This window comes from Phocoena sinus, chromosome 2 (assembly GCF_008692025.1).
Source record: "Phocoena sinus isolate mPhoSin1 chromosome 2, mPhoSin1.pri, whole genome shotgun sequence".
NCBI classification, from domain to species: Eukaryota; Metazoa; Chordata; class Mammalia; order Artiodactyla; family Phocoenidae; genus Phocoena; species Phocoena sinus.
Window position 1 is genome coordinate 25,416,140 of NC_045764.1, and position 143,004 is coordinate 25,559,143.

Below are 143,004 nucleotides of genomic sequence, written 5' to 3' on the forward strand. Positions count from 1 at the left end.
TGTTATCAAGTATGTGTGCTAATACAAGCAAATATAAATATATTCTTATTTTCTCCCTTCTGACATAAAAGGCAGCATGCTATACAAAGTTTTGCATATTGTTTGGTTATTTGTCTTCTAAACAATATGTCTTGGAGATCTTTCCACATTCGTAGAAAGAGAACTTTTTTACAACTGCATTATATTCTCTTGTATGCATTTTACATATTTTATCCAATCACTTTCCTGTTGATGGACATTTGGGTTATTTCCAACCTTCAAAACTATTAAGATGTTTCTTAACACATTTTCTATAACATATCTGGAGAAATCATTTTGCAAAAAAAAAAGAAAGAAAGAAATGACACTAACAATAACTCTAACCCCAAAGAAATCAGTAAGAGTTTTAGGTTCATAAATACCTTATCTTTCTATCATCTCACACCAGTCAGAATGGCCATCATCAAAAAATCTAGAAACAATAAATGCTGGAGAGGGTGTGGAGAAAAGGGGACACTCTTGCACTGCTGGTGGGAATGTGAATTGGTTCAGCCACTATGGAGAACAGTATGGAGGTTCCTTAAAAAACTACAAATAGAATTACCATATGACCCAGCAATCCCACTACTGGGCATATACCCTGAGAAAACCAAAATTCAAAAAGAGTCATGTACCAAAATGTTCATTGCAGCTCTATTTACAATAGCCCGGAGATGGAAAGAACCTAAGCGCCCATCATCGGACGAATGGATAAAGAAGATGTGGCACATATACACAATGGAATATTACTCAGCCTTAAAAAGAAATGAAATTGAGCTATTTGTAATGAGATGGATAGACCTAGAGTCTGTCATACAGAGTGAAGTAAGTCAGAAAGAAAAAGACAAATACCGTATGCTAACACATATATATGGAATTTAAGGAAAAAAATGTCATGAAGAACCTAGGGATAAGACAGGAATAGAGGCGCAGACCTACTGGAGAACGGACTTGAGGATATGGGGAGGGGGAAGGGTGAGTTTTGACAGGGCGAGAGAGAGTCATGGACATATACACACTAACAAACGTAGTAAGGTAGATAGCTAGGGGGAAGCAGCCGCAAGGCACAGGGATATTAGCTCGGGGCTTTGGGACAGCCTGGAGGGGTGGGATGGGGAGAGTGGGAGGGAGGGAGACGCAAGAGGGAAGACACATGGGAGCATATGTATATGTATAGCTGATTCACTTTGTTATAAAGCAGAAACTAACACACTATTGTAAAGCAATTATACCCCAATAAAGATGTTAAAAAAATAAAAAAATAAAAAAAAAATAAAGTTATTTGTGCCCCACATGAAAAAAAAAATACCTTATCTTTCAACTCAGAATCTATAAGTTCTTACATTAAAAAAATTACAATGTCTATAAAATATTATAATTTGTAGATATTTTATTCTTAATATTTTAGGTCAAGGACCCTTTTGAAACAAACACTAATGAAAGTTATGGGTCTTTTCTGCAGAAAAGAGCATGCTCAAAAAAACTTTTGCAAAATGTTCCAAGAGGTAATGGGTCACCTACTGTGACTGGTCATAGATAGAAGATTTTAAAATTCATGAACCAAACTCATTCCAATAAATTAATATTTCTGATTTCTAGCATAGTGGAGGAATCGAAACACTTTGAGTAGTTGTCTGCATAAAAAGATTACTACATATTAAATGTTGCAAAGCATACGAATGGGCTTTCTTGGGCTTGCATGGTGTTTTGATTTTTTCTAAAGCAACAGTCAACTATTTGCAAACCAGGAGATATCACACAAGGACCCATATTTCCAATGTTTCTTCAAAAATTAAAACTCTAGTGGCACTGGACACACACTAGTCCCGTAGTCTGCAAGAGCTTTCAGCTCACTTCCTCTCACGCCCACCAACCCACCCTCGGGTCCTTAAGGGCATTTGGGTTTGAGATTCCAGGATAAATCATGGGTTTGCATTTTTAAAACCCTAAGGTTCTGTCACTTTCTTCCTTGGATTTATCCTGAGCTATTTATGGATGAACTAAAGGACAAAGGAGAAAGCAGGAGGCTCATGAAAGCTGTTGCTCTTCTTCAAGCCCTCCTCACCAGCGATGAGATAAGGGAGGAAGAAGAGGCCGGGCTGGGGGCAGGAGAGGAGGGGCAGATTTAAGGAAGAGCTCCCAGGGTGACAGGCCGAATTGGGATCTTGGGTGAACGAGGGTCAGTAGGGGATTCTCCTGGTGTAATTGAAAGTGGAACACAAAGCTGATTCAGCTCGGGGAGGTTTGCTTTACAAGTTTATCATCTTAGTTGGCTGTTGTCTTGCTGTAGGAAGTGACAGCACAAGTGGGAATATTGGTCCCAGCTGTTGGAATTTCCACCCAGGACGGAGTTTCTATCCTCACCATCTGTTCATGGGGCCTCCCTGTCTATCTCCTTTTTTTTGTTTTGTTTTGTTTTGTTTTTGCGGTACGCGGGCCTCTCACTGTTGTGGCCTCTCCCGTTGCGGAGCACAGGCTCCGGACGCGCAGGCTCAGCGGCCATGGCTCACGGGCCCAGCCGCTCCGCGGCATGTGCGATCCTCCCAGACCAGGGCACGAACCCGTGTCCCCTGCAGCGGCAGGCAGACTCTCAACCACTGTGCCACCAGGGAAGCCCTCCCTGTCTATCTTCTTGGCGCTTTGGTGCGATGAGGAGAAAAAAAAAAAAAAACTATTGAGAAAAACAACTTTGTCTTCTGAGTTGCTGCTGAGGTATTTTACACTATGATAACCTTACTCACACCCAGAGTCTGGACATTTAGATAAAGACTTGAATTGAGGATGCCGCCATAAGTTCCCGCTTTGCTTTTCCCCGGGCACCTTTTAAAATAACGCCTTACAGTGAAGCCTGTGAAAAGGTAGTGACCTTCGCCCAAGCACCTTGTAAATAACAGGTGCTCGCTACCCTGCTCTCCATCTCCTGCTTGCCGCCACCTGGGACGGAGGGCTGATTTTTTTCCCCAGGGTCACTGCGCCCCCTCGCTTCTGGGATCCGTAAGTAATAATCAGTCGATGACTCTACTTCCTTTGTGTGGGTGTATTGAAACTTCACCTTCAATCAAAACGACCCCCGTGGGTTTCGCTTCCCCAAAGCGGGAGCTGGGATGCTGAGAAAGCTGCCTGCCGACACCCTGTGGGTGACTGCTGCTGCCTCGTTCAGCAGGTCATAACCTGCATATTCTTAATCCATTACATCAGCTCGGCTTCTCCACACGCCTGGTCCCCCCCTTGGCAGCTGGCTCGGCTTAGTATCAGAAATAACGTTTCTCCCAACCCTTTCTCCACCCCTAGCTTGTTACTTAACATTTTTAGCTGATAACTTTCTGTACAATCATCTGAAGTAATTTACAAAGAACAATATATTATATATTACACATTGCGTATCATATATGTAACACTTATTGAGCATTTGTTATATGTGGGGCACTGTTCAAAATGCTTTTGTTAACTCGTCTGATTTTCACAACCACCCTGTGGTGTGGGTCCTGTTATTCCCATATATGCAGAACTGGAGAGAATGTGGTTTCAAAGTCAATTAAAAAGTAAAAGTTCCAAAGCCAAACCAAACAAACACATAGATACAGAGAACAGAATAGTGGCTACCACAGGGGAAGGGATGGGGGAGGGTAAAATGGGTAGAGGGGATCAGCTATATGGTGACAGAGGGAAACTAAATGTTTGGTGGTGAGCACGCTGTACGGTAGACAGTAGTAGAAATATAATGTTTTACAAATAAAGCTTACGTTATAAATCATGTTACCTCAATTTTAAAAAGTTCCAAAACAACTTTGAGTTTAAAAAATAAACTTTAAATAGTTGTTAAACACACACTACTCTGACATGTTTAAATCTTTAAGATTCGAAATCCATTTCATCGCTTAATTTTTCAACTAAACGTGATTAAATTATGGCTATGAGGCTGCAAATGAATATAACTGAGTTATCAAGAAATGGATTGGGGGCTTCCCTGGTGGCGCAGTAGTTGAGACTCCGCCTGCCGATGCAGGGGACACGGGTTCGTGCCTCGGTCCAGGAAGATCCCACATGCTGTAGAGCGGCTGGGCCCGTGAGCCATGGCCACTGAGCCTGCGCATCTGGAGCCTGTTTTCCGCAATGGGAGAGGCCACAACAGTGAGAGGCCCGCATACCACAAAAAAAAAAGAAAGAAATGGATTGGTCTCTTGGAGATTTTTGCTACTTATCACAGGGAAGAAAGTAAGGGGTGATTTTCCCCAAGAGCAGACAAGATTTTGCATTCTACGGTGTGGGGCTCTCCCACCCGAGGGATGCAGTTTACAGATAATGTATTTGTTTGGTGTTTGTTTATTTGATTGCAGAGTAACAGGGAGGCGGACCCAAATAGGCCTTTTCTGGACAAAGACCTCGGCTAATCGAAAGAATCTGCCTAGACTGTCTGTGAGGCTGTGCAAAAAAAGGGGGTCAGGTAGGTCTGCTGAGACCAGAGGCCGGAGGGTGGGTTTGGACAACGACCACCCAGAAATAACCAAGAAGACAGAGGTGACAGAGGCCTCTCTCTATTTTTCCTGGCAAAATCCATGGGAAGGGAAGACAGCCATTTGCCTTTGGAGGATGGGGCGAGAGAGATATCGGATTTGTTTTGATCTTGGCAAGTGGAAGCTTGGAGCCAGATAGGAATATTTACAAAAATAAGAAAATGTGGTATTTTTTATACTTTGAGGATTGAGAAGCAATTCCTTCCCCTTACAGCCAACATTTGTCTTTCTGCTCTTTAGCACAACTCCTCCTGTGAGTGGACTAGTTTTCTCTGGGTCCCTCTGTCTCGTTTTACTGCCTCGGTGCCCCCAGGTTGGCAGCAGCAGCTAGGTGCCCACGAGCTGATGCCTACAGACTTATATTGCCTTAGCTCCTAAGTCAGCATCTCCCAAAGCCAAGGACACTATCCTTTGGTGAGCAGTGGAATGCTCGCCCCCAGTCTGGGAACCAGCTGTGTCTGGTTCCTAAAAGGCTCCCCGAGTCTTCATGCTGTCCTTCAAGAATCTGAGAATTACCATGTGACCCAACAATCCCGCTCCTAGGCATACACCCGAGAGAACTGAAGACATATGTTCACACAAAAGCCTGTACGTGAATGTTCATAGCAGTATTATTCCTAACAGCTAAAAGTTGGAAACAGCTCAAATATCCATGAACTGGTGAATGAACAAACAAAATGTGAAATATCTATTTAATGGAATATTATCCAGTCATAAAAAGGAATAAAGTACTGCTACACCCTACAACATGGACGAACCTTGAAAAAAATTACACTGAGTGAAAGAAACCAGACACAGAAGGACATATTGTCTGATTCCATTCCTGTGAAATATTGAGAATAGTCAAATCCATGGGGAAAGAAAGTAGATTTGAAGTTACCAGCAACTAAGAAGGGGGGAAATTGGGAGGAACTCCTAACAGGCCCTGGGTTGCTTTTTGGGGTGATGGAATTATTCTGGAATTCGATAGTGGTGATAGTTATACAATGTCATGAATAAAAACCACTGAATTATACTCTATAAAGTGGTGAATTTACTGTTGTAGGAATTATATCTTACTTTAAAAAGTTAAGATTCTAAAGAAGGAGGAAGAGGAGAATTGGTTGGGGAATAATCCATTAGCCTTGATCCATAGCCTCCCCTTCTTGGTGGCCCAGTGTGACATGTTACCCTCCCATCCTGAGGGTTCACTGTCTGCTCCCCTCCAGAGGACAGCCGATGGCTGAAGACCCAGCTCCCAGGTATCATCTCTCCTGACCCCACAGCCCTGTCCTCAACTCCAGCTCTGCCCTGAGGGGTGGCTGCTGACCAAGCTCCCCAGCCCTGTAAGGGACCCTCTTATTTAAAGGCCCCAAACAAGCTCCCATCTGAGTCACCCTTGAGATGTGGACACTGTACCGCAGGGATCCAACTGTTCTGCATCCAGGTCAGTTCCTTTGGCCTGAGAAAACAGGTCTTGGACTTTGTTCTCAGAAATAAATATACCATATTGTTATAGGTGGAAGTGTGTCACCCCAAAAAGATATGTTGAAGTCCTAACCCCCACTAACTCAGAATGTCATCTTATTGGAAATAGGGTCTCTAAGAGGTCACCACGTGAAAATGAGGTCATTAGGATTAGGGTGGGTCCTAATCCAATACGACTGGTGTCCATATAAAAAGGAGAAATTTGGACACAGAGGGAAGACGAGGTGAAGACACAGGGAGAAGCCATCCACGTAACTGCAGTGACGCACCGACACACGCAGAAGCACCAAGAATTGCCGGCAAACACCAGAAGCTAGAAGAAGCAAGGAAGGATCTTCCCCTGGTGCCAAGAGAGCATGGCCCTGCAGACACCTGGATCTCGGACTCCTGGCCTCCAGAAGATCAGAGGACCAATTCCTGCTGTCATTAAGCCACCTAGTTCTTGGTACTTTGTTAAGGCAGCCCTAGCAAAATAATACACATACAAAAGCACAGGGCTGTTTGGGTATGGATGGCAGAGATTCACATGTTTTTAAAAGAAGAAACCATCAGTACTGCTCATAAAAAGGAACAAACTACTGACACATAGCAACTTGAATGGATCTCGAGGGAATTATACTGAGTGAACAAAGCTGACCTCTACAGGTTACAAACTGTATGATTCATTTACGTAACATTCAAATTACAATATTATAGAGATGGAGAGAAAAGATCAGTGGCTGCTAGGGCTTAGGGAGAAGGTGAGAGTGGAAGGTGGCTGTGACTAAAAGAGTAGTAGTGGGAGGGATGCTTTTGATAACTGTTCCCCGTCTTGACAGTGGTGGTCACAGACACCTACATATGTGATGTGTAGTGCCCAGAACTGAATACACACGCTCCATTGAGTGCACGGAAAACGGACTAAATCTGAGTAAGGTCTGGGGGTTGCATCAATGACATTCCCTGCCTGTGCTGTTGTACTGGAGTTATTCAGGATGTTACCACTGGGAGAACAGATGGAGACCCGAGCCCAGAGACGACCCATCCTGCCTAATTTCACTCCCAGAACTGGGGATTTCTGATTGTGCGTCCCGAGCTTTCTCACTGCACACCCGCTTCTCAATAAGGTCAGGCTTAACTGGAGATCCCAAGAAAGAAAAAAAGCCACCTGCAAAGCAGCAGCTAGCCGAATTGTCTAAGGCACAGAGGTGAATAACTGTCGGTCCTCCCTCCCACGCCCGCTTCAAATAGTTTAAATGTTCTTGGGGAAGAAAGATGCAGCAGGAGTAAGAAAAGTGGTGGTGCCGGGAGCCAGGCAAGGTTCAGGACAGGCGGGCTGGGCTTCGTTCCCGGTCTGGGCCTGGGCGCACCGGGCAGGTGACCGGGCCAGCCGCGCCGCGGCGATATCCCCGCTGTCACTCAGCGTCACCGGCCCGGACCAGCGGGACGCGCGGCAACTCGTTCGCCAGCTCCTGGTCCAGGACCTTCGAAGTCGGAGCAACAGGCAGACAAGCGAGGCGAGGTGACCGAGTGGAGCCGAAGCCAGGTGTGACGCCCACCGGTCGTGTTTACGGGAACTAGTCTGCTTCCCGAAAGCTTCTCCCACTCGTCGCGGGGACACACGACGGAATGGACTGCTGGGGTCACCAGGGGAGAGAAGGGCAAAGCCGGGGAAGATCCCGGGCCTCCTCAGGGCACAGTCCGGGTCCCCGTCCCGCGCTGCCGGTGGCGTTGCGAGGACCGGGCGGCGGCGCGGGGGTCATAGGGTCTTTTTCCAGGGGAGGGGGTGGGGATGCTGAGTCACGGGTCTGTCACCGCTTCTCACCTCTCCAGCCCTCGGGGGCTAAAGCAAAAGCGAAAGCGAATGCGGCTCGCGGGGCGGCCGGTCTCGGAGCTGCGCCTGCCGCCTGCTCCCGGGCAGTGGACATCTGAGCGCGCGAGCGGCGGGGCGTCGCGTCCGGGGCGAGCCCGGGAGGAGGCCGGCGGGGGCGCGGCCGAGGTCGGGCCATGTCTGGGCGGCTCCGGGGCTGCGGAGTCGGCGCCCTCCCCGCGCTGCTGCTGCTGCTGCTCGGACCGCCGGCGACGCCGGGTAGGGAGCGCGCGGGGAGCGGGAAGCCGGGCTGGGGTCGGCCCCCAGCACAAGGGTGTGCGCCCGTGCGCCGGGGACACGTGGAGGGACGCGGGGACCGTCGGCTCAGGGCCCCGCGCCCCGGCTCGCCTGGCCTCTCAAGGCAGGGAGCGAGTGGTCGGGCTTTTCATTCTACGTTTTCCCCAATTTCCGAGGCAAAAGGAAGAAGCCGGGGTTTGCAATGCGGGCTCGGAGTTGAGAGTTTTACAGCGATTTCGAGAAACGCATCAGCCCCGCGAGGAAAGCTGTGCGCGCGTTCATCCGCCGGCAGTCCCCCCGGGGGATGGGGCGGTCCGGGGAAAACGACTGGTCTCTACCCTCCGATCAAAGCAGGTTATATGGCGGGGGTGGTGGTGGTGGTGGTGGTGGTAGGACGGGGTACGGACTGCGTGCGTCCCGGAGGAGTGAAAACCTGTCGGGCAGGTTGCACACCTGGGGGACCTGGCAACAGCTTCAAATTCTTCAGCACTAGGAAACCGAGAGAGTGCGCGAGGTAGGGGGCGCGCCCCGAAGTACGTGGTCCCAGGCAAACGGGGAAGAACGAAGTTGAGGATGGCTGGGTGTGTTCGGGAAGAACTTTAGATCGCACAGATGTCATTTCCCGGTTAGACTCGAACGAGTGTCCTACAGGTTGTAGATTTTCGTCCCAAGAGCTAGACACGAGGGAGGAGAAAGGAGAGATGGGTCTGGCTTTATCCACGTTGGCGCGCCTTGATCTTGTTACAGTCACGGAGTTCTTTGAGGGTCTGATAAAAGCTACGAACTCTCTCCTCTGAAAAATACATGAATGCACATACTTTCAAAACTTGCCTGCATGTCATCTGCATGTGTAAGCAGACAGCTCATCTTTGCCGGGTTCTGACTAAAGCTGAATTTCACTTTCACATTGTCCAGTCGAGTTGCCCCAGTGCTCTGGCTGTGCCCCACATCTCCCCAGGGGTCGTGTGGGACACTGGCTAGCCAACTGACTCCATCACCAACATAACTCAGATTCTCAGAAGTTGGGGGAAATGCAAACATAGTCTCAGGAAAATTAAACTTTAGGAAAGCCTTCAGAGCTATGGGTTCACAGCAGGCCAGCCAGCCACAACTGTGGATGGACGCCTCTGATGGAGTAATGGGTAGACTGGCCCGACTGGAGGTAACTTATTAGGAGTGTTGCCTTAAACACACACACACAGATCATGGGATTACTATCTCCTGGAGAGTCCATGGTTGTTCTTTGGGGTCCCAAACCCCAAAATTATATGCAAGTTTTGGAAGTATGAGCTCATCAACCAGCATCGCTCTCTGACCCCACAAAGGCATTGCTGCCATCTTTTAGCTCCCGGTGTTTCTTAGTTTTTCTTAAACAGTTCTCTCGGGGGGTACAACTGACAGATAATAAACAGTATACATTTAAAGGCACAATTTGACGAGTTTAGAGGTAAATGTATAGTCACGAAACCATCACCACGGTCAAGAGAGTAAACATGACCACCACTATCAAAAGCTTCCTTACATCTTGCGTTTATCCTGACCTCCCAGCCCTGTCCCCCAGGCAACAAAGATCTGCTTTCTGTCACTATTGATTTGTTGCATTTTCTAGAATTTTATATAAACGGAATCATGCAGTTTGTACTCTTTCTTGTTTGGCTCCTTTCACTCATAGTAATTATTCTGAGAATTCTCCAGCCTTGTAACTTGTATCAACAGCCCATTCTTCTTTATTACTAGCACTGGTCTACTGCATGGATATTGCAGGGTTTTTTAATCCATTCACTTGATAGTGGACATTTTTTGGGTTGTCTCCGGTTTTTGACTATCACATATCAAGCTGTTATGAACATTCACATATAGGTTTTTATGTGGACAGAGGTTTTTGTTTCTCTTGGGTAGAGAATACAGCTAGGAATGGAATGGTTGGATCACGTGACATGTGTATGTTTAATTTTTAAAGAAATGGCCAAATTATTTTCCAAAGTAATTGTACTCATTTACACTCCCACCAGCGGTGGGTGAGAGTTCCACTTCCTCCACATCCTTGTCAGCACTTGGTATGGCCAGTCTTTTTTTGTTGTTTAACTTTTAAAAATTTTAATTTTTTTACGGCTTTATTGAGATATATGTAATTGGTATATAATACTGTGTAAGTTTAAGGTGTATGACATGATGATTTGATATATGTGCATATTGTGAAATGATTACTACAATAAGATTAGTTAACACATTCATCATCTCACAGTTACCAAAAAAACCTGTGTGTGTGCGTGTGTGTGTGTGTGTGTGTGTGTGTGTGTGTGTGGCCAGTCTGTCTTTTTAATCGTTCCATTATAATAGACGTGTAGTGGTCTCTCATAGTTTTAATTTGCATTTTCCAAATAATGAATGATGTCGAGCGTCTCTTCTTGTGCTTATTTTCCATGAATATATCTTCTTTTGGTAAAGTGTCTAGTTAAATATTCTGCCCTTTAAAAAAAATGAGTTATTGAGTTGAGTTTTGAGAGTTCTTTCTATATTCTGGATACAAGTCCTTTATCAGATATATGATTTGCAAATATTTTTTCAGAGTCTGTGGCTTGTCTTCATTTTCATAAACGTCTAACGAAGAGCAGAAATTTTTTTATATAAATTTATTTATTTAATTTTGGCTGCGTTGGGTCTTCATTGCTGTGCATGGGTTTTCTCTAGCTGTGGCTCACGGGCTCTACCCTTCCTTGCAGTGCTTGGGCTTCTCACTGCGGTGGCTTCTCGCTGCAGAGCACAGGCTCTAGGCACGTGGGCTTCAGTAGTTGTGGTACGTGGGCTCAGTAGCTGTGGCTCGTGGGCTCTAGAGCACAGGCTCAGTAACTGTGGTGCACAGGCTTCGTTGCTTCGTGGCACGTGGGATCTTCCCAGACCAGGGATTGAATGTCCCATGTCCCCTGCATTGGCAGGCGGATTCTTAACCACTGCACCACCAGGCAAGCCCAGAAATTTTTAATTTGGATGAAGTTCAGCTTATTAATTTTTTCTTTTATATACTGTGCTTTCAGTGTCATATCTAAGAAACCTTTGCTTAAGTCAAGGTTACAAAGGTTTTCTTCTATGTTACTTCTAGAAGTTTTATAGCTTAGCTTTTACATTGATGTCTGTGATTCATTTTGAATTAAGTTTTCATATAATGTGAAGTATGGCTTGAAGGTTTTGTATTGGTTTGGCTTTGGGTTTTATTGCATGTGGATATCCAGTCATTCTGGCACCATTTGTTGGAAAGCTATCTCTGCTGAATTGCTCTTACACCTATTTTGAGCATCAGCTGTTTATACATGTGCTGGCTGCTGTAGACAAAACATCCGTACGTGAAAATCAATTATATTGCTAGACATTAGCACTGACCAATTGGAAACTGAAAATTTTTTAAAAAGCAATATCACTGGCAATAGGATCAAAAAGTATGAAATACGTAGGGATAAATCCGACAAAAATGAGAAAGACCTGTACACTGAAAACCACAAACCGCTGCTGAGAGAAATTAAAGGAGATCTAAATAAACGGACGTATATCATGTTCATGCATTGGACAGATCAATATTGTTAAGCTGTCAATCCTCCCCACATCAAAATTCCAGCAGGCTTTCTTATAGAAATTGACAAACTGGTTCCAAAATCCACACGGAGATGCAAAAGACCTAGTATAGCCAAAACAACTTTGAAACACAACTGAGTTGGAGGATCAACACTTCTGATATTGAGAGTTAGAAGGTTACAGTAATCAGGACAGTGTGGTATTGGTGTAAAGATGGACAAAAAGCTAACAGAACAGAGGGTGCCTGATGTTTTTAAGTGAGCTTAGAAGTGGATACAGATGATTAGATTTGCTACTTGGCAGTATGATCCTGGTCAGAAATTATACAGGGCAGCTCATTCCTTACAACTAGCTGGGTAAATAATAGGCTCAGATCTGTTCCTGTTAGTTTTCAGCGCTAACAGACACAGCAAGTTGAAACCCATCATCTCGGCTAGGAGGTCATTTGCTTCTTAAAGATCCTCGTAACCTGAAAGGCTGCAGATGATTTGCCCAAAGCAGCTGGAAAGGACAATGATTTGTTTGAAGATGAATATCCCTGCTCATCAGTTTGGATTTTGTTGTGCAGGGTGCTAGTGTAGTGCTTGGGGGTGGTTGTAAAACTTACGTCTTTAAACATTTTTTAAACCATTTTTCAGAATCTGGGAAGTTTTGCTAAAACCTTTTTTTTTCCCAAATCATTTTTATCTCATTATTGCTTTGTGCTGCTACTGATAGCAAAAAAAGTGATAAAAACTTAAATGTACAAAATATGGGATTTGTTGAAATCAGCCTAAATGTCCAACAGTGGAGGACTGCATAAATGAAATAGGGTTGCTTTCAAATAGTATGCATCATATGATTCCATTTTTACTAGAAGATCTAGTAGTTGTCATTGAGTAGAAAAATTATAGGTTATGTCTGTGTGTGTCTGTGTGTGTGTATAGTTGTCCGCCTTTTCTGTCGTAATTTGAATTGCTTTTGTAATGAAAGGAAATAAATAAAACTACAAAAGAAATAATGCAAAAAAGATCTAGAATTTTGGAATTTTTTTTCTAATTCATCTTTAATTAATTATAGCCAATCTTGTTTGCCAATGTTTTTGTGGCTTTATAAATGTTGCAAATTGCTCAAAATCACGTTCTATAAAGTCACTGCATATAACATTTGTGCATTATATACATACATTTATAATCCTTTACAACTTGTTTAAACAATTCCTTATTGTTAGAGCTATTTGTAGGCTTCTGTTACCTTCCAATGGTTGGGTATTTAGGTTTCAAAATGTCTGATATTCTAAAAAGCACAGAGTAGGAATAACTGGATGAAAATTAGCTATAAAGAACAAAAAAGGCAAGGGGAAAGCCCTCAAAGTCTTTTTTAAATGGCAGAAATGTTTGAGGATATTCTTTTTCAATCAAATCATCACTTCAACTAACTTGTATTCGACTAAATCACTTCTGCCAAATTGATTTTACCAAATAGTATGTAACTAAGTAAATTCATGTATAAAATCCCCTAGTATATACTCTTGGAGTCATATCCATGTTACTCGTTACACATGATTGATGTTGTCTGAATGTTTCCACTTGGAAAGACTTACTTTTCTTCTGTGAGGAAGGGACCTAATTAAGGGCTCTGGTGGGGGGATATTATTGGAGTTGCATGGTGGAAGGGGTTACTCTTATCAAGAGTGTGAATAACAAACTGTAGTCAAGAGGGTCTGGAGGCAGGAAGCTAAGCTGGAGGCTTTTGCAATAGCTCCCGTAAGTGGTGATGAAACCCTGAAGCAAGGCAGTGTCAGTAAGGGAGAGGGGAGGGGGCAGATTTCCTTTTGAGTTCTACAAGTATAGAATGTATTTCACTCTTTCCCTTTTTTGTTTGCCCTTCAACCTATAGCCACTCAAGTCTTCCAAGCCTTCAAAAGTCATAATTTAAGGACTTGAACTGTGATGAATCCACCTACTACACAAAAGGTAGATTAAGAAGCTCAGTGAATGAGCCTGAGAGAGAAGAGAATTGATGAGTTAAGGGCATGACCTGGCTGTGGTTGGTACTTACACTGAGTGCCAATAGGAAAAAAATGTGTTGGCTTGGCTGGTGTTTCAGCCAGAAAAATAATGAGGAAAAATGGATTACTGTGAACACAAGAGAGGCTTTTATGCTTTTGAAACATTAGAGTCACAAAGAGCTTGAGGGCAGAAACCATATCCTATACGTCTTTGTATCCTACCGCAGTCAGCATTCTGTAGGCATTTAAATAATAGAATAAGAGAAAGAAAATACTCGAATGGATTCTGACTTTCCTTGAAGACTGGGAGGGGCCTGCTACCCTTGAACTCTGGATGCAAGACTAGGCCAAGTCTACTTAGTCATGCTAGACTGTGTAAACTGACTTGATAAAAAAGTCTGATTCACAGGTTCTGAGAAGTGAAAGAGGTGTGGCCCTACACAACTATTTTGGTGACTTCATTTAAATGATCGATAGGACTTGTTATGTATATCTTTTGCTACTTAAGAGCTTTGAAAATGCCAGAATCTTACATTTTCTCCCACTTCCATTACTTCATCCATTCCACTCTATAGATTCATAAGCTAGTAACTAACTTGAGAAAACACCCACCACATACTGGGCTTAATTAGAGCTGTAAGAGTACCAGAGAAATATATTCCCCCCCTTCAGGAGCTTACAATATTGTAAACAAGGTGAGACTTGCTTACACTGATTATCTAAGGAACAATGTTATGAGAGAATATATAGAGAAATTATAATTGAAGTATCAAAAGATGTGATTAAGGCCTCTGAAATGAAAGGTTATTGATGCAATCAAATGTGTTATCTCCAATGCACTTGTGAGAGAGTCTAGCTTTGTAAAGTTAGTTACTGGCCAGTATGTGGCTGATTGGGTTGGCTGCAGTATACTAATACCCTGTGGATTCATGTATCAATTATTCATGGATTTATCTACCTTTGAGGACTGTTCACAACAGAAAGTAGACTCCCTTTTTAGCAAAATGATAGAGTAGGTATTCTGAAAAACTCTCCTGCTGAAAAAAATACCCAGAAACGATAAATAATACAGAGCAGGGCTTCCCTAGTGGCGCAGTGGTTGAGAGTCCGCCTGCCGATGCAGGGGACACGGGTTCGTGCCCCAGTCCGGGAGGATCCCACATGCCGCAGAGCGGCTAGGCCTGTGAGCCATGGCCGCTGAGCCTGCGCATCCGGAGCCTGTGCTCCACAACGGGAGAGGCCACAACAGTGAAAGGCCCGTGTACCGTAAAAAAAAAAAAATTTGTTAAAAAAAAAAATAATAATAATAATACAGAGCAAACATCTATTAAAATCCATAGCCAATAAAACAGGTAATCAACTGTTTAAAGCAAAAATAATAATAATGTGTTGTGGTGCTTATAAAATATGTAGAAGCAAAATGTATTACAAAATAGCACAAAGGCTGGGCAGAAAGAAATGAAAGTGTATTGTTTAAGGCTCTTATACTATGTGAAGTAGTATAATTTCACCTGAGAGTAAGCTGTGATAAGGTAAAGACACATACTATAAACCCAAAAGCAACCACTAAAATAATATAACCAAGAATCATGAAATTTCTATGGGACCATCTCCATAGAAAATCCTATGGAATCTACAAAAACGCTACTAGAATGTGTTTTAGCAAAGTTGCAGAGTACACAATTAATTTACAAATATCAGTATACAAAATGCTAGGAACAATTAGAAATTAAAATAAAAATAATGCCATTTGTGTTGAAATAAAAATATGAAATACTTAGGAATACATCTGACAAAATATGTACAAGATTAGTACTCTGAAAACTATAAAACATTTCTGATAAACTACTGAAGACGTAAACAAATCAAGAAAGATATTGTGTTTATGGATACTGAGAAGACTCAATATTATTAAGATGTCAGTTCTTCACCAGCTTGATCTATAAATTTAATGCAATTCCAATCAAACTTTCAGCAGGCTTTTTTTTTTCCAGTTAGAAATTGATATACTGAGAAATTGATATACTGACTCTATAACCCAGTAAAGAACCAAACTCACCTTTGAAAATAACTAACAAAGTTAGAGGATTTACACTACCTGACTTTAAGACTTATTATAAAGCTATAGTAATCAAGACAGCATGGTATTGGTGTCAAGATTAACAAATAGACAAATATATCAATGGAACAGAATATCAAGTCCATAAATAACCCCACATATACTTGGTCCTGTGTCAAGATCCTACACTAAATACCACTGGAGGTCCACATCTGTTGCTGCTGGATGAGAGGAAGGAAGTTTTTTAATGCACAAAACCTGTCAAAGATACAAGGGAGAGGTTGGCTGCCATGAAAGGAAAACGCAATATAACTGAAAACTCCAACCCTGAGAGCCAAGCACACAGGGCCAGCCTAAGAGTGAGGCTGGATTAAGACCACAGAGAACTTCCCCTGATGCCACCACATCCAGGCAAGCAAGCACCAAGTAAAAAACACAGCAGTCAACTGCTCAAGGTGGGGTGGGCAAGAGTGTGGAGAGACAACCCCTGTGGTTTAGATAAATGGAAAAGGACAAAAGATGAGGGTGGAGCGGGAGCACTGAGAAGAATCTTCTGCCACTCTAGCCCCCACCCTAAGCACAAGATAAGACTAGAGGAGGGGCTTCCCTGGTGGCGCAGTGGTTGAGAGTCCGCCTGCCGATGCAGGGGACGCGGGTTCGTGCCCCGGTCCGGGAGGATCCCGCATGCCGCGGAGCGGCTGGGCCCGTGGGCCATGGCCGCTGGGCCTGCGCGTCCGGAGCCTGTGCTCCGCAGTGGGAGAGGCCGCAGCGGTAAAAGGCCCGTGTACTGCAAAAAATAAAAAATAAAAAAGATAAGACTAGAGGAATTTGAAGCCAATGGTGTTCTGAAGGTAACCATAGCAACAACAAAATCCAAATCCAATTCAACAGCTGACTAGATTGACTCAGTCCTCCCCACATCATCAGTTTAGCAGAAGTGTTCACATTTTCAGGCATAAATACTATTTATCTCAGTTCTACACGCATAGTTCAGCGTTCAATCAAAAATTATGAGACATACAAAAAAGCAACAATAGCACAGTCCCACTATGAAGAGACAGAGCAGTAAACAAGACTCTGAGTTGACCCAGAAATTGGAACTATCAGACTGGAAGTTAAAGTAACTATCATTAATATGTTAAACGCTCAAGTGAAAAAGATGGACAGGATTCACGAGTAAATGGGGAATTTCAGCCGAGAGATGGAAATCATAAGAAAGTATCAAATGGAAATGTTAGAAAATTTTTTAAAAACAAAATGAAGCAAGCCTTTGACAGGCTTATCGGAGCACTTCACACAGCCAAGAAAAGAATCAGTAAACTTGCAGATAGGTCAGTACAAATTACTCTAACAGAAACATAAAGAGAAAAAATGAAAGAAAAAAAAAAAAAACATAGAAGAGTATCCAAGAGCTGTGGTACAATAGAAAGTAGTCTAATGTATGTGTAATCAGAATTCCAGAAACAGAAGAGAATGGAGCAGAAGAAATATTTGAAGAGATAATAGTTGAGAATTTCCACAAATTTATAAAAGATATTCAGTCACATATCCAGGAAACTCAGAGAACACCAAGAAGGATAAATGGCCCCCCGCCAAAAAAAAAAAAAACCAAAAACCTCATGCTAGACACATCATATTCAAACTGCTGAAAAGTAAAGAGAAAATCATGATAAAAAGAATAAAAATACATTATACACAAGGAACAAAGATAAGAATTACAGTAGACCTCATCAGAAACTATGCAAGCCATAAGAAAATGGAGTGACATCTTTACAGTGCCAAAACAAAATAAAACTGTCAAGCCAGAATTCTAATAATCAGGAAACGTATCTTTCAAAAAATGAAACCAAGGGCTTCCCTGGTGACGCAGTGGTTGAGAGTCCGCCTGCCAATGCAGGGGACACGGGTTCGTGCCCCAGTCCGGGAAGATCCCACATGCCGCGGAGCGGCTGGGCCCGTGAGCCATGGCTGCTGAGCCTGCGCATCCGGAGCCTGTGCTCCGCGGCGGGAGAGGCCGCGACAGTGAGAGGCCCGCTACCGCAAAAAAAAAAAAAATATATATATATATAAATAAATAAAATAAAAGGTGTGGAGGGAGGACAAGAAAAGAGGGGAGGTCGGCACCATGAAAACCACAATTAGGGAAATAATTAAAATTTTCCTGACCAAAAGGTAATCTTGGTCTGAGTTGTCAAGGGCTCATAGAGTTTCCTTCAAGAGGAAATCGCAAAGAAAGGGCTCCAAGTGCCACTCATCGGGTGGTTTTTCTTTGGATACTTATTTTTTAACTTATTTATTCCAATATAACCTCAAACTTACCATGAAGTTGAAAAGATAGTACAAAGACCTTCGGAATATCCTTAACCCAGATTCGCCAGCTGTTTACATTTTTCCCCATTTGCTTTACCATTCCCCCGTCTCTCTAAATAAATCTACATTTCTTATACATGTGCACGTTCTTCTGAAGCATTTAAAACTAAGTTGGCGACACTATGCTTCTTTATGCTTATATATTTCAGTATGTTTCCTAAGAACACATTCTCTTACATACCTTCCTAAAAAACAGCACTCTCACATAATCATAGTACAACTATCAAAATTAGGAAATTTAATCTTGACATAATATTATTATCTAATACTTAGTCAATATTCAAATTTTGTCAATTGTCCCATTAATGTCCTTTTTAGCTGTTTTCTTCCTAATTCTGGATCTAATCCAGGACCATGTATCACATTTAGTTGTCACATTTCTTTAGCCTCTTTCAGTCTGGAACATTCCTTCTGCCTTTCTTTTTTTTTTTCTTTTTTGGCTGCGTTGGGTCTTTGTTGCTGCGTGCGGGCTTTCTCTAGTTCCCGCGAGCGGGGGCTACTCTTCATTGCGGTGCACAGGCTTCTCATCGCAGTGGCTTCTCTTGTTGCAGAGCACGGGCTCTAGGCACGAGGGCCTCAGTAGTTGTGGCACTCGAGCTTAGCTGCTTCGCGGCATGTGGGATCTTCCCGTACCAGGGCTCGAACCCATGTCCCCTGCATTGGCAGGAGGATTCTTAACCACCATGCTACCAGGGAAGTTCCTCTTGATCTTTCTTGATCGTGATTACAGGCCAACTACTTTTCAGAATGTCCCTCAGTTTAGGTTCATCTGGTGTTTCCTCGTGGTTTGATTCCAGTTATGGATTTGGGGGAGAGAGACCACAGATGTGATGCTTGTGTCCTTGTCAATGAATCAGATCAGGAGGGATATGACAGCTATTTGTCCAAGTGTTGGTGATGTTACTTCTGATCACTTGGTTCAGGTGGTGTTTGTCAGCTTTCTCCAATATAGTTACCATTTTCCCCATTGTAACTAGTAACTAACTGTGGGAAGATTCTTTAGGACTCTATGTACAAGTCAGGATTGTGGTCCTAAGAATCTAAGAAGAGCAGAACCACCTTGTGCAGCTGTGGGAGCTGGTTACCATCTAGGTGAGCTGTTCCTTCTGTGTCTGGAGCCGGAGCCTCCAGGCCACAGTCTGAGTGGGAAGATGGTCATAGAGTGGGGGAAGCAAGAGCCACCTGGGAGCCATGAGGCCAAGCTGGATCCCATGTTGGCCTTTCGTCTTCCCTCCGAGACTCCAGCTTCCACGAGGAGCGTGTCCAGCAGAAGCTGGCGCTCCTCATCATGGCAGTAGATACACACCTAAGGCCCAAAGGTGGGAGAAGCTGCAGCAAAGAGTCACGGGGCTGGAGGAGCTGTTTGGCCACCCAAGGGAGCCTGCAGATAAGCGACAGTGCGTGAGCGGCAGCGGCCCCCGTCTCCCAAGTGCAAAGGAACATGGATGCTCCTTCCCTCCTTCCAGATTGAACATAAAATCTTTGTTGTGTCACAGGCTAACTGGACACCGTGCAGGGAGGGGAATTTAGGGCGCGTGTGTCCAGCTTAGCTAAACTGACGCAGGGCAAATCTGCCACACTATGTAAATACTATGTCCCTCATTTTTGTATCCATTGTCCCTTTTTCTTATTCCATCATCCTGTCTATATTTATTAGTTAGCATTATACTGAAGGCTTTCTCTTCTCCCCTATTTAGTTATTAGTCCTTTATTTATTTATATTAGCACAGACTTGAGTTTTATTTTATTCCTTAATCTGTTATTATATTTGTTTTGACACTCAGATTGTCCCAGATTGGCCAGCAATAGCCAGTTCAACCTGGCCACTAAATCCTTTTGACATGTTGCCATCATTCTCTAAGCCCTTCCCTACTTTCTGGTACCAGATATTCCACGCTCACCTTGTGCTTTCGCTCTCCCGGCCCCGGGTCAGCCTTTTCTCCAAGAAGCTGAGGTTCTTTTTAGTGGAGACAAAGATCTTGGTACTAAATGTGTTTTCTGCTTGTATGTCATTGCTTCCAGGCACTGTCAGAGGACACAGGTAGCGTGTGCGCACACACTCACGTGTACACACAGAATCACGTATACACAGACGTGTACACACAATGATTACATCCTGACACCTCCAACCCCAATTCTATCCCAGCACCACAGGGTGCATTCCAGTCGTCCCCTCCCCATTTCCATAGTTGTAACTTCTTCCTCCAGCAGTGAGGACCCTGGGTTGAGTATGTCTTACTCACTGATGACTGGTTCCAGTAGAGAATCAGGAAGAAAAGGAGGGATGACAGTGACTTCAGACTTTTGCCCTCAGGTTTAACAGCAGAGATGGGCTTGGGAGGAAAATCTACGGATGCTACAAGAAGTCACTACTTACTCACTCAGGATCTGGCCCAGCGTGCTTTGCCTTGTAAAACAGAGGTCCTCAACTGTGTGCACAGCACATTTCCTGATCAGTGTGTAAAATTCACTGTTGCTCAAGTGAATATACCAGCAATGAAAACGTTTGGCAGAAGGGGTGTCGAGCTGGGAGGGGTTCTACCTGCTACGAATCTAAGGTGAATTCAAACCACCACAAAGACGACTGCATATTTACTGAAGGCTGTAAGAACTCTGAATTATTATATACACCATAAACTTAGGTACTTTTATACGCAGTAAACTATCCCACCCACATAGCAGCCAGCCCTGAAGGATGACCAAGTGAGTTACACATTAGCATGGATACCCTTATGCTGTGGCAGTGGCTCTTTATAACTTGCTGACACGGTCGCCATTGTCTCAATGTTTTAAATCCCCTTGAGTGGGAGGGCGCAAATGTTTGATTTCAGAGAGTGCCACAGACACTCAAAGTTGAAAGCCACTGCCCTAAATGGAGGGGAGTATTTTAAGACTTAGAAGATGTAGAACAATTTGCTGACAAAAATCCGAAATCTGAAAACAACACAGAAAACAGAGAAGACTGAAAAAAAGGTGGCCGAGGAAAGATCAATAGATTCAGAACATCATTTGAGGGACTTCCCTGGTGGCGCAGTGGATAAGACTCCACGCTCCCAATGCAGAGGGCCTGGGTTCGATCCCTGGTCAGGGAACTAGATCCCACGTGTATGCCGCAACTAAGAGTTCGCATGCTTCAACTAAGGAGACCACGTGCTGCAACTAAGAAGCTGGTGAGCCACAACTAAAGGAGCCCCGGAGCTGCAACTAAGGAGCCCTCCTGACGCACCTAAGACCTGGTGCAACCAAATAAATAAATAAATATATTTTTTTAAAAGAACATCATTTGAAATTAGAATCAGTGGATTAAGCTGAACTTGAGGACTACACAGCGAATAAAAACGTTTGGGAAGGGATTCAGGCTAAAGAGGTACAACCCAAAGACCAGATGGGAGAGAGAGGAAGATGAAGGAAGTAAACCTAAACAGCCAGATTTCTTCTCTTCACTATGAACTTTGTTCATACAAAATAGTAGGAAATTTTTTTTTAGAAAACTGGTACATTGAAATAACGATTATCTTATGATCTCATTGAAAAGAAAATGAAAATGTTTGAGTCCACTATAGAAGCCCCGCAAGCGAAAAGAGAACATTGTCACCATCAGGATGGAGTGATAAAGGACGGCAGGCTGTATGTTATAGTTTTAAAAATCTAATATTAGATGTCAATGCGGCTTTAAAAGAAGAGTCAGGGGTTGGATTAAGAACAAAAAGCAAACAATCCATTTTCCCTCTTGAGACTAGGGAGACCAAAGTAAAGCCTGGAGCGACTAACCCACCGAGCTCAGGTGGGCTCCGGCATGAGGATGCTGACACCTCAGTGACAGAGCCTGAAGCAGGAGGGGAGGGTCTGACAGCTGCCCCACCAGTGGGCTGGCCTGTCTGCAGGCTGCTGGGCACTTGACCGTGGATTGTTCCAACCACACTCTGAATCTGGTGATGGCTCCTTCTTTTTTTTTTGCTTAAGATTATTTTTTTTTATGTGGACCATTTTTAAAGTCTTTATTGAATTTGTTACAACATTGCTTCTGTTTTGGTTTTTTGGCTGCGAGGCAAGTGGGATCTTAGCTCCCCGACCAGGGATGGAACCCGCACCCCCTGCATTGGAAGGCAAAGTCTTAACCACTGGACCGCCAGGGAAGTCCCTGGAGATGGCTTCTTGTGATTTTGATATCTAAAGAGGCCCACCTGGCCAGCAAGATGTGGCATAAGGGGTCCAGGTGGTGGTGACGCTGAGAGTCAGGTGAATAAGTGTTCTGGTGATTCTGGCAGTCATTCTCTGACATCCAAACCTAGGCCAGCAGCTGGGGAGTGTGGAAACCCAGGGGATGCCCTCTGGAGAAGATGGACAAGACCTGGGCAGAGGGGCAGGCCCTAGTCCAGAAAGCTAGGGTCCTGGACAGAGACAGCCCAGTCCACAGGGAGCAGGTGAGAAGGATGGTGAAAGCTGCTATTTGGGGGGCCCGTGGCTAGTCAAAGCTGACCCCAGATCCTGCCCAACCAGAGGAAGGTTCGGATTTCTAGGAAGGAGGCACAGGTTCTGTTGAGGGAAATCAAACAAGACTGGCTTATTCGAAGGCTGTAGAAGGAACTCAGCACCACCAGGACACACGGGTGAAGACACAGACATTTTCCAAGGCAGATGAAGATTCATGTTCTGGAATCCAGCGTCCTCAGCACGTCATGCAAAACTGTGGAAGATGGTCACATTTTCCAGACTCTGTCCCCCTCTGGGCGTAGCGCAGGCTCTAATCTGGATAGGACACTGTCTCATCCCGATAGGTGACTGAGCCCACCTCATCCATTTGGGAGTTGGTCTGTTCCCAGTACCCTCAGGTGGCTAAATCAGCAGACTTTCAGACTAGCACTGTCTGATCCTAGCCTGCTCCCAAACTCAGATATGAGAACAAAGGACTTCACTAGGTGTCATGCTAACAGCACTAGACCAGCTATGGAGCTGATTGCTGATCGACTGAGCATCTGTCTACAGAGAGGTGCCTCGGAAATGAAATGAAGGTCCAGGATGGGGCAAACCCCAGGACGCTGGTTTTAGCCATCAAGTTTCATACAAAGAAAATCGTAGGGTCTAAATCTTGCTCAAATCTTTCAACTTCCAACTAATTAGAAGGGGGCAATTATTAAGAAAACTTTAATTGTTCTAGCTCTGGCTCTTACCTTCTTTTGGTAACATTCTTCTGATAAAACGTATCTTATTTTTCACTCCACATGCACTTGGTCACATCCACAGTCTGCTGGGAGTGACTTGTGTCTCGTCTCCCAAAAGCCTGTCCAGAATCCTCCCAAATGGCCTCACAAGTCTTCTCGGCTTCAATTTTACCCTAAGCTGTCCTAACTTGCCCAGAGAAAGGAGAAAATTCCTAATTCTAGGATCTCCTACCTTTTTCACATTCATTTAGCAGCAAAAGCACTGAATACCCACCCTTGGCATGGTTTAGCCCTCTCTTGCCCTGTGGTCAGCCAAGGTTTCTGACTTCCTGTGGCAGGGTATTTTTAAAACCCCTCCCCCACTTTTTAATTATGAAGTCTTTCATATATTTAAAACAGTATATAATATATACACATGACTAATATTCTTCCAGTCCTCATCGGTGTAGCCGTTCATCTATGGCCAGTGGTTACTCCGCGGGGTCGTGGTTAATGCCAACAGCTATTCTGATTGTGGGGCTGAGGGAGGGCTTTCCTGAGGAAGCGATGTTGAACTAAGCTAAGAAGGGTGGCAGGAGATGGCCAGCCAAGAGTGGGTGGGGGAGGTGCATGGTGAGAGGCATGGGGGGACCAGAGGCCAGTGTGGCCAGAGGGAAGAGTAGCTGGAGAGGCAGACAGTGCCGGGTCCAGCAGAGCCTTGATTTTAGTTTTTATTCTAAGAGCAGTGGGCAACCGAGAAAGAGTGAAGTCATCAAACTTGAAGTCATCTGAAGATGACGCCGGCTGCCTTGTGGAAATGGATTAAAGGCTTGTAGGGATAGCAATCCAGAGGCTAAGAGATACTGAGGCTGGAGACTGATGGGAGTGGAGGGCAAGAGAGAGGGGTCTCTATTGATGACCCCTGGTATCTAGCTATGCTGAATGGCTGGTACTTGAGGCAAGATTCTGGACAGCTTCTAGACAGTGGGGGCCCTTCCTCAACATCTTCCACATGCTTGGAATCTGAGGTGTATCCCCAGGGGCCCCTACGATAATCCAGACCCCGACTATAAAGTTATTGACTACCACCCGTGTTCCCTCGGAGCAAGCTGAAATCTCTTCATCTCTCCCCTCTCATCTGCACTTCTGCAGGCATCACGTGCCCAACTCCCACATCTGTGAAACATGCAGACATCTGGGTCAAGAGTTACAAACTCAACTCCAGGGAGCGGTATGTTTGTAACTCTGGCTTCAAGCGTAAAGCTGGGACCTCCAGCCTGACCGAGTGCGTGTTTAACAAGACTGTGAACATCGCCCACTGGACCACTCCCAATCTCAAGTGCATCAGTAAGTGCACTGTCCCTCCGCCCCTTTTGCCAAGGCCACGCAGAGAGCAGACTGCAGTGTGGGCAGCAGAATGAGGTAGCCTTGACATCTGGGTTGAGGACTGAGACTAAATAAACAAATGGGCTTCTAAACACACCTCTGGGAGGTGGAAATACATGGGCTTTGGGGTCACACAGTTCTGGGTTCAAGTCCTGGCTCTGCCACTTAACCATCTGTGAGACCTGGAGTGAGGGCCTTAATGTCTTGGATCTCTTGGTTCCTAATCTAGAAAATGGACCTGATGTCAACAGTGTGGCTTGTAGGAGGATTAAGAGAAATCTGGTAAATATTAACTATTATTACCTCAGTGCTTTAAGATGATAGAAGCAAGAATTTGGCTACAGACAAAGGTGTGTGCTCACAGCATGCTTGTTTCCCAGAAAGCATTCCCGATTCCTCCCTAGGAGACAGCCTGCAAGGAAATCACTCCCCGTTCTCCTCCCCAGAGAGCAGCGCGGAGACCCACAGAGCAGAGACCCCCTTGGCCCAGTTATCATGTCTGGGGTCCCGCCAGAGCTCAAGACTGGGTGTGAGGAAAGATCTCCAGAATCCCTTTTTTTTTAAGCATCCACAGCTGGATAACCACACCAGAAGTCAAACAATCTTGGAGTGGAAGCCAGTAGTGCTATTTTCAGGAATACTAAGCCCCATACTCTAGAAAAGGAAAGGTTAATCTGTGATCTTCCAAGAGAATGATGATTTAACAAACATTTATTGCACACGTGGTGCATGTCCAGCCGTGATACTTTCTCATGTAGTATTTGTGAAAATTCACCACTCCTCTCTGGGCAAAGCAGACAAGCGGGGCTGTTCTACAGCAAACTCACAGCTGGGGGACTCCTTGAAAAGCCAGACTCCCTCTGGCTTTTTGAATCTGTATTGTATCTGTAGCGCTGAGATCGCCCTGTACCCCTTCCCCTCCCGCTGCGTGGCCACCATGCAGGCATCAGAGGCCGGGCAAGGAGGGAACCTTCTGCTTGTTGCAGAGGAATAGCTGGGCTGGGAACATGGCGCCCACGGCATCCTGGGGCCATTGGAGGGATGAGCTGGGTGAGGACGGGTCTGAGCAGTAACCTCTGGGAGAACACAGGTGTCTTCCTCGGTCTAGTCCGGGGACCCACTGGAACCATAGTCCAGGGGCAAAAATAAGGGCTTTCCACTGTAGGGACAGTGACTGTTTCTTCAAAGTTCCAATTCCTCTGGGTGAATGAATCGAGGATGGAGAACTGAAAAGGGCGGGTTGCAGGCGGGAGAGGAAAGAAGGGGGCGAGGCCTGGAATCGTAGACTTTTAGAACCCAAAGACTGGAGGAACCTTTAGGTCTCATCCCCAAAGCCCCCACCTTTTACCACTAAAAGCTGCCTCCATTATTTTCCCCAACCTCTTGTGCCAAAAACAGTCCATCGAGTAATCATTTATTTTCCCACGCAAAAGCCAGCGTTTTAAAGCTGAGTTGACATCGCTGCTATCATCCCAGCCAAAAATAAAACACACGTGACACTTAACTTATGCAGTCTTTCTGAAAGGCTAGAAAAAAATAGTGTGCAGTCTGTTTGCAGTGGGAACTGCAGACTGATGCTTGTTTCTCTCTTGTGCTTCTGGCCTAGCCTAGGGAGCCAGACGTGTCCACTTTAAATTTATATATTTATTTTTTATTTACATCCAGTTCTGAAGCCACACCAGGTTCCACCCTCAGGATCATAAACGCCATGTGGTTATCCTCTCTCTAGGAGACCCCTCCCTGACTCACCAAAGGCCACCCTCCACAGCAGCACCGACAGGGGTGACCCCAGAGCCAGACAGCCCCAACCCTTCTGGAAAAGGTAGGAATGTCACAGACTCTCTCCGGACTCTCATCCCCTGATGCCATCTGGTCCACAGAGAACCCTCAGATTCGTGGACCACTGCCAGGGTTCCACTGCAAACACCTCTTATTCACGTCAAGAATGAGGATTGACATTAGTTTCATTTTCCCTTGTAAACCAAAGTAGCTTGATAGCCAGGCTTCACAGGTACATAATTAATAACGGTTTAAAATCCACCCTTAATAGGCCAGATCACACTTTGTGGGAGAAACGTAGCCTCAAGAACGGGGGAGGGTCTGAGGTTCTGAATGCCTTGCACGTCAGCCTTGCCAGGTCTTATGGGCGCTGGCAGAAAACCTGACCCTCCTGGGTCAGAGATGGGAGGATTTTCCTACCCGGCACCACAGGCAACAGGACTGTCATCAGGTTTCAAGTCCCTCGTCCCCACATGCCTTAAGCAGGCCTAAACAGATGCCCGTACGGGCAGCCTATGTCACTGGAGGGGAAGCCTGAGCAGGAACCTGAGTGTTTCACTGCTGGCATGAACATGTCTGCCTTGTGTTCCAGGGGGAGGCACTGTCTCCACCTTCCAAGGCCATCTAGAAAGGGCCATCAGTGCCCTGCTGGCAAGGTGTGCAGAACCAGGAGAGACCCACGCAGAGCCGTCTCCCAATAACCTGTGATTGCTTTAGTACAGACGCTTGCACGAAGCTGCCAGGGTTCTGCATTTCCACCATGTCTTAGGTAAACTCTACCCCAATTTCCTCAGCACCGTCCTGATGTTAAGAAAATCCGAGCTCTTGGAGGCTGAACATCCTGGGACAACGTGCGCTGTATCCTCTAATGCCCTCTCTTGACTCCTGGTTTTCTGTCGCCCATTACCCACTGTGAGGCTTTTCCTGGTCCCCGTCTCCTCCCTTCCCTCCAGGCACAGCCATTCCACTGTGGTTGACCATGCTGCTCGGGCTGCCTCCCTGGAGAGCCGGTTCTTAACTGTGGATGCTCGTTGAAATCTCCTTGGAACTTTGCGTGGTCTGGGGAGCATCTGGGAATTAGGGTTCTAGAAGCTCTCCTGGGGACCCTTACTTAGGTGCCCAAGGCTGAGAACCACTGCTGAAGGGAAGATGGAGAGGCGGGAGCAAGGTTTCCTCCCAGTTACTTAGCCGATGACAAACGGAAGGAAGGGGCTGGAGTACCCAGAATCCCTTTGGTCCAAGTCACACCTGGTTCAGGTGGCCTCCCCGAGCCTTGCCTTCTTGCCTCAAACACTTGGCAGATGCAGCTGCATAGTGAAACCTCAGACATGAGATTGATCTCCCAGGCGGGCACCATGGCCACGGGTGCCCACCCATGCTCTGCCCACGTGGCTGGGAGAGCGTGGGGAAGTGGCCCGACTGTATGGCCCGACAGCCCGGGATGCGGGGCTCACAGCCACTCTTGCACACCCTCTGCTCCAGGGCTGGGCTCCTAAGCACCGTACTGTCACAGTGGAAGACCCATTTTTCACAGAAAGAGAACAGCGGAGTTGTGCCACCACACTTTACACTTTGGGGCAGCCGTTGGCTAGTGAGGGATGGGGAGGTAAAGGACCTAAACATAAGGCAGGTGGCCCACCCTCCCCGAGATGGGGGCCAAGCCAGGACACATCCCTCAGGGCAAATCTCAGGTTCCCCTGATTTCAAATGTTTTGTGCAAACAGGTAAAAAGTAAACTAAAATCAGCATCCCAATGTCTTTTGGCCAGTACAGTTCCACTGTTTATCTGAGCTGGGTCTCCTAGTAAACACTTCTCTAGTGCCTGGTTCTACTCAGAGCTTTCGGATGGTTAGTTTATGTGCCCCATGATAAATAACCATAAATCCTCTAGCGTCCTCAAAAGCCCCTTGGCCACTCCAGATGGATGAAGATGTTACCCACTCAAGGGGTTTTCCCCCAGAGCCGTGGAGGAGTTTGCTGGGGGCGGGCTGGCCAGGGCAGGCTCACGAGAGCCGGTGTTAGTATACTCTCTTCCAAAGCCAAGAAAAGACACTGTTCTCAATATTTTCGTTGTCCATGTCTTGCACTTCCCTGCAGAGCCAGCTTTTACTTCCAGGTCAGACACCACAGTGGCCACAAGGCTGGCTACTGGACCAGGCTCCAGGCTGATGCCATCCAAAGCTCCTTCTGCGGGGACCACAGGGGTAGTCAATAATGAGCCCTCCCAAGTCCCAGCTCAGACAACAGCCAAGGCTCCGGAACACACCCCCTCGGCCTCGCAGGACCCGCCCGGTTAGTGCTGGCTTTGCGTGCTGGAGGAGAGAGGGCAGCTCACACAGGCTGCTTCTGAGTTGCAGATCCTGAGCGAGCCGATCGCATCACACCATCCAATCCAAAGTCAGGATGACTGAGCAACCCTCTGCCTCCTGCTCTCTGCCACAGCCTTGGTTCTCTGTGCTCCACCCTGGCTCAGCTCAGTGGGGAGAGAAAGCCTGTCTCCTACATGTGACAAGCCTCCCCGTATTAATTCACATGGCAGAGCCTTTGCCAAGAATCAGAATAAGATCTTCCTCCTCCCGACGTGGGAGGCCAGAGGAAGCTTTCCTTGATCTGGAATCACAATGTGTGGGATGGGGGAGCGCTCGGTAATCGGCATCTTCTCTAAGAGCGTATCTGATTCTTAAGCATGGCCCAGCATCAATCAAATCCATGACCCTGGTTCTGTGCTAAAGTGAGGCTGGTTTTGCTAGCCGTGACTCTCTCAAGGCTTTAAGATGGGAGCCAAATTGTCCAGGATTTGTCTTGCTTAGTGAGAAATTAGTGCCTTTAGGACCATGGCAATAACTGAGCTGCAATCTCTTCTCTGCAGGTGCATATCAGTACAATCCCAGAGCTGTGACTGGTAAGTATTTTCCTTTGTCCTGGTGGTGTTTATGCTCAGGGCAACTCAGTGCCAGGGTGCTGGGCAGACCTGGCTTATGCCTGCTGTCCCAGCATGGTCACCAACAGCTCCCTCTTTCACTCTCAAAAGTGCCTCTGATGGGGCTTCCCTGGTGGCGCAGTGGTTGGGAGTCCGCCTGCCGATGCAGGGGACGCGGGTTCGTGCCCCGGTCTGGGAGGATCCCGCATGCCGCGGAGCGGCTGGGCCCGTGAGCCATGGCCGCTGAGCCTGCGCGTCCGGAGCCTGTCCTCCGCAACGGGAGAGGCCACAACAGTGAGAGGCCCGCGTAACGCATAAAAAAAAAAAAAAAAAAAAAAAAAAAAAGTGCCTCTGTTTAGGTAAAGTTACATGATCCCCCTGTTTATGGAATTCTAACTTGACTATTTATCTTAATGTTGGTAGTTTCTCACTGTCAGGCTACTGGCGTAGAAGCATTACGCTGCTATATTCATTTAGTGCACGAGGAGTAAAGGGTTTCTCTTTCAGACTGTATTTTACCTCTCATCTCTCATAGCTGAAATACATTTGCTGCAGTTTATATGCTCAGCCTTTAACAGGAACTACCCCTATATTGTGTCATTCATCTATTCAAACAATATAAATTGAGCTCCTATCCTGTGTCAGATAGGGTCCTAAGCTGCAACGAAATGCAGGTTTCTCATTAAAAAGCAAATGGCACTTTACATGTCCTTCAGCTTACGGAAGGTTAACGGTTTAATTTGATCAATTAAGTATTTATTGATTACCCACTCTGAACCCAGCAGAGTGCTCAGTACTGGAAGAAACAGAAACCACTGCCCAGGAGTAAGGAATTGACATTCTCACTTCAAAACTACTTTCAGCAGATGCAGGCACACGGCACATCAGATACACTACCCCGCGGCTTAACTAGCTTGCACGGACTGCCAAGAAATGACGATTCCCTGGATGTTCACAGAGGACACATTTAAAATTGAAGTATAGTTGACTTACAACATTACATTAGTTTCAGGTGTACAGCACAGTGATTCAGTAACTTTGCAGATTATACTCCACTTACGTTATTATAAGATAATGGTTATAATTCCCTGTGCTGTGCAGTATATCCTTATTTATCTATTTTACGTATAATGTTTTGTATCTGTCAATCCTTTACCCCTAATTTGCCCCTCCCCCTTCCCTCCCTCTTTTGGTAACCACAAGTTTGTTTTCTCTGTGAGGCTGTTCCTGTTTTACAAATACATTCATTTGTATTATTTTTTTAGATTCCACATATGTGATATCATACAGTATTTTCTCTTTCTCTGACTTATTTCACTAAGCATAATATTCTCTAGGCCCATCCACACTGCTGCAAATGGTAGAATTTCACTTTTTTTTTATGGCTGAGCAATATTCCATTGTATATATATATACCACCTCTTTATCCATTCATTTGTGGATGGACACTTGGGTTGCTTCCATGTCTTGGCTTGGAAAATAGTGCTGCTATGAACATTGGGCTGCACGTATATTTTCAAATTAGTATTTTCATTTTTTCCAGACATATAGGCAGGAGTGGGATTGCTGGGTCATATGGTAGTTCTGTTTTTAGTTTTTTGAGGAACCCCAGACTGTTCTCCATAGTGGCTGCACCAATTTACGTTCCCACCAATAGTGTAGGAGGGCTCCCTTTCCCCTGCACCCTCTCCAGCACTTGCTATTTGTAGACTTGTTGATGATGGCCATTCTGACCGGTGTGAGGTGACACTTCATTGTGGGTACAGAGGACCCTTTCATCACCCACACTGAAGAGTGGCCACTGGCCACCTCAGCCGCCTTCCCCAGTGTAGACCCAACATCACTGTAGGTTGAAGTCAAGGCGGGGGCTCCTGGCCCTTCTGGGCTCCTGTGCAATCATCCACCTTTTCTCCCCTCTTTCCTCTGTCTCGCCAAATCTCTTTTCCTTTTTCTCCAATCCATGTGCCCCCTAGGAAACACAAAAGGGTGGAGAACGTAGCAGTTGATATATTAATCCATTGTTTTGGTGATTCTGGTTTCTTTACTAAATTTGCCTGGAAATAACTGAGGAAGAGGCCAAGTTCAAATGGCTGAATTCAAATTGCTGTGTTATATCACTGGCTCAGGGGCGCTCCTCTCACTTGAGTTGGAGTCTGCAGTTTTTATTCTCAATAAGAAGAAACACGAAGCAGCATTGTGAAAGTGGAACTATAGTTAACATCAGCTTGCCTTTTCCAATAAATCTCTCCATGAACAGTAAATGCATGCCAACCTGATTAGTCAACATGAAGGAATAGTTTAACAGAGTCACATAAAAAAATTTTGTCTTTTAGTCATAATGATGATTAATGTTAAGTCTAAAAACTTAAAACAACTTCCACTAATTTCCCATGTTTTCCATTACTTTTTTGGGAACAACTTTTCTATGCTTACTTTTATTTACTTAGGTGCAACTAGTTATGTTTCTATAACTTTAGTGTCTCTTCTGATCACAATATCATTGCAAAAATATCAGGAAAAAAAACTTTTTAAAAAAGAAAATAAGGTTATCTACAATCCTAAAGTATTACCTAATACTTTGGTATATAGTGTTCAAGACTTTTCTGTGCGTATGGATACACACATTGCTTACTGGAAAGTTTTTTTTGTTTTTATGTCAACCAGCTTTTTTTACTTAAGACACTGTAGACATCTTTCCACATTAACAAATGTAGATTTCATAGTTTTAAAAAGCTGAATAATATTCCATTGTGTGGGTATGCCACATTTTATTTAATTTTCTACTGATAAGAGATTTAGATTAACATTTTAAAAATTATTTTAAACAATACTTTAGTGAATACTGTATATGTATTTCCTATTTCCTTAGAATAAATTTCTAGTAGTGGACTTAGAGAGTCAAAGGAAACGGTCTTCTCCAAAGCTTCTGTTACATGTGCTAACTGCCCTTGAGAAAAACTTCACCCACTTCCTCTTCTACCCTGCAGAGAATCTGGGTATTTCCCCTCATATTTAGCTGTTTTTCAGGAAAGTTCTATTTTTAAGGCCACGTCATGGGTGATTCATCCTTGTACGCACGGCTGTGTGCTGTCCGTATAGGTGCAGGTCTGAAAAGCTCAACAATTCAGGAGATGAATGTGCCTCCTGGTCCACAGTGAGATTCCTGGGTCCCCAGACGTTCGGGGCTGTCATCTTACACACAGTGCACGTAGGCAATTTTTTTGCAGGGAGATTTCACAATAGTAAGGCAAACTGGCCAAATCTGCTTGGCGCTTATGATTGATACAAATGTTTTAAAGATAGTTCTGATAGCTTGCCCTCAGGCTCAGCCCTCTCGCTTCCATGTGAAGATCCCACCCTCCCTAACAATCTCAAGCCATCGTGCCTGGGGTCCTCCACCCTCAAGTCCCCCTCCCAATGCTGGTCCTTTCAACTCCAACGAAACATGTGTTCCCCTTTTCCTAAGCTGTTACCTTATTCTCTTCTAATCTGTAACACCTGCCTCATGACACCTTCTTTTTTTTTTTTTTTTTTTTTTTTTGCGGTACGCGGGCCTCTCACTGTTGTGGCCTCTCCCGTTGCAGAGCACAGGCTCTGGACGCGCAGGCTCAGCGGCCATGGCTCACGGGCACAGCCGCTCCGCGGCATGTGGGATCTTCCCGGTCTGGGGCACGAACCCGTGTCCCCTGCATCGGCAGGCGGACTCTCAACCACTGCGCCACCAGGGAAGCCCATGACACCCTTCTTAACACCACCGTAAAAAGTTGCAAATAAAAAAACATAGTAAAGATGAAATTGGAAGAAAAATGGCACTGCCTTCTATTGTTTCTAAATCAGGATTCTGTGAAGGTGGAGAAAAGGGGGACATTGTGGCGGGGACAACTGAGGAGGATCCCTGCCCTATTTACCCACCTTCGGGTTTAGCAGCAGCTTCCTCTCCTCCTGGGGTGCTGGTGCCCTCGCCCTGATGCTCACGCCCAGCTTCTGATTGCTGAGGCCCTTACTTTCTCCTCCAGCCTCACTCCTGTCCCTGCCCAGTCACCCATGCCACATTGATCGGGAAGGACGAGCATAAAGATAATGCGAATGGGGACGGTTTGAACTGGCAGTGTTGGTGGGAAAGGAGTGTCCTTTGTGCCCAGACGTAGAATAGGCTGAACAGCTGGACCTCAGGGAACTGTTAGTAACGGTGAGCTGGCTAGGAAGGCATCTGGATCTCGCTGCAGGAATGTAAACTGTAAAGAATTTTCCGTCTCAGAAACAAATCTGCTGCCGGGCCTTCGAGCTCAATGCCAACTCAATTCTGCTCTCTTTCCAGCGGCCATCTCCACGTCAGTCGCCGTGCTCTGTGGAGTGTGCGTGGTATGTCTTCTGGTACGTTACGTACGTTACATACGGTCAAGGTGAGTAGACAGAAGACTCGCACCGCACAAGATGCTTCCTCCCCCAAGAAAAGGGCTGCATCTGGATGACCCCGGGCCTGCCCTGTCCAAGGAAGACCCTCTTTCCTGGCTGTAGACACAGGCACTTCCATGCACCCTGCCTGTGTTTGCCAAAAGGAGTGTCACGGCTGAGTGGTCACTGAGTCGGGCCTGTGCCCTTCACTTTCCAAAGCAGCCTGCAGGCCACTGGTCAGAACCAGGCAGCCAGAAGCCAACAGATGACACGGGGCCAATTCACCGAAAGCCGATTCAGAAGGAAAGAAGGCTCCAAACAACCAATCTGATGGATCTGCAATTCTGATGATATAGTCACGAATGTATTCTTCTTGAATGTACTCGTTAAATACAGACATGCTTCCCCATAAACAGGCTCATTCATGTTGGCCTTGGAATTTCTAATACTTGAAATTCTATATTTCAGCAGTAGTGGCAAGATTGTTTCTGCCACTTGCTGAAATTTCAGTTTTTATTATTTTTCTAATCTTTACGCATTTTTACTATTCCTTCGTAAAAGCCTCAAGTGGCATATTAGCCTTGATTTTGTACTTCCATCAGTTAGTAGCCAGTATTTTAGAATTCCATAGTGATATGGCTGTTCCAGACATATCAGGTGTGTTGAAACTAAACTTTTAGTCACTAGTTATCAAATATTTTTTTCTAAATATTATCTCAATACAAAGACTATATCACCCTTCGAGCCTAACTTTGACAAAATGAACATTCCATGAAATGCTACTGTAAAGCCACAATGAAAAACAGCCATCAAAAAATTCACACAAATCTTCAAAAGTTGTTAATACCACCCCAAGCAAAAGAAATGCCACAAACCTCATAGTTTAGAAATCAAAATAAGGTTGATATTTTACCTAAAAATTCATCAAAAAATCCCAAGTGCTAAAATATTAGAAAAACAGAAAATGACTTTTAAAAGGATTTTAAGAATACCATTACAACTAAATAATTTCCACATAAAACGTTGTATTTGGAATTACATTCTTAGGAGATTATAATGAATATATATATTTTTAAATTTCCTTCCATTACTTATTTATTTTAGTCTTTGGGTGCACCCCACAGCATGTGGGATCTTAGCTCCCTAACCAGGGATCAAACCCACGCCTCCTGCATTGGAAGGCAGAATCTTAACCACTGGGGAAGTCCCAATAATGAATATATTCATTGACTATATTAGAAAAGAATATATACACGATCTTTTTTAAGAATACCTTAAAATATATTTTTAAAAAGGATTTGTAAATTTGATATATATGGCCAATAAATATGCTCATAAAAGGAAAACATCAATATTCACTGACTATATTATGGAAAATCATAAATATATCTATAAGAAGAACTGGTAAACCTGGTAAGTGTGACTACTTGGGCATTTGGTGAGTTGATTCTTGCCATAAACTGATAATTTGCAAATAAGTTATTAGGTAGATTTGTCATTCAACAAGTTGGCTTTTAGAAAATTGTTTTTGGTAAATTGGCCTAGAGTCCTAATTTACAGCTTAGCCCTCACTCCAAGGAACTCAAAGTGCTTACTCTAAAATGTCCTAAAAGTTGCTCATCCTCAGGAGGTAGACTGTATAATCCACAGACCCACATACTCAGGGCCTAAAACACATGTCCAACAACAGACAGGGAACTGTGGAATTAAGGTGCTCTGCATCCCCTACTCTTGGCTTCTCAAGGACTGATTAATATTTGGTTTTTTCTTTGTTTTTTTTTTAAATTAACTCATCTTTTTCTTTTTTATTTTTATTTTTTTGCTGTACGCGGGCCTCTCACTGTGTGGCCTCTCCCGTAGCGGAGCACAGGCTCCGGACGCGCAGGCTCTGCAGGCCATGGCTCACGGGCCCAGCCGCTCCGCGGCATGTGGGATCTTCCCGGACCGGAGCACGAACCCATGTCCCCTGCATCGGCAGGCAGACTCTCAACCACTGCACCACCAGGGAAGCCCTAACTAATCTATTTCTTTACATTTGGCTGCGTTGGGTCTTCATTACTGTGCACGGGCTTTCTCTAGTTAAGGTGAGCAGGGCTACTCTTCGTTGCAGAGCACGGGCTTCTCATTACGGTGGCTTCTCTTGTTGTGAAGCACGGGCTCTAGGCATGTGGGTTTCAGTAGTTGCGGTGCACGGGCTTCAGTAGTTGTGACTCATGGGCTCTAGAGTGCAGGCTCAGTATTTGTGGCGCACGGCTTAGTTGCTCCGCGGCATGTGGGAGCTTCCTGGACCAGTGCTCGAACCCATGTCCCCTGCATTAGCAGGCAGATTCTTAACCACTGGGCCACCAGGGAAGTTCAACATTTGTTTATTTATTTAACACTTACTAAGTACATGTCAGGAGCTGTTTTAAAAGCTTTGTAACCATTACACCATTTTTATTAAGACTGTCACACCTGGCTTAGCCGGGCTCCTGGTGACTCACTCCTTCCACGGTGCCTGGCATTTGAACCACCACCTTTAGCAGAAGGAGGATTGGCAAGGTGCGGGAGGCCACTCCAAGAGCATTGGTAAACCTTGGTGGACAAAGGCTTAAAATACCGAAATAAGATTTAAATACCACCTGTGAGTGGAGACAATCTAGGTGCTCTCCATCTGAACACCTAGAATGAACTATCTTTTGACCTAATCTCTCCTCTTTTCAAAACCTGTGAATTACCTGCTTTACAGGCAAGCTTACCAGATACCCAGTGTTGAAATGGAAAGCATGGAGGTCGTGCCAATGACTGGGGGAACCGATGCCAGAGGGGAGGGCACAGAAAACGAACCACACGACCTAGGAGGCTCCAGGGGACGCCGAGGACAGCAGAAGCCACAGTGAAGGCCCAGCTCTGCTCCAGCCAAAAAGGACCTAGAGAAGCCTTGGGGCGGCGGCCTCGGGGAAAAGCCCACCAGGGTGAGAAAACATCCTGGTACCATTTTACCGACTGCCCAGCTCAGGCACCGCCCGTATGAGTGGGTTCTCTGGGTTCAGCACGGACACTCGCTCCCTGCCCTGGGGCATAGGGCCCAGTCCCCAAAGTCCCAGAGGTCGACACTTTCCCAGGAGAGAGTGAAGGTCTCAGGTCTTCCTATCAGGGCTTTTATTTCATCATGACATTTATTCAGGACAGCTTATCCACTGGACTCTCTCTCCCATTCCTCACCTGGACCTGCAGTTTACAAAGAAAAGAAATACGCTGGAGGCTCCTCCTGGCTTGGGAGATGTTTACGAGGATGACACCAGCATTTCAGCTCCTAAAATCTCTCTCTCAGCTAGGTGCTCTGCACACATTGAAAGGGAACAGAGAGATTGTGCCCAGTGAATCCTCTTGATTTAAACGTTCAGAGAGAAAACTGAACTTGGTGACATTTTCTATAGATGTACATTTATATTTATATCCTTGTCTTTTATAGCTACATATTATAAGATTTGTATTTTGAAATTGTGTCTTGTATAAACAAAATAAAATGTCTATTTTCAATACAAAAAGAATGCACTGAAAGAATCATGAGAAATGTACCACAAATAAAAAAAGGAGATCAGGAATGCAGAGTTCAGCTTTTCTTTCTCAAAGGAGAAAAAAAAGTCTTGTCTGAATCTGAGTCAGATCACAGTTTTGGAGAATTTTTAATAGCATTTCCACGACAGAAGCAACGGGTGGCAGGTTGTGGCCCAGGCATACCTGGTGCACACACTGTCTCTTTCTCTACAGTGTTCTTTTCTTTCATGCTTTGATGCTTATAACTTTTGTTTATAAAATCATGGGCCTGGTCCCACCTTCTCATTTTACAGATGGGAAAACTGAGGCCTAGAGAAGTGACTTGCCCAAGGCCATGCGGCTCAGTTAATGCCAGAGTCTGAACAGAGTCTGAACAGGGCAGGTGCAGGGGTAGGTCTATAAACCAGGTGTCAGCTGCCCCATCACACAGCACAAGCATACAGGAGGTGGGGCGTAGGCACAGCAACAAATTCACAAGCTGCCGCGGCTCTCAAAGTACCATTTCTTATAAACTTCTTCACGTCATGAATTTAGATGGCTTCGTCAAAAGTAGGGCTTCCCTGGTGGCGCAGTGGTTGAGAGTCCACCTGCCGATGCAGGGGACACGGATTCGTGCCCCGGTCCGGGAAGATCCCACATGCCGCGGAGCGGCTGGGCCCGTGAGCCATGGCCGCCGAGCCTGCGCGTCCGGAGCCTGTGCTCCGCAATGGGAGAGGCCACAACAGTGAGAGGCCCGCGTACCACAAAAAAAAAAAAAGTAAAGGAAGGGGGACTTCCCTGGTAGCGCAGTGGTTTAGAATCCGCCTCCCAATGCAGGGGACACGGGCTCGAGCCCTGCTCTGGGAAGATCCCACATGCCGCGGTGCAACTAAGCCTGACTATTGAGCCTGCGCTCTAGAGCTCGCAAGCCACAACTACTGAAGCCCGCGCACCTAGAGCCCGTGCTCCACAACAAGAGAAGCCACCGCAATGAGAAGCCTGCGCACCGTAACGAAGAGTAGCCCCCGCTCGCCACAACTAGAGAAAGCCCGCGCACAGCAACGAAGACCCAACGCAGCCAAAAATAAATAAATAAATTTATTTTTTAAAAAAAGTGAAGGAAGGAAGGGGAGGAATTTTAAATGGCTGCTTTGGGAATTTCAGAGCCACACCATTTTCACTATCTGCAAATATCTGTTTCAACAAGTAGGAAAACTCATTGCTAACACATGAGCTGGGCCATTCTATTCACTATTGGCCTTAAGTACTTGATTATCCTGAACCTGCCTGATTACCTAAACTTTTTGCTTCTCTCTTCAGCTGCCTGTCCCTAAGTTTCTAGAGTTTACCATTAACTGGATCCAGTTTGTTCTTACAAGGATCTTTAAGTGTATGACCCTTGTTATTTTAAAACTAATTTGACAGGGAAAAAAAAAGAGCAGATGTTCAGTGGAGCCAGGAATCTGAAAGGTTTCTATGGGATGGAAGAGGGCTGAGTCACAGGGATAGTTCAAGGATTTATGGTTCAAAATCACCATCATCTTTGGAAGAGTGAGTGACATGATGACCTCTGGGGGGCAGGGGGTGCTGTTTTGAAGATGCAGAATCACCCAGTTCAGGTCCAGCACGGAAGTCTGCGATCTATCAGGCACCAACCAAGTTCAAGCTGGGTAAATTATACAACAAAAATTAGATCTAGACATAGAAGCAGGGCTGGGTGGAGCTGAGGTCTAAAAGGGCCAAGAGGGGTTGGGTGGGGACAGATCAATCAATCAATCAGGACCTTTTTTTCTTTCTTCCTTTTTTTTTTTTTTAAGTCCAAAGGGGTAAAATGAATTCTCTTACCAGGTGGTGTAGTCCTTCTAGGGAAATGTTAAAGTAACCTGTACGATGCCAGAACATACCATGGCCTCAGAATTTATCCATCAAGCAGTGATGAACATCTTGAAAAGAACTGTGCTTTCATCTTTGAATTCCCAGAGACTGATGCAGTGCCCTGAAGGTCATTAACAGATGCTAGATCAATACACTAAAAGATTCCTAATCACAGTAAGGCCAAATTTTCTGAGACAGGGTAGCAGGTTCTCAGGCAAAGCTACAAAGGAAGTGATCTGGGGGGCACTCAGCCACTTGTCTTTTTGCACCCATCTCCCTAGCCTTCTTTGACAGCTCCAAGCACTGCTTCAAGTTCTACATCTGGCCCCTATTTTTACACACAAATAGTGACTGACGCCCAGAGGGCTTGGCCTGGGAGGACACAAGGTGACCTGGAAGTGAGGAATAGACATGGAAACCATAACAACATATGCTGGAAGGGCAGATAAACGGTATGCGGGGGTCTCAGATGCACCTCTTATGTGGCATCAGGACCCCCTTCCTACTCCCTCCCACCTGCCCCCACCTGTAGGCTGCCTGCGAGAGTTCTCCAAAAACTACCACTTCCCCTCTCCTACCCAGAAGCCCCAATCCAGCCAACCTGGGAGGGTCCTGCAGAAAGACCTGGTGTGCCGTTACCTCCTCCAGTTACCTATCACCGCATCACAGGCCACCCCAACAGCAGCTCTGCACCACCACTGTTACTGTCTCTGGGAGCTGACTGGGATCAGCCAGGCAGTTCTGCTCTGTGTCATCAACTCGGCTGCATTCAGTTAGTGGCTGGGCTGAGCTGAAGGTCTAAGAAGGCCTCACTCACTGCCTGGGGCCCCAGTGCTCCCCTGTGTAAACTCTCCGCGTGGCTAGCCTGGGCTTCCTCACAGCATGGTGGCCTCGAGACAGCCAGACCGCTTACAGGTGGCTGAAAGAAGAAGCCACCAGGCACCTCAAAGGTAGGAGCTGGCACACTTGATGGGCACATCTGTTGCATTTTATTGGTCAAAGCAAGTCGCCAGGCCACCCAGCCCCAAGGGGAGGGGGATGACAAAAAAGGAGGAAAGGAATCAAGGGAAACCATCTTTGGAGATTATACCAGAGTACTTCCCAGGGGCACCAGAGAAGTGGCATTTATCTTTCAATCCTTGGCACTCCATAAATCCAGGAAATGTTGGACAAATGAGTGAAGAGAATGATCGGGGGTCAGTATCTGCCAGGCACTGAGAAGAGTCGATCTTTTTATTTTTACTTTTTAGTGGACAAGGTACATAGGACCCAAAGGGATTTGCAAGTTCTACAGCTGTTAGGTCTTTAGCCCAGATGATGTCACCAGCTGGCTACAAACCTACATAATTCACATTTTTCCCTCCTCTCTCATTTCCTGTGCTCCACCACATTTGTCATGAAGAAAACTGATTGCCCATCATCTTTTTTTATCTTAACTTGATTTTCCTTAAGACTTTGACTTTCATCTTTTTAAACCCTCCTCTAGACATTAGGAAGTAGGAGAACAGGGACCAAAAAGGCACATTTAAGGGTTTCTCCGTGCTTCTAATTGCCCAATCCACTTTCTTCAATTATGGCCTCAGAATTTTGAGAACGTAGCCAAGAATCTTGAGTTTGCTTGTTTTCCCGTAAGACTCCGCTCCTTGAAGGCAAGAGCAGCCTGATTCAGATCAGAGCATCCCCAACACCTCACACTGTGGGAACCTATGAGGAATTCAACGTGTGACTGTTTTCACAGAATTTATAAATATATGGCGCTACACTTATGAGGGAATTGTGGTTCACACTGTTCTCCTCTAAGGGCCTGTCTAAAAATCCACCCATGCTACTTTTGTGGTCTTGAACTATCTGGGATGTAACACTCCCTCTTCTCCAATTTGGGGACCCGCCACTGTGTGGGGCACCCTCCCTCCCACAACACAGAAAGGCCAATATCCCCTCCACCAACTCCCACCGGGTGTGGGCCCCAGAGCCACATGAGGCCCATCAGATGCCCTCACCTGGTGAGAAGCGTTGACTATGGGATGAAGGAACACAACAGAACTGATGGAGCAGCGCCCAGCAAGGCTTCAGGGGCATCCAACGTTGTCAGGCTGCCTGTTTCCTAGCTCTCCAGACTGCTGTGGTTCCTACCTGTTTCCCAAGCCTAATCCTCCAACATCCTGTGATTCTATGAGCCCCCAACACTCGTCCAATACATCTTCTCTTTCCTTGTTACAGATTCAGTTTTCATTACTTGTCACTGAGAAGGTCCCACCAGTATGGAATTTGGTACTAGTAAGAGGTATTGCAAATTACAGAGAAGTAGGGAAAGAAGGAATAGTTTTGAATGGTTATCTGCCTTAGAGAGGGCAGAAAACAGCGTAAGCTCGGCTAGCAGCCTGAGATGGGACTCCAGCGGCCCAGGGCAGGCAGTGAACTAGTTCCCCAGGAGTGGCCTGGAACGGCACACCCACTGAAGGCCCAGCTCCGGGAGGCTGTACCACAGCTGGCCTAAAATATTGTGGGTGGAAAAATCCAAGGCCATAGCCAGGTGGCTACTATTCATGGCATTGAATAATTTAGATAAGAGAACACGAGTTCAAATCCCTAAAATCTCTATTCAAGTTTCAAGCCACAGTCTAAAACCTAGAGATTCTGTAACCACTGAATCGCATGCCTTCGAGATGCAAGGTCAAGAGGAAACCCAACTTAAGAGCTCAAGTCTTCACAGTGTTGAATCATGTTAGCTGAATTTACAGCCACGGCAGGTTTAAGAGACCTGAGGGCTGGAAGACAGAGCACTGATTGGATGAGGACGAGGCCCCAGGATTGGAATTAAGAAATGGGGTGGGGGGTGGAGGGGAGATAAATTGGGAGATGGGGATTGACATATACACAATACTATATATAAAATAGATAACTAATAAGGACCTACTGTATAGCACAGGGAACTCTATTCAATACTCTGTAATGACCTATATGGGAAAAGAACCTAAAAATGAGTGGATATATGTATATGTATAAATATTTACTATGCTGTACACCTGAAACTAACACAACATTGTAGATCAACTATACCCCAATAAAAAAAAAAAGATATAGGGGAAATTTGGAGCTCACAAGCCTCCCAACTCTACCCCCAGGGACCCTCCCTCATCCTCAGCAGCAGCCCGTTTTACCTGGCAACGCTGCTCCTCGCTTGTTTCAAGGCAGCATCGCTACTTCCTTGGTTGAGGAGTCACCTTGCAAGAGGAAGCCTGTGGCCCTGTTCTACCCCCCCACTGATTATGCCAGCCAGACCCTCAGGATCACATAGCAGCCTGTTCGACTAAATCACAGCCCTCACAAGGGCCATCCAGGGCCTTGCTCCAGGCTGCCTCCTCCACCTTTCCCACCACCGCTTCCCTGTGTCCCCACAGGCCAAGCACGACGTCCACGGTCAACCCATCTGCCAGTCCTTGGCCATCTTCTCTACATCCATTCTACCTTTCAAGAGCCAGCTCGATATCTACCTGCTCCAGGGAGCCTTCATTAGCTACTCAAATATGTGAAATTGTCCACCTGAGCCCCTGTAACCTTTATTACGTGTCCTATAAATGCGGAGTTTGCTGAATAGTACCTCAAACAGTGGCAGGAGCACAGGACTCGGACCACCTGGGTGCCAAGCTCGCACTCTACCCTTCGCTGGCCCTGTCACCTTGCGAGAGTCACTTAAGCTATAAGGACCGACATTCCATCTTTAAAGTGGGGATAACAACACCTGCATTGTCCTTTTCACAAAGGTGAGGATCAATGCAGTGTTTGAAAGTGCTTTCTGAACTGCTTCTTTCTCTCTCTCTCTCTCTAGACACTAGAGATGCTAAGTGAAGACCTGGTTCTTACCCTGTAGGTGCTTACAGCCTGATCAAAAAAAAGGGGAGACATAGCAAAACAAAGCGAAGCAAAAACTTCATACCACACATTAGCAGATATAAATGCCACATGGGGCGTGAACACAGTAATATTACCACGTTAAGCTCAGGAGGGGAAGAAATCACTAAAAGGCCTGGACACTTGAGGAGTATTTTAGATGTAATGGGACTTGAAGTATGGTTGTGATTTAAATAAATAGAAATAGGCAGGGAGGGTTCTAAATAGGGGGAACGATACAGGCAAAGACAGAGGGAAGCAAGTGACAAGTTCAGAAGAGGAGGAGGCAGTTGAAATGACAGACCACTTGTGGGGCTCACATAACAGACGAGGTGGAAGGCAGACTGTGGAGCTCCGTGCTTCTCTTACAACCCCTGGGGTGGCCTGTGACACCAGTTCGTTCTGGGAGGACTGCTTGATGACCATTATAAACAAACAGAAACGAAAACAGCCTTAAAGAGCGATGGTCTTGCAGGGATTGAGTGCAATCAGCAGAATCTTAGGGTCTTGCAAGTCCCAGGTGCTACCCAAGGGCCCCCTTCTGATGGACACCATCACCATGAACTTGGATGGTTATCTGTCCAGAGCTGTTTCCTCATTTCTCTGGGCAGAGAGCCAAAAGCACTAATTACAAAACAAGTGTGTAATCTTCAGAACCCCCTTTGAGATGAATGTGATCCAGAGGCACCCGAGCTTCTCTAATTCCAAGTTGTCCAGGGCCGCCTGGGCTGCATGTGGCTGCGGTGTCTCTGGTCTGTTCCCAGAAGCCTTAGAGCCTTAGCCTGGGGGCTTCCCAGGGGGAGAGCTTAAGAAAGAATTCTAGTTGCCACCCCAAGTCCTAATTACAGTAGCTACACTTTAACTGGCAGTAAAATTTGGTTTGAAGAATGCCATGGCTGAGAACATCAGAAAGCCTTTGATGCTTTGTTTTTGACAAATGTGGGCTTTTTGAAGAGTTCTAGTTCCGTTGACATGGTGGTGCTGGAAATACCACGGGTTTGAAGATCACACTTGTTTTAACCCGAGCACTATTCTATGTGCTACTGATCAATCACTCTAAAGGCTGCTTCATCATCCGCTCCTCCAGGTTTGTCGGGAGAACTAAATAAAATAATGTGCAGTCCCGAGTATGTCTACCATGCTAAGAAATGCTGCAGTCGTTTCCTGGACGACATCGATGTGTACACTGGACAATCAGGCCCTGGCAGTTGCCTGCCCCTCTCCTTCCTTTTCAAACGAGTTCCCACTTTTGGGGTATTAATTCTCTTCCACACCATCATGTATATCGAAGGAAGCAGACCTCATTCCAGACTCCAGGAAAGCAAATCCTGATTATTTTAAGCTACCCTCCTGCTAGCAGCTGGGTTAGGAATGGGCAAGTGACCCTGTTCTGACCACTGAGACGTGAGGGGAAGCTCCTGGGGAAGGGTTCCTTGCTCCCAAAAGACACAAAGGACAGGCTTTCTTCTCACTGCTGCATCTGGACACACTGCCCGACAAGATACAGGCAGCTTGCCACGGGGAAGCCAGCCTGGCGGCAAAGCTGACACTAGAGACGGCAGGGAGGCCAGAAACAGGCCGCCCTCCTCTGCGAAACCGTCACATTTCCTGTTCAACGCCCTTTAGAGCTTCTGTCTGGGGGACTCATGGCCCCAAGTGTCCTGATACACAATTTGGTAACACAAAGTGGGGACGGTGTAAGTTACCCTGAGATGTGAAACGGGCTGAGCAGAGGGGTAGGACAGGACAGTGAGGTCCCTCCACCTCAGGCCAGGAAGTCAGTGGCCCTTCCTCATGCAGCTCCAAACCACTCATTAGAATGTTACCTTTTCTGTCACAGGCTCCAGATCAAGAAAACATAATACCAGGAAAATGATTACATAAAAAAAAATCCAGGACCATTGAATTGGACATTTAAAAAAGGAAAAAAACAATCCAGGATGTTGAGTCCTGTCAGCTACTTCTTGAGGCCCTGGGTAGGTTCTTTAAAGGATGACCTTGGGTGAAGGTAGAGCAGATAATAGGCTTTGCACTAACACCATCACCTCGGGCTCTATACCTTCATTCCCCTAGGTCTGGACAGTGCTGGATGCTAAAGCTCACTCCTGCTTAAACCCCTTCCTCTCCTGAATTCAGCAGCAGCTCTATCTTTCGGAACTAGCTGTCACTTCCTTCACAGAATCCTCTTCCTTTTTCCTCCCAAGCCTCGTCGTCCTCTGCTCTTTTCTCTCTGGACCCTATGCTGGGGTGAGCTCAGAGACCCCTACACTGATCTACCTCACCCACCACTTACACATGACAGCTCTAAATCCTCTGCTCCCAGCCCAAACAGGTCTGCTGATGTACACACCTGTTTTCCCAATAGCCTCCAGGACAAATCTACCTGGGTTTCTCATAAGCACCCAAACTCAACATGTCAAAACCAAACCCATCACTGTTTTTATACAAACCTACCACACACCCTATGTTTTCTGTCCTAATGATGGGTACCCTCACCCATCCTGAAAACAAGCCAGAAGACCAGGGGTCCCATCGGGATTCCTATCACCGACTCGCCACTCCCACTGAAGCACTAAGTCCTACTGATTCTACCTTCTAATCCTGAGAGCAGAAGTTCTCAGAATTCAGTGTGTATCAGAATCACTGTAGAGCTGGTTAAATGCCAGCTGCTGGGCTGTCTCATGGGTTCTGATCCAGTAGATGTGGGTGAAGAACAGAATGTGCATTTCTATCAAGTTCCCAAGGGATGCTGACGCTGTTCATCTGGGGCCACACTCTGAGGACCACTCACCTAGGTCCATCCCTTCCTCACCAGACCCATTTTGCCTGTCTTGGTCCAGCCCAGCGGTTGTCATTTCTTGCAGAGATCACAACTCTGAGCCTCTTAATTGATCTGACCTTCTTAAAACATCCTCCAATCTACAACTGGAATGTTCTTCCTGAAAACAAAATCTGATGTCTTAAAATCTCTCATTGACTCATAATCTTTGAGGATACCACCCAAACTCCTTCGTGTCCCGGGCCCTTTGTTACCTGGCCCTCGCTAGCCGGCTCCTACTATATACATTCTCCAGCCACACACATCTCATTTCCCCAAGCCTTTCCTACAGTGGCATACCTTTAGTGAATGCAATTTCAGGTGCTGATGTTCTGTGACATTTTAAAATTTCTCTATGCCAGTATTTCAGGTTGGTCAACTACTATCACCTAGTTTTTGAAAAATCTAAAATCTGAAATATGTTTTGAGAATAATTATGTGAAAGGAAAAACTAATGCATAGTCTACAATGCACTATGATATTTTAACACTTCTATTCCAAGAATAATTTTTATTTTATTTCAAATACCTTCTAAACAAATGGATTATGACATAACAGAATTTGTTTTTATATGAGTAACTCTGCATCAGAACCTCTATATACATGATAAAGTCAAAGACAGAGACAAATCAGAAATCCTAACTTTGAAACAAAAAAACTAGAACTTGCTATCAGTAGACTGCACATTCTTAAACAACTGAAAAAAGAACTCCTCTAAGTTATCAAATAAGAGGGATTATTTAAAAATTAATGAACCAAAGAAAAATATTTGGAACTAGCTTATAATTATTTTTTCTCCCAATTTACGTGGTGTAAAAACAAAACAAACTTCTACAGAAAATTGTGCACAAAAATACATTAACAACTAAATGAAATCATGGAAGCCCCATATTTTAAAGACTATACCTTATAAAAGATCTAAAAGATCTTCATTTTCATGTAGTATTTAGTTTACATTTTTGAATAATGCTTTTACTCTTTCCATCTAATCACTTTAATTAAAGTGATAATGGGTATTTAACACTTATAGATAAGGGTATGGGATTAAGAGATGCAAACTACTATGTATAAAATAGACAAGCAACGAAGATATATTGTACAGCACAGGGAAATATAACCATTTTTAAAAACTTTAAATGGAGTATATCTATAAAAATATTAAATCACTATGTTGTACACCTGAAACTAATATAATATTGTAAATCAACTACACTTCAATAAAAAATTTTTAATAAAAATAAATAGAATATAATTAACTTTATAAGTATATTTAACAAAATCGTTAAGTTTTATATAGGAATTTCTATCTTAAACTGATTACTGATAAGAAACTAAAATAAATAACATTTCTATTTTTACTGTGTATTTAAAAATTGTTTTTCTATTTGAAACACACCAACCACTTGATTTTACAGAAATTCTTAACACTTAAAAAATAAAGTACCAGCATCAATTCCTAGATCCTATTATTTTTTAAATAAGTACCAAAATACTAGTGCTGACATTTTGCCCTGGTAGTGCCGTGACCACCAACACCTTCATGTTTTTCCTTCTTTCTAGAATATTCTTTTCTTCTTTAATAGCTAACGACTCACCTCGTTATTAAAAACAGCTCCAGCACCACCCGCTTTGGTGGTCCTCCGACCTCACCTCTGAGAGAGACACCCCTCCCGCCCCAGAGCAGCAGTGCGGTCCCCTCTCTGGACGCCCTCTGCCCCACACCCGAGCGGCCCGCCTCCAAACACCTGACACACATCACACCTCTTACTGTCACCTCTCCGAGTCAGGACCACGGCTGACTGCAGACGCCCGCGACCAGGGCCCTGCCCCACATCAGGTGCTCTGAGAAGGTCTAGAGAATCCATGACTTCTCCCCAATAAATAAGTTGCTTCCTCTCTGGTTGGTAAAAGCAGATTTCCAGAAAACGTGTTCATGGCCCCTCTTGCCACCCACCCCCACAAACCCCTCTTCTGAACGACTCTGAGCACTGTGACCTCCAAATCCAAACCATTTCCTTTGACGTGCTGTTTTGCTCTGAGTTAACCAAAAGCACCAAATGAGGCAAGGCGAGGCGAGGCGAGGCCAGGCATGCCGGCGGAGCAGATGAAAGCACCCCGTCCCACCTCTGTCTTCAGGGCCCATTCTGTGAATTCTCTGCTATATGCAGACGTGTCCATCACCCTTTCCAAGCACCCCAGCCCGATCCAACAGCACCCTTGCTTTACTCACCGGCCTGCTCGCTAAACTCCACTAGAGGCCTGACGCGGGAGAGGTTAGGGGCGGCCGCAACAATGAGGCTAGGAGTCTGCTCTCCACTCCGCTGACTGGGCTCAGACACTAGCTGGTGAACTCTCTGGGCAATGCCCTCACCTGCCATCTGCATCCCTGAAGTGCTGCATGGCAAAAATGTAAAAAACCAGATCCATGTACGGCTAAGCAACATGGGTTTTTCCACTGGTCTCTATAAAGAACAGCTTTATTACGACATCCACCCAGCATCCCCAGGCAGTGAACGAGGTACCAGCTGCCCATCTCCACCTGCTCCTGTCTCCCCCACAACGTGGCTGGCCTACTTCACCTCCCTCTCAGGTATTTCTGGTCTTCCGTTCTACCTGTGGGAACACAAGGTGTCTAGCTAGTGTCACTTTCTACTTGTCTTGTTATATGTCACGTTGCCTCCCTGTTCAGGCTGTGAACCCCATGATGACAAAGGCGCACCCTGTGTCTTATACATGTGTGATTCCCCACAGCATGAAAAATCTCATTTTTGATGCATTAGTTGTCACCCTGGACAATAAGCTTCCTACTCTGCTTGGTGTGCACTGTGAACAGTTACAGAGCTTTGAAAAGAGTAAGAGGAGAAAAGGAGAAAGTCCAGAAACAGCAGGGCTGAAGGCAGGGGCCGTCACACAGTGGAACGCCAGTGCTACAATGCCTGTTTAATCGAAACCTTGTAATAAAAGTTTAAATACATAATTTTTCTTTTTTTTTTCTTTTTTTTTTTATCAAAAGACCATCCCCTGCATCCCCGGCCTGCTGGGGTGGAGGAGGGGCAGTGGGGTCTGGCTACCTCCAGGGGTGGAGACACGGCAAGTCCAGCTCCAGTCGGCTTCATCTTCCTCAGAAGATGCTCTGTGAGTGAGTCCGGTCTCGGGGAGGGAGCCCCCCATGCCGCCGTCCACGGAGGCAGGAGTCTGCCCAGCATCCCGGCCGGAGGAGAGAGCTCCCTGCACCTCAGAAGACGAGGAAGAGCAGGGCCTCATGCCGGGGCAGCACGATGTTCTCCACGGTGCGGTCCATGGCGCGCACCTGCTCGGGGGAGGCAGTCAGGAAGGCCAGCGGCCCAATGCGCTGCTCCGCACATGAGTGGCACAGGTACCCACCCTTGTTTTCCTTCCTGTTGCTCTGCAGGGCAGGATGAGAAAAAGGGAGCAGGGGGAACAACTGAAGGGCAAGCGTTTCCCACCAAGAAGCGTGAACCAACCACCACCAGCACTGCCATCATGACTGATGCTTTCAGACCCGCCTGTGTGGCCCTGAGGCCGTACCTCTCCCAGCACAAGTGCCCAGGGTGGACTCTGCTCTATCAAATCCCCCAGAACGTATCAAGGCAAGGGATGAAGAGCCAAGAAAAACCTAACTGGGCCCCCAGGTAAATTGTCCTCATCTGAGTGTCCACACAAGCCCACCTCCCAGACTGTGGTCACCCAGCCTGGCCCCACTGTGTCCAGCGTCTGTGACACTGAGGCCCACCAGACACCTCCGGGCCTTCCTCGTGGAAGGACTGGACGAGCTTCCCATTCACCTCCCTCACCCACAACCCAGATGGGCACAAAGACGAATGAACTAAATCCTACGGAGAGCAGAGGTCGTGGCCAAGACACGTACATAGGTGATGGGCAGCTTCCGCATGGTGAGCACGGTGTCCATGGGGATGGCGTTGCTGCACTGCCCCACGCAGCAGCGGACCACGCCTGTCTTCAAAACATTACTTGTCAGCTCTGCTTGCAAGAAATACTCCTGGGAAGGAAAGAGTGAGGACAAGAGTCACAGCAATGCCTCTGCCACTTCCTACTTGGACACCCCAACAGCTGAGGGCTGTCAACACTCTGTAGACCTTGCACAAGTCCCGGAATGAGAAGAGCACTGACCCCTGCATCTTCCCTCCGTTTCTCTACCTTCCTCCTGCCTGTAACACCGTCTCCAAGAGAACACTCACAGCTGGACCCAGTCTAGCTAGATTCTTGCTAAAACGGCCAGTTTAAAAAGGAAAGGTTTAATGGACAAATGTGAAACTGTTGGCTATAATGATATTTCAGGACTATTTCTGGATTTTATCTTAGGCTGACCTGTGCCTGAATCATTAAGGATGACTTGTATATTCTCTTTACAGCCCAGATGAGCTTAAAAGACCTGCCCACATCAGTCCTGCCCACTACCATCTCGCAAGTCTTTGGCTGTCCTAGGGGGCAAACACTCAAACTCTCTAAACCCCAGTTTCTCCATCTGTAAAATGCACAGAAGCCAGCACCCACTTCACCCGGCTGTTGTGAGGAAGACACACAACACCGAGAGCTAAGTGCTCAGCCACTGCACACAATGGGCACCCAGATCAAACGCCAGACGGGAAATGCCATGAGAACAGGGACCAGGGTCTGGTCTGCTGCTGCCCCACAGGAGGCTAACAAGGTTCTGGCATACCAGTAAGACTGCAAATACTTGCTGACAAAATAATTATGATTTCATGTTTTTTTGGATTACAACTGGCTATTTATCCAATTTTTGCAAAATCCGTGTCCAAAGTTCTGATTTATATGGTTTTTCTCTCTTTCAGGATCTGGCTACCTGCTTTAGGAAAGAACAGAAAATAAATAAACACTAGTGTTCCCAATCTAACTGTGGGAAATCCTTTCTAAAATAAAATTAGAGATTTTCTTGGAGTCCCCTTTGCCCATCTGTCATCACATTCCCTCCCTAGGGGAAAGCAGCATCATGAATCTGGCATGAATCCTTTCCAATCCATTCTAAACTGGCTTTACACTTAACGTATATTTCTAAGAACATAAGGTGTCATCTTATAGGTATTTATTTACGTAAGTGTTATACTGTTAGTTTGCTTCTCATCTAGTACATTTCTTTTTGGTTTTTTTTGTCTGTTTGTTTTTGTTTTTGCGGTATGTGGGCCTCTCACTGTTGTGGCCTCTCCCGCTGCGGAGCACAGGCTCCGGATGCGCAGGCTCAGCGGCCATGGCTCACGGGCCCAGCCGCTCCGCGGCGTGTGGGATCTTCCCGGAGCGGGGCACAAACCCGTGTCCCCTGCATCGGCAGGTGGACTCTCAACCACTGCACCACCAGGGAAGCCCTAGTACATTTCTTTTAAGTGCTGTACAGGATTCAATCATCTCACTCTCCCACATTTTATTAAGACAGTCCCTTTGTGTGGAGACTGATGTTACCAAATTATTTCCAACAACGCAGCAATGAACATCCTTGTACATGATTTCCCGCCCACACATGCAAGAGGTCCTCCAGGGCTTTCTACCTTTTCTGACCCCGATCCACGCCAAGAAATCCACTCAGCATTACAATTCTACATACACACAAATGCATGTATGAAAGACTGAAATCAGTTTCACAAAATAGTATGTAACCTCACATGCTGTGGACTGATTCCTCCTTTAGACTTTACTCCACTTCCCTTTTTTTTTTTTTAAAGATCATCATAACCCACTAACTAGGTTCCTAAATCGTTAATAAATTGCAATCTACAGTTGGAAAAACACTGCTGCAGAGCAGTGGTTTTCAAACATTTTGGTCTCGGGACTCCTTTACACTAATAAACATTAAAGGCTCCAAAGAGGTATTGCTTCCATGAGTTAGAGCTACTAATGTTTACCTGATTAGAAATTTAAACTTTTGTCTTTTGGTTGTGCCGGGTCTTAGTTGAGGCCCATGGGCTCCTTAGTTGACGCATGCGAACTCTTAGTTGCGGCATGCATGTAGGATCTAGCTCCCTGACCAGGGATCGAACCCAGGCCCCCTACATTGGGAGCCTGGAGTCTTAACCACTGCACCGCCAGGGAAGTCCCAAACGTTTTAAAATGTTTATTAATTCATTTAAAACATAATAAACCTATCATATGTTAACCTGTATATTTTTATGAAAAACAATTGTATTAAAAATAAAAACATTAACAAGGGACTTCCCCAGCAGTCCAGTGGTTAACACTCTGCCTTTCAATGCAGGGGGCGCGGGTTCAATCCCTGGTTGGGGAACTAAGATCCCACATGCCGTGCAGTGTGGCCAAAAAAGAAAAAAAACAAAGGGTACCATGAAAACAAACCAGCTCAATAAAAGTAAATAAACAGACTGGACAGCTAATATGTCAATTAGGCGTTGTGTTCTACTGCCTGTAACACTTAAATAATGGCTCAAATAATTGCAGGGTTTTTATTAAAAAAAAAAAAAAAACTTTAACGAGAAGAGTAGCATTGCTATACATTTTTGCAAATCTCTTTCATGTCCAGCTTAAAAGAAGGCAACTGGGCTCCCATCTCTGCCTCTGGGTTCAATCTGTGGTGACGACATGCCATGTGGCCTCTGGAAAACTCCACTGTACACTTGTGAGAACACTGAGGTTTCAGGGCAAGTAACTACCCAGTATTATGAGAAGAGCACGGAGTACACGTACAGTGTGTATTGTGAAAGGTTCCCAAAAGGTTCCTCTGACCACACTTTGAGAACCAGTGCCCACCCCCGACCATCCTGGCCAGAATCTGAAAGGACAGACTTCTTCATTCTCACCCATCAGACAATTTTAGGTTGCATTTCCCTGACCATCAAGGAGGTTGCATAAATATAAATTTTTTTAACAGATTCCCTGGCCCCTGGGGCTTCCTTTGCCCATTTACCCACTAGGTTGCCTGTGTCTCAGGAATGTGCAGTTCTTTATGACTGTGTGGGTCCTCTTTTCCACAAGCACATAAGCTCAAGGAGGGCAGAGTTATGCTTGGCTCATGCCCACAACCTCAGCACTGTGCCCAGTACAGTGCTGAGTACAGCTGCGCTTAGTAAGCACATGCAGGACGGATGGGGGAAGTGTCCCCTCCACTCCGTGACGGGCCTTTTAACTTCATGCAAAGCAGCGGCCGGCACGGTGAAGGGCACAGGCCCTGCAGACTCACCTCAGTTCACAGCCCAGTCTACCCACTTTGGGGTAGTGCACCTTTGGGCAGGTGATTCTACTCGGTGCCTCAGTTTTCTTATCAGTAAAACTGGCAAAACGACAACTGCCACGAAAGATGTTTTTTTTAAGGGTTAACTATATGTTAGCTGTTACTTTATCACACTGAAGCTTTACATCTCGATGCAATCAGATTTACCTGTTTTATGATTTACTATTATATGTCCTGCTTATTATTAATCTCCTCCTAAATGCCAGGCCTCCCTCGGCCCCTGCCCCTGGAGGTCAACGTCTCAAAGACAAGTAGCCATCACTGAGGACCCTGACGCTTCTCCCAATCGACTGTAATGCAGTTATCTCATCAGCTCATCACAACCCTTCTCTAACCGTCTCCTCTGAGGTGTGGTGATCGCTGTTTTGCCAGTATTACAGACTAGGAAACAGAGGTACAGAGCAATGAGTAACTTGCCAAGGTCTCAGAGCGCCCACGTGGAGGACCCAGTCTGACCCGGACCTGTAGAATTGGCCCCGCAAAGCTTCTCAACAGGAGGGGATGCTGCTGTCCCTCATCCCACAAATGCGCACTGAGTGCTGACTCTGTGCAGGCCCTGTTCTAAGGAGAGACCCGTGAGCGCTGGGTTCAGAATCCAAGATGCTGAGGCTGAGAAGCGTCTTTGAGCAACCAGCATAACTCCACGTCATTTAATAATTCAATAATGTAATGATCCCCTCGCTTCCTCAAAACTTAAAGAAACAAAAGGTGTTTACCTAGATTTTCTATGGGGGTCAGAGAAAAAGGAGTCTGCCTGCCCTACTTTTGGTTACAGGGGAGACCAGGATGGCTCATCACCTTACAGGTGATAAGGTAGCAGGAAACAAGGGCTCCCTTTTGTTCTAAATCCTCACCAGGCACGACATGCTTTCACCTTCTCCAGTGACTACCCTCCTCTCTCCCTCCAGAACCTCCAAGATCCCCCATGAGCTGAGGGTAGACTTAGCCACTTCTGAAACAGGATGCACCCAAACTGGTTCATATTGCAGCTGCGATAAAGAAAAAGCAGAAGTCCTCACGCAAGGTCCTTCAGACTTAGAAACATCTAGTCATGCAAATGGGCAATATTTCCGGGGTTTCCTCAGAGCCCCCCACCCTGTGGGCCAACAGATGTTTCCCAGCCCAGCCTCAGTAAGGGGGAAGTATTTCTCTAGAGTCTGTGTTCTTTTTTCCATGAAGAAAATTCATTTTCCCCATAAAATATATGCAGTGACCAACTGATAAGCTTCCAGTTAGTTTTAAAAAGCCTATTAGACTCTAATACATAACTTGTGGGACTCTAAGGTATAAAATCCATGTGATGAATTTAGCCATATCTAGAAAAATGACATATCCATTTACCCTTGATCCAGAAATTTAGACTATAGAAATGTATCCCCAAGAAGCACTGGCAAAAACAGAACATGACTTGTGCATAAGAGTATGCATTGTGGCATTAGTTTTAAAACCAAAAGATTGGAAAGAACCCAATACCCATCAGCGAGGAGCTACATAAATCATGATAAATGGACACAGTGAATACTACTCAGCTATAAAAAGGAGAAAGAGCTTTAGAAACTGATAAAGAGCCAGCATCAAAAAATCTAGAAACAATAAATGCTGGAGAGGGTGTGGAGAAAAGAGAACCCTCCTGCACTGTTGGTGGGAATGTAAATTGATACAGCCACTATGGAGAACAGTATATAGCTTCTTTAAAAAACTAAAACCAGGGCTTCCCTGGTGGCGCAGTGGTTGAGAGTCCGCCTGCCAATGCAGGGGACACAGGTTCATGCCCTGGTCCGGGAGGGTCCCACATGCCGCGAAGCGGCTGGGCCCGTGGGCCATGGCCGCTGAGCCTGCACGTTCGGAGCCTGTGCTCCGCAACGGGAGAGGCCACAGCAGTGAGAGGCCCGCGTAGCGCAAAAAAAAAAAAAAACAAAAAAAAAAACTAAAAACAGAACTACCATATGACCCAGCAATCCTAGTACTGGGTATATAGCCCTGAGAAAACCATAATTCAAAAAGATAACATGTACCACAATGTTCATTGCAGCACTATTTACAATAGCCAGGACATGGAAACAACCTAAATGTCCATCGACAGATGAATGGATAAAGAAGATGTGGCATGTATATACAATGGAATATTACTCAGTCATAAAAAGGAATGAAAATGGGTTATTTGTAGTGAGGTGGATGGACCCAGAGTCTGTCATACAGAGTGAAGTAAGTCAGAAAGAGAAAAGCAAATACTGTATGCTAACACATATATATGGAATCTAGAAAAATGGTACTGATTAACCTAGTGGTAGGGCAGGAATAAAGATGCAGACGTTGAGAACAGATTGAGGACCCAGGGGGGAAGGGGAAGCTGGGATGCAGTCAGCGAGTAGCACTGACATACATACACTACCAAATGTAAAATGGATGGCTGGTGCGAAGCTACTGCACAGCTCATGGAGATCAGCTCGGTACTTTGTGATGACCTAGTGGGGTGGGATAGGGAGGGTGGGAGGGAGACGCAAGAGGGAGGGGATATGGGATATGTGTGTGCATATAACTGATTCACTTTGTTATACAGCAGAAACTAACACAACATTGTGAAGCAATTATACTCCAGTAAAGATTTATTAAAAAGATGTATTAAAAAAAAAGGAACTAATAAAGAGTGATTTCCATGTCTATTTCTCGGTGACAAAGTGAGGTAAAGAATATTACAGAATGCTACTTTCTGTGAAAAAGGAGAACAGAAGAATATATATATACATATCTGCCAATATTTGCAAAAAGAAATACTGAAGGATAAATCAAACACTAATTTTTAAAAACTAGCTATTGGGACTTCCCTGGTTGGCACAGTGGTTAAGAATCCACCTGCCAATGCAGGGGACATGGCTTCGATCCCCGGTCTGGGAAGATCCCACATGCCACAGGGCAACTAAGCCCGTGTGCCACAACTACTGAGCCTGCGCCCTAGGGCCCGCATGCCGCAACTACTGAAGCCCACGTGCTCTAGGGCCCACATGCCACAACTACTGAGTCCGCGTGCTGCAACCACTGAAGCCTGCGCGCCTAGAGCCCTTGCTCCACAACAAGAGAAGCCACTGCAATGAGAAGCCTGCGTACCACAACGAATAGCAGCCCCCGCTCGCCGCAACTAGAGAAAGCCCGTGCACAGCAACGAAGACCCAACGCAGCCAAAAATTTAAAAATAAATAAAAAGTAGCTATCAACAATGGAGGGAGAGAAAGTCTGCAGGAGACAGGGAGGGAATGAGACTTCTCGGGGATACATGTGTTACAAAGTTTTCACTTTGAAAACGTAAGTTTTATACATTCAAAAAAGATAATCAAACAGGAAAGCAATTCTTTCAGGAAGTGTAGACAAAGAAACATATCTGCCTGCAATTAAACTGGTGATCAAACCACACAAAGAGGAAAAGACTCATCTCAGGCACCTTCAGAACATGCTCTTCTGACTGCACATCCTCAGTGGAATGTGGGGAAACAGAGCTGGTAGGAAATCTTAAATTCCATACAGTATTCTGCCAACAGTAATACTGGTATTACATTAAAACTTTTATACACAGAATAGTATAAATAAGTAAGTAATAAATACTATTCGGAACCAAGATTTTCAGTGTAAGAGAAAATATTCAAGCATTTAAAAGAAGTAAAAATCCTTAAAGGTTAAATCTGATTGGGCTGGAAAACCACAAGTGATGAGGTTTATAAATGTAATTGGCCACCGGCTCCAACAGTGCGGACACAGAGCAGCCTCACGAAACGGGAGCAGAAGGACAGCAGGTGAAGAAAAGGTTTTCACTGTCTGTGGTGCACACTCGGCAAAAAACTCTGAGGAGAAGTGAGAAAGTGCTTGTGGTCACAGCTGGGGCAGTGGCTACTCCCGGGGGTGGGGGTGGGGTGGGGGTGCTGGCTGTGAGGCCACCAGGAAGGCAGTGGGGACAGCTGGCAGACCCACTCTCCTGACCTGGGTGGACGCCCACCTCACCCCTAGTTGCACCCGCCCGTGTGTTTTATACATTTGTGTCACGTTTAACAACAAGAAGTTTAAATTAAGAATTGCGATTGGAATTATCAGTATGATAATAATCAGAACTGTTGATTTTTCTTTTCAAAAATACGGATTTCCTAGCCCTGTCTACTAAAAAGGTAAACAGTCTGAGCATCACTAAGAGGGAGGGAATCTGAAATCACTGCCTCCTGATGGGATGCAACACAAAGCAAAGCCCCCTGCCCACCCCACCCCCCATGGAGGATTCTGGCCAGAACAGTTAGACCCAAATCCAGTCATGCCCCTGCAGTGACTTCCAGTGATGGGGAGCCCAGGGCGGGGGACAGCAGAACAAACCCAGAATGGGAGACGTTCTGGGGAACAACCAACTCGGTTTCCACAAAAAGACAGGAGCGTCAGAAAGGACGCAGGGGGTCCTGGGCTGCTCTAAATTAAGAAGCTTAAAAGACCTTATAACCAAACATGCGTTTGGGTCCTAATTTGAACAAATCAACTGTAAAAGACATTTCTGAGATAATCATAGAAGTATGACTGCAGAATGGGTAGTAGAGCCCATAAGGAACCACCATAAATTTTATAAGCTATAAAATGGGACCGTGGTTACGAGAGAAAGGTCCAGGGTGTTTTAGAGACGTGGACTCCAAATATACACATGGGTGATTTGTACACGGAAATTCGATATACCATTTTCTCAACTTTAAAACGTCTCAAAATTTTCCTTATGTAGCCCATGTTGTGAAGTATCACTGCTCTACAAGACCTCCATTCACATGGATGAGGGCTTCCCTGGTGGCACAGTGGTTGAGAGTCCGCCTGCCGATGCAAGGGACACGGCTTCATGGCCCGGTCCGGGAAGATCCCACATGCCACGGAGCAGCTGGGCCTGTGAGGCATGGCCGCTGAGCCTGTGCGTCCAGAGCCTGTGCTCCACAGTGGGAGGGGCCGCGACAGTGGGAGGCCCACATACCACAAAAAAAAAAAAAAGTCACGGATGTGACAATCTGCTTCTGTTACAGATCTAACCACTACCATAACACAGGTTCTACAAGAAAACCATACTACAGGTTCTAAAAAAAATTACTTATGATCAAAGTTTATGCAAAAACTCACACAGTAGGTACAGATTATTTGTACATAAAAATTACTCTCCTACTTCACTCCCTAGGGTACTGGTTTTAGAGGTTAAAAAAAGCCATGCTTATCTCTACACTAGGAGTCAGCAAACTGCAACCAGGGGCCAAATCCAGACCAGCGTCTGCTGCTGTCAATAAAGTTTTATTGGGACGTGGCCCACCGTTTGTTAACAGATGGCCCACAGCTCTCTTTGCTGTGGTAGCAGAGTTGAGAAGACGCAGCAGAAACTGCAGGCCTGCAAAGCCTCAGATATTTACCGTCTGGCCCTTGACAGAAAGAGATGGCAGCACTCTGCTCTAAGTCATCTCTGGAAACTCCACTGGGTGACCCAGGTGCCACCAAGGGTGCAGCCAAAGAAAAAGGCTTACAGTTCTAAGCGCTGACACATTAGCTGTTACACACAGCGAGGCCCAGGCGAAGCAACGCTGCTGGGGAAGCATGCAGCTGACTTCAAATTCCAGAAACATTCTTATGGCCAAACAGGCCTGTCTTCGAGAGGCATGGAAGACAAGTGCCAGAGAGGGTTCAGAGAAAAGTGCAATAAAAATGCAAGGTCATCAGTCTCACACAGGAAGCTTTTGCGGCCACGACAGGTCATGCAGCATATTCATCTGCAATTTCTCCCTTTTAAGCGCGGACACACTCTTCCTCAAGAATGTGAAGAGAAATGCTATTTGCTAACTTGTTTACCATCTATCTCTCGTCTTAGAACTCAGGCTCTGTGAGGGGAGGAATTTCTCCGGCCCACTATCACACCCCAGGGCCTAGACACGCACTTGGAACACATCAGACACTCAACAGATATTCGATTATGAGCATCAGGGTTCTGTGTTACCACCACTTACCAACTCTGAGACTGTGGACACCACTTACTAGAAAGGACCACTGCCCCCCATCTCCCCCAGCCCAGGCCCCAAGCTGTGAGCAGCAAAGCTGAGATTCCACGGCTCCCAGTGTTCTCACCTCTGAGAGAACACACACTACAGCACTTGGACTAAATCCTCCTACTGTACAAAACCTCACACGTTTGGGAGACGGCTAAGGAAAAAAGAGTATTTATAGGGACTTCCCTGGCGATCTGGTGGTTAAGACTTCCAATGCAGGGTTCAATCCCTGGTCAGGGAACTAAGATCCTGCAAGCCATGCAGCACAGCCAAAAGGAAAAAAAAAAAAGAATATTTACAGTCTCTTTTACGTGTAAGTTTTATGTTTCAGGCTTAAGAAGCTTTGCTTCAGGGAAAGACAGACGAAGTAGTAACCATTAGCTCAAATTTCTGTTCTAGCTTCAACCCAAGAGGGTTGAAAAAACTGAACAGCTTATCCTCTAGACCTTGAAAGGCAGAAAAGACGTGGAAATGAGGGGGTGGGGGAGGGGGCTGGTCTGTGAGGGGTAAAGAGGGAGGGCTGACACTTTCCTGCTTCTCACCAGTGACAAGGACAGGTGCCTGAACACGCGCTCTCCCCGGCAGGACACATTCTGTCCAAGTCTGGAGTCCACCAGTCCAAAAGGGACCAGGGAGCAGGAGGAGGGCGTGCAGACCCAGAGGACATTCCTGCTGTTCTTCCCAAAGAGTGCTGAGCGCTAACCCAGCAGGGAGAACTCACCAAAGACGTGAGCGCAGTTAGTGTTTAAAAAGAACTTTTAAAACTGACTCAGGAAAGAACGTAGAAAAGAACCCAGGTTTTTGTTTCTGTGGTTAGGAAGGACCCTCCCCCACTGGCAATCGGCCTCCAAGCACCCAAGAAAGAGAAGCCTCTCTCTTCTGATGCAGACCCCCAACCAAAAGCCTCGAAGGCCCCGGGTTGGCTGATCCCTTATTCAAACCGGTAAAATCCGGACATTGTTAAATTAACTCATGCTGTCCTCTTACCCCAGCCAAAGTCAAGATGTTCTCCAGTGACCTGGTCATGATGAGACGCTTCCTGGCGCGAGTTACTGCTACATACAGTAAATTCCACTCGTCCTCAGAAAACGACTCTGCAGAAAGCAAAGGGGGAAAAAATATCAACACGGAAGCCTGCTTACAGAAATTTATATTCTTATCTAAACGTTTACTATTCGGGTCTTCCCTGGTGGCGCAGTGGTTAAGAATCTGCCTGCCAATGCAGGGGACACGGGTCTGATCCCTGGTCCGGGAAGATCCCACATGCCGTGGAGCAACTAAGCCCATGTGCCACACCTACTGAACCTGAGCTCAACAGCCTGCAAGCCATAACTATTGAAGCCCGTGCACCACAACTATGGAGCCTGTGCTCGAGAGCCCACAAGCCACAATTACTGAACCCATGCGCCACAACTACTGAAGTCCATGCATCCTAGAGCCCGCGCCACAACTACTGCGCCCACATGCCTCAACTACTGAAGCCCACACGCCCTAGAACCTGTGCCGCAATTACTGAGCCCACGTGCTGCAACTACTGAAGCCTGTGCGCCTAGAGCCCGTGCTCCGCAACAAGAGAAGCCACTGCAATGAGAAGCCCATGCACCACAACAAAGAGCAGCCCCTGCTCACCGCAACTAGAGAAAGCCCGTGTGCAAAGCCCGCGTGCAGCAACGAAGACCCAACACAGCCAAAAAAAAAAAATTTACTACTCCCCATCGCCCCAAAAAACCCTCAGGATTTGCTGGCTTTATAAGCAAAATTTTCCTACAAACACCAACTCTGAAAAGAAACAAAACTCTAACAGACTAGGGGCACAGAACACCCACATTTTGACTCCATGACTAACAGAGAGCTTTTGTTCGTCTGTTTGTGGGAAAACCTCAAATGGTTTTATTATAAGACTTAAAACCAAAACAACAACACTGGGCTTCCCTGGTGGCGCAAGTGGTTGAGAGTCCGCCTGCCGATGCAGGGGACACGGGTTCGTGCCCCGGTCCGGGAAGATCCCACATGCCGCGGAGCGGCTGGGCCCGTGAGCCATGGCCGCTGAGCCTGCGCGTCCGGAGCCTGTGCTCCGCCACGGGAGAGGCCACAACAGTGAGAGGTCCGCGTACCACAAAAAAAAAAAAACAAAAAAAAACAGCACTGATGCTTAGAGTTTAACAGGTAGCCTTGAGTATAAACTGATACAAAAGCAGACAAATGATAGAGTGCTTACACTAATCCCTTGTATGATTTTCCGGCCTCTTTAATAAAAAGGAGAATTAATTAAAGAAAAAACACCTTGGTGAGCAGGTAAACTGTTTTAGAGCTTCTGTCTGATGGGGAAAAACCCACAGCTGAAGAGCCGGTGCAGGTTAAACAGGATGCAATAAACACAGCTGCCCTCCGAGCAGCCCTGAGGGAGGTGGACCCTAGAGGCTCAGTTTTTCTAAACACACAGTCTAAAAACAACAAATTTAGGAGCAGGAGGATTTTCTTGTTCTAGAAGCATCCTTCCAAGGAGCCACAGCGTGCAAGAAAAAGCAAGGCAGCCCTGCAGTGAGGCGCCAGCGGTCTCCTTACCGACTCTGAAGTGGGGCAGCTGAGCGAGGTTGTGCCTAGCACAAGGCACTTTCACGAAATCATCTAGGACATGCACAGTGTCAAACTCCAGGCCTTTGGCCTTGTGCACAGTGCCCAAGATGTACTCTGGAACAGAAACACAGCGGACGGGCAGATGAGGGGGTGACTGGGAAAGAAAGGAAAGAGGTGAAAAGCTTACACTTCCCACCACTCCCAAAACGCTAATTACGTTTTCTTGCCTGGGTGCGGCTCTGCAGAAAGGGGGAAAGAGGAAACCTCAGTCAGAAAAAAAAAGGGAGACAAAAAAAAGACGAGGGGAAAGTAGAAATTCGTTGCAGGTGTTGCAAACACGGCCGAGTTCCAGTCCAGAGCTCATGGCGGCTGCCCACCGCCTGCTTCCTACGCACGAGGGGACAGAGGCCCAGAAGAGGCTGGGGGTTTGCCAAGGGTCAGCCGCTAGCAGAGATGGGACTCAGGAGCCCCTTCTACGGGCTGGAAGTAGAACAGAAATAAAGAGGCCACAGGAGAACAGCAGCCTTGTTCCATTGACACAGCCGCCCCTGGTCACCCATGATGTCCACGCTGGCAAGAGGCACCGGAGGCGGGCTGCCCCCGTCCCCAGGGGGAAGTGAAGAGCCCCCGTGTCCCTCACCTGCAAAGTCCAAGTCCTCTATGTGGCATCTCTCTATCCTTTCCACCAGCTCTGGAATCCGGATGTTGTACTTCTCCACGACCGCAATCTTGGCTTCCAGCTCCTTGTCCTCGGCCGCAGTCACATACCGCTTGAAGCCACTGAAGCCCTCTCTGTGCACCCACCTTCTGATGAACCTGTCTTTAATGACGAGGTTTCCTAGAGGGAACAGGCGTAGGAGTCAAGGTGACACAGGCTGCACCGACGTGCACTCCTAACTGACCACATGATAAACGAATGGTCTCAGAGCTAGAGACCCAGGTCCAGGCTCAACGGCATCACTAACCTGCCGTGGGTGCCTGGGCAAGTCAGCGCAGTGACCTGTGCCATAGCCCCTCCAGCTCCAAACTCAGGGTCAAGAGCCCTGCTGACATCCTTGTCTGCTTCTCAGGGACTCGAAATTGTGCAGTAATGAAAAAACGAAAGCACTACAGAAAATTAGAAAGGATCACATGGGGCCCATGCAGAAGTCTCGGTGTGTGAGGTCACCCGGGCAGACAGAAAGATGGTGGGGAAGACGGCCTAGGGGCCAGCGTGACAGAGAAACTTAGACTCCTGAGAAAAGGGTCTGGAAAGAGCCATCGGTGCGTCTGAAAACAGGAGGTCTCTGGCATCCCACCGCTGATGAGAAGAAGCCACACTGGCTCCTCCAGAGCAAACGGGAACTGACTCAGAACCTGCCCGCCCGCCTCCACCCCGCCACTGTGTGCCTGCGTCCACCCCACGCAGCAAGGAGGACACTCACGTCTCTTCCGTTCTTCCTCCGGCTGAAGAAGCGTCCAAATATCAATGATTCTGTCCAATCCAAATGATTTAATCCCCTGTAAAAGTTTTTCGGTGGGAATTTTTTGGTGTTTTGTTTTTAGTTTTGTTTTATTTTTGTTACTGTTGTTAACAGGACAAAGTAAAGCAAACGTAGAGGTGGGATTTTGAAATGAGACCCTTTTTTTGGAAACAGATCTCAAATTGCACCCAAAGCATAAAGACATCGAGTGGGAACCTTCATTACGCACAAAAGCAGAGGTTGCAACGCAGCCTGCAAACTCGGGATGGCCCAGTGCTAAGCTCTGGCTGCTCCCTCAGACTTCTCCTACGTTTAAAAAAAAGGCAAGAACTAGCTGCATGTTGCTTTCATGTCAAAGAAGGCAATTTAAATCATCTACCTTCCACGAATATAAAACAGCTGCAGCAAAGAAGACAGATGAGACCTGAATACTGAGTGTGGAGCACAAACACTCGCCACTGTTCCTTCTGAGGAAAGAACTAGACTGTCTACAGGTACTGGATCTGTTAAAAGGTCAGCTGCTGGAGGAGAGGGCCTGACCCTCCCAGTTCAGCCCACCTCTACTGGGAAGCGTGTACTGAGCGCTGACTGGGGCCCAGGACAAAGGCTCCACACTCCAAGGGTTTAGATCATTTGGGGAAGGGACACATAAAACATTAACATCAAACTGAGACCAAAATAAGACAGTACAGATTATAACGTAACCAGAAGTGATCAAGCGGGATGACACATGTGAGAGTGAAAGAGGGGAGAGGACAAGCTCACATCCTGCCTGGCGTGGAAGATGCTCCAACAGTACCATTTCCTTACAATAACAAAGATGGCTAAACTATGCTACATCCACTGAGAAAGTATTGTAAAGTCACTCAAGTAGCAACATGGGAGAAAATATGCTCGTGGGTGGAGTAAAAAACACATACTCTTTTTTGTACACTCTAAATGCAATTGTGTAAAAATACACAACTATAAGGCCAAAGACATAAATAATTAGCAAAAATGAGAATTTTTACATAAAACACTGAGATTAAGGGTGATTTTTTTCCTTTTAATTTCCAAAACTTCTGTAACTTGGTTACATAATCTTTATAAATTAAAAAAAGGAGCATCAGAAATTTTTTATTTTGATTCACTTACTGTATGTACTGAGGGCCTACACATAGTAGGCCCTAGAAAATATTTTTTTCATACATGAACGGGTGAACGTCTCTTAGACATAAAACTCTTGCTTCCAAGAGTTAAAAACGCCGTACACATGTCACTCAACCCTCCTAGCTTCCCTGTGAAACAGGCAGTGTTGCTGTCCCAGAGAAAGAGGGGCTGAGTCGCCTGCCACAAGCCACACACAGTTAGTGAAGAAGCAGAGCTAGAACCAGTGTCCACTCTGCATCTGGAGCCCCGGGCACCTCCCAGCTGTGCCCTCACCTCGCTTGTCTTACACAACCGATCATCACACCCCAGGACACTCACAGGCAGCTGGCAGCCCCGCATGCACACAGGTTAGAAGGGCATTCTTTTTTTTTTTTTTTAAATAACGGAGGAAAAGGTCCACAGTCCTTGCTGGGCCAGACTTTACAGGACTCGCTGGACCAGAATGGCCAGGGGGAAGGACTTCACAGAGCAGGCTTGGGAACAGTCACAAACCCAAATGCCTGTGTGCAGAGTAAGCCTGGACATGTGGGCCGTTTTCAACGGCTCTGTGTGTCGGCGATGTTTCCGGGCGAGAGCAGAGGACAGAAACGCACTCCTACCCCTATCAGGTGGATCCGGGCAGGCACTTCTCCTTCCGTCACCCGGACGGCCTCATCAAACACGTTGGCGTTGGTCCGGGACAGCAGGGCCACCTGCCCCTTCGTGTCACCTCGAATGCCACCTTTTGGGAGAGAGCACAAACTCTAGGGCAAATCCAGATAAAGAGGGAAGCTAATCTGTGTAACAAATACGAGTAACTGAAAGCCTTACTCTGATGGTTGCCTCCAACCAAAGTCTTTTTTCTTACTCGCTTGCAGACATCCAAGATTGTAGCTCCCACATAGGCAATTTCCACACCAAACCTAAAACTCTGTGGGAGAACAACACAATGAAAGGAGTTAACACCCCCTGAAGAACGTGAGCACATTGCTACCACCGCCAAGGCCTGGCCTCGCCAAACCCCACTGAGCATCTCTGACTCGCCCGACCTGGAATGGGTACTTGGGAATTCCCTACTGTAAACCGACTTACACAGAACAGGAGCTTGGCAAGCAAAGAATCACCATTCTAAGTTTTCAGAATAGCATTTTCTATCTTGAAACCTGAGAGTTACCTGCTTTTCTTTATCTCTTGCCCCCAAATCCAAACCTTGACAATCTTCCACCATGCTTTCTACAGTCGTTTTCTTACCACTGCTCCCAGCGCAGCTCAGAGACCCCTACCTCATGCCTTCCCAACTTGGCCTCTTTTCCCTCTGCCACTTGAATCTTTCCCTCATGTGTTCATCAAGCCCCGTGCCTCGCCACAAAAAGGACGAGCACTCCACGAAGAAAAGGTGACGTGTGGACTTTCAGGACTCCCGCAGCCTGGACAGCCTTAGCCCCTTCGTTCCGTGAGACCAGCAGCAAACTTTTCTTTTAAGCAAATCTACCATTCCTTCCAAACTGCCTCTAACAAAGAAGCGTATATTATACAGAAAATTAAGGGAGGAAGGGGGTCTCTCCCTGCCCCCTGAGGCTCCCTCAACATCGATTCAAACCCTACATAACCGGCCACGGGACTAATCACCATTTCCTGAGCGTTCCCTGCCCTCCCCCTGCCGTGCTGCATGGCAGTAACTTCAAAACGCGGCCCAACACACTAATCCCTTGACCACTGTAGCTGGAAAGACACCATTCTTGCCCAAACTCGTGGTATTTATTGCCTTTTTCCATTCACTTATAACTTAAGGTAATGAAGTATTATGTACTTTGGTGAATATCAATAACACAGCCTAAGGAAAGCAAGACTTTCAACAAACAGTACTTTGTTGCTATAGAACTATTCTAAGTGAGCCGTAACTCAAATTATAAAGATCCACGAGTCCATACTGACACAAATAAATAAATGAATAAATGGAAGAGAAGACACAAAATCTTTGCAGAAGAATTCCGAATAATCTATGTAGACACTCCAACTCTTGTTCCCAAGTGAGCACTGAGGGCAGTGACTTCCTTCCAAGGCACACAGTGTGGAGGGGTGGTGGGGGGAGTCACTTCACAGTGAAGGGAACTGCCAAGCACCACTTCAGCCAGGGGACCAAGACAACATCATCAGTTATAAATCATGTTGATGGGGGACTTCCCTGGTGGCGCAGTGGGTAAGACTACACACTCCCAATGCAGGGGGCCCAGGTTCGATCCCTGGTTGGGGAACTAGATCCCATATGCATGCCCCAACTGAGAGTTCACATGTCACGACTAAGGAGCCCGCCTGCCGTAACTAAGACCCAGTGCAACCAAATAAATAAATATTTTTAAAATAAATAAATAAATAAATAAACCACGTTGACAGTACGGGCCCCCAATACCTTGTAATGAAAATGGCAATTTTTCTTCCAAGGCCTTCCTCCCAAAACATCAGTGCAACCACCAGACAAACACCAACAGAGTGGTATCCGACAGAACACCTAACCAGTCCTCTTCAAGGTCCAAAAAAAAGACAAGTGTGAGAAACCACAGAGCACAGCCAATAGGAGCCTAAGAAGACTTGACAACTGAATGCAGATAGGGCCACCTGAATAAGATCCTGGAATAGAAAAAGGACATTTGGCAAAAAACCAAGGAGATCTGAATAAACGATGGACTTTAGTTTATATAATGTATCCACGGTAGTTCATTAACTGTAGCAAATGTACCACACGAATATAAGACGTGAATAATAAAGGAAACTGAATGTAGGATGTGTAAGAACTTTCTATACTATCTTCTCAACTCTTCTATATATCTGAAACTAAAAAACGTCTATTAAAAATAATTCCTCTGGAAAAAAAAAAAAATAATAATTCCTCTGGGTTGACGCCACCCTAAGTCACTACAGCAAACAAGGGAAACTCCAGGAAATAAGGTCACTGAGTGGGCTACAGGGCCTCCTAGAAAAGAACAGAACACAGTTTAGATGACGCTGGCACTTTCGCTGGCAGTCTCACATCCTCTCACTAGAAGTGAGTTTCTTAAAAGCAGTGGTTTTCACACCTTTTAGTCTCACGACTCCTCATACTTTAAAAAATTAGTGAGCACCCAAAGACGCTTATCATTTACGTGAGTTGCACCTACCTACAATTACCACATTAGCAACTTTAGTGCATTTCAATATAACAATAACCCCATTACATGATAACATACAGAACATATTTTTAAAACGGTATTATTCAGGACTTCCCTGGTGGCACAGTGGTTAAGAATCCACCTGTCAGTGCAGGGGACACGGGTTCGAGCCTTGGTCCGGGAAGATCCACATGCCGTGGAGCAACTAAGCCCATGCACCACAACTACTGAGCCTGCACTCTAGAGCCTGAGAGCCACAACTACTGAGCCCACGGCGGTGCCCTAGAGCCCACACGCCGCAACTACTGAGCCCTCATGCTGCAACTACTGAAGCCCGCATGCCTAGAGCCCGTGCTCCACAACAAGAGAAGCCACCGCAATGAGAAGCCTGCACACTGCAACAAAAAGTAGCCCCCACTCACCGCAACTAGAGAAAGCCCGCCCGCAGCAACAAGACCTGACACAGCCAAAAAATTAAAAAAAAAAAATTTTAATGGTATTTTCCAAAACAGAAGTTAGAGAGAAGAGTGGCACTGTTTTTACATTTTTGCAAATGTTTTTAGTGCCCAGCTTAAGACAGCCGAATCTCAGAGCTCTGTCTGCATCCAGCCTGGTGTGACAGCCTCACAAAGATGAGTGCTGAAAAGGGGAGGAACATGTAGCAGCTTTTCCAGATAATCAAGGCCCCAGGAGTTGCCATGCTCATGCTGGAAACAAGGTTTCCAAAATCTGGATTTCACTTGAAAGCAAGAAGTTTATCTTCGGCAATACATACGTCAGCTGTTTTCCTTGAAGTCACAGCTCATAGCATGCGTTTTTGAGAAAATGCCAAATCCCCAAGTCTGAATAACCAGAGTTGGTCCGTCAACTGCTTGTTCAAGCACAAACGAAAGAAGCAGCGGTGGAGCTCACAACACAATCACAAAAGTGCTCCTGGTCAGACAGCAGCACACCGCAGGGGCAGAAGGACTTCATCCTACTTCCCATTTCATCACACAGACTGTGAGAGAGATAGACTCAAGGGTCTACAGTAATGAAATTAATCATTTTTCCTGTGCCATCAAGGATGTTCTTAGTAGGGACTTCCCTCGTGGTCCAGTGGGTAAGACTCTGCGCCCCCAATGCAGGGGGCCCAGGTTCGATCCCTGGTCAGGGAACTAGATCCCATAGGCATGCCACAACTAAGAGTTTGCATGCTGCAACCAGAAGATCCTGTGTGCTACAATGAAGATAATAAATAAAAATACATATTAAAAAAAAATAGTACTCTTAAAAACAAAAGATGTTCTTAGTGAACTGCCTGCTTTCTTTTTTGACTCAGTGCCTTGCAGTGAAGAATAAGGCAACTGCTAGGACTGGCTGGTACCGAAGCCGAGATTCTCAGCCACAGTCTCACCACTGACTTTGCATCATCAGTGCAAATGTCAACATAGTGCAAGAGGCAGATAACTATTATGAAAACAGTTTTGACTTCGCAGACCCCCTGAGAACCACGGAGAGCCACTGCTTAGAGGCACGGATTTGCTACACACAGTGAGCCTCATGAAAAGCCTTACACGGGCCCTGGCACGTAGTCAACACTGGAGAACCAGGGTGGGGAGCCACAAGGCTTGTGTGTATATACGCGTCTGGGGACTGGGAAGCAAAGACAGCGCTTACCTGTGTGAGATAGAAGACGTGCGTGTGAGGGACTGTGAACAGAGCGTTGACTGCACCTCGGAAGGTATAGATCTGTTGGTGTGGGTCCCCCACGAAGATTTTCCCACATGGCTGAGACAGAACTATGTTCATGATCGCTGCGACCAAGAAGATGGAAAGTAAGGGCTCTGAAGCGACACCAACCCACGGAGCAAAAAGAAACCAAACTTAAGACAGAAAAGGATGAAAACGCTTGCACACTGGACAACAGAGTTATCTTTCCCTCCAGCATAGGTGCACTCAGTCCAAAGAAATGATTTTATAACAAACAAAAGAAACAGCTTCTAACCCTACGAATGCAGATTATTTTTACTCCTGAATAAATTATTGAGTATAAGAAACCACATAGGCAAATATAAAATGAGGCAAGTTATCTTCTCTGATATTATAATTTAAGGCCCTAAAATGACCAAGTCACACTATTTTCTATCAGCCACTGGAAAAATACACAACACAAATTGTTCACTCTAAATTGACTACCTTTTCCCCCTCCACATGAGTCTCAACCCAATCATCTGGTGACCTAGGCTCAGGCAATATTTTAAGAATAACGCAAGCAAAACATTCAGAGAAAATTAAGTCTCCTTTGGGTGAGGGTGGGGGTGGAGAGACAAGTGCTGAAATCCAGTCAGACAGCGAAGGGTTTCTGAATGACTAAGCGTCACGCGCTCCTCCTCATGACAGACAAGAATCATCGACTTATGCACACACGTGTCCTCTTACACATTCACAACACTGTTGCTATGTGTTTGGGACTACTGGTGTCCTGAATGGCTTATCACCTGGGGTACAGTCCTGGGCCTCGTCCACAAAGATGGCATCAAAAGAGGCCAGCAGAGGCTTGCTGAGCTGCCAGAGTTTCAAGTAGCCTACAAGAAGGGGCACAAGAGTCAGAAATCGGAATGAGGAGGGTCCACGGCGGGGCTCAGGACTGGGCGCATGCGTACCGTCGTGCGTCATATGGTAAGCCTCCTCCTTGCACTCGCCCAGCTTCCGCATGTTGTCCCAAAGTCGGCTCGCTTCGAGGACACCGTTCTAGAAAGCAAGTGACACGGTGATGTGAAGGTCACGACCCTGAAATCAGGAGTTCATGTCCATGTGCAGGGGTCAAAGCAAAGGCCCCAGCTCACGGTGAACGGCAGCCACTCCCTGACCTCCCCCGGCTCCACGAGGGCCTCATGTCAACGTCAGGCGCCCAGATGGGCAAAAGCCAGGGGCTGGACCACACCCAGAGGTAGAGCATCGCTCAGGGAGCACAGCATCTGATGAACCAAGAAAGGCTAGATGATTCCTCTAGATTTATGACCGACAGTTAATTCATAAAAAGTGTGGTCAACGACTGAAAAGACTTGATAAAAATTAGAAAAGAGAATCACATCTTTAGACCCTGGACCAGCAGACCCCACGACGAGCTCTTATAAACCCTGGGCAGGAGCCCCATCTGTGAAATGGAGGACCAGGCTGAGGACTAAGCAAGATGAGTGCTCTTCACAGAAAACCCTGTACACTTCGCAGCCAGCACAACCGGCCTACGGTCTCCCCTCCACCTCTACCTCCTGCCAGCAGCTCTAAAGACATCAAAGACCAGTACAAACTGGCACCGTGTCGAGCCCTTGTTCCTCCCGAGCCCTAACTCCAAAGGGACTGAGACACTCACCAGCTTCTCGCTCTGCTCGACCATGACTCTCTGTCCCTGGCTGTTCTTACACCAGATGGGCACGTGGTCGATCGTCAGCTCGTCGTCAGCCGAAGCAAAGAAGTTTTCCAGAGTCTTACAAACTAGCTTGGCCCTTATGAAGCCACCCTTCCCTTCAGCGAGGACAGAGTTGACCATGAAGGGGGTTAACTTGAAGAGATTCAACTTCTTCTTCAATTGGTACCTGCAACGCACGTCCCAAAGGCACCGGGTTGGCTTTTGTGGCAACTCGCGATTTAGTGTCTCCCCCAGGCCTGCCCCCTTCTCTCCAATGACACCACCAGGTCACTGGAAGTGGGACATACAGGTGACAAAAAAAAGCCTGAGGAGGTGAGTGAGGTCCTCGTAGGATAGGAAAGGGCTCCGTTACACTTTCCAGAATTCACATCTAATAACCCAGGAGACGAAGTGGCTCACAGCAGATACCACTGTTCCAAGGTGTGGACCAGACTCCAGGAGGCCCCAGGGGGGGACCCTCGAAGCTCCCTGAAGCTTTCTCGTCCAAGGGGACACGGCTTAGAGGCCCTGGGTGCCTGGAACAAGTGCCCCTCAGCTCCATCTTCTCCCCTCCAGCTTCTGAGGAAAGCCTGAATGGGTCAACCAGACTGGTGATGCCCTGAACTTTAGACAAGTCACTCTGACCTTCTGTGCCTCAGTTCCAGAGACATGAAAATGCCTCCCTCAGTGAGACAGTGTTAAGCTTCCCTCAGTAGCAATATATCTCTATGGGGTGAAGTAAAAATTACTCAATCTATGGCCATATTCCCTGCCTGTAAGTGAAGATAAAGCACTAAGTTTTCTCCGAGTCACTGTGGTGTACTGACTGCAACGTGAGAGCAGTAACTGGACGTAATGGCAACAGTGGCACCATGATGCTCACTTGCGCCCGATGTGTCCATAGGCCATGGAGTGGAAGGTCTTGCAGATGACATTGCTGGGGAAGACGAGCTCGGCCTGCTTGGCGATGCTCTTGTTGAAGGTCACGTACAGAAACCTGCTCTCAGACCACTTCTCAGCGTACTTGACCAGGGTGGAGGTCTTCCCAGTGCCTGAGGAAGCCAAGAGCAAGGGAGGTGATCCTCTGACCAGGAATAACGGTTCCCACAGATGCTATAATCGGGTCCCACCCATGCCTATCTCCCTGCTTGTCTGGGACCAGACAGTGGCAAGTTTTCCAGTACTGATGAAAACTAAAAACGGTGCTGTGAAGGGAGCAGCAGACTCAAGACAGAGCCACCTGGGTTGGGGTAGCAGACCCTGCAGCTCTAAAGGGGCCACTTCAGTCTGCTCCTCAGCCTGTGTGGGTAACACTGACCTCATAGGGTGTGCAGGATAATTACCCAGGTACCCAGCAGAGGAACTCATAAACGGTAGCTATGCTGGCCTAGGCACCATTCATGCTTCGACAGCAAGAGCATGAAAATGAGATTCAAGGATCCTTCCAAACCGTTCTGAACTATCCTATCTGCCCCTCCTCCCCGCCTTTCATTCAGTTATTCAGTTAGTCAACTGTCACCCACTGAACAAGTATTTCCTGAGCACCTATTGCATATTCAGCCCTACACTAGGCATGTCACAAACACAAAGCTAGGTTCCTGCATTACAATCTAGTTGGGAATAAAACACCAACACAGTTGGAACAACTGGAACAAAAAAAAAGAGAATAATGGTAACACAGTAGAGTGAAAAAGAATATGGATCTGGAAACAAAAAAGAAAATCTCGCCTATAAAAGAAGAAAAATAGCACCTCCTTTCCTACCTACCAGGGCTGTTTGAAGATCAACAGATCAATGACATAGTGTGGAGGTGTTTACAGAAGGTGTGTGTTGGCTATTCTTCCTATGTAATCAGGCACCAAACAGTTAATACAGATTAGTCACAGTGAGAGTTCAGAATCACGGAGGTCTCAAAGGGCTGAGGAAGCCTCCACCAAGAAGACACAGAAGTGACGGGGGTCAACATCGGATGGCAGAGAGATAGAGGAAGTAGGGGACGGGGAGGGTAGGCGAAAAGGCACGTTTCTGGAGAGAAATAGATCCAGCTTTGAATTCTACCTCCACCACGTATTTGCTCATTTAATCTGGACCACATCATTTTAATTTCCCTGAGCTTTAAAACCTCATACATAAAATGAACCAGAAATTCCCTGGCCATCCACACTTCCACCGCAGAGGGCATGGGTTCAATCCCTGGGGAATTAGGATCCTGCATGCCACGCAGTGCAGCCAAAAAATAAATAAATAAACCAACCTCACAGAATGTTAGGATTAGCACAGGGCAGACATTTGATAAAGTGGCTGTTGTTTTTAGTAGGATATTTAGGCAGAAAAGAAGCGGGAAGGCATTCCAGGTAGAGAAAATAGTATGAGCAAAGGTTCAAAGAGCAACCAAGTACTTTAAGAGCCAGGAAGCACAATTAGCTGACTGAGGAATGTATGTCAGAACCAAAAGGTAGGAGGTCCTTCCAGACTTCACCCTACAGAAATCAAGGAGCTCCTGACACTGTCTGAACAAGGGATTCACATGAACTACCGCCCCATAAGCAATCAGTGTCTGAGCAGATATGATGATACATAATAGGCTGGATCAATCCCAGTGGCATCTACCCCACAAACAAACTCCTATGGACCATTTGTTCACCAGGAAGTCCAGTGTGGATGCCCCCCTGGAGTGGTAAGAAAAAGCAATTATTCCTTGGCAACTGCTTTTTAGATGATTTAATTGCAGCAGTTCAATAATAGATTAAGGTAAAGATATTCTGGCAGGTGGCGGGTAAGGTGGTAAGAGGCATTCCAGGAATGGCAGCCCCCTTACCTGCAAATGCCATAATTTTTACCACCTGGAGAGGTTCCATCTTATGGCTTAGGATCAGCTGTTGTTCATGTGTCAGCTGGATGGTTGTTTTCTTGCTATAATCATTACAGAAGAGAAATCAGGAAAAGAATAAGGAATTGAAAAGATCAGGTGATAGACTGTCAAAAATGAAACAGGAAACCAAATGGGATGAATAAAATTTAACCAGAAAAAAGGGGAGGGCCGCCCCCCCTTTGGGTGATTAAATTGTTCTAAAACTAGGTTATGATGTTAGTTGCACACTCAGTAAATCTACTAAAAATTATTGAATTATACAACTAAAATGGGTGAATTTTATGTAATGTAAATTATAACTCAATAAAGTAGTTAAAACAAAACACCTTTTCCTCTTCAAGTACGAGAGTCAGGAATCAAAGACGTCCACACACACACACCCTTACAGACATACCCTGGCCAGACCGATGGTTCCTCTTTGACTGCTGTGGCCTGAGCACAGGAATTCTCCTGAAGATACAGGCAATAGAAAATGTTGTAGTGAATCCTAACAGGAAAAAAGCAGATTAGAGATTTTCAAATTCAGTCATGACCTGTATCTTATTTTTCCTCAGATGTTTTTTAGACTCCTAATCATTGCTAAAAATAAAATATGTACCACCATTTTATGAAAAAAAGGGAAGAAAAGGGTTTAAATATACCTAGAGCTGAGCTATATTTACCTGCACTGTTGGAGGTAAATATTTGGAAAGCACGGTTCTGGGAGAGATGCCTGGCTGCGGTGGGCAGAGGCAAAGGAGATACACCAGGATGTGCTCTTTGGGGAACAAAATGTAGCCACGTATGAACACAGAAGGCTCCGTCCACTCCAGGCTCAACAGTCCTGAAGGTAAACACTATCTTGGGGATGGTGTACGACCCCACGGCACCTCACATTCACAGAGCCCGCTTGCCTGCATCACTGCACTCAAACCTCACGGAGAACTTGGCAGAGCAGTGGGTGGTGGGGCTCGCCCAGTGGTAACGCGGGGAAGGGGCAGGGCGGGGGCCAGTTACCGGTTGCTGATGTTGATCCCTTTCTCCCTCATGGCGTAGAGCAACACGGCAATGCAGTACAGAGTCTCAGTGATGTCTGGCATGGTCACTGTGGAGCTGGGCCGCCGGAGGCAGAAGAGCAGCTGCTGGATGTCATTGACGCTGCTGGACAGGAGGATGATGGCCGCCACCAAGGCCCACACGTTGACACCCTGAAAAGGGAGGTGGACAGGACAGGAGACGAGACCCAAAACACAACCGGTAAGAATCACATGGGACAGCCGGTGAAGAAAGCCAGGTTTGGGGTTCGTGTACCTTCCTCAGACCGTCTAAACGGAGCGCAAACTTCCTGAATGACATTTGGGAAACACCAGGCATGTCTCCTTTTACCCTGGATTCCTTCTTTCTCATCATTTTTGGGTTTGAGTTCTTAAGTTTTCTTTGATTAAATAACATTTATAAAGTACTTAATGCAAGACGCTGCACAGACGTGATCCTCCCGCCTCCTCACCAGCCCACCCCACCCGCACCAGGTCAGTGTGAGCTCTGAGGTCCAGACACTCAAGTCAAACAAGCTCACTATTAAATGGGTGCCCATCTGGGAGGCACAAAAACTGGGGGATACAAAAGAAGACAGCAGTCTTTAGGGGGAAATCAAGACTGACAATTCAATGGCATTAAGATGTTAATTTAGTATTTATATTATTATTATTTAATACTTATTAAATATTAAGTTAACTAAGTTATTGAAAATTTATTATTATGGACACAGTATGCTCCATTTATTAATGTCTAAGAAAATGTTCACTAACATGGAAATATCAGTAACAGACATATAGGGACTTCCCTGGTGGCTCAGTGGTCAAGACTCCACGCTCCCAATGCAGGGGGCCTGGGTTCGATCCCTGATCAAGGAACTAGATCCCACATGCAGGCCTCAACTAAGAGTTCGCAAGCCACAACTAAGGAGCCGGCAAGCCGCAACTAAGGAGCCCACCTGCCGCAACTAAGACCCAGCACAACCAAATAAAAATAAAAATAATAATAATAGACATATAAGTATATAACTATCATTCTTAACTTTACTGCAAGCCTCCCTGTTAAAAATGCATCCACAAAAGCAAAGTTCCACACACCTTTCACTACAACCATACTGGGAAACAAATCTCACTCCATCGACAATCACTTCACTAAAGATGGACAGAGAAATGCACACGGCTGGATTTCCAACCCTCGACTGGCTGCAGAATGAGGCTGAGGTTGTGTGTGGCTTCCAAAACAAAATTTAAGAAGAATCGCTATCCAGATGAGAAGCCACAAGACAAAGGAAACTGGAGACTATTTCCAGCTTCTCATTAACTCACTGTGTGTCAGTACAAAATCCTTCTTTTCTCTGGTTCTTTCAAATAACCCAAGGTGTCAACAATACAATGGGCTGCTTTGTAAAGAAGTCCTTACTAATCAAGGTGTGTAGAGGCTAGATGACCATCCTCTGTTGGAACTGCTCAACAGAATGGGAAATCGGATGAAATACTTTTTAAAATTCCTTCCAAATTAAAGAATCTATAACAATGTAGCCTTTTATTTCTCTATGGGACCAATGACAAGATTAAGGCTTCAAAGCAAAGGCTGAAGGAAGATTTTGAAAATAAATCTAAAATAACCTTCAACCAAACTTGATCACCAATACACTTTCTTCCAAAGAGAAAAGGTGTCGCCTCCCCAACCCTCCCCTCCCTGCAGCCTCTTCACATACGGCAGGGGCAGCGTAGAGATCGGGGAGGTGTTGGCGCACGCAGGCCTCTGCCTCGGGGAGGAGGAGGTGATCCCTCAGACTCCACAACGCCCGTCCAGGGTCCACACTCGGGGAGCACTTAGTGGTGGCTGTGTAGCTGTAAGACATTCACAGCAGCGTCCATGGGAAAGGTGATCCAGTAAGTGCTGATTTCTGGGAAAGGACTTTGGAAACTGACTTCCTCCCAGGAAACAGGGACTCACCGGATGAGGTTCAGCACACACAGGTCTGACTCCTTCTCTATGCCATAGCTCGAGAGGATGCCATCCACTTTGCTGACAGCTTGCTCTTCATTCATCAGGTATCGGTGATACAGTTTTTTCCAAGGAATGAACTAGACAGTTTAAAAAATCCAAAACAACATGCAGGCAATGGCTATTAGAGAACTGATCAGGCCACAAACATATAGATAATTGCTTGAAAAACAATCACAGTCTACAATTCAAAAGCTGGGCAAATAGGATAGAAACATTATACAAATTTTAGTTGGAAACTAGGAGCGGGGGGGCTCTTGGTTTGGGTTCCAACATTAACTTTTTACAGAATCTGGGAAAAACCAGTGCTTCAATTTCCCTATCTGAAATAGTGTCCTGTCCCTGTTGGGACACTAATGGCTCAGAGCTTCAACGAGGATTAAATAACATGAGAGTTGTGGCTATACTAAGATTAGACAAAATAGACTTTAAGTCAAAAGTTGTTAGAAGAGGGACTTCCTTCGTGGTCCAGCGGTGAAGAATCCGCCTTCCAAGGCAGGGGACACAGGTTCGATCCCTGGCCGGGGAACTAAGATCCCACATGCCACAGGGCAACTAAGCCCACGTGCCACAACTACTGAGCTCACGCACCTCAACTAGAGCCTGCATGCTGCAAACTACAGAGCCCACGTGCCCTGGAGCCCACGCCACAACTAGAGAAGAGAAAACCTGCACAGCACAACTAGAGAGAAGCCCGCGTGCCACAACAAAGACCCCGCGCGCCACAGCGAGCGCTGCAATGAAGATCCTGCGTGCCTCGATGAAGACCCGATGCAGCCGAATAAATAACTTAAAAAAAATTATTAGAAGAGACAAAGAATATTACTTGATGATAAAAGGGTCAATTCACCAAGAAAATATAACAATTATAAATATGCATGTACCAAATATCAGAGCTCCTAAATCTAGGAAGGAAACACTAACAGAATTGAAGAGAAAAACAGACAGCAACATAATAACAGGAGACTTCTATACTCCACTTTCAAGAATGGATAGAACAAACAACACTGGACCAAAAAGGCATATACTGAACACTCCATCCAGCAACAGAAGAATATACAATCTTCTCAAGTATACATAGAACATTCTCCAGGAAAGATCACGTACAAGAACACAAAACAAGTGTCTTAACATATTTTAAAAGACTGAAATTATAGAAAGTATGTTTTTCAATCACTATAGAAACTAGAAATCAGTAGCAGAAAGAAAACTGGAAAACCCACAAATATGTGGAAATTAAACAACACACTTAAAACAACCAATGGGTCAAAAAGGAAATCACAAAGAAATTAGAAAATACCTTGAGACAAATGAAAACAAAAACACACCATATCAAAACGTATGGAATGAAGTGCAAGCAGGGCTAAAAGTTAAGTTGATAGGTATAAAAACTTACATTCAAGAAGAAGAAAGATCTGGATTTCCCTGGTGGTGCAGTGGTTAAGAATCCGCCTGCCAATGCAGAGGACACAGGTTTGAGCCCTGGTCCAGGAAGATCCCACAGGCTGTGGAGCAACTAAGCCCATGTGTCACAACTACTTAGCCTGTGCTCTAGAGCCTACGAGCCACAACTACTGAGCCCACGTGCCTACAGCCCATGCTCTGCAACAAAAGAAGCCACCACAATGAGAAGCCCGCACACCACAACGAAGAGTAGTCCCCACTCACCGCAACTAGAGAAAGCCCACGTGCAGCAATGAAGACCCAACACAGCCAAAAATAAAATAATGTTTTAAAAATATTTTTTAAAAAATGAAGAAAGATCACAAATCAACAACCTAACTTTACACCTAAAGGAACTATAAAAAGAACAAACTAAACCCAAAGCTAGCAGGAGGGAGGAAATAATAAAGACTAAAGAGCAGAGATAAATGAAATAGAGAATAGAAAAATAGGAAAAAAAACCAATAAGGGCTTCCCTGGTGGCGCAGTGATTGAGAGTCCGCCTGCCGATGCAGGGGACATGGGTTTGTGCCCCGGTCCGGGAAGATCCCACATGCCGCAGAGCAACTAGGCCCGTGAGCCATGGCTGCTGAGCCTGCGCGTCCGGAGCCTGTGCTCCGCAACGGGAGAGGCCACAACAGTGAGAGGCCTGCGTACCGAACTAAGAGTTGTTTTTTTTTTTAACAAGATCAACAAAATCGACAACCCTTAGATATATTTTGGAAAAAAGAGAAGATTCAAATAACTGAACTCAGAAATGAGGGGAACATTACAACTGATGTCACAGAAATAACAAGACTTATAAGAATACTATGACCAACTGCAGATCAACCAACTGGATATAGTAGAAGAAATGGATAAATTCCTAGGAACACAAAACCTACAAAGACTGAATGATGAAGAAACAGAAAATCTGAACAGACCAATAATTAGTAAAGAGGCTGAATCGGTAATCAAAAGCCTCCCAAAAAGTTAAGAGTCCAGGACCAGACTGCTTCACTGAAAAATTCTACTGAACATTTAAAGAAGAACTAACATCAATCCCCCTCAAACTCTTCAAAAAAACTGAAGAGGAGGGAGCACTTGCAGACTTATTCTGAGGCCAGCATAACCTTATACCAAAGCCAGACAAAGACACTACAAGAAATAAAAAGAAAATGAGAGCTGTGACAAGGTCACTGAAAATAACCAAGTCATTGCTGGTGATGATAAAAACATCAAGAGGTAAGGATAAGCTGGGATACCTTCCCAAAATCTTCTCGAGCAGAATGGAGTGAAACCTCATCTATCCCCAGTTCACATCAGAGAGATAATTAAATGGGTAGAAATACTGAACCAAAACAGAGTCCACAAATAAAAACAGAAAGATATTTCTTAGAAAGTAGGAGACAAGACCCCAGGCAAAGAATGGAGCAAGAGCGATATGAAATTTCCTCCAAAATCTTTTGGGCTTGGAAGAGAAATGTACTAAGTTTTGATATATCCACCTTTCCCTCCATATCCAAGGTTTTAAACTTCAATGCATTTGAAGAATAAATTAAACTCTCTACCTCTGGTTTATTCCCAATATCTGGTCTAAGGGACATACAAGCTAAGGAGAACATTCTCCCAGCCCTCAGGCTTACTGGAGACCTGAACTTGGGAAGTATAATGACACAACAAAGGGAAGGGCAGGGCACAGGATAACGGTATCAGGAAATCCTTTCTGAGATCACGGGCTGCCCCTGTGTCATCTTCAAAAGGTACTCTTGTGACTAAACGCAACACTCATTTACTAATCACCTACTGTACGTAGAACATCGTGAGACAGTGCCGAATGCAAAACCAAACAGGACAACCAGCCCTCTAGCAATATGCTAATAATTTACAGGGAGGAAGAAGGCTCTCTAAGACCATAACAGAACATGATAAGCTTGAACAGAGGTATAAATCACTATACTAGCACAAGGAAGAGAGTGTGTGATTTCAATGGGATGGAATGGGAAAGCGTTAGTCTAAGAGTGCAGCCTTGAAGAGGAAAGACATCAACAGAGCTATGAGGGGCCCTTTTGGTTGGCTGGGGGAAGTGGGGTGCAGATTAGACCAACATAAGGGAAGTACTGTGCAGTCCACAGTTGGGAAACAGAACATCATTGGTTGTGGACAGAATACAGGAATGGACTGGAATGAAGTCAGCAATGAGCCTGGAATAATAAGGTGGGACACACACAGAAGGTCCCGGTTGCCTCCAGGAGATTGGGATTTGATCCTGGAGGCAAATGGACACCAACATTTCTGAAGAAACGCCACTGTCAGGAGTATGCATTAAGTGAAGTGAATCCATGGACTTTTTAGAGAAAACACGAGAGAACGAAAAGTGCTTTCCGTACCAGTGGATCACTGATTATCTCCCTCCAAAAGTGGCACACCAAGCTCAGATTCCAGTAGAGGTCTTCCATGGGGAGGAAAGCAAAGATGTGCCTCAGGACCTCACTGGGCAGGCTGCAGATGTGGCTCTGGGGTTCCTGGCAGGGCGAGGTCCCAAGAAGCCCATAGTAAGCGTCAGGAACAGGATCAGGACCAATGTCCTCCACCTCCTGGCTGGATTCTCCAGGCTGCGCAGAGAACCACGACACACCATCCTCTGCCTCCTGCCTGCCTTCCCTGGGCTGTCTGCACGACAGGGACAGATGATGCCGTGGGGTCTTCCTAGAAACCCCATCCCACTGACTGGTCCCTGTGGCTTGATTCCTCTCGTCCTCGGAGGACCGAGACCGCTTCCCTGACGAGCGTGGCCGTACTGCTCCATCACCTCCCTGAGGCAGGGTGCAGTGGCCTTCTGCAGCAAAAATCATCTCGTCCTCCGAGTCCTTAGAGCTGTCCTGGCCCACAGAATTGCTTTTGGCCATGTCATTGGTGCGCTGCTGCTGGCCAGCGAGGAAGAATTCAGGGTTGTATCCCAGGCATCCTCGACCTGGAGAGAGAACCCAAACAAGGTGAACAAGAAGTGAATAATGACTGATGACCCTTTGTTGACCCAAATAAGACAAACTAATTTTCAATTATCTATTTTAATAGAGAAAAGAGACAAGGATGTATTTTACTGGTCAACTGATTATATAAATAGATTAATCCAAAAAATATTTATATTGGGCTCTATCATACAGTCAGATACACATTTGGAAAGGGACAGAGACCAGTCTTTGGATGGTGTGAGGACCACAGTACACCTTGCAATAGGCCAGGGTTAAATTCTGATGTTTTCTAATTGTGGAGTTAATTACACCAATATTTATGAAGAGCTACCACCTGCTCAGTGCTAGGACTCCACGCTGAAACACACATGCTGATAAGTCTTTATCAGTAAAGAACTCACAACACAGAGGAGAAGCTGACTTATACACACAAAACAGACAAAATATCAAACACTATATAACCACCGAGTTTAAAACTGCCTCATACAATTGGTTACAGTGGTTCCAAAAAGTGGTAAACAGAGACTACAATCACATCACAAGAATTGAAGATGACTAGTGAGATCCGAGTTGGATTCTGAAATGAGATATATCACAGGGAAATAAGACAATCTGGATTATACAAACAGGTATTAATGAAAGTGGGAATTCACTTGGCACTAAATGGGTCATAAGGAAAACAATCTGCCAGAAGTAGAGCCTGCATGTAATAACGTCAGGGGATTGAGCCTGAGTCCCTCACAGTAACAGGGAACATACCACACTGGAGGTTCTTGAGAGTGGCAGTGACATGACAGAAAATGGTACTCAGGAACATTATTTGATATTCGAGCTGATATGGAAAAAATAAAGTCTGAAGGCAAGGAGAGGGTTATTGCAGCAGCCCAGGTAGGAGGTGACTGAGGGCACAGTCTACCGTAAAAGCACTGAGTGAGGGGACGTTTGGGAGAAAAAGAGTGATACGGTGGACCTCGTGATGGATTGGACAAAGAAGACTGCTGAAGAGTCAGGAAATCACGACGGTTCCAGAATGGTATCATGGTGATGCTGGGACGTGTTCCCTACCACGTTAAAGTTAAGCCAGCTAGTATAATTCATTCAGCCGTGCTTTTCTGGGGCTTTTACCAACCACTGTGATAGGATGGAATTTTCATAGAAAACTCACAAATAGTGAAAAAGTGTCAAACTACTGCAACAGAACCACAAGATCACAGTAGCAGTATTTACAAATACCGGGAGATACTCAAAGGCCACACACACTACAGATTCTGAAACGCAAGATATTTGGGGGAAAGACATACCTCTAGTCCCTCTTTTGGTTCTGGGTCTAGGATAGAGACCGTGGTTCGGGTCTCTGTTTGTCCATCTTTGACAGAAGGGCTGGGTCACGGCCAAGTGACTGCGAGCCAGATGTTGGCAGTCGACGGCTGTAAGATGCTTCCGCTTAAACCGTCTCACTGTTTTGTATCAACAGGCAGAAGAAATGGGACACTTGTTAGTTATCACCAATTCTACAAGCTAGCAAGTTAACCTTAATTTTCAGGAATACAGTGGCTGTGGGCCACCCCAGCCAGCCCTTTCCCTCTTCCCCATATTCCCATCAACTTTCAGTCATTTTATAGTTTCTTTGCATCTCTTCCTTAGGATTTGAGAATCCTAAAATAAGATCCTAAAATAGCCTTCTTTTCCACCTATCACACTTTGTAGAAGCCCTGATCATGAAATGCTCATTCAAAAAAAAGTTGCCACTAATGGATAAATGGAGATCTGGCAACTTTTCCTTGACTTTAGCCAGGCCGTTTATACTATCATAATAACCATAAATATTTTAAGAGTTGGCTATAGCTTTTCAAAAAATACTCATGCATTGTCCCCTGTATACACCAGCTTCCCCAAGTATGAGAAGCAGAAGGCACTAAGCGGACAGTCACAGATTTCCCACCCCTGCTGTATGTCTCTCCCCATGCACCCCTCTAGGCCCCGAGAGCATCTCAGCATAGGGCACTGATGTAATAGGACAGGAGTAAGGCCCCCAAGTAGAAGAGAATGGAGCCCACTTTTCAGCATCTTCAGAGGAGGAAATTTCATATTCTCCCTCAGCAAAACACTACAGCAGTGACTGTGCCTAGAATTCTGTCTTGAGAGTACTGAAATACTTTTGTTTATATTAGTCATTTTTCTGCCAGGTATTTTTTCATTCCTATTTCTGCATTTTATTGCATGTAAGATCTAACTACCTCCTTATGGCATTAAATAGAACAGTTACACTACTGTAAAACAGAATAGTTACACTTAAAAAAAAAAAGAGGACAAGAACAGATACAAGAGAATTAAAGTGACCCTTTAGGGACTTCCCTGGTGGCGCAGTGGTTAAGAATCACCTGCCAGGGCTTCCCTGGTGGCGCAGCGGCTGAGAGTCCGGCTGCTGATGCAGGGGACACGGGTTCGTGCCCCGGTATGGGAAGATCCCACATGCCGCGGAGCGGCTGGGCCCGTGAGCCATGGCCGCTGAGCCTGCACGTCCGGAGCCTGTGCTCCGCAACGGGAGAGGCAACAACAGTGAGAGGCCCGTGTACCGCAAAAACAAACAAACAAACAAAATAACAAAAAAAGAATCACCTGCCAATACAGGGGAGATGGTTTTGATCACTGGTCCAGGAAGATCCCACATGCCGCGGAACACCTAAGCCCACGCGCCACAACTACTGACCCTGCACTCCAGAGCCCGCGAGCCACAACTACTGAAGCCCAGTGCCTAGAGCCTGTGCTCTGCAGCAACAGAAGCCACTGAAATGAGAAGCCCGTGCACCGCAACGAAGAGTAGCCCCTGCTCGCCACAACTAGAAAAAGCCCGTGCACAGCAACAAAGACCCAACGCAGCCAAAAATAAATAACATAAATAAAAATAAATTAAAAAAAATAAAAATGTGACCTTTTACAGGAGATGGTCAACAGAGAAATCAGTTCCTGCCAGTACTGTATTTTCAGGTGCTAAAAATACTCCAGTATTTTTACTGTAGTAAAAACTGTAGTATCAAATGCCAGAATCTCACTCAACATTTCCTGTAAGCCTGAAAACGTCTGAAACCAAGACACCACTGTGTATATCTGATACAGTTTATAAACTTAATAACTCCCCTCAGCCCTTAGCTTCTTCAGAAATGATCCTTCCAAATTTCAGTTTATTCTTTCAAGGTTTAATGGAAGTTTAAAAAAACTTCATGGATATTTCAAGACTTTTTAAAAATTACTTCTACACACAGAAATAGTTCTACAGGCCCCTCTGAAAGGACGCTAGAGACCTTTTCACTACCTGAATTCAGAGTTAAAATGCAGTGGTATAACTCTTAAGTCATGAAGAAGTACTTTAAAATATGCTCAGCCAGGCTTCCCTCGTGGTGCAGTGGTTGAGAATCCACCTGCCGATGCAGGGAACATCTGTTCAAGCCCCGGTCCAGGAAGATCCCACATGCCGTGGAGCAGCTAAGCCTGTGTGCCACAACTACTAAGGCTGTGCTCTGGAGCCCATGAGCCACAACTACTGAAGCCCACGCGCCTGGAGCCCATGCTCCACAACAAGAGAAGCCACCGCAATGAGAAGCCCGCGCACCGCAACAAAGAGTGGCCCCCGCTCGCCGCAACTAAAAGCCGACATGCAGCAACGAAGACCCAACGCAGCCAAAAATAAATAAATAAATTTACTTAAAAAAAATGTTCAGCCGGATAAAAGCAGTGTCACATAGTGAGGGGACAGTGAACTTAAAAGGAAAAAAACTGGGTGTGAGCCCTAAGCTGGCCACATAGTGGCCGGAGGACCCCTGGTCACTTAGCTTCTCTAAGACTCAGGGGCGTTACAATGATTAAATGAGAAAACACACTCCAAAAGACTTGTTAAACTATAAAACCCTACACAAATATACACATCTGCTTATTGTGTTAAACAAAGCTTAGATGTGACTGATTTGCATAAAACATTGAAATAACTTTCAAATTATAAAGATGTCACCTAATGGCAAGACATGAAATATATCAGCAGTCCAATTACAGCCTACTCTGTATTACTGAAAATACCTTTTAAAAAGCCAAGGGACTTCCCTGGTGTCGCAGTGGTTGGGAGTCCGCCTGCCAGTGCGGGGGACACGGGTTCGAGCCCTGGTCCGGTAAGATCCCACATGCCACGAAGCAACTAAGCCCATGCGCCACAACTACTGAGCCCGCGCACCTAGAGCCTGTGCTCCGCAGCAGGAGAGGCCACCGCAATGAGAAGCCTGTGCAATGCAACGAAGAGTAGCCCCCGCTCGCCGCAACTAGGGAAAGCCGGCACACAGCGGCAAAGACCCAATGCAGCAAAAAATAAATTAATTAATTAAAAAAAAAAAGCCAAGTCATATATCTTAATTACTTATTATGAACAGAAAACATCCCCTCCACTATAATGGTTTTATAATTATTTTGTTGTTGAACATATTCCTCATACTTACAGAGGCAGAAAAAATGAATGTGCAGTTTTTCTATGTTAAAACAATAAATTTGAAAATTTTCCACATTAAAAAAAAGCTTGAAGTCTGATTATTCTTTTTAAAAATAAGACACGAAAGTTTACCTCTTCTGCTCAAAATTCTTCATATTACAAAGCCAACAACATAATTGCTATTTTGTCTGAATGGGGACCTCTGGGCTGACTGGCAGAAGACATAAGGAAGCTACAATGGGCCTTGCAGAACAGAGTTGGCCCTTGGGATCCGTGAGTTCCACACCTGCGAGTTCCACCAACCGCAGATGAAAAACACCAACACCTGTGGTTGGCTGAATCCGTGGATGTGGGATCCACAGGTCCCTGTCCACAGGGTGGACTCTGAGGGGCCTGAGCCCTCTCAGATTTTGGTGCCATAGGGGGTCCTGGAACGAATTCCCTGCAGAAACCCTGGAACGACTATACTGACGAATACTGGCCCCTAATTCAGGTGCTCCAAACACACTTGGGTCAACTACAGAAGCAGTTGAAGAATTCCAGCCAATAAACCCACTAACCCTGTAGATCCCAGATATGAGACTGATCTCTGCTTTCTCTTCAAACATTCCCAACTGTTTCAAAGCTGGCAAATACAGTGTCCAGAATTAAAACTGGAAACAGTCTAGAAAAATTATCAACAGAGAGTATCTTATTTAAAGAAGGTTCCATAGATAAAATCACAAACGAATAAGATTAACAATATCAAACCCTCAAATTCATATGACCCAGGACCTTGGCGCTGGTACAGACCTGCAGGAAGCGTTCTGCTTCCAGAGTCCTGGTACAGCCCAGAGTGGTCCTGCATGAAGCCATCACAGAGCAAAGGCTAGCAGCTGGGGACAGAGGTGCCCACACTGGGCCATCTGGCCTCTGGGTACCAGCACAGCCGCCTACACTGTCCATCTGGAATGGTCCTCACAGCCCTGACTGCTCATCTGGGAGGCAGAGCTAGCACTTTTACGTTCTTACTTTTCTGACTTCAGTGAGAGGTCAGAAACCGAGACTATTCTTTCTGCCTCTCAGGTCTCTGAGAGATGAAGTGCTGTGATTCACTGCATGGGGAGCTGGGGCCCCCGCACCTGTCTCCGGAGTTAACAAGGCACTTAAGTCAAAGGCCGTGTGATGCACTCGGATCCGGAGCTGGGAGACCTCCTCCCTAACAGCCTTGGTTCCCTTCTCATCACAACAAGGACCCTGACAAGCTAACATGTGGAGTTAACACCACAGTCATGTGGTTTGAACCAGACAAGACAGATGAAAGTACCTAGCGACACCCATGCAGAGGCTCACAAAGCCCAGCAGCTCAGAATTACACATGGACCACACCGTGCTGAGTCTCCTAAAAGATGCCTACATTTTAACAGCACCAATGTTCTTGTGAAGTTATTTAAAATTACTATAGTAAAATTCTAACCACCTTCTGTTCTTGTTAATATACTTCTAAACCAGCAGCTCAAATATAACTTTATCAAAATAAAGATGCTCAAATGCTACTTCTTGCTTCCCTGAGTCCCCAAACCTCGTGTTGCTCCTCCATCCTCTGAGCAGTAGGTGCCCTTTGCATCGCTCTCCAAGGGCACTATTAGATGCTGCTCGCGTTTCTTCAAGAAGCAAACTTAAAGTGGTCGGTGAGGAACGTGCACCGTTAAAGGGACGGAGGGAGATGACAACCAAACTACGTGAGGCCCCAGAGGCCCAGCGGAATCATCTCCAGGCCACAGTGGGTATCTGTACCCTTGGAGACTCTACCACAGTAACTAACAGAAATGTGTCACATCCCTCAGATGCGATGAAAGAAAAACACTGGAAAAGTATGAAAACCATTTGTCAAACAGAATTTTGCTCATTCCCACGCTGCTTTTTCTGTGATGGTCCTCTCACAGAGACGCCTCACCGGACCGCAGGTGCAGGTCCCAGCCTTGCATCTCACTCTGAAGTGGCAACCACCTGGAGTGTGGCCCTCTGTCAATCACCGATCTCTTCACCTTGATGATGATCTGTCCCACCCACCCCCGCCCCCAGTCAGGCACACTGCTGGAGATTAGACTCTCCTCAGCCCTCCTGGAGCAATCATCACTAAACCTGTATGAGACCACCAGCCCTGAAAAGGCAGGGAACATGTCTCATCAGCTTCTTCCTCAAAGCACTTAGCACGACATTGTGCAAATAACAGTTATTTACTCCAACGCTTATTGAATGAGAAGTACGTGCTATGACTCAATTCTGTTGTAATCCGCCTAGCTTCATTTTGTCATCTTCTTGATTGCAAGACAATTTAAAAAACAAGTCACACAAAGCAGAATGGAGTGCTCCTGGTTTCGTGGTGAAGACTGTCAGTCCCCTTCCTCCTTGGCACATGGCTGGTCCACGCTTCCCCATCGTGCTGGTAGCTGGAGGCCCCACAGAATGTGCGTAGAAGGATGTGCGCCTCTTCCAGGCCTGGCCCATAAAAGCCTCTCCTGCTCCTTCCTCCGTCCTCTGCTCCCATCCAGAGAAGGGAAGGGTGACCCCAGAGAATCTTAGAGGCCAAACATTCGAAAAGGAAGACCCTCCAGCAGGCTGGGTCCTCGGATAACTGCTTTAAAGAGCACCACTCCTCCCGCACAATGCTCACTCACTCACACACACACACACACACAAAACTGCAACCACCCGAGGCTGTTATGGGATTGAGAAATGAGCTTGGATTGTGAGGTCATTACACGTTTGGATCTGTTTGTTACTGCAGTCACACCTACCCTAACCATTCTAGGATCATTTGAAATTGACACCAAGTCACTTCCCTTCTTCCCCTACATTTGTTAATCATAATTTATACCAAAAGGCTTCCAGGACTTCCCTGGTGGCACAGTGGTTAAGAATCTGCCTGCCAGTGCAGGGGACATGGGTTTGGTCCCGAGTCCGGGAAGATCCCAAATGCCACAGAGCAACTAAGTCTGTATGCCACAACTACTGAGCCTGCGCTCTAGAGCCCGCAAGCCACAACTACTGAGCCCACGTGCCACAGCTACTGAAGCCTGCGCGCCTAGAGCCCGTGCTCCGCAATGAAAAGAAGCCACTGCAAAGAGAAGCCCACACACCACAAAGAGCAGTCCCCGCTCGCCACAACTAGAGAAAAGCCTGTGCGCAGCAACAAAGACCCAACACAGCCAAAAATAAATTAAATTAATTAATTAAAACAAACAAACAGGGCTTCCCTGATGGCGCAGTGGTTGGGGGTCCGCCTGCCGATGCAGGGGACGCGGGTTCGTGCTCCGGTCTGGGAGGATCCCACATGCCGCGGAGCGGCTGGGCCCATGGGCCACGGCCACTGAGCCTGTGCTCCGCAACGGCGTAGGCCACAGCTGTGAGAGGCCCGCATACCGCAAAAAAAACAAAAACAAAAGAAAAAACAAAAGGCCTCCAAAATGTACAGGTTACAGACCTAAATGGACAAGCTGAAGATAGTAAGTGCCTACAATTCCTGGAAGGAAAGATTATTAAAAAACCATTAAAAAAAAAAATCAAGATAACTCACCAGCACAGGTGCCTGACTGGAGAAACAGCTCATAACAAGAACCCAGCTGGGTGGTTTTGCTAATCTAGAGAAACCCAACCTTGTCCTGTTAGCTCCCCACAAGCCTCCCACCCTTCTCCGAGGGACTCCGTGCAGATCAAGCGGACACCCTCTTGTTTCTGGTGAGACAGCAAAGGTGCCCACTGCTGGCCCATCGTTAACCAGGAGCAGGTACTTCACATGCCAAACTGTGCCCTGAGAGAACTAAGAGCCCAATCTGAGCAACATGAACGGTGTTGGTCCCCAACTCCAGTGCGACAGAAAGTATTCATTCAACCCAGGCAGCACTCTGTAGTAATAAAACCACCCTGTATGTCTCTGAGAGACCTGCAACAATTATCTGTACAACTATATTTAACATAAGTCATTTATGTACAAATTATTACTATTACTATAGTATGGTTTTTTAAATTTATTTATTTAATTAATTAATTTATTTGGCTGCGTTGGGTCTTCGTTGCTGCTCGCGGGCTTTCTCTAGTTGCGGTGAGCGGGGTCTACTCTTCGTTGCGGTGCACAGGCTTCTCATCGCAGTGGTTTCTCTTGTTGTGGAGCATGAGTTCTAGGCCTGCGGGCTTCAGCAGTTGTGGCTCATGGGCTCTAGAGCGCAGGCTCAGTAGTTGTGGCGCACGGGCTTAGCTGCTCTGCAGCATATGGGATTTTCCCAGAGCAGGGCTCAAACCTGTGTCCCTTGAATTGGGAGGCGGATCCTTAACCACTGCACCACCAGGAGAGTCCCTATAGTATGTTTCATTAAGGTCTTCTTAATCATTGTTTAAGCATGTATTAACATGTCTTCTGCCCCTAGGCTGAAAGCTTTATAGTCTGGTGGGAGGAGCAAGGCACTCGGCCCCAGCACCCAACACTCACTGCTCCATAAATATTAATGAAATGAATGCATTAAAAGAACAAATGCACAACTACGGCACTTCCCTCTGAAGAAGATGAGGTTGTCTTCTTTGGCTTTGAAATCCTACACTCTATTATAGGTCCAACGTGCTTCACAGCTTTTGGAAGTTCTTTCACGTACTCTCATCTGATCCTTGCACAATCCTGCAATTGTGCCAGGATGACACTGGGGCTCAGGTGATGGAACTTAGGTCTTCTGACTCCTCAAGCCAGAGTTCTTTCTACAGAAGGTAATATTCTCTCTTCCACAACCAGAAATATTCAAAGCAGCTTCTAAAAACCTCAGCTTTAATTTCTCTGTCCCTTTTTAGAAATCACTGTGGAACACCATAACCAAAGATAGCAAGTATTTAGAAAATAGCAAGCATAAGGAAAATATCACAAAATACTGTACACTCAAAATGAAAAAACTTCCAAATATTTTGTCCCCATTAGCTCTACAAGAAGCAAAGGCAGAAAGGAAACACAACATCCAAGTCCTCACTCTCAGTGCAGAGCTGGGTCCCTGCCAGCACTACATCCTGCTTCCCTACAAACCCAAAGGTCCAGGCTCGCAGGCCCAACCTCACTTAGGTCCCCTCACACCCACAAACACCTGCTCCTCCCTTGGAAGAGCACTCACTTATTACAGCAAACAAGGATGGCGAGAGCTTTTCTACGTGTTTCTCGCAAGGAAAAGAAAGAACAGGGGAAGAACGGAAATACAAGAAAATAACCATTACTTACAGACTAGAATTTACAGATTTGAAAGCCTTTTTTCTGTCAATTCAACCCACAACCACTTTTAAGTATCTATGATTTCCCAGATTCATTATAAACACCACGAGGGCTTCCTCTCTTGGCATCTCTGGGGTCAAATGCTATTTGAGACACTGAGGATTCAAAAACAAATGATGTCACCTGTCCATAAGGCAGCTCTCAAAACACACACAAATTACTATACATAAGGCACTATAAGTGCTACACAAATGCACTTATGAAATGAAGAAATGTGACCAGTTAGGAAGGATGAAAAAGGCTTTATGAAGAGTTCAGCCTTGCAAGATGAGTAGGATCGGGGAAGGCAAAAGAAACAGTGTGTGCAGAAACACAGAGAAATAGCACACCAGTGGTATGCCGGTAAGCCGGGTTTCATTAGAACAAGAGGCTCATGGATTGTGGAAAAGGATGGAAAAGAATTTGGAAACACAGAGGATAAATGTCCTTAAATATAATGCCAAGGAATTTGGACTTTATCATGTAGGCAATTCGGCGAATCATCTCGCTTTTCTTAGCAGGGTCAATGACCAACCAAATTTACACATTAGAATGGTAACTCTGGAGGCAGGCAGAGGATGAGTAAACATGCAGACTGTCAAGAAAACAAGGCAGAAAGTCACTTTACCAACCAAGGCAAGAGGTGGTCGAGGCCTAAGGGCAACAGCAGCAAAAATAGGGAGAAGGGGAAAGTGAAGCCTAACAAGTTTTTTTGGACTGGTGAGACTGGAAGAGAAAAAACAAAACAGGTAACTGACGTTTCTAGCCAGAGCTCAATGATCACATCATTAACCACATTAAAGAGTAAAGGGGAAATCGTGTTTTCGTTTTAATCACTTCTTCCGGGAATGAAGGGAAAATGAAAGCTTTCAGTTTTGAAAATGGCTGTTTGTTCTGTTTTAAAATTATCTGTAGCATGCCAGGTTAAGCTCCGGGAGGTAATCTGAGATATGAGACTTGTCCTCAAAACGTCTGTGAGTGACAACTGGAGACATAAGATTCAAGACGCTTTGGTGAGATGCTCTAAGAGCAGATGATTCCACTGACAGATGGGCAAAGACAGAATTCACATTCAATCTTCAAATAAAATCAGCCTAGGAAGGATAGAGGGGAATGACAAGCAGAGAAAGAGGATGACAACAAATCTGAAATTAGAGTTCTAAGTCCAATACCAAGTTTGGTGTTCACACACTCACAGGTCACAAAACATGTCAAATGATCACGACACCGGAACCACGAAACACAACAAAAGATAAAGGAAAGAGGACAGCCAAGCAGCAAATCACAATGCCAATGAAGGCCACATGCGAAATGAGTCACTACAGGGAACACCACAAATTCCAAACACCTGCACAAAAAGGAATGAGCACACCAACTGGGAAACCTTAATAAGACCCTAGTATAGCTCCATCTATTAGCTTACTGTCAAGATCTGTCCGCTCTACACCAAACTTTTGCTCCAGAGAACCACAGGGGCTGTGGACAGGTTAACATACATTGTCATCTAGTTATCTAAAGGGGGACGCAGACCAAAATAAGCTCCTAAAGAAGGCAGCAGGGGCAGAACTGCATGTGGGATACCAGTTAAATAACCAATCATCTGAATTTAAAATACTGTCCTATACTGCAAACGTTTTGTTTTTAAAAGCAAGGAAGCTGGAGGCGTAAGGCAAGAGAAGGTGGAGTCACTGGCAATGAGGATGTGGAGGGGGATTAACAACAAAAAGTGTGAAACTACCAGATACCTCAACTTCCATTTGCACCAACACCAACAGCTGCGCTAAGACCAATGCTTGGCATGTCCTAAAACTTGATGCGCTTCAAAGCACTTTTACACCTTCCATTTTTTTGGAAGTGGCAAAATACAAGGGGACAGTAACTTTGGCAAAGCTGATACTGGACTTGGTTCTATCTCTGATGATTATCCATATTACACTCAGTTAACCAAATTCAATCCGCTCACAAGTAAAATGAGCTTGTTTTCGTACTAGAGGTCTTTTTCATTTTATCTCCCTTAATTTATTTGAGCAGAGTACCAAGCACTAGCAGACCCTCACCAGGGGCTACCACCCTTCCTTCCAGAGGTCTTTATTAGCCGTACTCCCGTGGGAAAATCGCTAACTTCTTTAGGTCTCAATTTCCCCACCTGTCATGATGCCTTCCTTACAGGGTTGTTTGCGGATGAGATAATTAATGTAAAGTGGTTTGTAAACCAGAGTACAATACAAGATGTAAAGCAGAATTGTCTCCAGGCCTGGCAAATAGCAGCTGCTCCCATTTTATCTCTAAAGGAACTGAAAACACCAGAAGGGTTAAATGACGAGCATCCAGTAAGATTGGGTAAAGAACTCAACACCTACCCTCACGTCTCCCGTCACCCCACACAGCTTGCTCAGACCTCAAGTACCCTCCACCCGCTCAAGGCCCTCCCACATCACCTTAATTTTCTTAATACTCAGGTTAGGGGGAGGGCGACTGCAAACGAAAGAGGCAAAAGGATACCATAAAATGACTCGCCCAAGGTCAAAACAGCAGAGCAGAAGGAAAGGAAACGTTGGCTGCCCCCAGCGGAGGCCACGTCTCCGCGACTCCCACACCGCCGAGCAGCGCCGCGCCCCCGCGTCCCAGGGCGCCTCGGCCTCCAGTGCGCGCGCCCCGCCGCGCCCCGCCGCGCCCCTCACCGCCGGCCCGCGCCCCTCTGCGTCCGCGCCCGGCCCCCAGTCCCCCGCGGAACCCCTGAGGCGGGACCCGCTGAGGAACCAAAAGGTTCAGTGTCCACACGACTGGGCCCGCCCGCGCCCCCTTCCACGCCGTCGTCCTCACGCACTATGGCGCTCCACACCGGGTGCCCCGCCGCCGCCGCCACCGCCGCCGCCTCCGCCGCCGGGCCAGAGCCGCGCGGACACCCAGTCCCAGCATCCCCCGGGCAGCGCGAGCCCGCGAAGGCCGCGGACTTCCTCCACCAGCTCCGCCCCCGCCGCAGCCCAGGGAAGAGCCCGCCGCCGGCGCTGACGGAATGCGCCCCTGGCCAATTGAAACGCGCGTGCGGAGGGGGCGTGCTTACGGACTTCTGGCGGCCAATCGAAACGCGCACCCGGAGAAGGGGTGGCTACCGCTAGCGGGCCCCGCCCCGTCCGTGCTTCCGCTAGGGCGGAAGAGGCGAGCAGAAACTTTCCCAGAGTTCCTCCGAGCTCGGGAACCCACTGAGGGGCTGCGGCAGTTGGGGTGGGGCGGGGCCGAGGCTGTGGGCGGGGCATGCTGCGGTGGGCGGGGCTGTGGGCGGGGACGCGCGGGCCCCGCCCCGTCCCCGCAGGTCCGCTCTGCTTGTGACTGGGACCGGCAGCGGCGGTCCCGCGGTTCACCTAATGATTCGCCGGAAAGTGAAGCCAGCGCGGGCGGCAGCCTCCGAGCGTGCGTTCGCGGCGGCCAGCGGGGCGCGTGGTCAGCCGGAGACCTGAGCGCCCGCCCGGGGCCGAGCCGGCAGGGCGAGGCCGGGGGCGTCCGGGGGAAGGGTCGAGGAGGGCCCTTGGGGGGCGGGGGCGGGCCGGGAGCGGAGCCAGGGGCCATGGCAGCGCCCGCGGACCCAAGGCGGCTGTGCCGGCTGGTGCAGGAAGGCCGGCTGTGTGCCCTGCAGGAGGAGCTGCGGGCTGCGGGAGGCGCCGGCTGCGCGGGGCCGGCCAGGGACACCCTCCTGCATTGCGCCGCGCGCCACGGCCGCCGGGAAATCCTGGCCTATCTGGTCGAGGCCTGGGACCTGGACATCGAGGCCGCCAACCGAGACTACAAGCGGCCTCTGCACGAGGCTGCCTCCATGGGCCACCGGGACTGCGTGCGGTATCTGCTGGGCCGAGGGGCCGCGGTCGACTGCCTGAAGAAGGCCGACTGGTAGGTGGCGGAACTTGCGGAGAGACCCTCACCATTCCCCGCAGAATCGTAGATTCCCGCTCCTTGGTCGGCCTCCACGCCATAGCCCCTCAGCCTTCCCCTATTGAGCAGAACATTGTTGCTACCCTTATGGGGTTAACTGCTCCGATCTTCTGTTCCAGACTGTCTCCCATGATAGAGCAGAGAACAGTAAAGTACATGATCAGATAGAATATAAGGAAACTACAAATTGTCTATATGTCCTACGTATAGCATGAGCCCCAGGGCGGGATGTTCTTCTAGGAACATGTAGCTAAATGATTACTTCACCACTGACATTGTTTTAACTTTATACTTTGAAATTCGTAGTTATAGGTTCTCAGAAATTTGCAAAGACATGGGAGAAGTCCCATGCACCTTTCTCCCATCTTCCCCCAAAGTTAACATGTTAACAGCCACAGTAAAGTAACAAGAAGAAGGAACCACAATTGCTACAATCAGTATACTTACTCGGATTTCACCAGTTATACGTACACATGTGTGCGTCGGGGGGTGCTCTGTGTGATTTTATCATGTGTAGCCTTGCATGACCACCTCCACAGTCAACGATGCTCACCTGTAACCATCACACAAAGTAATTGCATTGTGTTAGATCCACATCGTTTTTAGTACTATGTCTGTCCACCTCCTTAGAGGTTATGAACATCTGAAGATTCATAACATAATGAAGTTCCTGAATGAATCCACAAGGGATTCCTGATCTGATATAAATAAGGAACACATCAGACAGCCAGATAGCTAAACAAAGTGCATCTTGCCCACTGGCATGGCGGTGCGGGGTGCATAGACCTGGTGACTTTTTGAGGTTTGCACTTTGGCTGTGACTAAGCACAAAACTGATTTTCTTATGCTTATCCAGTTCTATGGGTAAGGAAACAGTCTTCCCAAACAACCGTTAAAAGGACACGTTTCATTTGATTGTGTGGTTAGGAAATGCAGTTACAGTGAGACATTTTTGCCTGTTCTCACCTTGCTGGCTTTCTCAAGTCCCTTCCCTGGATTCATTCCCTCTGTGAAGCACTTCTTGAAGATTCCAGCCTTCATTTATCTGGGTGTCTCCCTCTTGATTTCTCATTCACTATCATTACTACATTACCAAAAATAAAAAATCAAAATAGTGTTGGTAATTAAGTAATATCTAAGCAGTCTCAGAGGACAGATCCTGGCTGAGACCCATGTAGTTATGTTGAGCTTCAGCTGGGCCAGCCCCTGGGACAGGAGGTAAACAAGACCTGCCCCTGCTTCCGAGAGTCATAGCAGATGAGAAGGCAGAAGCACAAAATCACTGATGTGGGAGAAGAGGAGTTGATAGTGATGTAGTTCACTGTCCCATAGTTGTGGACACACATCAGTTCAGAACCTTATTGTAATCACGCCGTTTCATTTGCTCCACCAATGTAGGCTCCTTACGGCAAGGCACTTTGTCATCTGCTCTGTTTTAACTCCTTTTCAGAACAGTTTAATTATCGGTTACTGATTGAGGTGAATGGGATAAGTCCAGCAGAGTACCTCTTATGCAAACATTAAGCACAAACTCTCTGTGATTTTGACTAGTTCTGTTCCAATTCAGTGCCATACTAAAAACTAGTTCAGAAACAACTTTGCCTCCTCAGTATTCCTCACCTGTAGGGGCGCCCACATCACAATCATTTTCCCCTTGTTAATTCTCCCAGGGCCCTCACGACAGGCAGAGAAGTTGCCAGCCAAAGCTGTTTTCCTGCTTCCCAGACTCCCGAGTCCTCTAGGTCTTCCGTCTCTGCCAAGGGTGTGCGTTTTTCTGAAGCCCTGGTCGAGTGCTTCTAATGCCTCAGCTGCCCTTCCGTCTGACAGCTTGTCCCGATTGATCTTAGGACTCCTCTGATGATGGCTTGCACAAGGAAGAATCTTGAGGTGGTCCAGGACCTCGTGGAGCATGGCGCCAATCCACTGCTGAAGAACAAAGATGGCTGGAACAGTTTCCACATTGCCAGCCGAGAAGGCGACCCTCTGATCCTCCAGTACCTGCTCGCTGTTTGCCCAGCTGCCTGGAAGACAGAGAGCAAGATTGGGAGAACCCCACTGCACACGGCAGGTAGGACCTGGAGCTGTGCAGGATGCCACCCACCAGGGAGCAAGGGGTTGGGGAAATGGCAAGGCATACGAGCAGCTTTGGGGTATTTTGGCACTTAGTTTCTAAAACCAGTGTCACCGGGCCCTTAACATGCTCTTCTTTCTTGTTTTAGGTGACTTTTCACATACATTTGTCTTCTCCTCTCCAGTTAGATGGTAGGCTGGTTCTGTTCCTTACTAAGTCTTTGACCTTGGGCAAGGATCTTAGTCTCTTGAGCAGGTTTCCTCAGCCACAAAATAATAATAATGATGATGCCCGTATCACAAGGTCGTAGGGATTAAGGCACATGCAAGGCCCTCTGTGCAGTGCTCCACACGCAGTGAGCACCGGACAGCTACAGCTGCTATTTCACAACCATTTTGACATTATTATTATTAAAAGCAAAAGGAAAGGGGACTATTTCCTTGTATCTTCAGTAATACCTACTATGGTACTGTCCATTTAAATAAATATAGGTGCTTATAATTAAATACCAGGGCTCAATGGATGTGACTTATCTAGTGACAATGTTGAATATAAATCTGGACTACCATTTTCATTGTTTGGAGTAATTATCCTTAACTCTGAACTGTTTATTTGTAGATTATCTTAGTTGAAAGCAAAAGCACCACGGTATAAGACAAAAGGGGCATTAAGTAGACCAAGAGTCCAGGTCAAGACATTTAGAACATAATCTTTAGCCCTCTGGATACCACATTGAATTAGAATACAGGGCTTTTAAGCTTCTCTGAAATCAATACCTGTGACATGATGTAATTGAGGAGATAGGCACACAGTTATTCTGGCCACAGTTAGGGACTAAAGAATCCTTTATAAAACTTTGCACATGAGTGGAAAAACTTCTCTGCTCGTGAATTGTTTGACGAACTACCCTGCTCTTGTGGAGAAACAGTCAGTGCCCAGTCATTCACACAAAATAGTGGAGAGTAGATAGTCAAAATCTCTTCTTTTTTTTTTTTTTTTTTTTTTGGCCACGCCGTGTGGCTTGTGGGATCTCAGTTCCCCGACCAGGGATTGAACCCGGGTTAGAGCAGAGAAAGCTCGCAATCCTAACCACTAGGCCACCAGGGAACTCCCTCGAAATCTTTATTATAGAGGATAGTTATTTCTAGCAGGAGAATTAAATTCCTGGTTATTTTGTCATGGATTACTCTTAAAATGTTTTACATTTCTTGGGAAAAAACTGACTGGTCCTAGGGATTTGTAGCACGAAAGTGAGGAGGGAGGTTTAAGATTGAATGTTTGCCATCAGAGTCTCATAAAGACAAGATAATCAAGTGTGAGCCTTGTACCTGTTAAGTGAAAACATCACTCTTTACCACTCATCGAGCTAAATTTGTCTTTTTCTGGGGCGGTGGCAGTGTACCTAACTTAATACTCTTTCCTGGAAGTTACAGCTAGAGGGATGGGGTACAGAGAGGTGCCAGGAGGGAAGAAGCATTTTATTTTTGTGCTAAAAAGCTCTCATTCTCAACTCTCTCCACCCAGCAATGCATGGCTGTTCAGAGGCAGTAGAGGTGCTTCTTCAGAGGTAAGAACAAAACAGTAGATTAAGGAAAATATTTGCTAATTGACAGTTAATATCAGTGCTGCATAATATCAGAGCTCAGACAAAATGTTCATAAAGAATCTAAGGTACCAAAACAGACATGAACAAAGGACTTAAGCAGATAAAGAAGGTGAAACAAAAATAGCTAACAAACCTGGGGAAACATTGGCCTTTTATCTGTTCATTCAATAGACATTCATATACTCACTCGGCACTCACTGTACCAGGCGCAGGGGCTACCACAGCAACAAAATAATGCACTTTCCCCCCCAACCCATGGAACTCACAGACGGGCAGGGAAGTTGGACGCTGCCCACGTCGTGTGAGTCTGATGGGCATTACAGAGAATTGCGAGGTCCCCACAACAGCATGGGACGTGGCCTAGGGGTGAGAGATCTCGGCCCCAGTGACACTGATGCTATGACCTGGAGGAGGCTGAAAATGGGGGCAGGGTGGAGGGGGCATTCCAGGCAGAGGTGACAGTACCGTGAATGCTCAGGGCCGGGGACAAACACAGTGCACAGAAGAGACCAAAAGAAGATAGGCACTTGCTGTGTCCCAAGAGTGACGGGGAGGCTGCAGAGGAAGGGCGATTCAGGACCAGTGGGACACTGGGCACCATCTGAGGGTTCCAGATCTTGTGCTAAGCGTATAAGATACCACTGAATAATAAGAGATTTTCATTTTTCAAAGATCCCCCGGTTGCAAAACAGAATGGATTGGAGGGGGAGCAAGCGTGGGTGCTGTGAACGCAGTCCGGCGGCTGTTGCAGTTGAACGGGAGAGATGGTGGTGGCTGGACCACGATGCTGACTATAGGGTGAAGAGAAAGGTCTGGAGACACTTGAGAGGTAGAATCACCAGATCTCGGTGAATAAAGGGACAAACGGAATGAGGGAGAAGGACGAGTCCAGGATGATGGCCAGGTGTCTTGTTTAAGCAGCTGGTGCTGTGCTGGTGCCACCTGCCGAGGTAGATGACACCTGGGGAGGAGGGGCAGGCTTGGGGAGAAGCTGGCAGTGTCACTTTCGGGCATGTTGAGTCACATGTACCTGTGAGACACCCAGGCAGAGACATCCAGCGGGCAGTTAGACACAGATTTTAGCCCAGAAGAGAGGTGTGGGCTGAGATACAGGAGTGGGCCTCGTCAACATGGAAGTGACGATTGAATCCATAGGATGGAAGTGGTTACCTAGGAGACGATGAGTGAAGAGGAGGAGGCCTAATGTAGTGCCCCGAAAGCATCACTGTGTAGGGCTTGCCTCCTACGTGTTGGGACTGTATACCTGCAGTCATAAATACTCCTTCCTTCATTCAACAGATGTTTTCTAAGCACCTCCTGTGTGTATTAAGCACTGGGTGATAAGCAGTTAACACAGTTCTTTCCCTAACAGCCTGCAGGCTAGTGTGGAAGCCAAGTATAGACACACAATCACAGAAATGTCATAAAATTTCAAATGGTGATGATACTACAAAGGGAAAGTCCACAATGCTGTGCGGGAGCAGGGGTCGTCCTGTAGATCTGGGGGAGAAGATGGGCCTCTGAGGTCCTCCTGAAGCTGAGATTTGAAGGATGCCTTGGAGTGGCCAGGTGAAGAATGGCATTAGGATGTTCCAAGCAGAGGGGACCAGCAAGTGCAAAGGCAGCAAAGAGCCTGGCACCCAGGGGAGCAGAAGGAGGTGGGACAGGCAGGACCGTTGAAGGTAGGAACAGAAGAAGATGGGACAGGTGCGAGGTAGGGCCGAGAGGAAGGGGAGACAGGTGTGATCACGAGGAAGGTAGGAACGGAAGAAGGGAGGACTGGGGAGAAGGGAAGACGGGTAGGAATGGAAGGAGGTAGGACCATGAAGCAATATGAACAGAAGAAGGAGGACAGATAGGCTGTGGGACCGGACAGAAGGGGGGGTCACCTTAAGCACAGGGAGGAGGGGCCCCAGGATCCCGGAGAAGTGAGTGGATGCCACATAATCCTGACCATGGGAGGTCATGTTGAGGTTTTAGGCTTTGTCCTTTGTGGTTGGGAAGTAGTTAAAGCTTTTAACCAGGAGAGGCTGTACCCAAATTACATGGTGAAAAGATTACTCTGTTAGTGGTGAGAGCAGAATGGCTGGGCCGGAACCAAAGAGAGAAAAATGGGTAGGAGGCTGTTGCCTGTTGACTTGGTCTTTTTTTTTTTCTTTTTTCTTTTTCCCGGCTGCATTGGGTCTTGGTTGCTGCACATGGGCTTTTCTCTAGTTGCAGCAAGCAGGGGCTATTCTTAGTTGTGGTGTGAGGGCTTTTTTTTTTTTTTTAACATCTTTATTGGAGTATAATTGCTTTACAATGGTGTGTTAGTTTCTGCTTTGTAACACAGTGAATCAGCTATACATATACATATATCCCTCTTGCGTGGGCTTCTCATTGCGGTGGCTTCTCTTGTTGTGGAGCATGGGCTCTAGGCGCATGGGCTTCAGTAGTTGTGGCACATGGGCTTCAGTAGTTGTGGCACACAGGCTTAGTTGCTCCGTGGCAGGTGGGATCTTCCCAGACCAGGGCTCGCACCCGTGTCCCCTGCCTTGGCAGGCGGATTCCTAACCACTGCGCCACCAGGGAGGTCCCTGTTGACTTGGTCTTAAGGGGTGAAGACAAAGATGGAGACAAGGATACAGTTTTGTTTAATATTTTGGATGTAGAATCGAGAGGTTTTGGTAATAGATTGGCTATGAGGGATGAGGGGTGACTTCAATGTTCTGCATGAGAAGCTGGAGAGATCACGGTCCCTAAAATGTGACAAGAAGCTTAGAGGAGGAGAGGGTTTGCTGGGGAAACCAACCTGCTGTCGAAGAGCTCGGTACACATACTGAGGTGGGGAAGGAGGGCAAGCACTCCAGGTTCTCATGGATCATCTATAAGGCAGGTGGTCAGGAGTCAGCACCATTGGGTTTGAAGCGGTGACTGTTCCCAGCTGTTACTTTGTGTTTGGGCTCTAGGTGCCAGTATGAACCGGACTGCAGAGACAAGTGTGGCCTCACACCCTTCATGGACGCCATCCAGTGTGGACACATCGACGTAGCCAGGCTGCTCCTCGAAAAACACAAGGTATAGAAATGGTTTGGTTTTATCCCTTTAGTTCTTCCTACAAGTTTTAGATCATGGGATAAACAGGAAGCATTGTTGTTCAGATCATGGGTTCAAATCTCAGCTCTGCCACATCCCCCCCTCTGAGGTCCCCTTTACCTCTTTAAGCAGCAGTGTTTCCATTTGTAAAACAGGGTTACTATAAGGATTACATAACATAATGTACATAAAGCAGTTAGCAAAATAAGTATTCAATAAGTAGTAGTTGTTTCGTAATAATAATAACAACAGACTCTCCCCAGTAACTCTATTTGTTTGGCACTTTAGCCTACAGCGTTGAATCTTAACCATTCTTTTTGGTTAGAGCGTCCTTTGAGAATCTGACAAAAGCTTTGTATGTATCATGTGCCCAGGAAAATGTACGTAGACCACAGAGTTTTGCCAAAATGTCAGAAGTCCATGGACCCAGGTATCTCTGCTCCTTACTTTTGTTCATGTCTCTCCCAACCTCTAGGCTTGCGTTTCTGCTGAGGACTCCCTGGGGGCCCAGGCCATCCACCGGGCAGCAGTCACTGGGCAGAATGAGGCCGTCCAATTCTTGGTCTCTGAGCTTGGCATCAACGTAGATGTGAGAGCAGCCTCCACCCGCCTCACAGCACTTCACTACGCAGCTAAGGTTTGTTTCTTTCCAGAACAGTGTTCCTGCTTCCTGAGGCTTGCCTAACTCTGTTGATGAGTAACCCTGTAGTCGTGGTTCTTTTGCTCGATCTCTATGGAAAAAAGAAATTGCCCATGACATACTCTTAAAATGGTCATGATTCTAAAGCCCTGTGGCCCTTTAAATAGAAACCTGCCTTTATTTGTTTCTGGGTAAAAACTGAGAAGAGCCCTTTACTCCATGTAATGTCTGGGCTCTGTGTTCCCTCCTGCCCTTTTTTGTTTTCAGGAATAATGTTATTTGAAGCCATAAAAATCCATCGTATGAAATTCCTAGTTCCTTATCCTTTTACTGGATTTCAGAAGATTTCTTTAAGTAAGAAAAGGGAATTGCATTTACTGGGCTCTCTGATGTATGAAGTATTGAAGACACACAAAAGTTTTCGCTAGAAAAGTAGCCACTATCTTTAATATTATTGGCCGCCTGCCTTTACTTGTTTTCCTAGCAACAGGAATAAACATTTTTCTGGTGAACTGCACTCCCCTGCCTGTGTTCCCCCTTTGAGAACGTGGGTATACAGTTGAGGGTGGGCTAAGAGCATGGTCTATGGCCACGGGGATAAAAGCGAGTGGGAAGATTGAACCTGCAGCCTTGGTTTCAGTCTCAGCAGGTACTGACAGGCTAACTGGCTGGACAAAGGTATATCGATTGCTTCACAAAGGACAATGCCAGCTGTGATAATAATCCCATCCAGGGGAGGTTACGCTCTTTTCCAGTTTATTTCTCCCCTAAAGATTTAGCAAAGAGTGTGTTTGCTTGGGAGATTTAGAATTGTGCTTTCTGAGTAAATCACAAGATTTATACTCCTTACACTGAGGGAAACCCAACCATAGTGGTCAGTGATTTGGCTACAAAATTGATCATCTGTATTCTAATAACTAAGCGTCACCTACATCTTCAATGATTTATGCTGAAGTTCGAGAGTAATGTGACGAGCCTTCCTTTGGATATGAAAATTCAGTTTCAGCAGTCGAGTATTTTGGAAAAAGCACCTAATGTGCATTAGAGTTTGTGTTTAAGGCTTGCTTTTGTTGTCATTACAGTGGTAACACGTTTATTTCAACTCTCAGGAAGGACACATAAGCACAATCCAGACACTCTTGTCCTTGGGTGCCGACATCAACGCCAAGGACGAAAGAAATCGATCAGGTACGACCTCATTTTACACGTGCTTTGAAAATTATTATAGTAAACTGAATGTAAACAATGGACTTCTATGTTAAAATCATCACTTTTAATATTATTCCTCTAGTAGCTCAGCAACTTTTCCTTAAAAAAGCACCTCCTCCATTTGCAAAGCTATAGAACTACTGCTGTTACCATGGTAACGATGATGACTACTACTCCTTACTGCTGCTGGTATTACTGTTGTTGTTTTGATTATTTTAAACCACACAACGTATGTGAAATCAAAGCACTTTCTATCTTAATCCATGATCACACCAGCTCCCCAGGTGTTACATAGACTCTTCATAGGTCTTCTCTCTACGGAATGTATTTTAAAACCTTAATCACTATAATTTTTTAGATTTCGGGCTCAGAAAGATATTTTCAGAGCTAATTCCTTAGACTTGGACTTTAGAATAAAGCTTCTCAGTAGCACTCTGTGCACCAGTGTCCATCTTGCAAGGGTTAAGTAGGACCTTGTGATGCTTCACAATTCACTCCAGGGCTGCAGAGGAAGGTCACTAAGTCCCAGGACACAAACTTTCTCCTAACGACAGGGGAGCAGGACCCAGGATCATGGCTCACAGCACATCAGAAACCCTCAGCGCCAGTTTCTAACCAGAATGGGAAGATGAGTCAGCAGTTTTTCTTTCTGTTACGTCATTCTTACTCATGGTGATATTTTTACTTACACAGAGAATTCACAAAACTTTGAAAATGTCTTCTGTACTATTTAAAGTCTCCTATTTCTCATTAACTTACTTTGTTGTTTTAGACAAGTCTCTCAAATTCTCTCCAATTGGTTTTGTTACTTTTAAAACCATTTGTGACCAAGTCAGGTTAAAAGGAAAAATGTTTTGATCCAGAATAGGCAAACTCATAGGGAAGAATATGGAACTATGAAATCTGTGCAGTTGAAAGAGTCAGTGTTTTTATCAGGGGCGTCCTGCTCCCCAGTCAGTACTGCTGTAGCTGATGCACTGAGCTGGGTGCCTCTGTCCCCACCCAGCCCTGCACCTGGCCTGCACGGGGCAGCACGCGGCCTGCGTCAAGTTCCTCCTGTGCTCTGGGCTCGGGGACTCTCTGGACGTGACGGGCGCCCTGGCTCAGCAGCTCACACGGAGTCCGGATGTCCTTCAGTGCTTCAACCACAGCGCCAACAGCTGAGGGCGTTTCCAGAGGAAAACAGTAATCCACATCCTGCTGCTTGAATCTGTTTGCAGATGCAGTGAAATGGGCGAGTAGCCAGTGTTTTCTGCCCTCCCTCTCCTGCACTCCCCGCTTTGGTGGCGGCTTCCCCAGGGATGAGGCGTCTGTCTCCTGGCTGTATGATTGCACACCACACGACCGGAATCTTTCCATAATCTCTGATTCACTTTTTCTGCCCTTCCAGTGGAGTCAGATGATGTTGATGAAGTCGGTGTCTGGAATCCTTAGAGAAGCATGAAAATACAGTGTACATACTGTTATGTATGTGTGTGAAATGTTTTATAATCAAGAGTGTGTGGTGAGGCCATGATAATAATATTTAGAATATAGCAAGTTCCTACTGCCTTGAGAGGTAAAACATAATTGGCCTGTATACTTTCTTCTTTCATGGGCTTTTCATTGGCATTGCAATGGTTTAACTTTTGGCTTCAAAGCCTGGAAGGAAATGCTGGGATCTGTTTACATAGACATTTACAAGGAATGGAAACGTTTCTATAGTCCAAGCACTGCTCCTTGAGCTATAATGTTTTAATCTTGAGGTTATTATTTTTTTAATGACAAGTTCTGTATTGGCTCCCTTTGGATAATAAAGGCATCTCAAAATGCATTGAAGATATTTACAAAGCCTTTCCACGACCTCATTTGAAAAATGGGGTTTGTCCCACAGGTCACATTTCCTGTCCCACCTACCACCTGCCCACGGAAGCTTGGGGCTGTCCAGAAGTGAAGCACTCGACATTGTAACTTTGAAAAATTTTGTAGCAACTTAAACAGATTGAAGAAAGGATGAGTCCTCAGGCATTTGGATTCTTTTCCTGTTTCTTTTCCTTTTCTTCTTTTCTTTATATGCAAATAATAATTATTAGTCCAAGTCAATCTGTTAAAAAAGCGTTCTCATCAGTCACAAGCAAGACACAGTCCCCTCGTTCAGTGTCATCTGGTAAGAACTCATCACACACCCTCACCCCCATTCTCAGCATCGTGCCAGGCTGGGCAAATAGTAGGAATGTCCAGTTCTCTGTTATTCCCAGGTGGTGCTGGCTGATTTTTATCCCTAACAACCAGATAAATGTGCTGGTAGAAACACGACTGGGACCTCTGAGTCACACACTGTCTCCATCTGCACCTTCTCCAGCTGCAGTTAACCGTTTCCTGTTGCTCCAGAGATGTCTTCATGTCCCTGCCTTTGGGTCTGAGGATGGCCTGTTACGTGCATCCCTACTTGCAGGTGGGACAGAAAGACCGGTCTGGGGCTGCCCTTCTCCCCTTAACACACACGTGAAGCAGCTTTTTCTTCGCAGTGACTGCACACAGGTGTGTTCCCACCCGAGCTGTGCCTCTGCCTTACACACTCACCGTGATGATGGTCTGTCGGGTTACGCTTGGTTCTCCAGTACACGGCTCTCCATTGAAAACGCCCCTGTAGCGTGGACAGGGCTGCTGGATGCTGCTGCCAAAGCTGCTCGAGAGCCAGAGAGGGCAGTGATGATAGTAACATACGTTGTGGCAAAGATAGCGGTGATGATATAATTACAACCTATTACCGCAGTAGTAATATATTGAGAATGCTAATGACAGTGGTGGTGATCATTAGTAGTATTCCCTCACTTCCTAATTATAGGTACTTTTCTCACTTCCTTTGGGTGTTAAAAGTGGGGCCCTTCCGTGGCCACCAGATCTAGAATTTCGTTCCCTCCTTCAACATTTTATATCTTCTTCCCTTAGTTCATGTTTTCTCCGTAGCATTTACCACTGTGGAATATACCAGCTGTCTTGAGTTATTTATTTTCTCTGTTGTCTGTCTCCCCCACGAGAATGTAAGCTCCTTGGCCAGGGTTTTTGTGTCTCTTGCTCACTCACTATATATACAGGGCCCAGAACAATGCCTGGCACATGGTAAGGTTGTAGATCATGAAATAGCCAACGAGTGAACGATAACTTCTGTTTCTTGAGCACTTACTGTGTCCTGGATGCTGTGCTGAGTGCCTTTCCTGGCCAGTCTTGTTCCCTCCCTGGCTCTTACAAGGGCCAGCCCCTCCTAATTATCCTCCATCTCAAGCATCCTTTCTCATCCCGACCTCCTTAGAGAAGAGCCTGTGCTTGGTTCCCAGTTCATGGGCACTGCTGGCCCCTGCCATCCCCTGCCGCCCAGCTTCCTCACTGCTGCTCTTAGGTCACCGGGACCCAATTGCCAAATCAAGTAACGTGCCTTTAGCCCTCATGTTACTGATCCTTTCAGTTCAATTATCAATCACTCCCACCTTCCGGAAGCTCATTTCTTGTCACCTCCGACAACACGCTTCTGGGTTTTCCTTTCTGACCTTCCTTTTCCGTCTCTGTCGTGAGCGCCTCTGTCAGGGCCTATCCCATACATGCTTCTGTCCCCGCTCAGCACTGTCCCTGTGCCGAGTGTGCCTCCACCCATCTCATCCACTCATCTCACTGCCCCCTGACCGTTGAGTCCCTCCAGCCCTGGCCCTCTGCTGCCAGCTGTACGTTTTTGCATGGATGTCCCAAGGCTGCCCCACACTCAACTTGCTCAAAACCTAGCCTCCCCCAAAATAAAAAATTTTTTTTAAAAATTGTAAATCAATTATACCCTAATATAAAGTAAAAAATTGTAAAAAAAAAAACAAAAACCCAAAAAACCCTAGCCTCCCCCAAACTGTGTACATTCATTCTGCGCCTGCTGTCTGAGCTGTGACACCGCCCTTCATCCCGCCTCCCTGGGTCCCTTCCTTCTACAGGAGGCCCGGCCAGTCTGGTCAGCTCCATCCTTACGGTGACTCCCTGGTTCAGGCTTCGCATCCAGACCGCTGCTGCCACAGCCCAAGTTCTCCTCCTGCGCCCCCTCAGATGCATTCCCCGCACAGCCGTCGGGGCTCTGATGTGACCAAGGGCGCTGACCGCCGATGCTGGCCGCCACCTTCACCAGGGTTCCCAGCGCCTCATCCATGACCCACGTCCAGAGACCGTGGCCGGTCCTTCCGAGAGCGCAGCTGATCCACGTGAGAGGTCAGAGCAGAAGCCGGAAGGGATACAAAGAATTGCTGTCATTTGAAAATAGCTGGGACCCAACACACATTACCAAAAAAAGTTATACAAGAAAGTATTTACAAGACAAAAGTAGAAAAGGGATTGCAACATGGAAAAGAAAGCACAAAGCTCACACTCGGAAAATGAGAGCTCTGCTGTTGCGGGGCGGGGGGAGCAACACTTTATCCAGCCTGCTGTTCCTAGATCCGCCAGCAGGTGGCGGCACAGAGCAATGTCCCTTTTATTCGCCCAGGCTTTTTTTTTTATAGAGCCCATTGTAAAATATAAAAAAGTAAAGGAGAAAACAAAACCGATCATTCCGCTGCCCTTAAATGACCACCCTTACTTCTTCCTAGTCTTTGTAAATGTACATAGTTGAGATGATGCTGTATGTGCGGTTTACCCCAACTTTACATCTCAAGCACATCCTAATACTCTTCAGAATTCTGTGACCTTTTACTTTAATGGCTGTCTAATGCCCCATCGTATGACTGTCCACACTTATTCCTTTATGTTGTCATTTTGGGGTTGTTTTGTCTCGTTAAGATGAGATGTAGATGGGATAACCAGTGAAGCTTTGTCAAATTCGACTGAAAGCAGGTTTAGGGAGCGGGTCCTGCGGCAGGTGGGGGAGGGGGACCGGAAGCCCGTGGAGGCCAAGCTCCAGGTGCACAGGAGAGCGGAGGGAGGGCAAGGAGACAGCTTCAGGTGGACCCACACAAACACCTCAACTGACATCGGTATTTAGAGGGAGTGGTGTTGGTGGAACACGTGTGTTACATTTTCTACCATCGCGAATAGCAATGTGAACTTACATTTGACGGTCTGTAGACTTGTTAAAATTGCTTTCATAAGCCCGCAAGGGTGTGGAGGGTTCAAGACCCAATTTGAAAGAGGGATGTGATGTTTATCGAGAAAAACGAGGTAGAAGTGGGGCCTGGCCTTTGACCTGAGCCGTGACAGTAGGATTTGCTTGGCCTGCATGAGGAAGGCCTATGGGAAAGCATTTGTAACATCCCCCAGAAAGGTGATTGACTTTGTAACATGGACAGGCCAAGGGCTTCCTGAGAAGAGCACTGGGGAATATCTACACTCATCAGCCACCCAGGAGCTGCCACAGGGCCTTTTCTGGCCTGAGAACGTCAACCTCAGGGTGAACGCAGACATTTCAGCCAGCCTCGTGGTGTGAGCTAAACCCCTTTTTCCTTCGTCCCCATCTCTGGAAGACTCAGAGCATACTTAAGGGTGGGTGGCATCCCGGGGGGCACATGAAACAACATGAAAAACACCGCAGAGTGGTGATTACCTCTTGTTCAGGGTTCACTGCTCCAGGCGTTCCTCGCCCGGTTACCAGGATGGCCTGAGGACCAGTGGTACTGCTGGCAGGATCAGGGCGCCTCTCCAGGCTCTGCAGTTAGCAGAATCCAACTCACATCCAGAAGTGTGGCTGGAAGGGAGCCCAGGAAACGTGGTTTATAATCTTCCTGGTACTGCAGTGTAGGAAATCCCATAAAGAGGAGGTGGCGTTCGAGTCCACACACCCACCATACTCGGTGTTGCTGGAATACCTTAGCAAATCTACCACCTGGGACCCCCACAGCCCCAGGGGCTAGTCACTAATGCCTGTAAAATAATCCTCCCAAAGGAGAATCATTTCAGTGTTCTTTGGACTTCAAAAGTAGCCAAAGAATTCAAGTGACAGCTTATGGCAGAAAATCTTTTTCAGTTATTGAAATTAGGGCATAACTAAGAACATTCAGAATACCACACACACAGTTGAGGTGGTCTTGGTATAACTGGTAGGGGTGGGACAGCAGTGACTGCAAAATGAAAGTAGTTAGCATGTACATGCTCTGTTAGGGGAGACTAAGGGGAAACAGGTGTTCAGCCTGGAAAAACATTCTAGTGGATTTCCTATGAAGTCAATGTGTCCTGAGTTTAATTTTGAAACAAATTTAAAAATTGAAATAAATTAATTAATTAAATAAAATCTACCACCTGGGAAAGTGCCTGATTCCCACACACCATCACCAGAGCTGTGCTACCACATTCTTAATTTCTGCTAACTTGATATACCATCTCACTGTTGTAATCCTGCATTTCTTTAATTATGGATCAGATTGAAGATCTTTAGATTGATTTACTGGCCATTTACATTTTTTCAGTTTTTATCAGCACTTGTTAGCTATGACCTAGTCAACAACAAACTACCACAAAATTCAGTGGCTTAGAAAACAACTGTTGATTTCTCCAGAGGCTTCAGGTCCTCCGGTGGTTTGCTGATCCTACCTGAGCCGAGCGGGTGGCGTCCTGTCGCTTGAGCCAGCCGTGCAGGATCGAGTCGGCTCTGCTTTGTGTGGGTCCCTTCCTCAGTCAGGCTGGCCCAGGCTTGCTCTCCTGACAGCGGCAGGGATTAGACAGAGGAAAAAGAGACTCCAGTGCCCTTCTGTCTCTGCCCTGTGTGTGCAGACACTCCCATCCCATCAGCCAAAGCAAGTCCTCCTGCCAAGCAGAGCATGCGCCAGAGGGCACCACCCAGAGCCTGGATACTGGGAGGCCATTGACTGAGACCACTGGTGAAATCAACGTCTTGCATTATATTTGACCGTTGTTTTGTTTGTCTTGATTTGTGAGAGCCTTTTTTATATTGAGTGAATTAGCTCTACACAAAATTCATGTGGTAACTAAAATTTTTGGTGTGCATTTATAAGTGAAGAAAAAACAGACTACAGCATTGCAGAGATAATTTCCTATATATCTCCTTTTTTAGAAAACCTCTTTTGAATAGATATGGTCATACATAGAGGCTAACTAAAATTCTTGGAGTGCAAAGACACTGCCTGGATGCAGTGGGGTATGTCTGTTTGGATTAGTCTCTGATAACTTCAGAGCACCTCTCAGATTCTAGAGCATTCACCTGTGCCAGACTACAGCATGCATGGACTTTATTTTTCCCCGTTTTGCTGAAAATCCACAATCAACTAAGATTCAGATGAACATAAAAGACCTAGGAACGAAGTCCAGCTTGCAGGTTACCCTGTCCCTTGGTCCACAGCTCTGGTCTCACCCTCTCCCCATTCTTCCAGCTGACGCGGGCTTAGCTAGCTCAATTTAATCATTTAACGTTAGACTGAAACAAAAATCGCTTAGTAAGAAAGGTCCGCAAGTAAAGAAAAACACATACTGCAAAAGCCAAGAAGAATGGGCCTCCATGAGTGTGGATCCCATATTTTCTCAAAAACACCTTCCTGACCGTATACGCATGCATGTGGGGAGGGAAGATCAATAAAACATTTACACACATAACTTTTCCTTCTCAGAGCTTCCATCCACTCTATTCACACCTCCTTTGTTGCCTACATTAGTTACAATATAAATTCTCCCATAGCAAATACCCAAAATAACAGAGGCATAAACACAAGTGTATTTCTCTCCCAGGTAAAAGCCTGGGCAAAGCCAACCTAGGGTGGGTTAGGGCAGTTGGGGACAGACAGACCCCCGATGTCAGTGTTCCAGGCCCTAAGACTGCTCACCAGCCTGTAAAGGGAGTTGCACCCCCGTTTTAGGAAAGCAGGTGTAGGGACTTCCCTGGCGGTGCAGTGGTTAAGAATCCGCCTGCCAATGCAGGTGACACGAGTTCGAGCCCTGGTCCGGGAAGATCCCACAGGCCGCGGAGCAACTAAGCCCGTGCACCACAACTACTGAGCCTGTGCTCTAGAGCCCACGAGCCACAATGACTAAAGCCCGCACGCCTAGAGCCCATGCTCCGTAACAAGAGAAGCCACCGCAATGAGAAGCCTGCGCACTGCAACGAAGAGTGGCCCCTGCTCACCGCAACTAGAGAAAGCCCGTGCGCAGCAATGAAGACCCAACACAGCCAAAAATAAATGTTTTAAAAAACCTTTAAAAATTTTTTAACTTTTTTTTAAAAATTAAAAACGAAGGCAGGTGTATCATTTCCATTCCCATCCCGCTGGCCACAGCTTAGCCATGATAGCTGGCAGAGAATCAAAGTTGGGGGCAAGATGGGGTCTCTGTCACCTGCCATTTTCAGAGCTGCCTTGATGCGGGCTGTTTGTGTGCAATCACCTGTCCCCCCACCCTGCACACACACACACACTCACTCCCTAACCCCAGTTTTTAAAGTCCCGAGGAGCAGAGCACAGCCCACTCATTCACAGATGCGTGACGTTGTACAGACACGAGAGGCCACCTGTGTAAACGGTATGGGGGGAGAGGCAGGCTCTGTCCCGCGTGGAGCGGGCACGGGTCCTTGTGCCAGTTACTTCCCCTCTCTGCGCTCGGTTTCCTGGTGGAAGGTGTGGCAGTGGCACTGCCTTCCGTGTTCATTGTGAGGATTCAGTGGGGTCGTGCTTGAGATGACGGGCACATGGTAAGCACATGCACGTCACCTGTGGGCATCTTCCCCGGTAACTGCAGCAGGATAAAGAGTCAGGGCTGATGCCCTATGGAGGCATCATTTGTATTTTGTGTCCTAATTTTCTTTCTCTTTCCTTCCTTGGGACATCTCCCCACTTGGCCCTGAGGTGCCTCCATTTTCTTTTTTTTAATCATTCTTTTTTTTAATTAATTAATTAATTTATTTATTTGGTTGCGCCAGGTCTTAGTTGCGGCAAGCGGGCTCCTCAGTTGCGGGCTCGCCAGCTCCTTAGTTGCAGCTCATGGGCTCCTTAGTTGTGGCTTGGCAGCTCCTTAGTTGTGGCTTGCAGCTACTTAGTTGCGGCATGCGAACTCTTAGTTGCAGCATGCGTGTGGGATCTAGTTCCCTGACCAGGGAGCCTACCTCGGGCCCCCTGCATTGGGGGCGTGGAGTCTTAACCATTGCGCCACCAGGGAAGTCCCCTCCATTTTCTTTACTGAAAAGAAAATTTCATCTCAAAATCTTTTATCCATGCCTAAGATGTTAATAAATGAATGAAAAACTCAAATTTTACCAGTCCCTGAGTAATCTGCATTTTACCAGGGATCAAATTATTAAACTGAATGAATGAAGCTCTCGAGCTGAAATGCATGCACCATCAAAATGTAAAGAGGGATTTTAAAAATGTGTTCTGGGCTTCCCTGGTGGCGTCAGTGGTTGAGAGTCCGCCTGCCGATGTGGGGGGCGCGGGTTCGTGCCCCGGTCTGGGAGGATCCCACATGCCGCGGAGCGGCTGGGCCCATGGGCCCGTGGCCGCTGGACCTGCGCGTCCGGAGCCTGTGCTCCGAAATGGGAGAGGCCGCAGCAGTGAGAGGGCCCGTGTACTACAGTAAAAAAAAAAAAAAAATGTGTTCCATCTGGGCCTTTCCTCCTATCTTCCTACTTGAGGACGTTTTCCATCCCTTTCATGACTACCATCTTGTTAATATTGTCTCCTTTCAGCATCTCAGATGGGTCCACTTTTCTCCAGGTCCCCTGCTACCCACCCAAGTTTCCAACCAGGATCTTCTTGTTTCAGTTACTATGGCTGCGCAACGTTTCACCCCCAGAGTCTAACGGTTCAAAGCAACGTTTCCCGTGCTCATGGATGCTGTGGGTCAGGGATTCAGACCAGGCATGGCGGGTGGCTCGTCTGGTGTCCATGTGGCTGGTTTGGCGGCCACAATCTTCGCAGGGGCTTCCACCGGAGGCCTCTCCCTATGGGCTGGTGTGAGCTTCTTCACGGAGTGAGACTGGGGTCCCAGGGGTGAGCATGCGGGGTGGGGGGAGGGCAGGGCGGGCAGAATCCACACTGCCTTTCCCCACCTGCCTGGGAAAGTCACGCTAGCATCACCTCCCCACCTGCCATCCGTCAAGGCCGGCTGGGAAAATCTCACCCAGGAGCCAAGGGAGGACAGCCTCCACTTCTTGGGGGGAGTCGACAAGTTCCAGAACAGGTGGGACAGCAAGTGAGCCCCTTTCCATATTGCGTCCCCCATGTCTCTCTCACCTGAATTCCTATAATGGCCTCTGAGTGGTCTCGCTTCTTCCACTCTGGTGCTTCGCTTTGTGTAATTCTCACAAGCAGCCCAAAAAGCTTATAACAGATTATATCGTGCCCCCACTACCCACCGCTAACTCACCAACTTCACTTGGTGTGGAGCTCGGTCCCATGCCACCCACCGCATAGAAAACCTCTGGGTCCCACTTCCATGTCGAAGGCCTGCCTTCAGTTCCCCAAACTGACCAGATTTTCTTACCCCTCAGTGTCTTCTGGAAATTTCTCTTGACTTGTCGCGTGGGTTCCTCCTGTTCATCCTGGCCCCTGAGCACCACCCCCCAGAGAAGCCGTGCAGGACCCCAGCCTCAGAGCAGCCCTTCTGCAGCACTTTGGCCCATCCCTTCACGCAGCTGTTCATAACTGCCCAGATAATGCCGTGCTTTCCTACGAAACGAAAACCCACGAGATCAGCATCCACATCTGCTTTGCGGTTGGCATAGTGTGGAATGAATGAATTCCACAGTGAGGAGCTGTGGGAAAAGGACCAGCGTCTGCCTCACGAGTCTGATGTCTGAGAGAGGAGCAAGGCTTGTTCTGTGACTACGTGACAGGCACAGTGTGCTGGGGGCCGGGAGAAGAGACAGCTTCGCAGAGACGTGTTATCTGGGTCTCGGGCCTCGAAGGATGGCAAGAATTTTGATTCGTGGGCTTTCTGAGCGGAGTCCACAACAACGATATGATATCGTGAGCTTGGGGCTGCCAGAGAAGATGCAGTTACATCTGAATTTCCAGGTAAACCACGGGTACTGTTTAGTATAAATATGTCCCAGATATTTCGCAGGATATAATTTACACTAACAAAGTATTCGCGGTTTATCTGAAATTCAGGTTTAAGGGGGTGTCCCGGGTTTTTCACTTGCCCAGGTCTGGTGACCCTAAGTGAGACTCCAGTTCACCAGAGCATCCTTGCCTCTGCTGGGCAGTTTCTGGCTGAACAGTGGCCCCTTTGTTTCCCGTCTCACAAACCAGGGACAGAGACAGCGTGAAAGTCATGTGACTCCTCTGTGGGCATCTTCAGCCCCTCGAGATGCCATGTTTCAGGTGGCCCCCGAGCTCACCCATGCCGAGTCAGAGCTGGTGTGTAGGATGAACGCCAGGAACCAGGCTTGGGCGGCAGAGGACTCTCCCTGCCTGTCACTGGCTGGGAGACTGCACCAAGTGACTCAAGGTTCTCATCTGCACAAAGGCCACAACACCCACCCGGCAAAATCACCAGAGTACAACGCCTGGCACATTGAAGGGGCTGAGTGAAGAGTATGGCACTGTGGCATTGTTATTTTGTAACCCGTCGTTAAAAGCATCTCCATGGCTTACTGTGTGGTGTCAGTTTCCCCGATAGCAACAGGGAACAGTATTGGTCAAAATTTTTCAGATCTTAGAGTTTTAAGTCTAAGAACCCATCCAGGGCCTCCCTGGCAGTCCAGTGGTTAAGACTTTGCCTTCCAGTGCAGGGGGTGTGGGTTCGATCCTGGTCGGGGAGCTAAGATCCCCACATGCCTTGCAGCCAAACAACCGAAACATTAAAAAAACAGAAGCAATATTGTAACAAATTCAATAAAGACATTAAAAACGGTCCACATCAAAAAAAAAGCACCCCATCCAATCCAGTGGAGGCTCAGCAAAGTTCAATAACTTGTCTGCCCTACAGCCAAGTGTCTGAAAACCCAGCTGGTGCCCTGCCCCTCTTAGTCACGGGTGTGATGCTCCCCAAACGTCCAGTCACCAAGGCATTTCTGCATGAAGGCATCAGGCTGCAATTGCTACCTCTTTCCAATAGTTGGGAGATTTTCTCTCTTTTAAATATCAGTGAGAGGGAACCTCCCTGGTGGAACAGTTGTTAAGAATCTGCCTGCCAACGCAGGGGACACGGGTCCAATCCCTAGTCCGGGAAGATCCCACATGCCATGGAGCAACAAAGCCCACGTGCCAACAACTACTGAAGACTGCGTACTTAGAGCCCATGCTCTGCAAAAAGAAAAGCCACCACAATGAGAAGCCCGTGCACCGCAACAAAGAGTAGCCCCCACTCACTGCAACTAGAGAAAGCACGCGCGGAGCAACGAAGACCCAATGCAGCCCAAACAAATTAATAAATATTAGTGAGAATTGTGCCGAGGCAGGAATTTCAGTTTCCCACTCCATCTGCCTGAACATAATCCAGAAATTGTCTTTTCTCACTGGCCTCAGCACCGAACTTGTGAGCCTGACTTCTTGGTGGGGTGAATTTCCTGCCCCCTACACACCACACACACACACACACACACGTCTTACTCATTTTTTTCAGCGTGTAGGACACCCCCCCATGATAATAACCAAATACTTTTACTATGCAGGTGTCCGAAATAGTAAGTGGATCAAAAGTGGTGTTGCTTAATGACAGCAGGCAACAGCCCGACCACATTTCCCCTGCTTTGCCTTTTGGTTTTCACCTCAGTTTTGTTTTGCTAAGTCAAAGGAGCTCACAGGAGAGGCCAGCCTGCCAGGCCCGACAGCAGGGCCTGAGATCGGTGTACCTGGGGCTCTTCTACAGTCAGCATCTGCATTGCTTGGGTTAACTGATCTTCACCATATTTTTCCAAATGTCAGGGAAGAATGAGACCAGGGAGAGAGGGAGCAACTGATTGTGACATGAGTTTCTCAGACGTCCCAGCTTTGTGACCCATTGCAACAGCTCGGCTGGTTTACCGGGGACCTTGCCCACCTGCCAGTGTCCAAAAATGAACAGGGGTCCTCAGACCTCAGGGATCAACAATAATCTTCCCTTTTTCTCTTAATCCAAGATGGGGTGGTGCACTCTGTAGGCAAGTAACATCCTTCAAAACGATTAACCCACGAGGAAGTGGGGGGAAGGGGGCAGAGACAGGGAAGGACCAAAAAAAAACCAACAACCCACAAATCATCTCGAAACCCGTTCTTCTTTACAAGTGGTTTTCAAGCGACTAACAAGATCCTATTCTCTAGATATTTTCACGGGGCAAATCACAAGACAGATCATCCCCCTGGCAGATTGGCGAGTAAATACATCCAAGACTATGTTATAAACAAAATACCCAGTTCTACAGGAAGGCTTGAAAAATACCTCTGAGTAAAATAAGACGAAGTTATGAGGAGGTTGTGATTTAGAGTGCGTTCAGAGCAAAGATTTGAGAGGGTGCTCCCTGAGAAGCCATCATCACCTGTTCGCTCTGTTTCCCAGGAGGGAAGAAGAGGTTTCCTGAAGGAAGTAGCACCTTTGGGTCGACCCACGTGGGAGATGAGGTGTCAGGAGCCACTGACCCAACTCCCAGGCTCAGAATTGTGAGATTCCTGGACCAACCAAAGACTCACAGCTGACTCTTCTTTAAAAAAAAAAAAGAGAGAGAGAGAGATCTCACGTGATGACTGTTGATAAGACCAATTCCTCTAGTTTATCCCCTCTGAGGTGGTCACCATCCTTCCCGACGGCCAAGTCCAGCTAGACAGCACACACAGCTTCCCCTCAGATAAACAGGAAAGAGAGAGGAGAGGGAGAAGGCAGGTTATGGAAGGAAATTATTATCTACACAGATGAAAATAGCTGGGTGATTCCACATTTTCACCGTGGAGGAAGGAGTTGCCATTTGATAGAACAGCTGCTCTTCCCATCAGAGAGCCTGGTGCCTTGTGAAAAGCCAAATACAGTGCCGGTTTAGAATTGGGTCTGTGCCGGTCTCAGCTGTGAGCACGAGTTTTAAGAATTAGATTTTTTTAAATGCAATACCAAAGACAGAAAAGGTGTAGCTAAAATGGGTGATTTATTCAACAAGGACCTGCTGTATAGCACAGGGAACTCTAAATATTCTGTAATTACCTATATGGGAAAAGAATCTGAAAAAGAATGGATATATGTATATGTATAACTGAATCACTTAGCTGTACACCTGAAACGAACACAACATTGTAAATCAACTATACTCCAATATAAAATAAAAACTAAATTTTAAAAAGACTAAAAAAATAAAATGGGTGATTTAAACTTTTTTATTGCTAACTATACAAAATGAATACATGATCAAGTGCAGGAAAACATAAAAGGGCAGAAAAGGCTTAAGATTTTAAATGTTTATTAAAATAAAAGTGTGAGCATGCAAATAACACAAACAATATAGAACTATGAACACAGAAAGTGAACGTTCCCTGTTATCCTTTCCAGAACCAACCAGAGGTAACAGCTTAGTGAGCAGTTTTCCAGATTTTTATCTATATGTATGTAATCAAATACATACATTTGCAGAGGAGGGTACTACAAAAACTATGATCATAATTTAATACTTTCTTTGGGGGGTTCACTTTCTTTTTCTCTCATAACAATATCTTGACATCCTTCCATGCTAGTACTTTATAGGCACACCTTACACTTCTCAACTGCTACATAGGTTCTATTGAGTGGGTATAATTGCAGGTTCACATTGTAAACCCAAATTTTATCTAATAGCATTATAGTCAAACCAAAAGGCAATTTTTTTTTGGGGGGGCACGCGGGCCTCTCACCGCTGTGGCCTCTCCCGCTGCGGAGCACAGGCTCCTGACGCGCAGGCTCAGCGGCCATGGCTCACGGGCCCAACCGCTCTGTGGCATGTGGGATCTTCCCGGACCGGGGCACGAAGCCGTGTCCCCTGCATCGGCAGGCGGACCCTCAACCACTGCGCCACCAGGGAAGCCCCACAAAAGGCAATTTTAGGGGATTCAATGTAATCATACTCTCATTACACAAATACAGTGTTTCTACTTTTTCATACTTTCTTCCTGCCCTCGTCCATCTGCACACACGTTCTCATCACTCGTTCATTTAACCACGAGCCTCTCACGGAACCCCTGCTCTGAGGGCTGCTAGGTGCTGCCAGGTCCTAGGGACCGGGCATGGCTGGTTTGGGGAGGGAACTGACAAAACAAACAAACGTATCAAGCCCTCCAGTTGCTCTGTAATTTAAAGTTAAATGTAAACAGGCCTTTTGTACAAATGTTACATACCTTCCTGAAAAAGCAAAATACTCTCATTTCTGAGTCCGCCTGCCAATGCAGGGGACACGGGTTCGTGCCCCGGTCCAGGAAGATCCCACATGCCGCGGAGCGGCTGGGCCCGTGAACCATGGCTGCTGAGCCTGCGCGTCCGGAGCCTGTGCTCCACAACGGGAGAGGCCACAACAGTGAGAGGCCCGCGTACGGCAAAAAACCAAAAACAAACAAAAAGACTCTCATTTCTGTCAGATGCTTTATCAAAGGCAGAATTCCCTTTCCCTGTCCTGGGTCTGCTTAGTCACAGTGCGTGGGAATCCCGGGGATGGGGTGGGAGGGGCAGTGCTAGGGTTTGGTGTCTGTTTGTTCGTGACAGCGTTTAGCAAGCTGATAACTTTACCTCACTGTTCTCACAGTTCCTCTGGGGCCTGACAGGAAGCGGACTGTTTTTTCCTGCAGATCCTCCGGGCCACTGCTACGCTACAAGAAGTGTCAAGTGTAGAAGCTGCAGAGACATCACCTATTCAAACATAAAGATAGACTCGGGGACTTGGATTATTATGAGAACAGAGATGCTAAACTCCTAGTAGGTAATAAGTATTTTATTCTTTTGTGAGAAAATATGTCATATTAAGAAATTAAGTTGTTTATTTAGCAAACTCAACAATGGATATTTAATACTATTAGTATTTATTAAAATGCTTATGAGGCATTTTAAAATATTGTATATCAGACTTGCTAAAAATTGAAATTCAATATCAGACTTGCTAAAAATTGAAATTCAAAAAATTCAAGTAACTAAGTTTATTATGAGTAAAGAGGAATTGTGGAAAGGGGCACAGTGCCTTCTGGAAACTTTCTTTTAAAAACAGCTTTATATAATTCACACGGCATACAACTTACCCATTTAAAATGTGGTTTTTAGTGTATTTACAGATACTTACAGCTCTCACCGATTTTAGAACATCTTGAGTCGATTTTAGAACACCCTCATTGCTCAAAAAGAAACCCCATGCCTTTTAGCCATCATGCCCCTCCTCCCCACTCCCACCGCCAGCCCCTGCAACTGCTAATTTACATTCTACCTCTATGGATTTGCCATTTCTGGACATTTCATATCAACGGAATCATACGTCAAGTGGTCTTTTGTGACTGCTTCTTTCATTGGCTCAATGTTCCCAAGGTTCATCCAGGTTGGAGCATGTATCAGCATTTCATTCCTTTTTATGACCAAATAATATTCCATTGTGTAGATAAACCACACGTTGTTTATCCGTTCATCAGCTGATGGGCATTTGGGTTGTTTTTACCTTTTGGCCATTACGATTAATGCTGCTATGAACATGATTTCATAAGCTTGTGTGGACATGTGTCTTTGTTTCTCTTGGATGTATACCTAAGAGTGCTGGGTCCTATGACAGCTCTGTGTGTACGCAGGTCCAGTGTATAAGTTCACTTGTTTGAGGAGCTGTCAGACTGTGTGACAAAGTGGCTGCTCCGTTTCGAATTCCCCCCAGCAGTGTGTGAGGGTTCCGGTTTCGCCACATCCTCAGTAGCACCTGTTATTGTCTGTCTTTTCAACTCTGGCCATCGTGTCAGATGTGAAGTGGTTTTGGTTTGCATTTCCCTGTTGACTAATGGCATTAAACATTTTCACGTGCTTGTTGGCCATGTGTCCATCTTAGTTGGAGAAATATCTGTTCAAGTCCTTTGCCCGTGTTTTAATTGGCTTGTCTTTTCAGTTGAAGAGTAATTGAGGTGTACAATGTAGTGATTGGATGTTTTTATACATAAAATGATCATCAGTTGGCCTGTCTTTTTATAATGAAATGTAAATAAACCTTCTGGAAACTTTTCTTTCTTCCTCTCTTTCTCCTTTTTCCCACTAAAAGAGCACTGGACAAGATGATTACTTAAATGCAGTCCCTGAGCACAGGATGTCAAGGTCTAGTGGAGGGGATAACACAAAAGGGGTGGGGGTCTGGGGGATTCCTAGGAGACAGAGCACTTGAAGTGAGTTGAGAAAAGCATCCCAACTTGCCTGTGGCCTTAGGTGAGTCTTACTCTTGATTCTGTTTCCAGCATATATTTAAATTGAGAGGATGGTGAAGAAAGTGCCTCTGTACCTGTGCTCACTCAGAGTCACCTGTTTGTCAATTTAAAGAGCAAATACTGCTATTGAGCCTTTTGTGAAATAAACCTGTTAAGTAGCACGTAGAATAGGCTGTCACATAATTTGGGGATTATAGAAAGACCTCCTCCTCATATAAAATATATGTCCAAATACCTCCCATCTCTCTGCAAATACACTGCTGCTACCACAGAAATCTCATTTTTACTCTGTTGAGACATTATGTCATTTGGGAGGGATAATTTCTCCAATCACTGGTTTACTAGTAGAGGTCAGTTTATTAACATTAAAGTTAGCGCTTGAATCCTATCCTGCCACTAACCAGCTGTTTACCTTGGCCAAATCCCAGTCTCTCTGAGTCTGTTTCCTTATCAGTACAGTGGACTTAGCAATACAGTACCTGCTTTCTGTGCTAATGGCAAGGGTTAAACGAACTGGCTAATGATAAGTACTAGCTAGTTCCTGTCCAAAGCAGAACCACAAAGCAGTGGTTTGAATTTGTGTCACAGACCTTGAAAGAACGGAACAATGGAACAGACGGGTGGAAGGGGATTCTGGAGAAGAGAAGGAGGAGTCTGATGGGTGTCAGAAAGGGGGCCTTAGATGGGGAGGAAATGCCCAAAATAAGGGGAAATGGAGGGGGCATGCCAATGCCTTACCTTTTCCCAAGGCGACTGCAGCGTGAAACCTTCAGGGAACATGCATGCATTAACTCCAGAGCCACACCTGCCAACAGGTTCTGTCTGATTCCATCGTCTGATTCCAGGAAGCGGTCCCTAGCCTCCCAAGTCCCCACCCTCCACAGCGCACAGCCCAGACCTGAGTGGACTCCATTGCCCGGGGCCCCTCAGACATGAAATGAGGTGCTCTGCGCAATGGAAAGGAATCTTTCTGCCTTGCAGGGTGGCAATCCACCCCCAGAGGAAAATGTACTTTGTAGCTGCTTCATCCACACAAGGGCCGCTTTGTCCTCCCCAGGATGCTGTGCAGCCGCAGCAATGGGGCAGGGGACGCACGGTCCTTGGAGAACAGCCCTTCCCTCCGTCTCTGAACAAGCAAGCTCTAAACAAGCTCCAGCAAGCACAGCCGGGCTCGGGGCTGACCCTGCAGTGAAGGCCCATCTCCCTGGTGAGAAGCACCAGCCTCCTTGTAAATCAGAAGAAAACGGAACCATGGGTCCCTGCACACAGCTGCGCTTGCCTCCGTTACTCAAAGCATCTCCCCAGAGGACGTCTGTGCCCAGGGGACGTCTGACCCCACCATGCACTTAATCACCCCTCCTTCTCCAACCTGACTTCTCATATGCTTTGCAAAACTTACGGACAACTTCATGGGCACTTTTGTTTTTCATTGAGTGAAATTCACATCACATAAAATTAAACATTTTAAAGTCAGTGCTTCAATGCCATTTAGTACGATCAAAATATTGTGTAACCACCACCTCTATCTACCTCCAAAACATGTTCATCACCCCAGAATAAGCCCCAGTAAGCAGGGGCTTACTCCTCGATCCACCCCCCCCTCCCCGCTCCCTGAAACCACCAGTCTGTTCCTTGTTTCTGTGGATTTGCTTGTGCTGGATATCTCATACAAATGGAATCATATAACACCTTTGTGTAGCACTGTTTTCACTTAGCACAAAGTTTCACTGCATGTATCAGTGCTTCACTCCTTTTTATGGATGAAGCTTCCGTGGCGTGTATAGACCACAACTTGTTTTACATTCATCCACTGATGGACATCTGGGTTTCCTTTTGGCTCTTGTGAATTGTACTGGTGTGAACACTGGCGTGCAAATGTATGTTTGAGTGCCTGCTTACAGTTATATTGGGTGTATACCTAGGAGCAGAGTTGCTGGGTCAGAGGGTAATTCTGTTTAACTTTTTGAGGAACCGCCAAGCTGTTTTCCACAGTGGCTGCACCATTTTACATTCCTACCAGCAGTGTATGAGGGCCCCTGTTTCTCCACACATCCTTTGTCTTACTTTTCAACGCAGTAGCCACCCTAATGGGTGTGGACTGGTATCTCATGATTTAGATTTGCATCTCCCTCATGACTAGTGACGCTGAGCATCTTTTCATGGGCTTGTTGGCCATGCATGTACCTCCTTTGGAGGAATGTCTATTCGAGTTCTTTGCTCATTTTTTTTATTTTTTAACTGAGTCTTCTGCCTTTTCGTTTTTCAGTGGAAAGCATTGTTTACACATCCTGGAGGCATTCGTGTCCCTTTATCGTTGCTCTTAACACATTCCAATTTCTTACCGGTTTGCCTCCTCTGCCAGGTGGAGAGCACCTGGATGGCAGGGCCTGTGTCTTCAGAAAAAGTCCTCTAGTCCCTGGGCCTGGAACAGCGCTAATTACTGTGTGCTAACGGGTGGTGGAATGAATAAATACCAGTTGTTAGGTGGTCCTATGATAAAACGTGGTTCATCCTTAGCATTCATTCTGTTCTCTTCTTCAGAGTCTTGGCACTTTGGGCTGTGCTGCTTAGTGCAGGGTGGAAGGGCAACTCGACACAGAGAATAGTGGTTAAAAGCCTTGGTGGGCCTGGTTTTGCCTGAGCAGCATCCCTTCCCTCTCTTTCGGCAACAGAAGCCCTTCTTCCTGTGGGGAGCTGATTCCATGCAGTTCAGGTGGGGCTGCTGCCTACCCAAGGGCAGTCTTAGGCCAGGCCTGGGCAATTGGAGGACCTCACCCCCGCCCCCCAGTTGCCTAATGGGTTTAGTGATGGGCATGTGACCAAAGCTATGTCCCCACAGTCCTCTCCAGGCCACCACAGCAGAAGCTCTTTACTGAGGTGACTGGCCTGGACATGAGCTGGGTGGCCATGAAGTCTGCCACTCGGGAGGGCCTGTCCTATATCTGAAGAGAAGGATGGACCCCTAGTGACATAGCCTCTGGATTAGCCACACTTAAAGCCTACACTTACACTTCTAAATTAGGAGACCCAAATATCCTCTTCTTTGTCGAAGATAGTTTGACTTGGATTTCTGTAATTTGCCACAGAAAGCCAAAAGAGCCCAGATTTGGGTGTCAGAGAGACCTTTGTTCAAATCCCAGCTCTGCCATTTGCTGGGGGTGTGGCGTTGGGCGAAACCTTTAACCTCTCAAGGCTCCGGTTTCTTCATCTGTAAAATGGGGATGACAGTGAAACCCCGTTGTGAGGCTGTGGAGGGTGCAGAGCCTGTGTAGGGGACCTGAATGTGGGCACCCAGCTTCTCTTGCCGTCTGCCTGACACCTGCCCTTCTGTGTAACTCACATCCCATTTCCCCCTACTTGTTCAGTGTCTGTCCTTCATACCAGACTTGACTCCAGGAGGGCAGGGCCTGCGATGTTCACCACTGTTGTGTCCTCATTACAGTACCAGGCACCTCCAGTCACTCAGTATTGGTTGGACGATTGACTTTTCCACTAATTGACTGAGTTTCTTCAGCAAATCGCTTATTCCCACTGAAGTCAAAGGCTCTAGTGGCCCCATCTACCCATGGCGGGGGGCATGCATCTCACTAAATACCTGGTAGAATCCTAGAGGGTCTAAAATCCAGTTGGTCTGCGTGATGGTTAACATTATGTGTCCACCTGACGGGGCTGAGGGTGCCCAGGTCGCTGGTAACATTTCCAGGTGTGGCTGCAAGGGTGTTTCTGGAAAAGATGAGCATTTGTATCAGTGAACTGAGGAAAGAAGATCACCCTCCCCAACACAGATGCCCGAACAGATCTAAAAGTTGGAGGAGGGGATCTGCTCTCTCTGCTGGACACAGGGTTGGACACTGGTCTTCTCCTGCCCTTGGACTAGGACTTACACATTGGTGCCCTGGTCCTCAGGCCTCTGGACTCCACCTGGAACTTACACCGTCAGCCCTCTCGTTCGCAGGCTGAGTAAAGAAGATCACCCTCATCAATGCGGGGGGCATAATTCAATCCAGAGGAGGGTTAAATTTGCCCTCTGCTTCAGGTGACCTGGGATGTCCATCTCCTCCTGGCCTCACACATCATTGCTCCTGGCTCTCAGACCTTCAAACTCGGACTGAACTACACCCCCGGCTTTCCTGGGCCTCCAGCTTGCAGATAGCAGATTAGGGGACTTCTCAGCCTCCATAAAGCATGAGCTAGTCCCTGTAATAAGTCTCCTCTTGTGTGTATCTCTACATATATCCTGTTGCTTCTGTTCTCTGGAGAGCCCTGACTAACACAGTCTGTTTCCTCCTCGCATCTTTTTCCATGGCAACTTGCAAGCTACCTGTCCTGGAATACACGTGTTTCTCCCAAATCCCTTCTGAAAAAAAAGGATTCATCTCCTATTAGGTTTGTATAATTCCTAAGTTATCTCCCTTTCCTGGGAAGCTCTTGTGGTCACCCACACTCGCTCCCCTAAGTGGCCCCTGCTTTCACAGAGAATCCTTTGCGCTTCTTGGACCGCATGTCCATCCGTGCTTCACCCACAGGCCAAGCACAGGGGCCAGTGCTCGGGGCAGGTGTGAGGGAGGCCTCAGGTGTGGAGACCTCAGATCGGAGCCCAGCCCACCCTGAAGGCCACAAGACCCCTGATTCTCTCACTTATTTCGTCCTCACCAGGGCATGCCCCCAGAATACAGTCAGGTCCCCCCAGCTTCCAGATTGCTTGGAAAATGCACTCCCAGCAGAAGCCTGAAATTCTTTCCTTGAAAGTTAGTCCCTTTGGTAGAATGCATTGATCCCTATCAGGACGTAAATGCTCAGGAGAGGTTTCACCTGGGCCACTCACTTGCTAAATGAAAGAAGGATGAGATGGACAGCAGGGCAGTGGATAGGGGCAGGGCCTGTTTGGACCCTCTTCCTTTCAGCTGATGTCGTCAGCACAAAAACCAGAGACAAGACACACAAGAAGTCTGCCCTGGCTCCACAGGCCCCAGGTGTACTGTCCCAGCCCCAGGACCTCAGGGTCCCTGTCTCTGAGGCCCTGCTTCCTGACCTCTGCGCTTTCCCGGTGAGGTGCAGCCCCTGTGCACCTACATTCACATTGCTTCCCAGCTGAGGACCCAATGGACCCACAGCACCTCAGGGTCTTGATTCCAAAGCGGCCAGAGGGGGATGTGCCTGGTTTAGGTCAGGGGCCCATCCTGGTACAATCAGTTCTCGGAGGGAACAGAGGCAGTGGGGGGAGGGGGCCATGCAGAATCCTGAGGGTCTCTTTATCTGCAGAGCTCATGCAGTTCTGACCTGGCCTTTGTGGCTTGCGGGGGTTGGGGAGGGGTGTGAAAGAGCGATTTTGTTAGGTTTGGGGTTCTTATTTAATTTGCTTTGATTCTCTTAATGTTAATTTTCCTTACTAACCTCAAGGGCTGTTGTACTTATAGGTTAGCACTGTTTTGAATGTCTGGAATGAGTTGAAAAGTACATCTAAGTGGGGATTAGCGACACCCTTGCTAAGCAGTCCATGCCATTCCTCTTCGTTTAAACTACAAGGAACTAGTGTCGGTTCATCCACCACGTTTGTTATGCCCAGTCGAAGGCCTGTGAGGAGTCCAGTTCAGAAAGCATGATGTCCACCTCAGGAGACTTAAACCCTGTGAAGAAACAAACGTTAACAGGCGCATGCAGCGAGGGGGTATCCCGGACCTCCAAGGTCACAGCCCAGCATGCTGCCCCCGCTTCCCCTGGGCCAGACAGCGGGGGCTCCCCGGCAGAGACTAAGTGATGGGGACAGGGTGCTCATGGTGTCCGGGGGTCATGGTTTGTCCACTCAGTAGCACTCTCCTGCCTCTTATGTTGCCTGGCTGTGGCCCCCCTCTGAACAGGTGAACTGAACACAGACGGCGTTGCTTCTTCCTGAGTCTGGAGCCGCCTGCCCCAGTCAAGGCCAATCAGCGCCTTTTCCCAGCGTCTGCCCTGGGGACAATGTACGGTCAGGCCACTCAAGATGGCTGTTCTCTTGCTCTTCGTGCAACTTCTGCTGGACTAGCCCCTGCTTCACCTACACCCCACTCATCTGACTGACCTGCCTACATACTTGCCATGTCCCAAGTGATGATTGTTCTTGTCAAAGGGGTGGTGAGGGGCGTGCCGTCTGCTAGTATCCCTGGTAACCAAGGAGCCAATCTGATGTAATTCCCCCTATAACTGGCAATTCACAGCACCTGCTACCAGCAAAACCTGCTGCCATGTCCTGCCCACTGTGCTGGGGTGTCGCTCTAGGACCCTGCTTCTGACCCGTAAGCTCCCCCGTCCATTAAACCATTGATGTCTCGTTCGCTGACTCTGGGCTCTCTCTTTGGCCTTAAAGCGGGGCAGGTGCAGGGCTTGCAGGCCTGTGGGGTGCAGCCCAACAGGAAGAGACAGGAGAAGTCTGGCTTCTCTCTGGTGTGAGGCCAGCGTGGAGCAGGTCTCTGGTCGAACCCCCGATCCAGCCCCTGGTACATGGGTCCTGGGCTGCTGCACTGCTGCTCCACGAATGGTTTGGTTACAGAAGCCAGTAGCTTCCCTGCCCAGGCTGGGATGGAGATGGGGTTTGGCGGGCGCATGGCCCATTAGGGAGTGTCTCGGTGTCAACATCTGTGGTTGGAGGACAGGATTGGGTGGACAGAGGAGCCTCACTGCTACACAGGCAACAGGACAGCCTGGACCGGCCCCCGGGGGCTCTGGACAGCGAGTCTTCCTTCTAAATCTAGAGCGAGACCATGTGCCCCTCAAGGACGTGTCCCTGGACGTGGACCTGGCTTTCTGCAAGGTGTCTCTCCTGTGCTGATGCAGCCCCTTGAGGAGCTGACAGCCCAGGGGTTGCCACGGCACTCCTGGCATTTGAGGTGGAGAGTTATTCATGAAGGGGGATCTAGGTGATGCCACATAGCATCCACACGGCTCCCCTTTTCCTAAGCTGTTTTGAATCGTGTTTGTCACCAAAGAGTCCTGACCTTTTGAAGGGAATATTGTTCCTTCTGGTTGGAAACAGTCATGAAGTTTCATGCCAGCACTCGTGGAAAAGCATTAGGTGGCCACGAGGAAAGAAACACTTTGAAAGGAAAGGAGAGAAAAAACCAAGTGGTGGAAAAGGGCAGATACTGGCTCCGTGGCCGGAGCCCGCACGAGGGCATTCTTGATGCATTTGACATAAAAGGAGGCTGGAAAGGCCTGTGTTATAAGTGGTACCTGTAACCTCTTGATCTAAGGGACCAGAAACTGTAACAAATAGTGTTTTGTTTTGTTTTGTTTTGTTTGAGGTACGTGGGCCTACTCACTGTTGTGGCCTCTCCCGTTGCGGAACGCAGGCTCCGGACGCGCAGGCTCATCGGCCATGGCTCACGGGCCCAGCCGCTCCGCGGCACGTGGGATCTTCCCGGACCGGGGCACGAACCCGTGTCCCCTGCATCGGCAGACGGACTCTCAACCACTGCGCCACTAGGGAAGCCCACAAATAGTGTTTTTTTTTCCCCTAATGTCTTCCCCTTCCCATCTCCCCGCGTCTCCACACTATTAATTCGAGAAGCAGTCCCTGACGCTGTCGGCAGCCTCCCTCCCTGTCCTGCTCAGGTGGGTCTCCTGGTCAGAGTCCCTGCACCTGTCCTCCAGGCCCCCTATCCCCTGCATCTTCTCCATGGCCCCAATGTCTCCTTGCTCATCACTGCAAGTGTCATCCTCCCACTCGGCTCTCCTTGGCAGACTTCTCGATTTTGTCACCTCGGTGAAATAAGCTACCATGCACATATAAACATGGGTTTATGCTTGTATATGTACAGAATGTTTCTGGAAGGACACATAAGAAATAGTGGGGAGTGGAGGTCTGGGGTGGAAGGAACACATGCTACTTTCCACTGTATACTCAAGTTTTATTTGACTATTTTTAAACTATGTGTGTTATCTTGAAATCAAAAATTAATAAAAATATATACCACTGGCTTTTTAAGGGTGAATTGCAGTGTTAGTGTTCTGACACCGTAGAAACATTAGGTTCTAAGGTCGTGAGAACTTGCCCAAGAATTTCTCCTGCCCACCAGCTGAGCTGCAGGTCGAGGCCAGTTTCCCGTATGGCAAGAAGTGTGGGATGGTCTTTGTGCAACACAGGATCCCCAGGTGTCTCCCACAGGAGCGACAATATTTGCAAATTGTGACCCCAATATGCAAATAAAGCTGTTTGATGAGCACGCTAATCTTCAGAGCTGTCTTCCAGGAGGCACTTGGATGAGCAGCAGGAAGGGTGACCATGCAGCGAGGCATGCTCTCCATCCACATCCCAGGCCCTTTTACTCTGCACGTTGAAGTGAGCAAAGCACCCAGAGAGAGACAGAGCCCCTAGAAACCCATCACCTGATAGTGCTAGGAAGACAGAGACAGAGACATAGACAGAGACAGAGAGACACAAAGACAGAGAGACACACAGAGAGAGACAGAGACAGAGAGACAGAGACAGGAGGGGGGACGGGGACCTACTGCACGTTCCAGGGGGTGGAAACAAACATTACATCACACCAACAGCACACACAGGAAGAGATGACCTCATGTCAGTGGCTTGGAAAGTGTCAAAGGTGCCATGGGAAGAAAGACCCAAGAAAGGGGGAGAAATAAGGCAAAAAAAGAGAGGGAGAGAGAGAGAGAGAGAAACAGGGAAGAGGGAGAAGAAGAGAAAGCATGGGCAAGAGATGCAGAGCTGACCAGAGGGTGTGTTTTCACAACCTGGGGTGACCAGGGGCTGCTGACCAGCTTCTGAACCCCCAGCCCTCGCTCCTGCTTACAAGAGAGTGTTACTTAAAACAGTGAAAGAAATGCTGTTGAGAGATGCACTAGGCATCAAGGATACATTAAGCCCATGCATATTTTTTTAAATTTGCATTTTGGGAGTTCTCCTTCTGTGCTGACCAGTAGGGTAATCAGTGAAGCACAGCCAGTGGGGCAGGGCCTGCTGGCTCAGGCCCCCTGGAAAGCAGAGAGGAAGCACACGGTCAGCTCTGAGTGTGAATCGAACCTCGTAGGTCAGAGGGCTGAAAGGTGAAGAGGTTCCCTGGATCCAAAGTAAAATCTTCACAGCATAAAGCAAGGCTTTCATAAAACACACAATGATGGTGTATGGGGAGGGGCCGGGGGGAAATAAATTAGGAGTTTGGGATTAGCAGATACACACCACTATATATAAAATAGATAAACAAGGACCTACTGTTATAGCACAGGGAACTATATTCAATGTCTTGTAATAACTCATAATGGAAAAGAATCTGAAAAAGAAGATATATACATGGGTGCGTGTATAACTGAATCACTTAGCTGTACACCTGAAGCTAATACACTGTAAGTTAACTATACCTCAAAAAAAAAAAAAAAAGTGTTAGCACATATACACAATGCTGATGGGATTCTACCAGCAGGGAAATGTAACTTAATTAACTGACAGATGGTGGTTAGAGGTACAAGCCACTGAGACTTTCTTAGGCATGGGTTTCTTCATCCATAAAATGGGGAGATTGAGTGGGGCCTCCAAAATCCTTTTCCGTCTATTCTAGAATCCTGCGGCTCTACACTGTTTGAAGAGAAGTGTGGGGAGGCAGACCGGGACCTGCAGCATCAGAGACCTGAAAGCCTTATGACAGAACAAAAACAAGATAAACATGACGATAAGCTCACCCGAATGTGAATGAAATGGCAAGAATAAAATATCTACAGCTCAGTTCCACAGATTGATACATCAGCACAGAACCCCCGACCCTGTTTGGAAGTTGTTTTTATTGCCACGGAAGAGGAAAGGTCCAGATGTTTGTAGATGTTCATCCGAATAGCCAGTAAACCGCTGCGGCCGTAAACACCTGAGGAACCAGCGAGCCTGCTGCAGGCCCACCGCTGCCGGGATGCAGGGCCGCTGGTCACCTGGAACCAGCGGTGCTGGGGGGGAGGGGAGAGGGGCCCATGCCACGTCTTCCACCCGCCATGTCATCACCAGGGAGATAGTCACTCTCCCTGCATCGCAGTTTTCTCACCTGACAAGCGCCATTTGGATTCCTTTTATTTTCTCAAGTGAAAATGCTATATTTTATTTTCTTAAAATGAGAATCTATCCCAAAGCAGTTTAAAACTCTCTATTTATTATGATTATTATTTTGTTCCTACACTTTTTTTTTTTTTTTTTTTTGCGTTACGCGGGCTTCTCACCGTTATGGCCTCTCCCGTTGCGAAACACAGGCTCCGGACGCGCAGGCTTAGCGGCCACGGCTCACAGGCCCAGCCGCTCCGCGGCATGTAAGATCCTCCCAGACCGGGGCACGAACCCGTGTTTCCTGCATCGGCAGGCGGACGCTCAACCACTGCGCCACCAGGGAAGCCCCTACACTTTATTTTTTAGAGTGGTTTCAGGTTCACAGCAAAACTGAGTGGAAGGTGTGGAGACTTCCCATGTACCTCCTGCTTCCCCCACTATGAGCACCGGGCCCGGCGAATCCCATTTGTTCAGCTGTGAAGTGTTTTTTCTCTGTGTGTCTAGTGCGTCAGAATCAGGACCTTGCTGACTCAACCGCCTGCCTTTGTTGGGGCGGGGGGAGAAGGAGGGATCCAGGAGCCCACTGCTCCTTGTCTGTACCTCCAGCCAGTTCTGTTTTCACCCCTGTGCACGGCCTGGCCTTTGAGGTTCCCCCTAACTTCTGTTTTTCTGGGGTCTTCTAGCTTGAATGCATTTGCTTCTTAATGCCTTACCTCTGTGCAGGCTCTGAAGTTTTGGCTTCCTCTGGTCTGTTAAGTCAGTTAGATTTGACCATCTGCTTTCGATCTTTCAAAAATTCCATCAGCTTCTCTCGACGGCTGATCTCCTTTTCTATTCTCTTTGAACTCACGGGTTTATATCCTTTTTTATTCCCTTATTGCCATTTTAGCAGACTTTGAGGAAGGAGTCAGATTAAAGGCATGTGTTCAGTCTGTGAAACATCATCTCATGTTCCTTCTTTTATTTTATTATTGTGCCCCCCTCCTGCCTCCACTCCCCTGTAACAGAGAAGAACAAACCTGACTCCATATTGGATCTGTTCCTGTAGCTCTAACTTTTGGGCTCTGTTGCCTGTGCTTAGTCATGCTGACTCTGCACCTTTTGTAGAAGAATGTTGCCTGTAGCCTGAAATTTATGGGGTAGCCCATTCTCAAGGCTTTGACCTTTAAAGGTATAACACTTTTCCTTTCATGTAGAGATAAAAGGTTGCAGAACAGAGAATAACAGTTGTCTTGGTGGAGGTTTATAGGAACATTGTGACCAGGCCAACATGGACAGCTGCAAGAACAAAGGATTCTGGCACCAAGAGGTTTGCGGCAACCAGTCACCTCCCCTCCCCTTTTAGCATTAAAGAAGTCCGAACGAATTCTGACTCGGGTAAAATGATCTTTGGGACACGAGTCCACCATCTTCTCTGTCAGCTGGCTTTCCGAATAAAGTTGCTATTCCTTCCCCCAAAACCTCGTCCCTTGATTTTTGGGCTTGTTGTGTGGCGAGAAGTACGAGCTTGGACGCGATGACATCCCATACGTGCACCTGCTCTCTAATGAGTGCCATTGCAATTCAACTTAACATAAGTATTTAAACATAAGTATATTTTGAACAATGTATAAGATGCATGTGATTTACAGTTTTACAATAATGGCATTGTGCTGGGAATCCCATTTTGTTTTCAGCCTCCCTCACTTGGCTACATTGTAGATTAATCCTTCTGATTGCTGCAGGAAGGTTACCTCCAACTCTTTGCTGCTACATGTTGGTATCCGATGAACATTTTAACACATCTTCTTACACATCAGAAAACTGATTTTTGATACGTACCCAGGAGTAGGGAGATGGGATATAGGGTGTACGCATGTTAAATTTATTAAATACTGCCGATTTCTCTCCTAAATGGCTATGGCAGTGAGAACTCCTTAGAGCCCTACATCCTCGTTGTGGCTCTCCCGAAAGAGGGTATAAAAGGCAGCACTTCAACTTATATGACCTTGGAACTCTCTCCAGGAAAAGCATCTTGAGCGCACTGGGAGATGCTGATGTAGATTACAAGGGACTGGAGGAGCAGCACACTGTTTGGGGTGGTGGGAAGAGATTAGTAGCTGTAAGCCTAGCTCATTTTGTTTTTGTATTTTTTTTTTGGCTGCGTTGGGTCTTCGTTGCTGCACGCGGGCTTTCTCTAGTTGCGGAAAGCGGGGGCTACTCTTCGTTGTGGTGTGTGGGCTTCTCATTGCAGTGGCTTCTCGTTGCGGAGCACAGGTTCTAGGCGCACGGGATTCAGTAGTTGTAGCACGCAGACTCAGTGGTTGTGGCTTGTGGGCTGTAGAGTGCAGGCTCAGTTGTGGCACACGGGCTTAGTTGCTCTGTGGCATGTGGGATCTTCCCGGACCAGGGCTCGAACCCATGTCCCCTGCATTGGCAGGCGGATTCTTAACCACTGCGCCACCAGGGAAGCCCCAAGCCTAGCTCGTTTTTAATCTAACAGAGTCATTCTATATAGCCATCACTGCATAGTGCATCCTTATTTGCCAGCTAACCCAATAATTAATTTTTCTGTTATCGGAGAAAAGACAAGATGTTCTTCCTAACACTTTGTTATCTTTTTTTTCTGGTAGGAGTCAAGACTGAGCTTGGAATTTTTTCCCAGCGCCATGGGCATCTGAGAGTCAGTGGTCAAACTGTGACTATTCCAGTAAAACACTTCTTGCGTCTGTTCACTAATTGCTGGCAAGAAGACCAAGTCCAGCGTTCCCATCTGACAGGCAGACAGCCCCACAGTGGTATAAAGAAGAGAATTGATTTTAAAACATTAACATTAAAAATAGTAATTAGATATCAAAGGTTAAATGGCTTTGAAAACGAAAGCAATGCTAATCCAAAGTGGGACTGTACTATTATAACCATTAAATTAGTCTGGAATTAAAATATAACCTCTGAATAGACAGGACCTAATCTAAGCTCAGTAAGGCCTAGCACAGCACCTGCCACAGAGGAGACACAGTAGGTAATTATTGAAGAAATAAATGAAAACAATTAGATATTTTTATTTCAAAGGCCTTCTAGTGGAAGATTAGGGGTTAAACATTAAAGGTATATAGATATCATAAATATATCTCTGAGAAAAATTTCCCCTAAACCACATACAAATATAGTACAGAGAGTCAGGCTAGAACACCTCACTAGGGTTAGGGAAATGTAATGGACACCTCCTGGAATATCTGTCCATCCCTCTTTTCTGGGAATGGAACACCCCTCCCACAGGGGTGGACTCCTGGCAGCCATATTTCTGCCACGTGACCCTATGCCCTGGCTATTGTTAATTGGGTCGAATTGGACACAGACTCGAGCTGGGCCAATCCGATTCTCTCTCCTGGAAATTTGATGCTGAATTATGAAACACTAGATAGTCTGGTTTAGAGGTTCTCACCCGCATTAATTTTTGAACCCCCCGGGGGGACACTGACAATATCTGGAGACATTTTGATTGTCACAGCTGGGATGGGGGTTGGGTGATGCTGGCATCCAGTGGGTAGAGGCCAGGGATGCCGCTAAACACACTGCAACGCACAGGATTGTCCCCACCACAAATTACCTAAGTGTCGGCAGTGTGTGGCTGAGAAACCTTGCTCCAGGTGAGCCCCTGAACAGGCATCGGGTAACTCAGGTGAGTGGGGCTGCCCACCGCCGTCTCCCTTCTTCATCCAAGGGAAGCAGAGTGGACCCACAGGGAGAGGACAGCGGAGAAGCCAGACAGAGGGCAGCTGAGCTCAGAGACAGCCTTCCAGTTCCTGATTCCCATTCCTTCCAGACCCCTGACTACATTTTTGCCCCTTTATCCTTCTAACATATTCTCCTTTTATTCTTAAGGTAGATCGACATGGTTTTTGTTATTTGAAACCAAAGTAACTTAAGTTAATACAAGAAACATTCAAGTGAATGGTTTTTTTTTTAATAAATTTATTTATTTTTGGCTGCGTTGGGTCTTCGTTGCTGCATGTGGGTTTTCTCTAGTTGCGGTGAGCAGAGGCTACTCTTCGTTGCAGTGCGCAGGCTTCTCATCACGGTGGTTTCTCTTGTTGTGGAGCACGGGCTCTAGGTCCATGGGCTTCAGTAGTTGTGGCACATGGGCTTCAGTAGTTGTGGCTCGCAGGCTCTAGAGCGCAGGCTCAGTAGTTGTGGCGCACGGGCTTAGTTGCTCCGTGGCATGTGGGATCTTCCCGGACCAGGGCTTCCACCCATGTCCCCTGAATTGGCAGGCAGATTCTTAACCACTGCGCCATCAGGGAAGTCCCCAAATGAATGGTTTTAAAGTGACTTAAGCAACATTAAGGCTTGGGCAGCTTAGAGAACTGTCTAGTCTTTCAGGATGGAACAAATATGTGAAATGAAATAGTTAATTGTCATTACTTCTTCATCCCACGAGGTCTCTACACTTAGGTGCTAGAGTGAGCTGAATCTTCCTGAAGGGCAAAGGGGTCTAGAACATGCCTGCCCTGTGCCTGTGATTCTTCTGGGAATCAGGACACCCGGCTTACCTGTCCTGCCACCACACCTGAGCCCCACCCAGTTCCACCAACTACCAGTCCACATACAAAGCACCTCTGCAGAGCTGCTAATAATTACACTTGCTAATGATTTCTATTTATCTGCATATTATTTTGTATTCCCATGTACATTATCAGTCTTGGTACTGATTTTACTTCTCTATATACAAGAATTCAATAAAATTTATTGAATTTAAATTCAATAAATTTATTGAATTTATTGAATTTAAATTCAATAAAAGTGATGGAGGCTAAGACACTGAAGTGGTCTTTGATACTCAGTTTCTTCCTGGCAGTTACATTTTTCTTTACATTTTAGGAATATTGTGAGTTCATTCCGTTATCCATACATACAGTTTCTTAAACATTTAGGAGTCGTTGACCCCTTTGGGAATCTGATGGTGGATCCTCTCTCTGGAAAAATTCACATAAGCGCTATATTTTGCATACAAATCTGAGGGCTCACAGACCATTGAGAGGCCATCACAATTATCCCCCAGATTCTGGGCCTTGCATTAAATATTTGTTTACTGCCTACTATGATTTAGGTGCTAAGGAACAAAAGGATGAAAAGGGAGCGTTCTACCCTTGAGAGGAATACAACTTAGTAAGACTACAGAGCAGTAAACACTCAGGTGACAAGTGTCAAGAGAGGGTTGGTAGAACCCTGTAGCCCAGAATAGAGGAGTTTAATCCCGACTGGGCATTAAGAAAGGATTCCTGGAACAGGTGACATCTGCACTGAGCATTCTAACAAGCAGGAGAAAGCAAGGTCAAGTAGAAGGAGAAGGAAAGAACATTTCAGATAGAGGGAAAAGTATGTTCAGAAGGGAAAGAGGGGAATTCCCTAGCCGCCCAGCGGTTAAGACTCCACGCTTCCACTGCAGGGGACGCGGGTGAGATCCCTGGTTGGGGAATTAAGATCCTGCATGCCGCATGGCACGGTGCCGCCAAACAGACAAAAAACAGAAGGGAAAGAGCCTGGTGAGTTCACGGAACGCAAAAGCATTTAGCTCTCTGATCAGCTGTCTGGTGGCTCCCGGCTCCATGCCTGCTTTTCTCTATGTTGCAGGAGGCTGAGTCAGCAGAGTGCACCAACCAGATCCCTCTGGCAACTCGCTTCTGGTGCTTCTGGGGAGGTGCTGCCGAGGGGAAGCGCTGGTAGGAGACTGGAGACAGGAGGGAGGGAGGAGCCATGTTCCCTGCCCTTGTAGCATCTGGAGGAGGGGGCAGCAGTAGCATCAGTGAGTGGGGAGCACTCCGGGGTTCCTGGGGCAGTGGTGGCAAAGTGGCCCTGCAGCGGCAGTACCAGCAGTGGGGTCAGCCTGAGCAGCCCAGCAATCATGAGCGTTGGGTAACACACTCCCCTTCTGCTCCAGCCTAGTACCCAGGCACTACCTCACTTCTGGGTCACCTGTTTTGCCCCTCCAGCCCTTACAAGTTTTGAAACCAATTCCATATATTTTACTGCCTTTGTTTAAAATACCTAGAGCGGCTCTGATTTTGTGACTGGAAACTAATGAATATAGCAATGGATCAGAAAATACGGTGGAGGAGGGCTGGGGTGAGGATTTGGTTGACTAGGTAATTGAGGCAGATCATTCAGGCTCCTCTTAGGAAATGACCAGGTGTTTGAACTTTATGCTAAGAGCAATGGAGACCCATGAAACACTTTAAAGTCATGGTCAACTCAGTCACTTTCTATGAAGATCATTTGGGCTATAATGTAGAGACCACTAAATGGAAGGAAGCTTTTGCAATGATCTAGGAGAGAATTTGATGGTGGCCGGTACTAGGGTAGTGGCCGTGAGGATGAAGAGAAGGGACTGGAAGGCTTTTTATGAGGTGGAATGGCCAGAACATAATGGGGCATTGTGGCCAATTAAAGGCCGCTACAGATTCATTGGCACTGTTTCCACTGATAGCTGGGTTCTATAGCTCCTCCTTTTGAACTTGGGTGTGCTCTGTAACTGCTTTGACAAAAGAATATGGCACAAGGGACACTGTGGCAGGTTCTGGGCCTTCAGAGGCCTGCAGCTTCTATTTCTGATTTCTTGCTTCTTGGAATCTCCACTATTGGAACACAACTGCCATACTTTGAGAAGTATAGCCAAATGGAGAAGTCACACATATATAGCTGCTCTGGTTGACAGCCCCAGCTAAGCTCCCAGCCGACAGTGGCAACAACTGTCAGCCATGTGGGTGCCATCTTGGACATCCAGATCACTAGAGCCTTCAGATGACCCCAGCCCCAGCCCCAGGCCCAAGCAATTCCCATGCGTCTGAGCCCATTCAACCCACAGAACCATAAGAGGTAATAGTACACTGTTGTTTTAAGCCACTACGTTTGTTGGTTTGTTTGTTTTAAAGCCACTAAGTTTTAGGGTGGTTTGTTACACAGCAAAAGAAAACAGGAATATATGTGGAAGGAGAGAAAGAAGACAGAATCAGGATGATACCTAGAATTCCGGTTTGGGCCCAGGGTGGAGCCAGTCACTGCTGAGATGGAGACCACAGACAGATGAAGAGTTTGGGGGTCGGGATGGGGGAGTAATCTATCATAAACTAGAAAATATATATTTTTGGAAATTCATTAAAATTTTTTCTAGATCCTATCATGTTTTATCTTCAGCATTAGCCATTCTGATTTTAAACAGATTTATGTTTTGCCAATTCCTACCTTTAAGACCCTCTAAAATATGAACTTTAGTATCTTCTGCTATAAGAAAAGCTGTGCTTTTCAAAAGTACCAAGAGGAGCTGGTACCTATTTCATCACATTTAGTCCTTGTAGATCTAGGGATCAACTTCCAGGTCTCTTATTCATTCATCAGATATTTACTCATCACCTGCCAGGGACTCAGCAGGACTCAGGGAGTTTACATTCTGATCCACAGGCAGACAAAAAACAAGCAAATGATCAATTTATTTAAAAAAAGGAATGAGAGAAGTAAGCAGGGGGATGATGGAGAATAAAAGTTGAGGGGAACTCACTTTAGATAAAGTGGTCAGGGAAGATTTTTAAGCTGAAACTTAAGGAAGTGGAGAGAACTAGCTGTGAGAAGAGGTGCAGGAGGGGAAGTGAGGGTCGGTAGCCACAGGACTGCCAAGAGTGCAGGGCCCTCTGTTGGTTAAAAGCTCCACCAGATTCTAGGAACTGAAAGACTAGTGTGTTTGGAGTGTAGTGAGACAGAAGTATGGCAAGATGGAGCGGGAGAGGGAGAAGAGGCAGATTAAACAATACCTTTTAGGCCCTATTCAAGAATTTGTATTTTACTCTAAGTGCAAAACACAGGCAGAAGGAAGCATGAACGTGCTCTGATTCAAGTTTTAAGAAGATAATGGTCAGAACACCCAGGAGGGGGAATACTGGTTGAGAAACTTGTGGTTTTGGACAGAGAAAGACAGCCTGGACTAAGAAGGTTCACTCTAATTTTCTTTTCCTTGGACTCTGTCTCTTCCTTTGTGAAGTGCAGGCAGAGAAACAGATCAGCAAACAATTATTCCCCAGTGCCAAGTATAAATAAGACTGTCTCTGGACTCCTCTTGCTTTGTGTAAAGATTTGAAACATTTTCAAGGTTGATGGTGTTTTCTACTCCTTTCCACCAACCTACTTCCCCCAACCTAAGGTTTCACACTCTTATCAGGAACTGCCATCTGTGGCCTTTGATACACCGAACCAATTAGTGGCTTTTAAGCCACTGCACCATAAACAGTATTTGTTGTCTGCCAAGTTTGTTGGCAACTGGGATAGGTGGGGTGGAATCTGGATGGACTCAATCTGTTGAAGATTAGTTCTTTTTCTTTTGGTCCTTCTGCAGGGCCATAGGATTTATCTGCCAACAAAACTAAACTTGAGTGTAAGGGATCAGACTGAGGAGCCTTATTAACCTTAAATTCTGTTCTCTTATCTAATACCTTTAAGTTTTTCAGTAACTCCATGTGGGTATTGATGAACTATCCTTCACTTAAGACACGGCAACGTAATTCAGCTGATATGCTTAAAAGCTTCTTCAACATTCAGAGACTGATGGCAATATGTGAAAAAGGTTCTAATTAAAAAACAAATGAGTCAATATTTTCAGTCAGTTTAAAAACATAGGTAACATTATAAAAGCAGCCCCAGAGAGATCCCTTGTCCCTTCCGCCACATAAGGACACAGTGAAAAGACAGGGTGAACCAGGCAACTGGTCCTCACCAGACACAACTTGACGCTGTACTTCCTAGACTCCAGAACTGTAAGAAATAAATTCCTGTTGTTTGTAAACATGTTAGATACACATGACACCTGACTACTTAGAGAGTAACAGCAGGACTTTCTTAAGGCATCATCTGTTTAGCCAAAGAAAAGTCAGTTACACTGTTACACAATCTTTCAGTAGTCTAGTAACTTTGCACTTGATTTTTGTCTACTTGTAAAAATTCATTTGGTCACTAATGTATACAGATCCAATTAAGATTGAATATAGGGACTTCCCTGGTGGCCCAGTGGTTGGGACTTCACCTTCTAACTAGGGGGTACAATCCCTGGTGGGGGAGCTAAGATCCCGCATGCCTCCTGGCTAAAAACCCAAAACATAAAACAGAAGCAATACTGTAACAAATTCAACACTCTAAAAATGGTCCACATCAAAAACATCTTTAAAAAAATTGTAAATTTAAGCAGCTTTCTTCTCCCTCCCCCCCACCTCCCCAAAAAAGTCCATCTTCCAATATAATATACCTTCTTAACCTCTAGTTAGGAGTGAAGAAACATTGTAAAAAATTGTTACATTCTTTCCTGAATCAGTGATTTAAACATGAAGGAAGGCAGATCTGTCTACCAAGATTTACTTTATGCTATCATGCTATAATAGCACTTATCCAGCTATGTTTGAGAGTAAATCTTGAAGGAAATACCAACTCTTGTCTGCTGAGTATGCAGACCTGTCACAGGCTGAAAACACAGGTTGTCAAGGCCTTTAGGAACATGACTTTTATAGAAGGCCTGTATAGGGTCTACTCTCTGGTTGAGAACACAAGCCACTGCTTACACCTCACCCAGAGCTGGAGATGCCAAATAGAATCCTAAAAAAAGGGGTGTGTGTGTTTGGAGGGCCGGGCGGTCAGTGGTAGAGGGAATGGAAGGCAAACAGGGACTCTTTCCTGCTACACTCATGGCGTAAACCGATGCACATACTGGTCAGCTATTTTACAGCTGGTTTAAGTTATAGCCCTCGGTAGGCTCAGACCTGCTTCCAATCAAATCTGGCCTTCCCCTTTATGCGAAAGGTAACTTTTCAAAAGGAAGATTTTTTGTTCGTTTTTCGTTTTTTAAAATTCTTCTAAATTTCCTAAGGCTGCACAAGGGGCAATGCATCAAGCAAGGACGACATAGGGCGGGAAGTAAGAGAAAACAGTGATTTCTAAATTCCTTAAAATATGTTGGGTCCTTTTTCCTTCAGGAAAGGGAGGCAGGATAGAAAGAAAAGCAAGAGAAGTTGCAAAAGACCAGCCTAGGCGCGCCGTAGGGGCGCAGGGGGCTGAGCCGCAGCCAGGGTCAGGCCACATGGCGTCAGCTCCGGGTCTGCGGGGCCTGGGGCGGCCGTCCGCTGTCCTGGCCCAAAGTCCAAGGGCGGCGGCAAGGTTCCCGCTGGGCGGCGGGAGTAACGAACTGGACAGCTGCCTCCCGGCCGCAAGCACGCTCCCGCCCCAGCCCTCGGAGGCCAACACGCGATCGCCTCCGCCCCCAACCACGGTGGCAGCGCGCCGCGTGGAGAGCCGGATTCCACAAGGGGTACGGCCCGCCCTCTTCTCGCGAGAGGTAGGAAAAGAAGAAGGTTGGGCTGGCGACGGGGATCTAGCCAATGAGCGAGCGGGAAGGGCGTGATCGACGGCCTCCTCTGAGCCCCGCCCCGGCTGCAGAGGCCCCAGTCGCCGCCCGCCTCTCCTCTCCCTCCTTGCACTCCCTTCCCTCCCCGCCCCGCTCTTCTCTTTCCGTCTGAGGTGGCGGACGGCTCCCTCCTCACCAGCTCCGTTTTCCCTCTGCTCCCGCTTCCCTTTTCCCTTGTGCCCGGGCCCGGCCTGAGCGCTTCCTCCGCCTCCTCAGGGTGGCCGCCTAGCTCCCGACCCCTAGAGTACTGCGCCTTTTCTTTTCTCTGGTCTTCCGTCCGCGCCCGGCCCCGCCATGAATGAGGAGTACGACGTGATAGTGCTGGGCACCGGCCTGACGGTGAGGCCCGGCGGGGAGGGGCGGGGGTCCCGGGGCCGGGGGCCGGAGTCCAGGGTCGGGAGGGGGCCGGCCGCACGCCCTGCTCAGCCCCCTTTTCCCCATCCCCGCGGGCCGCGCCGCGCCTCGCCTCCGAGGGTCGTCTCCGAGGGTCTCCGGGTGGGGCCGGTTTCCGCCGCGGTCTCGGGCCGCGCTCTGGAGCGGAGGCGGGTCGGGCCTGCGGCGGGGCCTGCGGGCCGGGCGGCGCATCGGGACGGGGAGGAGACACCGGGGGATGGAAAGCCCCGTCCGGCAGGTGCCTGGGCGGGTCGTGATGGCCGAGTAAGAGTAGGTGGGAAACGAGAGCCCGCTCTGCTGCAGCAGAGGCCGGAAAAGCCCGGATTGGTGTATTGATGCGTCTCCCTTACGGGTTGATGGCCTCTGGCGATTGGAAACTGAAAAGCAGCCGGCGGAGTGGGGGAGGGTGGAGGCCAATCACAGTGGCATTTCCTACTTAGACTTCAGCCTCTACTACTAGTCAGTGTCGGTGCCGAGTCACTGGATAATCACTGTTTGGTAGGTAATTAAGTTCAATGAACTTACATTTTTGGAGAAAATTAGATTTCTTATCCTTCTCCCCCACTCCAGGTGAGAAGCATTATCCTTTCCTTTTAACCACCCTCCCATCCCACTTGAGCAACTGTAGAATGGAAATGAGTTTTCTCAAAATTTGTCTAGTCCATTCTCACCTGGCCTTTGCCATCTTTTCCTTTTGTGTGGTCTGTCCTTGCCTACATTGTCTCTTCTGGAGGCTTTCCCCTGAGAAAGAGGTTGGTGATGGGGTGCTAGAGGCCAGGTTCTCTATTACTGCATGGTGTGCGTAATACCATGGTAAATTTATTTTCCTGGCTGTCTGCTTAGAGAACTTTAGATAGTATTCTGCAAATAATACAGGCAGATGTTTTACTTCTTTTTGTGCTTTTAAAAGAAAATGAAGACTATTCATCTTGCAAAAGAATTCCATTTGAAGAGAGGACCATTTCCGTTATCAAAAGTTTTTTGGAAATTTGAAATTCTGACATTGGACTGCTTTGTTTTAAAAGATGAATACTGATTTTGATCTTGTGTATCCCATATAAACTGATCTCAAAGTCCAGAGTCATTTAATGTAAACCACTACAAATTTGTTGAAATGCATTGTAATCTCTGAAGATGGAATTAACATTTTTTTCAGCTAACACTCCAAAGTAACTATTTTAGATTTCTCTGGACAAGAGAAAACTGTCAAACTTGCATTTGGCCAGTTTTTTAGGAAAAGATTGCTGGGAACTAGAATGGCACTTTTCTGGCATGTCATTTTTCTATTTATGGTGATTTATGGTGATTGTTCGATAATACTCATTTCTGAATGCTTCATTATGTTTCAACAGTCCAGAAAATAAATGGGACTGGCTAGGAAATAGTACCGAATAGATGAGATTGCTTACCTAGAAAGCTATTTAGTCATTTTGAATGTGAGGTATTGGGTTGAATTTCTTTTTTGATGGTGAGTTGGAAGACTGTTAGATGCCTTAATGAATAGCCTACCCACTGCAGGGTGTTTTTTTTTCATTTTCTAAGTGCTTAATTGGGATTCTGAGCTGAACTTATTAGTTTGTGGTGGATTTTGCCCACTGGAATGGGCACT

At 46.7% G+C, this 143,004-nt stretch overlaps 3 protein-coding genes and 1 long non-coding RNA gene across 26 annotated transcripts in view; 3 read left to right on the forward strand and 1 right to left on the reverse strand.

The window, feature by feature from the left end:
- Positions 1-7,541: 7,541 nt before the first annotated feature.
- On the forward strand, positions 7,542-37,279 carry IL15RA (interleukin 15 receptor subunit alpha). Of its 14 annotated transcripts, none has more exons than XM_032622181.1 (8): positions 7,550-8,067; positions 8,262-8,439; positions 24,365-24,559; positions 26,328-26,420; positions 28,475-28,669; positions 29,247-29,279; positions 33,616-33,700; positions 33,912-34,867. In XM_032622181.1, exons 1-8 carry the CDS (start codon positions 7,771-7,773, stop codon positions 34,021-34,023), a joined length of 1,188 nt encoding a protein of 395 aa, XP_032478072.1. In that variant the 5' UTR covers positions 7,550-7,770; the 3' UTR covers positions 34,024-34,867. The 14 variants fall into 14 exon arrangements, 12 of the variants coding, with proteins under 12 accessions (XP_032478082.1, XP_032478081.1, XP_032478079.1 ...); XM_032622182.1 differs by having other exon boundaries at positions 33,915-34,867; XM_032622183.1 differs by having other exon boundaries at positions 33,616-33,671.
- A 9,942-nt stretch (positions 37,280-47,221) lies between these two features.
- FBH1 (F-box DNA helicase 1) lies at positions 47,222-93,780 on the reverse strand. Of its 6 annotated transcripts, XM_032622178.1 has the most exons (22): positions 93,624-93,755; positions 84,376-84,551; positions 82,364-82,519; positions 80,478-81,061; positions 76,615-76,745; positions 76,373-76,508; positions 74,638-74,828; positions 74,036-74,128; positions 73,588-73,682; positions 71,653-71,821; positions 70,734-70,956; positions 70,024-70,111; positions 69,859-69,945; positions 69,038-69,174; positions 65,064-65,163; positions 64,853-64,974; positions 63,066-63,141; positions 62,282-62,479; positions 61,630-61,755; positions 60,052-60,158; positions 49,685-49,816; positions 47,222-49,201 (listed from the first exon to the last, which is right to left on the reverse strand). In XM_032622178.1, the coding sequence occupies exons 4-22, from the start codon at positions 80,994-80,996 to the stop codon at positions 49,031-49,033; spliced, it is 2,901 nt and encodes a 966-aa protein (XP_032478069.1). In that variant the 5' UTR covers positions 80,997-81,061; positions 82,364-82,519; positions 84,376-84,551; positions 93,624-93,755; the 3' UTR covers positions 47,222-49,030. The 6 variants fall into 6 exon arrangements, 5 of the variants coding, with proteins under 5 accessions (XP_032478069.1, XP_032478067.1, XP_032478068.1 ...); XR_004348374.1 differs by lacking the exon at positions 84,376-84,551 and having other exon boundaries at positions 62,607-63,141; positions 93,624-93,780; XM_032622176.1 differs by lacking the exon at positions 84,376-84,551 and having other exon boundaries at positions 93,624-93,779.
- A 567-nt stretch (positions 93,781-94,347) lies between these two features.
- On the forward strand, positions 94,348-108,169 carry ANKRD16 (ankyrin repeat domain 16). 5 transcript variants are annotated; one of them, XM_032624239.1, is made up of 8 exons: positions 94,348-94,681; positions 96,571-96,791; positions 98,319-98,361; positions 101,349-101,457; positions 101,951-102,112; positions 103,225-103,303; positions 105,666-105,844; positions 107,278-108,169. In XM_032624239.1, the coding sequence occupies exons 1-8, from the start codon at positions 94,362-94,364 to the stop codon at positions 107,314-107,316; spliced, it is 1,152 nt and encodes a 383-aa protein (XP_032480130.1). In that variant the 5' UTR covers positions 94,348-94,361; the 3' UTR covers positions 107,317-108,169. The 5 variants fall into 5 exon arrangements, with proteins under 5 accessions (XP_032480130.1, XP_032480128.1, XP_032480127.1 ...); XM_032624237.1 differs by having other exon boundaries at positions 105,666-105,758; XM_032624236.1 differs by having other exon boundaries at positions 105,666-107,409.
- A 32,873-nt stretch (positions 108,170-141,042) lies between these two features.
- Positions 141,043-143,004, forward strand: part of LOC116749091 — a 14,489-nt gene continuing 12,527 nt past the window's right edge. Inside the window, exon 1 of the long non-coding RNA XR_004348504.1 lies at positions 141,043-141,341. This is a non-coding gene — a long non-coding RNA (uncharacterized LOC116749091). The remainder of the gene's footprint in view (positions 141,342-143,004) is intronic.

What these genes read in the sequence shown, in the direction of transcription:
- IL15RA (XM_032622180.1), top strand. Translation starts at nt 7,771, where the DNA reads ATGCTGAGTCACGGGTCTGTCACCGCTTCTCACCTCTCCAGCCCTCGG. An exon ending in CTACCCTCCGATCAAAGCAG is followed by an intron (nt 8,440 to 24,364) that starts GTTATATGGCGG and finishes GCACTTCTGCAG; the next exon opens with GCATCACGTGCCCAACTCCC. An exon ending in CAATCCCAGAGCTGTGACTG is followed by an intron (nt 29,280 to 33,615) that starts GTAAGTATTTTC and finishes CTCTCTTTCCAG; the next exon opens with CGGCCATCTCCACGTCAGTC.
- FBH1 (XM_032622175.1), bottom strand. An exon ending in TCGAGCAGAGCGAGAAGCTG is followed by an intron (nt 70,112 to 70,733) that starts GTGAGTGTCTCA and finishes CTTGCTTTCTAG; the next exon opens with AACGGTGTCCTCGAAGCGAG. An exon ending in GGTTGGAGGCAACCATCAGA is followed by an intron (nt 64,975 to 65,063) that starts GTAAGGCTTTCA and finishes CTCTCCCAAAAG; the next exon opens with GTGGCATTCGAGGTGACACG.
- ANKRD16 (XM_032624236.1), top strand. Translation starts at nt 94,362, where the DNA reads ATGGCAGCGCCCGCGGACCCAAGGCGGCTGTGCCGGCTGGTGCAGGAA. An exon ending in TGCCTGAAGAAGGCCGACTG is followed by an intron (nt 94,682 to 96,570) that starts GTAGGTGGCGGA and finishes GATTGATCTTAG; the next exon opens with GACTCCTCTGATGATGGCTT. An exon ending in TGCTCCTCGAAAAACACAAG is followed by an intron (nt 101,458 to 101,950) that starts GTATAGAAATGG and finishes CCCAACCTCTAG; the next exon opens with GCTTGCGTTTCTGCTGAGGA.